General features: G+C 37.1%; 7 protein-coding genes, 3 long non-coding RNA genes and 3 pseudogenes across 16 annotated transcripts in view; 4 read left to right on the top strand and 9 right to left on the bottom strand.

Annotated features, from left to right (window-relative positions):
• Positions 1–17,927: 17,927 nt before the first annotated feature.
• Positions 17,928–18,026, top strand: LOC132305937 (small nucleolar RNA R71; annotated as a pseudogene).
• A 14,776-nt stretch (positions 18,027–32,802) lies between these two features.
• Positions 32,803–40,228, bottom strand: LOC132304602 (uncharacterized; annotated as a pseudogene).
• Positions 40,229–43,555: 3,327 nt separating this feature from the next.
• LOC132302450 (uncharacterized) lies at positions 43,556–45,684 on the bottom strand. Its single transcript, XR_009480837.1, has 3 exons — positions 45,481–45,684; positions 44,759–44,816; positions 43,556–44,615 (listed from the first exon to the last, which is right to left on the bottom strand). It is a non-coding gene; the product is annotated as an uncharacterized LOC132302450 (long non-coding RNA).
• A 5,896-nt stretch (positions 45,685–51,580) lies between these two features.
• On the bottom strand, positions 51,581–57,186 carry LOC132302449 (uncharacterized). Of its 3 annotated transcripts, XR_009480835.1 has the most exons (7): positions 56,866–57,186; positions 55,547–55,593; positions 55,218–55,328; positions 53,363–53,428; positions 52,731–52,788; positions 52,472–52,587; positions 51,581–52,371 (listed from the first exon to the last, which is right to left on the bottom strand). It is a non-coding gene; the product is annotated as an uncharacterized LOC132302449 (long non-coding RNA). The 3 variants fall into 3 exon arrangements; XR_009480834.1 differs by having other exon boundaries at positions 51,581–52,587; XR_009480836.1 differs by lacking the exon at positions 53,363–53,428 and having other exon boundaries at positions 51,581–52,587.
• A 21,079-nt stretch (positions 57,187–78,265) lies between these two features.
• Positions 78,266–80,905, bottom strand: LOC132304600 (uncharacterized). Its single transcript, XM_059802354.1, has 7 exons — positions 80,596–80,905; positions 80,174–80,466; positions 79,871–80,090; positions 79,384–79,724; positions 79,218–79,289; positions 79,097–79,153; positions 78,266–78,853 (listed from the first exon to the last, which is right to left on the bottom strand). Exons 1-7 carry the CDS (start codon positions 80,903–80,905, stop codon positions 78,266–78,268), a joined length of 1,881 nt encoding a protein of 626 aa, XP_059658337.1.
• A 5,939-nt stretch (positions 80,906–86,844) lies between these two features.
• Positions 86,845–86,943, top strand: LOC132305935 (small nucleolar RNA R71; annotated as a pseudogene).
• A 3,617-nt stretch (positions 86,944–90,560) lies between these two features.
• Positions 90,561–93,811, bottom strand: LOC132302448 (uncharacterized). Its single transcript, XR_009480833.1, has 2 exons — positions 91,675–93,811; positions 90,561–91,168 (listed from the first exon to the last, which is right to left on the bottom strand). It is a non-coding gene; the product is annotated as an uncharacterized LOC132302448 (long non-coding RNA).
• A 10,560-nt stretch (positions 93,812–104,371) lies between these two features.
• On the bottom strand, positions 104,372–115,199 carry LOC132302447 (uncharacterized). Of its 2 annotated transcripts, XM_059799319.1 has the most exons (7): positions 115,006–115,199; positions 113,826–113,918; positions 113,614–113,682; positions 112,440–112,486; positions 112,111–112,221; positions 105,571–105,628; positions 104,372–105,427 (listed from the first exon to the last, which is right to left on the bottom strand). In XM_059799319.1, the coding sequence occupies exons 2-7, from the start codon at positions 113,863–113,865 to the stop codon at positions 105,414–105,416; spliced, it is 339 nt and encodes a 112-aa protein (XP_059655302.1). In that variant the 5' UTR covers positions 113,866–113,918; positions 115,006–115,199; the 3' UTR covers positions 104,372–105,413. The 2 variants fall into 2 exon arrangements, with proteins under 2 accessions (XP_059655302.1, XP_059655303.1); XM_059799320.1 differs by lacking the exons at positions 104,372–105,427; positions 105,571–105,628 and adding an exon at positions 107,461–107,792.
• A 2,676-nt stretch (positions 115,200–117,875) lies between these two features.
• Positions 117,876–122,647, top strand: LOC132302446 (zinc finger protein 4-like). Of its 3 annotated transcripts, none has more exons than XM_059799318.1 (3): positions 117,876–118,426; positions 119,605–119,728; positions 121,539–122,647. In XM_059799318.1, the coding sequence occupies exon 3, from the start codon at positions 121,643–121,645 to the stop codon at positions 122,390–122,392; it is 750 nt and encodes a 249-aa protein (XP_059655301.1). In that variant the 5' UTR covers positions 117,876–118,426; positions 119,605–119,728; positions 121,539–121,642; the 3' UTR covers positions 122,393–122,647. The 3 variants fall into 3 exon arrangements, with proteins under 3 accessions (XP_059655301.1, XP_059655300.1, XP_059655299.1); XM_059799317.1 differs by having other exon boundaries at positions 119,596–119,728; XM_059799316.1 differs by lacking the exon at positions 119,605–119,728 and having other exon boundaries at positions 117,877–118,426.
• An 8,986-nt stretch (positions 122,648–131,633) lies between these two features.
• On the top strand, positions 131,634–136,062 carry LOC132302445 (protein OBERON 3-like). Of its 2 annotated transcripts, none has more exons than XM_059799315.1 (2): positions 131,634–133,600; positions 135,377–136,062. In XM_059799315.1, the coding sequence occupies exons 1-2, from the start codon at positions 131,731–131,733 to the stop codon at positions 135,958–135,960; spliced, it is 2,454 nt and encodes an 817-aa protein (XP_059655298.1). In that variant the 5' UTR covers positions 131,634–131,730; the 3' UTR covers positions 135,961–136,062. The 2 variants fall into 2 exon arrangements, with proteins under 2 accessions (XP_059655298.1, XP_059655297.1); XM_059799314.1 differs by having other exon boundaries at positions 135,371–136,062.
• Positions 136,063–136,811: 749 nt separating this feature from the next.
• On the bottom strand, positions 136,812–138,983 carry LOC132305545 (probable ascorbate-specific transmembrane electron transporter 1). Its single transcript, XM_059803175.1, has 4 exons — positions 138,646–138,983; positions 138,489–138,537; positions 137,777–137,976; positions 136,812–137,683 (listed from the first exon to the last, which is right to left on the bottom strand). Exons 1-4 carry the CDS (start codon positions 138,805–138,807, stop codon positions 137,426–137,428), a joined length of 669 nt encoding a protein of 222 aa, XP_059659158.1. The 5' UTR covers positions 138,808–138,983; the 3' UTR covers positions 136,812–137,425.
• A 1,105-nt stretch (positions 138,984–140,088) lies between these two features.
• Positions 140,089–142,308, bottom strand: LOC132302444 (probable transmembrane ascorbate ferrireductase 3). The gene is made up of 4 exons (XM_059799313.1): positions 141,756–142,308; positions 141,445–141,493; positions 140,634–140,833; positions 140,089–140,543 (listed from the first exon to the last, which is right to left on the bottom strand). The coding sequence occupies exons 1-4, from the start codon at positions 141,915–141,917 to the stop codon at positions 140,283–140,285; spliced, it is 672 nt and encodes a 223-aa protein (XP_059655296.1). The 5' UTR covers positions 141,918–142,308; the 3' UTR covers positions 140,089–140,282.
• Positions 142,309–143,089: 781 nt separating this feature from the next.
• LOC132302443 (mediator of RNA polymerase II transcription subunit 27) overlaps positions 143,090–144,179 on the bottom strand; it is a 9,738-nt gene continuing 8,648 nt past the window's right edge. Inside the window, exons 4-7 of the mRNA XM_059799311.1 lie at positions 143,886–143,945; positions 143,707–143,775; positions 143,560–143,603; positions 143,090–143,471 (exon numbers count right to left, since the gene is read on the bottom strand). Coding sequence (XP_059655294.1) covers positions 143,288–143,471; positions 143,560–143,603; positions 143,707–143,775; positions 143,886–143,945 — 357 coding nt within the window. The 3' untranslated portion in view covers positions 143,090–143,287. The remainder of the gene's footprint in view (positions 143,472–143,559; positions 143,604–143,706; positions 143,776–143,885; positions 143,946–144,179) is intronic.

The raw sequence follows: 144,179 nt of genomic DNA, 5'->3' as shown, positions 1-144,179 counted from the left end.
GCTTTAAGAAGGATAGAGAATTGGAAAATCGTTCTTTTTCTGACATTTTTGAGATCCCTCCAATGAGTCAGGAGGGAAAAATAACTTCATCCTATATGGGTTTTTTGGAAGAGACCCACACGCGAATTAAAGAATTTGTGCTAAGTGATCCTGTTATTTATACCGAAGTAATAAGGTTTAATAATGATGCTAGTCTGAAGTGTCCTGTAGCTCGGGTGTGTGTGGGAAACGTTGTTGTTTTGCTAAAAGCGATATCCCATGTAGTCGCAAAAGGGCTTTTCATATTGACAATGTGAAGGAGCAAGAATTTGGAAGTTCTACAAGTGATAATGAGCCTATTGCAAGAAGAGAACTAAGGATAATAATATATGTAGCTATATATAAGAAGTAGATATGGAGCTAATAATTTATGTAGCTATAATTTTGAGATTTTTTGGTGGTGGAGCTAACCCATCTGTATCGACCACAGTGATCTCTGGATCATCATTAACTACCTGGATATCATCAAAAGGCATAGGTTGAGATGGCACTGGCGCCACCGGTGTTGTTGCTACTATAGGTGCTGTGGGGGGAAGAGTTCTGGATCTTGAGATATGTCAATATCTCCTTTTGTGTTTCTTGAAGACTTAGCAAAGTTTGCAAAAGCAAAGGAAACATGTATTCATCAGAGTGTGTTGACTGAACAGTCGTCATCCTTTCAGGTAGCGATTGCCTTTGACATCGTTGTCGTTAATTCGGATGCATAGGAGGTGGAGGGATATGATTCAACTACACAGGTGATGGAAGGACATGATTCAACTGCACAAGCGATGACGGGACACGATTCAACTGCATAAGCGATGGAGGAATACAATTAGACTGCACACATGAAGGAGCCGTATTCCTTGGAACTGGTGGAAATAACTCAGCCAGAGTTGCTGTATGATTGACTCGACGTGGACCAACCATACCAAAAGGTTTTTCTCCCCAGCGGAGTCGCCAAAATGTGAATGTACGGGTTCAGAAGCTTGAGAAATCACCTATGCTTTGACTGAAACTGAATGAAATAATCAAACATAGAAAAAAAGAGAAAAAATAAGGTGAAAGGAATGAATGAGAGAAAGAGAGAGCAAAAACGAGCCGAAGTGGATTTTGGGTCCTCTTCATATATCTTCCCATACATGACCCTTGGGGGTATTTATAGGGCTCACGACTTGGGTATATGACAACTGTCATCCACCACCTACTATCATTTCGGTTAAATTACAAATATACCCCTAGAGGGTTACAGACCATTTGTATCCGTGAGGGGCGTTTATAGCACGCGGATGCTGGATCCACACGTCCATTAGTCGCACTCCTATACTGTGTAACTTAACGAACCTCTCTTTCAATCCTCCATTCCACAATCAACCAAATTTTCTGTTTGGGATTATGACGTCTCATATCCTGGTGCGACACCATAATCGCCTAAGCTATATTACTATGCACAAGTAGACATAGCTTTCAGACCTAGATCGTGTTCTGTAACCAATTCTATCTACTAACCCTTGGTGATAGCCTCACAACTGGCTTTCTCTTGTTTTAGTAGCAAAACTTAGTTCAACACTTTCTAAATCAATACTATAGTATACGACACCAGGTTATGAGTTCTAGCGTAAGTGCATTTCGTATTACACCTTGTCCTTTAATCTATGTGATTGTTTTGTCAAGGAATTCTTTGAAATGTTCTTTTGCTTCAACCGCATAATCGTTGTCTCAATGTGTCGCTACCGTCCTGAGATACACCAAGAGTTTCTGCATATGATTCTTCATTCCTTCAGAATATCATTTTTAAAGATTCATGAGATACACTCGCAAGGGAGAGTGCCCCATTCTCTCCTCCCTAAAGCCTTATAAATATATATATATATATTATATCCCAATATGCTATAATGGTTTTATAAACCCGACCTTTATCCTTGCAAATCTATAAATTGTGTGTGGATGAGGTTTACCCGCATTACTATGGGGATGAAGCCTGTGGTGTTCCTAATTTTTCTTATTTTCCAATTTTTCAGATTTTTCGAATTTTTGTTTTTATTTTCTTTGCCTCGCTTTGCATGTCAAACACCGTGGGGTGTGCCGGGTGAGTTCCGAGAGTTAATTGGAACATTTCTTCGAGTTCGGGACTCTTAGAAATGCATCGCTACCTATTTCGATATTTTTCAGTTTTTCGGGCCGGGAGGTCCTGGGCGGGACCACAACCGGATTTGTAGTGTACGAAAATTATTTTTTGAAGCTGTTGCATGTCTTACATTTGATGTATATTTATGTAACTATGTGTTTGAATGTGTGGCTGTGGTGTGATTAGTGTATGTACACATTATATATAAGGACAAAGTGATGTTTTTTTTTTTTTTTTCTGCTGGGGCCCACCAATGGCTAAAGCCATTATAATGACTTCATGGTTATTAGCCTAACCATTACATTTCTTCTCATTCTGCCATTTTCCTCTCTGACATTTCTTTTTTTTTTTTTTTTCTTCCATCTTCAGAGCAAGATCTACACACTTCCACTTAGATTTTGGCTTTGCCACTGAAGGCAACGAGAGTTTCGATTTGATCAGAGAAAAATTGAATTTGGGTGATCTTGAAGATTTCAAAAATTGGGGTTTTTGCTTCAAATTGAGGTAGAGTTGTCTAATTGTCAAATTCCTTGAATTCGGTAGTTAATTGTATGTTTTTGCCCCTTTTTAGCATGTCAATTTGATGCCATAATGCATGATTTGATTCTAGGGTTTGTGGTTGGTATTTGAGTTGTTGAATTAAGGTGTTTTATGTGAATAGAGGACTATCTTGTGTATAAATTGTTCATGACATTTTAATAACTCGTTTTATGATGGATAATGTATCACATTTCAATTACATTATGAAAGCATGATGATTATTGGATAATTGAATTTGGAGTATTTTATATGCATGGCATGATGGTGTTCACGAGTAAAAGAGGGAAGTGCGGATATGTAAGAGTGTGGATGTGACGACCCTAGTTTTTAGGCCAGCGTGTCTTGTGATGAACCGTAAGGATGATCCGATAACGGACCCGAAATACGGAAGCAAAAACAGAACACAAGAATCTAAGAAGTCAAAGTGACCTTCCATGAGGTCGTGGAACTCAATGAGAACTGATGCGGAAGCAAAAGGTCAAAAATATGACAAATAAGCTCCCAGGGCAAAATAGTCATTTTTGAAAAATGTGGATTCGGGTGCCACCGAGCACACCGCTAGAAAGACAACAAAAAAAAAATTAGGATGGACTCAAGAATCGCATGATTCGGAGTCTGGACAAAGGAGAAACGGCCTGACGAAGAAAAACGAGCACTTAAGGCTAAAAGGGTAAACTGGTAATTATCTAGGAAGATCCGGATGCAACCGAGCACACCGTTGGAAAGACAGCGAAAAATTAGTTAAGTTCAAAAAAAAGTTCACTCAATTTGGAGTCCGGACGAGGAAGAAACGAGGGTTTAAAGTTGAGACGTCGCGGCGGCACAACGAGGGGCCATGACAGCCCCATGTGCACGCCCATGCGCGCCCCCATGCACGCCGCGCGCGCGCTGGGTGCACACATGGCTAGCAGCAGCCCATAAAGCTGCTGTGAGGTTATTTTTCAGAAAAATCCAGAACAGAGGCTGAATTTGGAGGCCTAAATGAATTTTTTTGCAAAAACACAAAGAAGAAACCCCCCTCAAAATTGAGTTTTCTATATGACTCGCAAGAGAATTAAAAAAAAATGCAATGTAGAATGCCCAAAAGCTGCTAAATTGAAAAACTAAGAGCTGAACTTCGTAAGCGATTTCCGATATCAAGACGATATTTTCTGGAAAAACATAGAAAAGAAACCCCCCTTAAAATCATGTTTTCTATTCAACCATGTTGAAAGAAGAAAATAAAACCACAGTGAAAAGGTTTTACCCGGAAATAACCATGCACACAAACGTAACTTACCTATTAGGACGTGCTACAATGGTCCACGACTTAAAAATACCACTGATGCAAAATCCTACCCCCCAACGGGCAAAAAGGCAAAAACTGAACTTGGAATGAAAACTCGAAATCCAAAAATATAAAATAGAGTCAAATGACCGTTTGGCCCTTGGCCGCACTTCATACAAGATTAATAAGACCCTATGAAAGAATGAGAATAGAATTCCCACACCCGATGCAACCATGGTGAAGCATTGACTTGCGATTTTTCAAGATTTTCTTAATATTTCATGAAGTTAAAAATTACATAGAATACAATATAATGGTTATTAGCCTCTGGCCTCATCTCATACATATCAAATACATTGTAAAGAGTGTACTCATGTACACACTACGTATATGGAATCAAATAATACATATTTTGATACATAAGGTTACAAAGAGGCATTTTATGCTAACACTTGCATAAAATGGAAACTTAAAAACTATAAGCTATCCAAGGAGCAATGAGCACCATGAACCAAGTCTTCATAGCTGAAAAATGTCCCCACTACGTGGATGAGTAACATAAAGTTACTCGTAGGAAATGAGCATGCATCGACCTAGCATTTTACAATTTTATCACCTTAAGGTGAAACATATTAAAGGGACTCATGCCACCTAACGTCTATGTCCAAGTGAGACTCAGGGAGTATCCTAAGCTACCTTATAATCTAAGCAACAAGAATCATGATAAACATACGTGTATGAAACAAATCATGGTTGGGATAATCCAAAGAACACGACAAGAAGAATGTTTGAGCATAGATTAACATGAATTGCATTTTCAATACAATTGAACTAGGTCTAGAGTAATCCATACAACATGACAAAAGCATATTTGAATACAACTTAACAAGAATCACATTATCCTTGCAATTCAACAACAAAAGAGCATGCTATACAATGCAACAAGGTATAAGTTCTCAAAGCCATCGACTTAAAATCTAAAGCACAAAATAACAGTAGTGGTTCATGCCACCTAACGTCTAAGTTCTAAATGAATCAATAGGATCAATCCTAAGCTTTGTTAGAACGTCAGAACACAATTTTCAATATTAATGCAATTTAACCAACATTGGAACTTCCAATATAACACATAAAGCACAATTTTGCAAAGTTAACATCATGTAACTTAAAATGGAACGACAAATAAGGAACAACAAGTTACAACATCATCTAGTTATCAACTTGAAAATGAAATGTGAAATCAAATAAAGTGGATACTCGGACGTCACGTCGGATCAGACCAATAACATAGTTACTTTAGGGTTACTAGCCCATAGGTAACCTCCCTATGTGCGCACTAGACTACATAGAGGGACTATCCCCCGTACTGGAACCACGTCCTAGCCATAGTCAAACAACGACATCCCCAAGTTTCCGAAATCAACAAGTTGTGCAACAACGCATATATCAACAGGAATATGCAAGATAATCAACTATCTACCAAGCACAACCAAATTTAGAAACCTATACAATACATGCTCTAAATCCACAACTAATATGATATGATGAATGTCGAATCTTCAGTGTGCGATTCGTTACACGCTATACATGAAAGATGTTAAATACGAAGTGTGCAAATCATTACACAAGGCAACAATATATTCAATAAGGAAAACATATTCTCATGAGTATAAACATAGCAACTATGTTATCCAATGCTCAAACATAACCAAATGAATATACAACAAGTCCATGTCCAGGATTTTGATATAGAAACAACTTTCAAACACAATTAAATCTATGGCTCAATTAGATAGAATTTAATTAAATAAAAATAATTAAATTCCCTAAATTCTAATTCAATTCCAAATAATCTCAAATTAATACATATTAAAGAACATGGCATGGTCATCACCTATATCCATTCTAAAACTCAATTAGGTTATTGGAACAACAAAGTAGAACTCTAATTAAATTATGCTAATTTAATTACCAAGGTTCTAAAGCAACTTCAAATGGTCCACAATTAATATATATTAGTAAACAAGTCATGGCCAATACAAATATCAAGTTAAAATCTTAATTAAGCTAATGAGACCACAAAATAGATTTTAATTAATTCTTTTAATTAAAATTTCTAGATTGTCAAACTTAACCAAATGCTCTCAATTTAACATATCTTAGAGAACATGCCAAGGACTAATGTAATATCACATTACAAGTTTATTTCATTCAATTTACGACCATGTGAATTAAACTTTCACTAAAGTTAAATATAAAATAAAAGTTGCAATTCTCATGCAATTAATCCCAATTTAATATATGTGAACAACCATACCAAAGTCTAATTTTCTAGCATGCCACAATTCAATTCCAAACTGTATATCACCATGAGGATTAAATCTTAAACAAGGAAATTAATTATATGAAAGGTTTCAAAACCTAACCGAATATTCTAAATCAAATATACGTGAAGTTATAAGGCATGTAAGTCAAGAATATCAAGTCAAAATTTAAATAGAGTGAATAATGCACTCGGGGCAAATTAATTAATCAAATTAATTAATAATTACTAATTTTTAAAATACCTCCAATTACTTTCAAATTCAACTACGTTGAAAAATATGCTAAGACCTAATATAATATGCTAACACATATTAATTTCAAGCTAGTTAATGCCACATGATTTAATATTTTATTCTAGTAAAATATTGAATAAAACTTCTTTACTTGTCCAATTTCTCTCAATTTAATATATGTTAAACAACATACCAAGGGGTAATATTCTATCATGCCACATGTTTAAACAAGGCTATAGGCAACCGGAAAAATCAAATCACATGTTAGAAAATAAACAATTAAAATCTCTAGATTTAATATCCAAGCATGTAAACAAGTAGCATATGCATCACAAGCATGCCATATAACAAGAAAGCAACCTAGAACATCCCCTACCTCAATTTGAGATGAAAATCTCAAAAGCCCACCGAAAAAAAAGTGTTCCGAATCCGCCGAAACTCCTAAGTTTTGTCGGGGACAACACGATCTACATTAATCCGAAGGAAGCCCCAGGAAAATCACAACTTGACTTCAAACTTAAAATTTGGTCAGAAATGGGTTCCAATAAGGGGGAATGGTAGAACACGTCGAGGGGAACAAAAACCGTGACGGCCGAAGACTTTTCACTTAGGAAAAGTAAATCAAAGGAGGAAAGAGAAGGTGGCAGCTCCATGGGCTTCCATGGCTGCTTCAGGTCGTGCAAGGAGAGTGGGGAAGATGAAAAATGAAATATTTCACCCCCCTTTTAAAGAAACCTTAAAAAGTGCCCCAAACGGGCCCCGCCGGGTCCGGAAAAGTGAAATTTGAGCAAACGCGCTCAAATGGCAAACTTTGTGAACGAAAAAGATTCAGAATGAAAAAATATGAATAACGAAAGAAATAGCGTCGAAAACTGAGTTCCGAGTAGAAAGTTATGCCCCAAACAAGATCAGCGGCAACCGGGTTCAGAAACTCTGAAACTGGGAAAATATGACCAGAAGGAAATTTCAAGAGTCCATAACTCAACGAAATGTGAAAATGAATCCTGTACGAGGATCCAGGCTCCAGACGAGGCATTTTGCAATAACTTTCGTTAATTGTACAATGGCCCCTACAAAAAGGGTTAACTGCGAAATTGCCCCAGAAATAAAAATATCTTCCAAAAGATATTTTCTTAGATACCCCTAAAATAAAATTTCTTCAAAAGATATTTATGAAAAACACCCCAATAAATGAAAAAGATTCTAAAGAATTGTGCATCCATACCCCTATGGACACCGGGAGCAACCAGAGTACTTTCTTACAAAAGTAAAGATACGTATTTCAAGGAAACCACTCAAGATGAAGGCACGTGAAGTCAAAAACCAACTCCGAGCATGAGAAGTGAGGTTGTGCCAACAATGTGACAAACGAGAAAAAGACAGAATAGGGAAAAAGACAAAACAGGGAAAATGACGAAAAGCGCATAGTGTCCGAAAAGTGAAAATGCGAAAATGACTCGATCCTCAAAAGAAGTTGTTAATTCACATGAAAGAGACTCAGAAACCAATTCCGAGCACTCGAGATGACATTAAGCGACACGAAACAGAGCTCAGAAAAGAAAATTAAACGAAAAAAATTCATTTATAAAATTTCAAGAAAAGGGAAAGGGAGGCAAATGACCGGGTGGTTACAGTGGATGTGATGTGTGGATACACGAGGGTGTGATTATGGTGTGTGGATACGAGGGTGTGACTATGGTGTGTGGATACAAGGGTGTGGATGTGATGTGCGAACATATGAAGGCGTAAGGTGTGAAGTAGGGTTGCATTGGGCATTTTAAGCATTATCTTACATTGGATGGTATAATGATTATTTGGAAAACAGAATTGTTGTTTGTGAATCCCTTGCATGATCCCTTACTCTTTTTCTTATTCATTATTTGAAAGGCATGTGATTACTTACTTTATTTGAGGAGATGCCACTTTGGCAATCTTTACTGAGCCGTTGTGCTCACTCCTCTACATTTTTCAGGCTACGGGAAAGAGTTGATGGATGTTAATCCTACACGGGTGTAGACGGGACTATAAAGGATTTCTTTTGCAATCTTGTATTAGTAGGATGTACATTTTGTAAAGTTTCGGCAAATTTTATATAATGGCCTCATAGTTGTAACTTCGAAAATGGAACCATATATATATATATATATTTGATAAGTAAAGATGTATTAGAAAGCGTTGAAAAGGGGAACGAGTCCCAAGAGCTGTACAAGAACAAAATAAGAGAAAAGAGAATACCAATGGCCCAAAGACCCCAAAAAGTCCAGGATCTCCTCAACAGAAGAATAATCTCTCCCCATACCCCAACAAAAAAGAGAACAAATAATAAAGTACTTTAAAGCCCCAATGGGTAACTCCTCCCCAACAAATGATCTTCTATTACGTTCTTTCCAGAGGCACCACCAAATGCAAAAAGGAGTCGCCTTCCAGAAATCGCGAACACGAGCCCCCACCCTTTGTCCCCTCCAAATGTCAATAGGACCCCGTGAGGTTTGAGGCATAACCTACTGGATGCCAAAAAGACCCAACATAAGGCTCCAATAGTCATGGGCCACTGGGCTGTGCAAGAAAAGGTGGTCCACAAACTCTCCATCAGTCATACACAAACAACACTAATTAACAATGATATGTCTTCTCTTCCTCAAATTGTCCAGAGTCAAGATACCCCAAGCAGCAGTCCAAGTAAAAAAATCCACCCTAAGAGGAGCCTTCGAATGCCAAACCGTTTTCCACAGGTAAGAGGAGGCCTGAAAACCGGAAAGACAGAAGAAGAAAGACCGGACCTAAAAAGTCCCCTGCGAAGAAGGTACCCAAGTCAATAGGTCCGCCCCAGTACCATCCACCTCCTGTCGATACAAAAGATCCAGCAAGCCAAAGACATCATCCAGCTCCCAATCCTGAAAGGCTCGCTGGAACTGAACATCCCAAGACAACCTACAGCTATCAAGGCGATAACAATCTGCAACCAAAGCATGACTATCCACACTAATCCTGAACAACCTGGAAACCGTCTACATAATGTACATTCCTCGCACCAAAGATCCTCCCAAAACCGGACATTCTGCCCTTCCCAAACTCTGAATCTAATATGCTTAGAAAACTTATCCCAACCCATCCTAATGGAATGCCACACACCCACTCCGATAGCAGATCTAGCCAATCTAGCAAACCAACCCCCTCTCTCCTCCCCAAACAGACAAGCAATGATCTTCCTCCATAGTCTATATCTTTCACTACCAAACCTCCAAAGCCACTTGCCCAGAAGAACCCTGTTGAAAGGGGCCAATCTCCATATCCCAAGGCCTCCCGACTTAAAAGGCCTGCAAATATGCTTCCACCGAATAAGATGATATTTAAACTCCTCCCCCCTATCACCCCAAAGGAAATTATGTTGAATCATCTCAAGTCTCCTAACAACAGAAGAGGGAATCTATAACAGAGAAAGGAAATAAGTTGGAAGACTGGACAAAACACTATTTACCAACGTGACTTTTCCTCCCTTCGAAAGATATTGTTTTTTCTACCCAGCCAATCTTCTCTCGAAGCATTCAATAACCGGGTCCCAACTTCCCACTCATCTTGAGGAGAAGCCCACAGGCAAGCCCAAATAAGAAATAGGGAAGGAGCTCATCCTACATCCAAGAATAGCTATAAGAAAAGCCACCTCATGAACCTCCCCCACAGGGACAAGCACACTCTTACCCACGTTAATTCTCAAACTAGAAATAGCCTGAAAACAAACCAGAACACATCTCAAATATCTCAATTGGGGACATCTCTGCCTCACAAAAAACCAAAGTATCATCCACGAACAGCAAGTGAGAAATCTCCAATTGATGGACTGCCTCTGGACTAATCTTAAAACCCTGAATAAGACCCAAGGTCACAACCCTCATCATCAGTCTACTAAGAGCCTCTATAACAATAATAAACAAGAAAGGGGAAAGAGGGTCCCCTTGCCTCAAACCACGAGAGCTGCCAAAAAAACATGGATGGAGAGCCATTAACCAACACTGAAAATCTGATGGACGAAACGTAAGTAACAATCCATTTCCTCCATCTCTCTCCGAAACCCATCCTCTCAAGCAAATAGAACAAGAAATTCCAGCAAACACGATCATAGGCTTTCTCAATATCCAACTTACACAGAACTCCGAAAGCCCCACTACGAAGCCTAAAATCCACGCATTCACTGGCAATAAGAGAAAAATCCATAATCTGTCTCCCCCAAATAAATGCATTCTGAGACTCTGAAATGACTCCGTCCAGAACCCCCTTCAATCTCGATGCCAGAACTTTAGCTATAAGCTTGTACAAACATTCAATCAAGCTAATAGGTCTAAAGTCCTTAATATCAGAAGCTCCCCTCTTTTAAGGAATCAAAGCAATAAAAGAAGTGTTCAACGAATTTTCGAACTTTCCATGGAATGAAACTCACGAAAAGTACCCATAATCTCCTGTCTGACGACCTCCCAGCTTTCCAGAAGAAAACTCATAATGAAACCATCCGGGCCTGGAGCTTTATCACTATTACAACTCTTCAAGGCCTCCAGAACCTCCTCTTCCATAAATGACCTCTCAAGCCCATCCCTATCCTCCACAGAAATTGAATCAAAGTGAAGATCATCAAGCCTTGGCCTCCAACGAAGAGGCTCAATATATAACCTCTGATAGAAAGAGACAATCCCTGTTCGCACTTCCTCATCAGAAACCAACAGCGGATCCACACGAATCTGGCCAATATGATTACCCTTCCTATAAGCATTAGCCGTTCAGTAAAAAACTTAATGTTACGGTCTCCTTCTTTGAGCCACAATGCTAGAGATTTCTGCCGCCATGAGATTTCCTCCATCACCGCAATCTCAGCACATTCAGCCTGACAAGCTACTCTCTTATTACATTGAAGCTCAGCAAGACCTCCCGACGCATCCAATCTATCGAACTCTGCAATATCAACGAGGGCCTTATTCTTCCTCCACTCTAGATTACCGAAAACCTCCTTATTCCATCTTTTAAGTTTATCCTTCAGATTATGAAGCTTTCCTACAAGGATAAAACTCGAAGTACCCACCACCATGTCCTTCTCCCACCAAGTCTGCACTAAACCCTGAAAGTCCGCCACTCTAAGCTACATATTTTCAAATCTGAACGGGGTACGACGAGGTCTCAAACCTCTACAGTCCAAGACCAAAGGAATGTGATCCGACGTCACCCTAGCCAACACAGCCTGAACTGCATCCGAAAACTGCTCCTTCCACTATCCGGAAATCAAGAATCTATCAAGGCGGGAGAAAGTAGACATCTCCCTACCACTAGACCAAGTAAAAACAGCTCCCTCTAAAGGGAGATCAATGAGCTGGCGATCAATGATAAACTCTGAAAAAAACCTCATAGCCGGAGTCCACAATCCACTTGTAGACCTCTCCAACGGGGATTTAACCACATTAAAGTCACCTGCCACACATCATGGAAGAGACCACATCTCCTGAACCCCACTAAGCTCCTCCCACAGTTGTAGTTGACTCTAGTGACTGGTCGGAGCAGTAGGCTCAGGCTGCGTCTCTGTTAAAAGAAGTTTTTTCTATGATGTTTCTGTTTTTTGCCATTTTTTTAATTTTCTGGGATTTTTTTAATTTTTTAAGGGTATTTTCATCTTTTTTCGTTTTACGTGTCAGACACCGTGGGGTGTGCCAGGTGTGTCTAAAAGTTCGGTGGGACATTTCCTTGAGTTCAAGACTCTTGGAAATGCACTAGTTGCTATTTCGGCATTTTTTCCTGTTTTTGGGCTGGTAGGTCCTAGGTAGGACCCGCTACCGGAGTCGTTGTGTACGAAGGTTTTATTTTGTTAACTATATTTGTGGTAGTGAGTGATCGGTGTGTATTTATATATGTATATAATAAAGTAAAAGGTTATATTTTTTTGTGTTTTTTTGCGTAAAAGATAGTCCACTAGATTTTTTTTAATGGCCAAGAGGCCATTTGTGGACCTCATTTTCATCCCTCTCTTGGCAATTTCTCTCTCTCTCCTCACTTTCCTTTTTTCTTTTTCTTTTCTCCAACAATTCAAGGCTTGATCAAGCCTAGCTCTTTGAGAATTTGATAGTACCTCTTAAAGCAAAGTTGGAGAGCTCATCGAGGCCGTCATTTTGATTAGAGTCAATCACCATTTGGCCAACCTTAGGGATTTCAAATTTTGGGGATTTTGAGGCTTTCTTCTTGCTTAAGGTAAGGGTGTTCTAATTTACAATTTCTTAGATTTTGGTGAATCCCCTATAATTTAAGTGTAGCATGTTAAATTGTAAATTATTCTTAAGAAAGTTGCCATGTTGCTTGGTATATGATATGTATTTCTATGTGAGTTATGTGTACATGATATATGTGCCTATGGTTTGTTGATTGGATATGAAAAGCATACTTTAGTGAATATGTTTTTGTTCAATATGTTAAGTTGTTGAAATCGGGGTGCTCCCGAGGATGGATGGGATAGTGCTGGTCAATGAGAATCTGGGTGATGAGGTGGCTGAAAGGAAGAGACTTAGCCCGTCCGGGCGTCTCCTTGATGATGTACTCGTCATACAGCTTCCTCATCACGCTCTAGATGAGCGCAGGAATGGACACCCAGTGCCTGGTGTAGAAAGAGTAAAGGGCTGTCAGATAATCGCCCCTTCTCTGAATCTTGTGCCCCGCCATGTAGATATTCCAGTAAAGGACAGAATCAATAAACCATAGGTCGTCTGGAAGGTATGTCCGGGTGGCGAAAGTCGCGCCACTGGCATGGTGACCTGTGAGAGAAACTGCCATGTCGACATATGAAGGCCTGAATAGCCTCGGGTATGTGTCCTGAAGCTCTGGAGGACATCTGTGTGGACAGCGGCAAGAGCGGGCTAAAGTGTCCACTGTAATAGTGATCAGATGGCCATCGATAGAAGTGACCATCTCGGCTGTGGTACGCGGCGATGGTCGGAGGTTCTGGTAGAACAACCGAACCAGCCATGGGTAGACCGGCTCTATAACGGGGGCAAGAATAGCGGCTAGGCCCCTCTGAATAAAATCCTGGTAGGCGGATCAGGTCAGCACCGATCGAGAGAAGAAGGCCGTGTCAAACTCTGACTCATGGGCGAGTGTTATGTGTGCATATCGAGGCGTGGGCCTATCACGCCGCAGATGAGCTGGCTGAGCAGGCTGAGCTGGCTGAGGAGGTATATGTGAATGCTCAGCTCCAGTCTATGGTGGAGATAGTGATGGAGTGAAAGCGGGATGAGCCGTAGAAGTGGATGGTATGTGGTCATCCTTAGGCTCATGAGATGGTGACTGAGGCGGGGTAGCCTGTGCTGGCTCCCACTGTGCATAAGAGGGCTCTGCGGGCTCCTCTGTCCGTGGCCTAATATGGCGGGTGGGCCCGTGTTGCCTATTGGCAACGGTCTTCCTCTTTACCATGACCTGCAAAAAGAAAAAGAAAAACTTGCAATGGGAGTTAGTGCCAGAATAAGAAATTTAAAAGCACGAAATAGAATCATGTATGTCAAGTAAAATAGACAAAACAAATATGACGTGAATCTATGCAAGTGGTAGAATATGAAACATGTTAAACAATATAAGTATGAAATGCATCCAATGTGGAATATCACAGGCATTGGGCATAGATATGATAGCATGAACATAAGACATGATGAATGAAGCGTGTGTGTGTGAGATCTGTGAAGTTCGATCAATCATAAAAAGAAATGAGATCGATCACAAAAGTTGGATCGATCGAAGGTAAATGAGATCGATCTCACTACTTCGATAGATCGAAGAGATGAGTTCGATCGATCGAACTGTGCGACGATGGAAACCCAAAGGTCACAGATCTGTGACCTTGGAAGCATGGGGCCCACACGAACGTGTTCGTGGGCCCATCAACACAACAAATCAACAAATCCCCATCACTGATCAAAGCCCAAACTCCCAAAATGAGATCAAAATCTGAAAATATGCAAAGTATATATATACACGAAGCAACACATATATATATATGGAAATACAGTGCTTCGAAGCTTCAAAAATGGTGGATTCGATCATCTAAGCATCCTAAATCAAATATATAGAACATGTATGCATCAAATCAAATCAAGCTTCAAAGTAGATCTCGGTTCTTACCTCAACTGAAAAGAAAATTGGAGATGAAGAGAGAGAGATGAAACCGAGATGAGAGAGAGAGATTCGGGAAGCTTGATGACACCGGAGGGCTTGCCAGAGAAGAAGAAGATGATGATACACAGTGACGGCGACGAGAGGGTCTAGGGTTTGAGAGAGGGTGAGATCGATCTAAATGATCGATCTTGAGAACCCTCGATTCTATTTTTTTTTAAAAAGCATTCCCGACAGAGTTCGATCGATCGAACTCAACTGTGATCGATTAAACTTTGATAAACTCTCTTCAAAGTTTGTTTGTTTTTTAAAAAAAAAAATTAAATTAAATAAACACTTAATAATTAAAAATTAATTAAGATATTTTGGGATTTTTGAAAATGTAATAAAATGAAAATAAAATAAAGTAAAATGAAATAAAAATGAAGATATTTTTGGATTTTTGAAAATTTGAAAAGTCAAAATAAAGTTAAAATAATGAAATGAAGATTGAGATCGATCGAAACAAGAGTTCGATCGATCAGACAGAGAGCAAAAATATGCAGGTTTTTGGTTCAAAAATTTGTCTAAGTGTTGGAACATGAGATCGATTGAACTGGGAAGTTGGATCGATCGAAGAACTTTCAGATCGATCTTGGAATGTTTCGAACGATCAGACAGAGAGCTGAAATATGTAGGTTGATGCAGGCTCAAAATATTTCTAAGTGTTGAGTCACGAGATCAATCGAACTTGGAAGTTGGATTGATCGAAGGTCTCTTGATCGATCTTGGAGTTGGTTCGAACGATGGGACAGAGAGGTGATTTGGATGCAGGTTTCTGCAGGTCAAAATTTTTTCTAAGTGTTGGATGCAGAGAAGAGTTCGATCGATCAAACTCAAGTTTGAGATCGATCGAACTATGCAAAATGCTCAATAATGACATGAAAGCTTATGCAATCCTTACCAAAGTTCCTTGAAGTGCATATGAACCAAAAACAAGTATCTAGACTTCACAAGAAATGAAATGAAAGATAGAAATGGGGGAGGAATAGGGTTTTGACACCCTACGAATACTTTTGCTAGTCTTTAACGTCTCTAGCAAGACATTGGGCTCTTTTAGCCCGAATCAAATATCTTATAATGCATCCCTTCCTTGTTGGGGTGATAGATACTTTGAACTCTACCCAACAAATAGTTCTTTGAAGAACTTGTTGGATTAAGCTCAAAAGAAGTCTTTGGTCCCTTGTCTATGCAATTACAAACTTTGGGCTTCCATGCCCTTTCAAAGGAAGAGTTTGAAACAAAACTTTTAGAATGCAAGGTTGAAGATGATCCTTTAGAAGTTTTGGTTTTACACAAAAGCTCATTTCCTTGACATTGAAGATCATGACATTCATCTACAACGTTAACTTCTCCTTCATATTTGTCAAATGAATTGGGTGTGGGATTAAAGATATTCAACTTCACCTTCATGTAGCCAAATGAAATCTTCATTATCCCCGTCCTACAATTGATGTTGGCATTAGCGGTTGCCAAGAAAGGACGGCCAAGGATAACGGGAATTTGGCTCTTAGGATTGGGAACCGGTTCTGTGTCTATGACAATGAAATCAACCCGGAAGAAGAATTTGTCAATCTTTATTAAAACATCCTCAATTATACCCCTAGGCTTCTTAATGGATCGGTCGGCAAGTTGCAAAACTACCGACGTCGGTTTCAATTCACCTAAGCCCAATTTGACATAAACCGAGTATAGAAGAAGGTTAACACTTGCTCCTAAGTCAATAAGCACCCGATTAATGATATGATCACCAATAATGCATGATGTAGTGGGTGAACCGGGGTCCTTAAACTTTAGAAGAGTGTTATGTTGCAAAATTAAGCTTACTTGCTCGGTCAAAACCATTTTTCTTGGTGCTTGGCTCTTGTTCTTCCGCTTTTGGGTGCACAAGTCTTTCAAGAATTTGGCATAAGCCGGAATTTGCTTGATTGCATCCAATAGTGGAAGATTAACTTTCATTTGCCTAAACATTTCCATGATTTCATTGGTTTTTGCCTTTTGCTTGTCTTTTGAAATGGATCATTTTAAGGCATCCGGAAATGAAACCTTTGGTTCAAACACTTTTTCAAAATTTTCTTTTGAATTCTCTTCAACACAAGAAGTTTTCAAATCATTTTTCAATAAAACCTTTTTAACATCATTTTTCAAAACTTCTTTTCCAAACACATCTTTTAAAACTTTCTCATTTGCAAGATCATGTATATGCAATGAAGGAGGAATGGAATGTGAAACGGGACGGGTGAAAACTTGAGGTTGCACCGGTTCACTCTCTTCATTGGACATTCCAACTTAATTGTCCACAATCCTACAACTCCGCAAGGTAGTCACCGCATTAACATGTTCAATGGTGTGGCCTTCCGATGAGGAATGGGTTTCCACAACACATTGTTGCTTAAGTGGGGCATTTATAGGCATCTTTCCCTTTTCACTTGCATTAAGAGTGCTTGCTATTTGCCCTACTTGGGTTTCTAGCTTTGCAATAGATTGAGAGTGAGAATGAAGCAATTGAGTGTTAGCCTCTAAAGTGCCAAAAGCATTCAAAACTTTCTCTTCAAAGGCGGGACTTCTAGTATTACCTTGGGAATAAGATTGGTTGGGAAATTGAGAATTAGCAAATTGATTCCCTTGTGATTGATAAGGTCTATAACCTTGGGATTCTTGGTTTTGAAGTAGAGGTGGAATGTACTTCCTTTGAAAACCGCTTTGGAAAGGGTTTGAGCCATCTCCTTGGTTTTTCCAAGAGAAATTCGGATGATTCCTCCAACTTGGATTATAATGAGTACCATAAGGATTGTTCCCTTGGTTCACAAAAGCCGCATTGACTTGTTCATTAGGTTCACTTTGCACTTGTCCGTGAGGACAATGAGAAGTAGAATGAAGAACACTAGAACAAGTCATACATTTTTCATTTGATGCACGATGAGAATGGTTGGGGAAGGAAGATACTTGGTTCGCCGAGTTTTGGTTAATCAAAAATTGATCAAACCTTTGAGATAAAGACTTCATTTCGGCGGCTATTTCATTTGAATGGTCGACTTGATGTAAGCCAACACTCTTCCTACCTTGTGAATTTCTACCATTCTTGGATGATAGTGTTCTATGCAAAGAATTTTCACTCATGCTCTCATAGAGACGCCACACGTCATCCTCATGCCTATTAATGTATGAGCCACCCATGGAAGCATCAACCATACCCTTATAATTGTCCGGTAAGCTCTCAAAGAAGTATTGAACTAATTGCCATTTAGGCATGTCATGATGTGGACACTTCCTAAGCAATTCATTGAAGCGTTCCCATGCCTCATGAAACTTTTCTCCATCCCCATGCGAAAATTCTCGAATTGAGGTCCTCATGGCATTGGTCTTAGAAACCGGATAATACTTCTTCAAGAACTCTTGTTGCATTTCTGCCCAAGAAGTGATTGAAAAAGGCCTAAGATTGTTAAACCAATACTTTGCCTTGCCTTTTAAGGTGAATGGAAAAAGTTTGAGTCTTAAAACCTCTTCCGGCATATCCGTATATTTTACGGTGAAACATATTTCAAGAAACTCATCCAAATGTTTGTAAGGTTCTTCACTTGGAAGTCCATGATAGTTAGGAAGCATTTGACTGGTTTGTGGCTTAATTTCATAATGATGTGCTCTAAATGGAGGCAATTGGATGCATGTAGGTGCATTATACTCATTAGGCACATAATGGTCTCTTAAAGCAAGAGGTGGATTAGCTACTTGAGGTACAACATGAACACCTTGGTTTTGAATTCCTTGATTGTTGATAGGAGGTTGTGGAGTATACATTGGCGTTGGCATTCCATATGGAACTTGGCCTTATTGTTGTAGTGGTTGGTGAATGAATGGCCTAAGCATGCCTAATGGTACTTGTATGTTCTCATTGTGCACATTGGGATAAGGGATACCTTATTGGTCTATGTGACCAAAGTCCTCAACATGATTATCATTATGGTCATCCATTGAAAGATTGGCTCTATTTGAACTTCCTCTTCCCCTAGGATTTCTAACGATAGATTCTAGATATAAATCAAGAGGGACAAGAGTTGGTCTCAATGAACGACGTCCATGCATGCACAATGCAAAACACAACAAACACAAAGAATAACAAACACTATGCCTTCACAAGAATGCAATTAGACTTCTTCCACAAACATTTAATTCATACTCCTATACTTTAACAACAATGATGCAAGATAATTAAAAATAAGCCTCCACGCGGGCCGACGATTTAACTAAGGGATTGAGAAAAGAAAATCTCACAAAGGTCCTTTAGCACTTCAACTCCAAATTTAAAGTTTAGCTTAGCAATTTTAAAATTTTTAGCTTTTTGCTTTCTTTGCTTGCTTGAATTGAATGCTTGATGGCTCCTTTGCTTGCTTCCTCTCCAACAATGCACCTAGTTAAGTAATCAACACAGTAAGTAACCAAAAAGAAAAATAAAAATAAAGTAAAGACACGATCAAAAGAGTACTAATCTTAATCAATTCCACAAATCCAACGTTGCCAAATCTAACCGTTAATCCCCAGCAACGGCGCCAAAAATTTAACGGCTTTGGCGGAAGGCCTTTCCTTGTACGCCAAAATTGATGTAGTGAATGTGCGGTTCAAGAAAAGCTTTTTATGTCAAATTTAAATTTATAAAAACCACTACCAACACTACTACTAACGTAGCAAGAGTGAGTAGTGATCGTCCCAAGGGATTGTGGGGATCGAGCAATGTCGTGGAATCACAATTAGGGCTAGTAAGTCGAGTGATCAAACAATTGATTGGTTGGTTGATTAAAGAGCAACTAAATTAAACTAAGTGATAGCAAAAGAATACAATTAAGAGTAAGTAAGAGAGAGGGATCTTGAGGTTTAAAGATTACCACCAAGCAATGCATTTCTATATCATTGACAAGTAATAATGAGGGCAAATGGTGTATTGCAATATTGATGTGTGTGTGTGTGTGTGTGTGTGTGTGTGTGTGTGTGTGTGTTTGGTTGATTCAACAAGCAAGGATGACTAGTTAAGCATGTATTGTCTAAACATCATGTGAAAGGCACAATATATCTAAGCAATGAAACATATATTGTCTAAATAACATGTGAAAGATACAATAAATCAAAACAAGTCATTAATCCTTTCATTAAGCTCATAATCCAAATACAACACAAAGTTAGAGACATATGCTAATTGCATTCAAAAGCTTGGATCATCAAATAACAAGCATAGATTGTCCGCCCATTTAACACTACACTACAACTACACTACATCTACAATACTAGCATGAAAATAAACTAGGGGAGAGGCACAATCCATCAAGAGATAAGCATGAACCATCAAGAGAATCACAAAAGCATTCCTTTAAGCACTATGTTTTGACAATCTCCAAATCTATAGCATCAATACACATAGACATGCATCAATAACACAAAATCTAGAGACAAGCACGTGAACATCTATTCTAGCATACATAGACATATGGATAGAATGAAATGACCAATTGCAAGCATTAAACCACATAAATCATTGAATAAACAAGATCTATATATATCAAAGTGTCAAAACATCAATTACAACACTAATCCCTCAATAATACACAAGATTAAGATATAGAAAGCATACTTGGGGCTAACTCTAGCCCTGAGAGGATGTCTAGCCACTCATGGTGATGATGCTCCAACCCTCAAGGGCTAATTCCATAGTTGAAATCTGCTCCTTGTTGATGTAGAACTCTAATGGTGTCTCTAGCCTCCTCCTCCTCTCAACTTCCTCTCCAAAAGATGATATGAAAATAAATGTTTTCTCCCTATGTAAAAGCAATCCTTATCCTTATATAGGTAGGTCAAAATGACACCCAAAATGAGCTGGGGTCGTGCACACAATATTCCCTAATGATTGGATAAAGGACAACTTTCAATGAGATAGAATTTTAACTTTTTCGCACTGGAAGAAGTTCGATCGATCGAACCTTGAACTTGGATCGATCGAAAGTAAGTGAGATCGATCGAACTTAGGCTGGATCGATCCAACTGGCTGAGCTTTTTGGAAAAAGATAAATCCGAGATATTTATGGGAGATATTTATGGGAAAAGGACAAAAACGGTTAGTGAGTGGTACAGCTGTGGATATGATCAATCATTTGAATAAGGACAAAAGTGTTCGATCGATCGAAGGATGGTGTTGGATCGATCGAACTTTTGGAACTTAATGCTTTTGGGTCAACGCTTGGATCTATCTTGAAGTGCTGAGATCGATCATTGTTCGATCGATCGAACCTTGAACTTGGATCGATCGAACTTTGCTGCTTGCCACCTTTGGCTTCATTTACTGCCTTCTTTCTCCACTTTGCACCTTTCTTTGTTTAATTCCAGAATTGCTTCAATTAAGCTTTTATTTGGCTGAGTTAGCTTATTTTCGAGATAAGTGCCTGAAAAAGGAAATAATACGAAATCAATCTAAAACGGTAAAGTAAAATAGATAAAGGTACTAGAATGCCTTAACTTAAAGGGTTTAAATACGCACGTTTCAGCGCTCATCACAAGCAAAGTACAAATTTAACTTTGTTTCCATCTTTCAATAAGAGCAGATCGTTGCACTCCATTTATCTTTTTCTTTTTGTTTGCGTTCCATTTAACAAGAAGTAAAGCCAAACGTTGATCTTCTTGAATTGGTCAGAGTTTAAGTTTGGTGGACATTGAAGCTTGTGAATGGGTTTACTTCACTGAGATTAGTTTGAAATTTTGTGCTGGAGATCTTTCAAAGTGCTAATATTTTTATTATTAACTCGTGAGACCATTTCCCCTTTTCCTGAGTATTTATTTTGATAACCAACTTCTGGATATTTCATACAATCTCCAACCATAACTAGAAATGATAAATAGGAACATTATTAGAAGCAAGCAATCAAGGAAGCTAGATATCACAAGCTAGACATGAAACAAGAAGTTTATTTTGTACATCAGAAACTTAATAAATTGTTGTTGCACCATTCACATATATAGTTGCACATATAATAAATTGTTGTTGCACCATTCACATATACCTACATCTAGAACTCACTAAAATTCATTCCATAAAATATACACACACTTCTTTATACTTGCATGGGCCTCCATTTGAGATCACTAGCTTCCTAGAGTTGCAGCAACTAGAGAATGCTTCCTATAAATCCCACTGGTGCCACTGCCCGCAAGTTACTGCCATGTCCTTCAACTCCACCACGAAACAACTGCATTTTACTAAGCCTGAAAAATTGTTATATGTTTCACAGTTATATATTTCACATTTTTCCTATTGTTATATATTTAAAAAATCCATTTCAAGTTTAAAAAATCAACCACATGCCTTTTCGGAATCAAAGTTTAAATTCATTTTTTTTTTTTTTTTTTCAAAAATCCGGCATGATTTCCCCTTAAAAATGGATATTTTCAAATTTGAACCTAACACAATAAACACAAGGGACACCGCCCACAAAATTATTTCAACAAGGGACACTGCCCACAAAATTTATTCAATCAATTCAATAAGGGACACCGCCCACAAAATTAATCCACAAATCCAAGTAAAATTGCCCGTTCTCCTCCTAAAGTATTCCAACAACCACAAGATATATCTAACCTTATGCAAAACCAAACACACAAACAACATTAGAAATAAACAAAATAACACATGGTAGGAATGAAGTAATTGAACAGTACTAAGCAAGATATATCTAACCTTTTTTGAGGCTATGTTGTAAATTTGGAGTGTAAATGTCCTCGTGCAAAACCAAACACGTGAACAACATTAGAGAAAAACAAAATAACACATGGTAGGAATGAAGTAATTTGAAGTAGAAGCAAGATATATCTAACCTTTTTTGAGGCTATGTTGCAAATTTGGAGTGTAAATGTCCTCGTGCAAAACCAAACACGTGAACAACATTAGAGAAAAACAAAATAACACATGGTAGGAATGAAGTAATTTGAAGTAGAAGCAAGATATATCTAACCATTTTTCAAGCTATGTTACAAATTTGGAGTGTAAATGACCTCGTGCAAAACCAAACACGTGAACAACATTAGACAAAAACAAAGTAACACATGGAATGAAGTAATTTGAAGTAGAAGCAAGATATATCTAACCTTTTTTCAGGCTAAGTTGCAAATTTAGAGTGTAAATGACCTCGTGCAACACCAAACACATTTATACCATTTAATACGCAATTCAAAATATAGCATTTATAGTTCTCAGCAGCAAGGTCATCCAAGTACAGAAAATTAAGTATATATTACATACCAAATGAAACACAGAAAATTAACTAAATACCTATTACATGTCATATATTATAAAAGATGGAAGTTTATCTAACTTCATCTTTCAATAACAACGATAATGAGCAAGAAGAAGACAATCACAATAAACAAGAGAAATTCATCCTCCATCAAGAGCATGAATTTCTCTTGATGGGCATCACACCAAACAGCAACATCGGCCTGTTCAATAACTACAACGTCCTCACCATTCTCACCATCAAGAGAATGAATGTCTCCTGATGGGCATTGGTCAACATTGTCATAGTTTATGTCCATCTGATTATTATTAAGTAAATTTAACACATTAGTAAATTGTTTATATAATTTAAATTTAAAGGGAAAATTCAATTAAATTTATAATTTCAAGAAATTAATACAGTAATTATTCCAAACCTATATTGTTCTTAAATTTTCTACCTTCAAATTACACACAAGAGAATTATTATATTACAGCTGTCAAAGTATATGATTTCAAATCTTAAAACTCTATCAAAGTATCAAATTCAAGGTTATGTAACTTATATCAAAGGCTCACAAATTTCCCTATCAACCTTAATTTTGGAAATCCAACCATTTGTGTTGGTCTTTGGTGGCTTTTAGTGTACACAGAAATGGCCTTCCTCGAAAAAGGTTTACATGCTAAGGGACAAAAGTATGAAAACAAAGACTGGAAAAGCATCAAATTAATGACACACTGTTTGTTTCCATCTGTACGTGTGGTCGGTCAACTTGAGACGTAGCGCCTTTTCACTCTTGTACTGATATTGTGCAACACACAAAATTATTACAATGTTGTGCCCACTGTTTTTAAATTAATGTTGCACCACTGTTTAATCTACAATTCAACAAATGTATTACAATGCTGTGCCTATATATAAATTGATAATGCAATACTCAATAACATTAAATAAAAAAAACAATAACAATATATAATATTTCTTCGGTTTCAAATTAAGTGTCAAATATGAATTATAACTTTTAATGACAACATTTAATTTGAAACGAAAGTAATATGTTACGTTTTTAAACTAAATTGACATAGTCCTATACAAGCGGTATGTGATAGGGGCGATCATGTGACAAAAATTTCTGATATAGTTGCATCAATTTCCAGTTTCCAGTTTCTAATTTCTGATTTTCATATCTCTGAAAATTAATTAAATTAAATTTTTTATTTCTAAATATTTACCACATACATCTGACAATCCAGAATACCTATAACATAATTAAAAAAAATCCCATATACATCTGAGAATCGATAATACATACAAAGACCTGCTTGCACATAAATAAATAGAGTCGTAATTAGGGTTAGGGTTTGGTAGTAATTAGGGTTAGGGTTAGGGTTTGGTAGTGGTGTTACCTGCAGTGACTTCAAACACTTGGTTGCACAAAAGCGTCGAACTACCTCGCACAACGACTGAACTGAAGGGTTGAAGTTGAAACCCCAAAATCGCGTCACACAGATGCTTGAAAACAGAGAGAAATGAGACAACAAAGAGGTACGATAGCCACAACTGAGGAATAAATCGCACGACGACTCAACAACATTAGGGTTCAAGTTGAAACCCAAAAATCGCGTCAAAGAGATGCGCGAAAACAGAGACAAATCAGACAACACAGAGGTACAACAACGACTACTTTTATGTTGGATCTACAAACTCTCGAATTTCTGCAAGCACAACCTTTGTATATCAAAGGTAGACATGAATCACCCCAAATCGCCTCGCCTCTCATACATGCGGGAGAAAAGAGAGAAACGATAGGCACAAATGACCTAATTTAGAGAAAATTTTGATTTTATACCTCATATCACCGCTACAGTGTTTGGTATCACTTGATATGGGTTTTGGCCCAAATCTGGTATTGTTTTGACATTATTCAATACCACATCAGGCCACACCAAACGAGATATAGGCCCAAAACCAAAACACCAAAACCAATATCGTTTTGGCCTTCTAAACAGGCCCTTAGTGAATATGTTTTTGTTCAATATGTTAAGTTGTTGAAATCTTGTTGACTTAAAGCATGCTATAAACTTGTGACAAAATTCTCCTATAATATGCAATGCTGTTAAGGTTTGATGATGTAAAAATTATGGCATTTAGAAGCATGAAGTATTAATGCATTCCATGGGGAAAGAAAAGGGAAGATGTTTTGAAAAACAAATGAAATTGTTTTGGGGAAATGGTTTTCGAAAAATGTTTGCGAAAATAGGAGTCGCCTAGTGGTCCATGGCGTTAGTGTGGTCTAGAGGGGACTAGGGAGAGACCCTAGCGTGGTTGAGTTGCCTAGGCCCTTTAACAACACCTTGAAGTCGCCTTGTGGTCGGGGATAGTCAACCAATTCTCCTCTCGTGATACGATGGAGTTGCCATGGGTCGGTATTGTTTCGGGAATGGGGAGCGACATTGCATGTCATGGCATTTCATTTTACTTGTTTCTCCATTTATGATCCCGTTCTCTTGCATTCTATTCCATATGTGGATTCACGGAGTCGTAAGAAATGTGCCTTAGACGCTTCATACTGAGCTTATACTCACCCCATTATTTTAACATTTTTCAGGTTTGGGGAAAGAAGTAGCGGACGACAACTCACCGCAAATGTAGACTAGATTGGAACTCTTATTTTGTTGTATTTTGTCTAGAAACATGAATCATGTTCTTTTTGGAAAGACTAAGTGTAACTTGTATAGTATTGTAATGGTAGAATTTGTAGAAACAAATATATTTCATGGGTTGTAAATTATATGAACTTTTGTTCTTTTGTAAAAGATTATAACGAATCATGCATGATCGCGTTGCTATCAAGCTTAAATAGATATTTTGATCTGTATTCCTTTTGTTTATTCTCATGTTCAAAGCAGATCAGTAGGGAGTTTCAGCTCGCAGGCCCATTTCGGTCGACAGAAATACCGACCGGCTGCATTTTTCTTCAATTCCAGTAGCCATGACATTTGGGAGCTCACAACTGGCCGACCGATATGGCCATTTCGGTCGACCGGTACAGGGTCATTTCAGATGACCGAAGCTCCACTTCGGTCGACCGGTATGCTGCTTCTTTGCGCATCATATTCCTTCTTTTGGCATGACTAATCCTAAGCTTTCGGATGTTGCCTAAATTATTCATGGAGCATGTTTATGACATAAGAATGATACATCGACACTGGATATGATTGTATTGACTTAGGTAACCACAATTTAATTGTATAGTATCTCAAAACACAATGCCTAAAATTAATTGAACGATTCTTGGATGTAAATCTAAAATTATGTTTTCGAAAATCCAAATTGATACATAACTAATTAGTATTGATTTTTTTCAATAAAAAAAAAAATCCTTCTCAATTTCAATTATAACAACAATTAGACAACACCGATAGAAATTGTTACACCGATATTTAGGTAACCTCGGGTTTGGGTAAAGACCCGACTAGCGGTTCGAACCCACAGGTTCGGGTCGTTACATTCTCTCTCATGGTTCCTTTCAAAACCTTAACCATATTCTTTTGAGACTTGTTTAAATCTGTTTTTGGGACATGCATATATGTTGGACTGGACTTCTGAAATTAATTATATTTCCATATTGGAAATAACCGTAATGCCCAAGATGACCTCGGGTTCGGGTAAGGACCCGATTAACGATCCGGACCCTTGGTTCGGGTCGTTACAAATTCTACAAAGCTTACCCGCACCATTGTGCGGATGAAGTCTGACAGCACACTAAATTTCCTTCCATAACCTTTTTACTAAAGTAATGAAACACAGACAGGCTAACTTTACTTTCAGTACTTTTTTTTTCCTAAAGTAATAAAACAACAGGCTAATGCTTTTGTCAAAGTCAAAGCTTCCATCACATCAAACTGTCCTATCATATATACATATATCTGTTATATATATACAATCTCCTTTATACATCTGTCTTTGCTTGGACTTCCAAGTTTATACTAAATCCCCTCCTGCTATCAATTAACTTCAAGTACCAATGACATCATCCAATCCCATCAATTACAATAACCCACGAACCTCTTTAATGAATATATATATAAGTACCGTTTTACATCTTTTTGTCCTCAAAGTACCTTTAGTGTATCTCAACCATTGATTCCTTTAACCTTTGCTGATAACCTAAGGATCATCTTCAGATTCTCCTCTTTATACAATCCTCTGTCCCAATCTTATGGATGAGTCTCATTCGCACCCAATCTACAGTTGCCCCCATGCATTCTTTGACATTTTAATGGCAGCAGAATGCAATAAATACTGGCCTGAATTTGCTCATTTCGCTATAGATTGGTTTCCAAAGTGTGCTTCAATTCAGCTACCAGGATAGTGCATCACTCTTTATAAACAGGTGAGCCCTTCTAATGTCATTTTCTGTTCCCTTTTTTGCTTCGAAAGTCTTATTTTACTTCCTTATATTATTTATTTATATTATATATATATTTTTTTATTCATCATTAGTGTTTAGCAATCGTTGATGCTCAAGTCAATGTTAAGAACACCTCTTGCCTTTAAAGATGGAACCATCCCTCAAGTCAACGTTAGGGCACCCTATTTTGAGGATCATGATATGTTTTGGAACTCTATTGAACACTATTGTTTTGATCTTGATGTGATAGAGAACCCCTCTTTTAATAGACTCGGAAGAAAAGTCGGACATTGTTAAAGTTGTTCCGGGCTCCATTCCTCGTCTACTGATCGAGCGGGGTGATTGTCCATACTCTTTTTTTTTTTTTACCTCGGTTTGGATTGAAAACTCTCGTGTAAACACATTTTAAGCAAAGATCATCATTTCGTAACTTTCAAAAAGGCAAAAATTTTGCAAGCTATACAACTATTCTCAATTTTATCTATTAAATGAGATCCAGAAATTTTAGATGTGCTATATTCTCGTTGGTCTTCTGTACATCATACTTTCTTGACACCTTAGGGAGAATTTTCACCGACAATAGAAGACGTGGCAATACTATATCGACTTCCAATTTTTGGCTCTCAAACCCTTGCGACCTTAGGTAGCTCTAAAGGGGATCAATATATATTACTACTTATTTAGAAATATGTGCGAACGAAACAATGAAGCAGGGCACTTGGTGTAAGGCTCATATCGTCTAAAAAAAACAATCAAAAGTTGCAAAACCAAAGTTGACTGACGCCTGTTGGTTTCGCAATTTTTTTAAGGATTTAGAGAATGTGAAGAAAGGAAATCACTCCAGTGGTTGATCCCGACAGAGTGTTCGTGGACCAGAGTATAACAAACGGTATGAACTGGCAGGATTTCTTACTTACAGGTTGGATAGGTACATTTTTTAAGTACATCTGGAGGATGGGTTAACACGCGAGGTATTTCCTTTAGCCGCAGTACTATCTCGTGGTATTTCGCTGCCATTGGTTCCAATGTTTCTTGGTACTCTGTATGGTCGTCTTGATACTATTATATCAGATTGTATTCGCTCAGTTGGTCGATATGATATTAGTACATTTGCGTCATGGGCTTCGTCCTTTAGAATTTGACGATACAGATGAAGATGGTAATCCTATTGACAATAGAAAAGCGTTGCGATGGTTCAAAGGAATCTAACTTTGGTGATTTCATTAACCAAGAGAATGAATTCATTTTTCGACCTTATACTAGTGTGCGAGACCTCCTTTTTACTTTGAAGAATACCAACTACTAACAAGGGATGAACAACCAACTACTACCCAACTTATGTTTGCTGCTATCGTATCTGGGTTGCCATTACGTATTTGATGATCTGCCAATGCGAGTGACTCTTATAGCCCTATGCGAGTTGCACGTCAATTGGGATTTGATCAAGGTATTCCTCGTAGTCCCATAAGTACTGAGGATGAGACTATTGGTAATGCAGTGAACCGCTTTAAGAAGTATAGAGAACTGGAATTCTTTAAAGCGGTTCACTGCATTACCAATAGTCTCATCCTCAGTACTTATGGGACTACGAGGAATACCTTGATCAAATCCCAATTGACGTGCAACTCGCATAGGGCTATAAGAGTCACTCGCATTGGCAGATCATCAAATACGCAATGGCAACCCAGATACGATAGCAGCAAACATAAGTTGGGTAGTAGTTGGTTGTTCATCCCTTGTTAGTAGTTGATATTCTTCAAAGTAAAAAGGAGGTCTCGCACACTAGTATAAGGTCGAAAAATGAATTCATTCTCTTGGTTAATGAAATCACCAAAGTTAGATTTCTTCGTCTTATTGACAAGTCACTTCAGTTTGCTGATAAATTCCCCGATGAAATTCTCGATAAAACTCAGCTCTAGATATTCTTAGGATCTCTTAATTACATTGTTGATTTCTACAAATATCTCAGAAAACAATGTAAACCACTATTTGATCGTTACATGACAATTTCAGATTGGATGGTGGGAATTGTGTTTTATCATTTTTCATATGCTATTTGATATTATGCTTAAAACTGAGAAAAATTGGAAAATACGAAGCTTTAACATGACAATTTCAGCTTGGATGGTGGGAATTAATGACCGATTTGGAAAAAGAGGAATCAATGACCGATTTTAATTCTTTTCGGGAGGGGTGACTTAAGAACTTAAATTGCACTTCTTGTCCAAAGGGTCGAGTGACAAGTCCTGCATTATCATTTGTGAATGGATATAGGAGGTAAATAAATCGTACGTCTAAAATTAATTTGTCAGTCATATTTTTTACTAAAACGAACGATGTTTTAAAGCACACATTGTTTTGACAAGTATGAGCCTTGGACAGCTTGTATTTTATATCCATCTTACTTAAGTTCAGAAGTTTTTTCATAATACTTGATTGGTAGAAGACTTCTTGAATGCAATTAAGATCAGTTCCTGTATCAAGCAAAGTAATGACTTCAAGTTTGAAATCTTTGTTCATGATAAGGGTAACCTTAGTATACCATTTTTGAAATGATATTTTATTTAAGGTCTGGAGGTGTTGGGAAGGAGTAGAGCGTACTAAGTGGGTAGATCCTTCTTCATCAGATGACGAATTTTTCTCTTTAAAGCAGAGAGCATGATTTGTGTTGAGTTCATTTATATTATTTTTGATAACTTGGTTTTCTAACTTGAGATTTTTAATTTCAGTTTTTATTATATTAATTTTGGTTTGGAGGTCTTGGATGGTCACTTCTCTTGGTTGATTATTGAATCTTTCAAGAGTTTTATATAGATTAAAATTTGGTTTAGTAACTTTCTTTGTTTCCTAACAATATCTTAAGTTTTGTAAGATAAGAGGATTTTAACTCAGGGTCCTCTACTTTACTTATGAGATCAATACGAAGATGTTTATGTTCTTCAATTTTGGTGAGAACATTAATTGATTACAACAGCTATCCTTACATCCTATTGTAATATCAGGAGAACTAGGAGGGTCTTCAGAGGATTGGGAAGAAGAACTGGCTTCTGGATCACTTTCATTACTTTCATCAGTATCTCGTAATTGGAGGATTTGGTAAAAAGATTCTTTACTTTCTTCAGAAATTTGTAACTGATTGATTTTCTTTTTAACGTAACAATCCTTTGCAAAATGGCCTATTTTGCCACATTTAAAACATTTAACTTTGTTTATATCTTTGGTCTCTTTTTTACTGTGTGTCTTTTGCGGTTTTTGTTTTTCTTTAAAATAGTAGTCTATTTTTGGGAATACGGATTTTCAATTTCTGTAGTTCCTACGATAGCCTTTGTGACTTTTGTATGACTTTCTATGGATGTTGGCTTGTTTGCGTGAGGAAGCAATGGGTGGGAGACCATATTGTTCACAGAAAGTGCTCATTTCATATTTAGCTCTCTTTTTATCATTATTTAGCTGGTTACTGATTTTCATGTCAATACACATTCTTAATCCTTCCTTCTGGATTAGGCTAATGATGATGTTACCATATGTAAGGTTATCATAATCTATGACACTGGTTTTACTAAGGGTTTCTCTAATCTTATGGGCGAAGAGATTGGGCAATCCATTAATGAATTTTTCTTTCCAAAATGGTTTGTTACTATCATCTCGAAGCATTACTCGAGATAGGAATACATCCTTGTACCTCCTAAAATCACTCATGGTTGGACAGGTGAGATTGGTGAGGTGGTTATGTATTCTGGCAGTAATGTTAGGGTTCCTATGAAATGTTCAACTATGGGAAAAATAAGTGTGTTGACTCCATCGGGAACGCCTTGCCCTATGATTCATTGAAGATGGGAAGTCCCATCATTGTCTCTTTGGACAACATTTTTGATCTTTTCACGGGAGTCTTCAGTGAGGTGTTTTTCCCACCAAGATTTTAACATACCTGTGAATCCTGAAGTAAGTAAATCAACTATATCTGGTTGACTAAGGAGTAGTGAAATAATTGTTAGCCACCATAGATATATGATTTAACTTGTTAAGGATTTCTTGTTCTGATAAACCCTCTATATTCCACTCATAGAGTTTATCTGAAGAGACAGAAAATTGATTTTGAATGTTTCGTTCTTCATATTGTAGATCTGGGGAAGTTAGTCTAGGGTACCAATTTTTGGTCAGGCTGGTAGGGTTGATTCTTTTGTTAGAAATACGATTGAGTTCTAAATTGGAGAAAGCATTTTCAATGGCTTGAATTTCAAAGGTATAAGTAGAGTCTGAGGAGGACTGGTCAAAATCAGTGGTGGGGTATGTATCACAGTTACGGATTTTTCATCTTTGACTTTGGCCTTGCCTTTCTCAAGAGTCTTGAGAATCGTTTCTATTTGGAGAATAATAGAAGGGTCTAGCATGGCTATCGAAAGACCTTTCCGTTGAGTAGGCATGGATATTAATGGTTTTTCTGTTGTGGGAGGAGGAGATTCTTTGGAAACAGCTGTCTGAGTAAGTGTGACTTCAAGTTTATCCAGTTGTGTACCAATAGCGAGAAGGGTCTAGCATGGCTATCGAAAGACCTTTCCGTTGAGTAGGCATGGATATTAGTGGTTTTTCTGTTGTGGGAGGAGGGAGATTCTTTGGAAACAGCTGTCTGAGTAAGTGTGACTTCAAGTTTATCCAGTTGTGTACCAATAGAGTGAAGGTATTGATTAGTGAAATTGTTTTGTTCAATTATTTTTCAATTATCTGGGTCAGAGGTATTATTTACCTTAAGAGGAGAGGCAATAATTTCAGTTCCCATGCGGTCAAGAACAACAGATTATTGTTTTATCTGATTTAGTCCAATTAACCTTGGTTAATAAATTAATCTTTTTATGGGAATTTTCAAGATAGTCAAAGAAATTGACTTTCTAACTTGTGTTGGGTATGAACTTTTTCCATTTATGAAGGATTTGTCTTTTTCTTTGTTAGTATATTTATTATGAAAGGTGTTTCTTTTTTCTTTGTTACTTTTTGAATTATATTCTGCATGTAATTTGGAAAGATTGTATGAAAAAGGCTTACTAATGGTCATTAACTGGGTTAATGGGATTGAGATTGGCTTCAAAGTCTGTAGGGGTAGGAGAACTTGGAGAAGAATTGGATTCCTTATTATTTTGTGTATAACAAGGATGATTAACTTGTTCTTCTATTTTGAGACCTTTTAGCTTGATATCGTTTAACTTTGGAGCTGGATTAGAATTTTTTCTATTTAAAAGAGAGAGGGATTTCATCTTCGTTTCCTAATAGACTACTGTCTGATCTATTGAAAGTAGTAGAAGGTCGAGATCTAGTCAGAAGACGCTATTCATCAAAGCTTATTCTAACTGTGCCATCAAGAAATTCCTGAACTCGATCAAGGTTACTTATATCATTTTCAATTTTTGCTGGATGTTTCTCATTTTGGAGAATCCATTCGTTGGGTAACGAAATGTCTTTCCAGGCAATTGTTTTTTTTTTATTTGTATATTAGCGTCAGAAGTGCTACTTTGGATTAATAAAGTGTGACCTTTCATATCTTTGTGAATTGCTTTAATATTAAGATTTGTCTTGATTGTTTTGTAATAAATTCTGTAAATCAAACCTAAGGGTTGAGACCCAGGGAGCATAAGGTAACCTGATGTTTTAATATTGGTAAGGGTTTTCAGTAGGTGGGGGTCACTTAGACTAAGGGTGAAATCTGGGTAACAATTGAAATAGGCTTGTTTCCATTACTCCTAAGAGACCAAGGTTATAATTGATGAATCTAGCATCTCTAAGGGCCAATAAGACAGAGGCATTAATCTCTCTGGTTGTGAATGGGGTTGACTACTACTTGAACTAGGCCTATGTGGATGAAATTGTATCCTCTATCCCTATGTCTTTTGATTACTTCAGCTGTGAGTAACCGACATTTTTCATGTTCTTTGGATATATATTTTTTCTACTGTTTTGCCTGTGTAATCACTGATGAAAGTTGACTTGAGGAAACTAGTTTCATAAATTTCTTTAGTTGGGACTCGTGGGATATTCCAATCTCTAAAGTCCAAGTTACTATGTTCTATACGATATTCTTCTTTGTTAACTATGTTGGGAATTGGAGGAAGAGGGGGTAAACTGGATCGAGAGCTCACTGAGGAGGCGGATCTGAATAACCTATTCATGATTACTTAATACAGACTAATCTTGTTTAGTCGGCTGGTTAAAACAGGCTATTTTCATGACTCTGTTGTCAAGCTAGTATCTATATCCTATCCAAGCGCTCATCCGCTCATGCCACACCCCGCTTAGGCCCTTCACCGGGACTTACTGTTTGGTTCCTAGGACTTATTGTTTGGATCTAGACTCACAGGAAGGAAATAGAACTGACATTTTAGATTCAATAAATAGAATGTTTCAGAGAAGATGATACAAGCCTTAGTAACATTACTGAAAGTTACCATCTCAGCCTTATATATAATATAAGGAGGTGTATAACCTAGTCACCTCCTTATATCCTAGTCAACATCTCAGCCCTAGTCACCATCTCAGCCCACATTAATTTCTAATGGCAAGAATCTATTGTCAAGATTTTGTCAAAAAAAAAAAAAAAATTGTTGTTCTAGATCTAGCACAACCAGGATAAAGATAGAGGCATTGACTGGGAGGTGTGACTGTATTTCCTATATATATATATATATATAATATACGTAAGTGGTGTAGCTTGCCTCACCTATGACCTACCTAAGAAAGTTCTACGGAACATGTTTTAGTGTTGTAACCATGTTTCACCAAACCTATATACACACACATGTATGTATATCTCCTTTTGGAGATCAATTTGGAGGTTATCATAGGTTTTCTTTATTACAACAAAAAGAAAAATTTGATTCTATTAGGAAGCATAATTCTTTCAAAATTCAGTGAACCCATCTTGATAAGCTTATACATGTATGGTGGAAAGTCAAATCTGAGGGGATGATACCTTATCTTCTTATCTACAAGTGGAGTGCAAGGTAGCTGTCAAAGTCTTACATTGCCAGCTTATGCAATTAATTTTGATAGTGATTTTCTTTTTTCTTTTTCATCCAACCCTTGTACAACAATAACAAGAAGCCTTTTTCTCAATTGCAGCTCTGTTTAAAGCCATAGGCTCAGTCAAACCACATGTTATCATATCCTTTTTCCTACGTTAACTTTGGTTTTCCTCTTCCCCTATCATTACCCTCAATGTGGACCATGTCACTCTTTCTAAATGGCACATTTAGAGGTCTTCTTTGCACATGTCCAAATTATCTTAATCGATTTTCTCTCAGTTTATCTTCAATTTGTGCTACCATATCTCTATTTTTCTTATGAGGTATGTGATTTAAACTAGATTTTTTGTGGAAGAAAATTCTATCCAAAAGCTGCCATAAAGAGAGGGGGTGTGATCTCATAGGATGATATTTAAAATTAATAAAGTACTTATTACTTCATGTGCTTTTGTTCATGTCTTTTTTTTTTTTTTTACTCCCCCTTTTTAGATAGCGATTCCTGAATTCAGTTTTGGTGTTGAACATTTAGAAATGGATCCCATTGTGGGATTGATACCTAATGGCCACTCTAAGGCATACTTGGTTCTTCCTCACTTCTGTTTTGATTGACTTTTTTATTCAGAATTATAAAATTGTTTCATAGTTATGGGAATGAAAACTTCCATGGTTTGGGATTGAAAACTATCACCCATATTAGGCTTTGCATTAGTAGTTTCAATTCATATGTTGTCGAACTTCCAATAATGCTAATTCCAAGGTACCAATTCTATGCAACCGAACATAACATCACTATTCTAAGTTTTCTACTACTAAAAGGCACTTTTTTTGCCACCGCAGAGTTAAAGAGCAAGTTTCTAAACTAAAAGCACTTATAATCATTTCAACCACAACATCAGACATACAAATTTGTTCTGATCCCACTGCAAGGAAGATCCCAATCTCATACCATCATTTTATTCTGTTCTTAAAATGCCCACACCATCTCCGAAAAAAGAAAAAATAGGACAACCTACAATAGAATTTTGTATACTTTCTTATACTATCTTACTAAACTTCCTCTGGGAGCATGACAAATTCCCACCACTAACATAACATGGAAGCAACCCAAACACCCCCCTGTATCGGAATTATGTACAGCTCTAAGTAAAACGAAATGTTGAATTATGAACTATGATGTTTTTAACTTGAAAATAAGTTTCAGCTTTCGAGAATCGTCAAGCACAAAAAATGTTTCAAGAGTGGATCACAATTGTCCTGGAAGCACCACTTAAGAATCACAACAAACAAGCCTCAATGAAGAAAAATAAATTTTTAAGGTAGTGAAATACCTGTCCCGAGGTTCAATGAGTAAACAGGTCCCATGTCCTGATTTTCTTTACCAAGAAGCCACCGCAGGAAACAAAGTTGGTTTCTCTATACTTGAGCCTAAGAGTTCCTTTGAACAGAAAAAATAAAAAACTAGTCTTTTTAAATACTACATTAAGAATAATAACAACAATTTCATTATATAGATATGAAAATTCAAGGACAATCAAAACCTCAAATATATTGATTGCAGAAAAATGATCGAGATGATAAATACACGTAACTTAAGTAAACATCAAAGCAATAGAAGATAACAACAACCCTAGTACAGAAAAACCAGTTATACCCTGATTTTCTTTACCAAGAAGCCACCGCAGGAAACAAAGTTGGTTTCTCTATACTTGAGCCTAAGAGTTCCTTTGAACAGAAAAAATAAAAAAAGAAAAATAAAAAACTAGTCTTTTTAAATACTACATTAAGAATAATAACAACAATTTCATTATATAGATATGAAAATTCAAGGACAATCAAAACCTCAAATATATTGATTGCAGAAAAATGATCGAGATGATAAATACACGTAACTTAAGAAAACATCAAAGCAATAGAAGATAACAACAACCCTAGTACAGAAAAACCAGTTATATCCTGAAACAACTCCACTGATAGTTTAGTCATAGAAGGAAGAAGATGCAAGCCCATAACCCAATATTAATATCAAGGAAACTGCAAATTCGAGAAAATATGAACATGCCCTGATCAATTAGGTACTCTCCCATCCTCTCAACTATCATGTTACACTGTCCTGGGGTTACTGGTTCATCATAGATACCAAGATGAGAGCTTGACCAGTTTTCTTTATACCAGAGCCCTGAGAAACAAATATTGAAACAACAGTTTATAAGGTTTAGAAGAGTTCCGATTTTTTCATGCCTGAAACTAATCCAAATCCAAATCCAAATTGAGAATTGAGTATTATGATGTCTGTTGCTTTTTACTGACCAGACAACTGGGAAAACCATTATTCAGGCAACCATATTTAATACTGTAATAAGTTCATTTCGGGAAAAAAAATTTTGCTGTTCCGAGAGCAGTCACTTTGTGCAAATAATGTCTAAAGATAGGCCTCTCTACCAATGATCAAAAGGGTGTTTTCCATGTAGTTTTAACGAACTCTAGTAAATTGAGTTAGACGAGAAACATACTTAAGAAATGGCTGCGTGTTTAATTTGCAATGCTTAGACCAGCCACACTGCACAGGCTGTCTAGTATCATCATGAAAGAAAAAACTAAAAAGCAGCCAAGGCATGCAATGGTGTATGAGTGGATCTTAGAAAGGTCATGGTGGAGGAATGGTAAATTAGAGACATCTAATCAGCAAAAACACTTGAATGATAATAATTAAGAAAAAGCAAAAACAAAAAGCATCCAAGCTTCCATGCAATTGTGTACAAGCAAAATTTATGAGATCCTATTAATAGTGAGTATCTCATGTGAATTCATGGAGGATTATTATGCTTCCAATAGGCATACCAGGTGTAAGGGTCCATAATATGTGCTGAACAAGAAAAAAAAATTAATCTAAGTAGATACAAAATAATGTCCAGAAGAGAGGGTCCACACATGAGATTTGAAAATGCCAAAAGGTGAAGTGAGAATGAAAGTATACAACTGAAACTTGGCTTATATATATATATATATTTGGGTAAATAAAACTTGGCTTATATTGCATACCATTAAAATACTATTGAACTGTCCAATTCATGAATTTCAAAAACAGAGATGTAGAACAAATTGAACAATGCTTGTTATTCGGAGATTACATCGAGACTACTGTAGTGCGTAGCATAGTACAAACAAAAAGGTGAAAATTAAAGATATAGAAAACAGAACATGCTTAATCCAGATTAGCTGACAAAACTCAGAGACGGAACAACATAAGAACCATCAATCATTTATTTTCTCTAGCAAGGAAAAATTAAAAAAGCTTAAACAATATAAAGATGAAATACCTTCTTTCCACGAATAACAGCTCCAGGCTTCCCTTGGATTACCGTGTACTTTGTGCCACCAAGATGTAGTCCCGTAGGAGCAAGAAAGCCAGCTTCCTCAAAATCTTTCATGATCCCAGTCATCTCTTTGGGCTTGAACTGCAAATAAACAGGAGACTTCATAGTTAATAATCAAGACAGTACACAATCAACATGTGAGAAAAGCAAATATTGAAACTTACAGAAGTGTATAAAACACAAAAAATGAGTTGGCACAGTAATAAACACAGTAAGCATGGAAAACACGAAAACATAAAAAATTACAGATGATATGGAATCAAAATCTAATGAAATTTTAATAAATAACAGGGCTAAAACAAACCAAAGAGAAACATATATCCCATTATTTACATTATTAAAAAAGACCATAAAAATGAAAGCTTTGCAACACAAGTCATGCAAGGAACCATAAAAAATACAAAAACCATAGATTCAGAAAAGAAGGATCTCTTGTGACATATCATATTGAGAACATTTATCTTTTCTCATAATTGATTGAATAATAATGCAATGGAATTGACATTTTTTTAAGAACCAAACATGTCAATCACATATCAGATTATCTGACAGAGAAATTCCAAAACCATAAGAAGAAAAGAAAAAGAATTACATGCAAAAACACACACACACATTAACACAAAGGCATTTGTGGATGTATGTGAAAACAAAATTAAGAATGTACACACACACACATATAATTTGAACATCCATGTTTGTGTATATAGAAATGCATGTATATATGTGAGTTTGATCATAACTGAACAAACCGAAGGAGAATCACTAGTCAGAATTACAGACCTAATCAAACTCAGGAACCAAAAAATTGATGGAGTACACAGTCTAAGTATGAGTTGTACAGATCCATAGAAAACCAATTACAACCAAATAGCGTAAATTTGAAGAGAGACAGGATAAATCAAATTAACTAATCAACGCAATATAATCATTAATAACCAATATTATAACTTAACAGATTAATAAAAATAAATCTCGAGTAGAAACATAATATATATAGAGAGAGAGAAACCTCGGGAAAAGAAGAGGTCTGAGCCCATTTGTTGCCGTCGTGGCCGGTGATGGATTTCCCTATCTATGCCTCAAATCGGCTGTTTTTCAAGCCTTTGACTCTGGCCATAGAACTCGTTTTCTTGCTTTCTGCCTCTGCACTCGTTATGCCCACGCTCGAAGGGTTGCTTTGGTCATATAGCCGGAGAAGGGTATGAAACCGAAGGTTAGCAAAGAGGTCTCACCAGGAATGATGGAAAAGCTAAAGCACTATTTCCTGAGTTCCTTAAGGATGGAAAGAAGACCACAACAATGCTGAAAGCGAAGCGACACGCTAGCTCTTTACTTAGTTCGATCGGAGATTCGTTCTTTAGCGAAGGTGCGGTGAGCTACGGGTGATCTTGAATGAGTTCGGCTAGCCGGGAGACTCCAATAAATGACTCTTGTTGATTACGAGAGAGAGAGAGAGCGAGAGCGAGACGGAGAGAGCGATACATTTAGATGCTTAAAAGCTAGCGGCTATCAAGTGTGGTACCAGCTCTTGAAAGCGAATATTAAAATGGAATCATAGAGTGGAGAGATGCACGGATGCTTGTGACAGAGCGAAATTACTATTTTATAAAATGGTATAATCATTTGAGATACCGCGTATAAGAACCACAAGAACCACTTAACGGCAAGTATGGTAATCACGAGTTCTTGAAAGCTAATAATAAAATGAAATCATAAAGTAGATTTACCACTTGAAGTGTTTGGGAGCAGGACACACGGATGCCAATGACAAAACGGAATTACTATTTGATAGGGTGGTATAATGTGCTTAGGAGCATGTGAGAGTGCTTAGAAGCACATGACAGAGTGTTTGGAAACGCATGATAGAAATGTTGATGACTGAGCGTTTGGAAGTGCACGAAAGAGCTAGATTAATGCCGAGAAACTAGGCAAGCTGTACTCTGGAAACTGAAACTGATCGGAATACATTCTAAGGAATATCAGGAGAACCTAGAACTTGACTGGCCGATTCTACAAACCGGGTTTGGAACAGTCCAAACAAGGAAACAGTTATATATATCTTTTTTCACAATAATAGGCCCAATCCGACGGAGCCCAAAATCTTCTCAATTCAAAAAATAGGCCCAATGTCCTAATTTGTATAATAGTTAATCCCACCCTATTCTCACAATAAGAGTGCGAAAGAAAATTGATGAGAACAGAGGGAGGCGACAGATGAGATGCGATCGATGGCGGCTGTAAGAGAGACGGCGAGGCAGATCCGGCGGGACAGATCCGGCTATTGAAGATGGCGGGCTGTGAGGATGTTGATGGCGCCGGCGAGACAGATCCGGCCGTGAGGATGGAGATGGCCGGCGAGACAGATCTGGGTCTTGGACTTGCAGCGCGGCAAGCTTGAGGATGTTGATGGCGGCTCGCTGCACCGGCGAGTTGATGGAGCAGTTCATGAGGGCGAAGACTGTGGCCGGAGACGAAGGAATGATGGCGGACTGAATGTCAGACATGACGAAGTCGTGGTGAGGTTGTAGAATGGAGCAGGTGGACATGGCCGAGTACAAGGTGAACTATCCCACGCTCTATGCTGTGGAATCTGAAAACAAGGATGCCAAGCTCTTCAACTGTATTCAGAGAGGACGTCAAAAATCGCTGGAAATGTTGCCCGTATTCTTCATGCTCATGATTTTGGGAGGAATGAAGTAACTGATCTGGGCTTCTCTTGGGGTCTTCTACATAGCCGCCTTGAAAAGCCATCCAGAAATTGAAGAAGCAGTGAGGTAAGTGTAATTACTCCTACCAAAATATAAGTTGTTATACAGAACACTATGAGAGACCAAAGGCACTAAGACAACTGAAGGCTCCTGTGTTCTCAACACAACGGTCAAGCAAGTGATTCAGATAAGTAAGGTCGGGCTAGCCGTTATAATGTAGCCTATATATATCTTCTCTTTGTGTCATCATTTACATTTCAATTCAATACAACTTCAATATATCTCTGTATATCTCTGTCTTTCTCTATCTCTCATAATCAACATGGTCTCAGAGCCACCGCCGATGAGGCTTATGCCGACATCTCCGGCGGTGGTCCAAGGTCCTCAATTAACCCAACCTCTGAGTCATCTCCGGCGAAATTACTATTTTATAAAATGGTATAACCATTTGAGATACGGCGCATAAGAACCATTTTAAGGCAAGTATGTTAATCACAAGCTCTTAAAAGCTAATAATAAAATGAAATCATAAAGTGAATTTACCACTTGAGGTGTTTGGGAGCACGACGCACAGATGCCTGTGACAAAACGGAATTACTATTTGATAGGGTAGTATAATGTGCTTAGGAGCATGTGAGAGTGCTTAGAAGCACATGACAGAGTGTTTGGAAACGCTTGATAGAAATGTCGATGAATGAGCGCTTGGAAGCGCATGAGAGAGCCAGATTAATGCCAAGAAACTAGGCGAGCTGTACTCTGGAAACTGAAACTGATCGGAATACATTCTAGAGGAATATCAGGAGAACCTAGAACTTGACTGGCCGATTCTACAAACCGGGTTTGGAACAGTCCAAACAAGGAAACAGTTATATATATATTTTTTCACAATAATAGGCCCTATCCGACGGAGCCCAAAATCTTCACAATTCAAAAAATAGACCCAATGTCCTAATTTGTATAATAGTTAATCCCACCCAATTCTCACAATAAGAGTGCGAAAGAAAATTGATGAGAACGGAGGGAGGCGACAGATGAGATGCGATCGATGGCGGCTGTAGGAGAGCCGGCGGGACAGATCCGGCGGGACAGATCCGGCTATTGAAGATGGCGGGCTGTGAGGATGTTGATGGCGCCGGCGAGACAGATCCGACCGTGAGGATGGAGATGGCCGGCGAGACAGATCTTGGTCTTGGACTTGCAGCGCGGCAAGCTTGAGGATTTTGATGGCGGCTCGCTGCACCGGCGAGTTGATGGAGTAGGTCATGAGGGCAAAGACTGTGGCCGGAGACGAAGGAATGATGGCGGACTGAATGTCAGACATTACGAAGTCGTGGTGAGGTTGTAGAATGGAGCAGGTGGACATGGCCGAGTACAAGGTGAACTATCCCACGCTCTATGCTGTGGAATCTGAAAACAAGGATGCCAAGCTCTTCAACTGTATTCAGAGAGGACATCAAAAATCGCTGGAAATGTTGCCCGTGTTCTTCATGCTCATGATTTTGGGAGGAATGAAGTAACTGATCTGCGCTCCTCTTGGGGTCTTCTACATAGCCGGCCGCCTTGAAAAGCCATCCAAAAATTGAAGAAGCAGTAGAGAACGAGCACAAGGGCAACGAATCCGTATTCTTTGGGCAGCAACTCGATTCCGGCCATTTTTCCGATTCCGATCGACTCTTGAAGCTAAGAAGAAGATAGTGAATAAGATTGATTTTGTGAGAGACTCTGATGTGGTGTGCGATCGGCGGCGACAGAGATGAGCAGTGGAGATGGGCAGCGACGGCAGATGAGATGACAGTGCTGGCGGCAGAGATGAGCAGCGGAAATTGTGGTGAAGAATCCGGCTGAGGTCCGCTCGGCGACGGTTGAAGAATCCGGCTGAGATCGCGAATCCGTTCTGATGAGAGACAGCGGGCCGGCGGCTGAAGCTTGAGAGTTCAGAGACAGCGGGCCGAACTGGAACAGCGGGCTATGGAAACTGAAAGATATGGGTTTTGAATTTTTGATTCTTGCAGACTTTGTAGTTTGCAGTTGCAGAAAGAGAGGACAAGGTCAGAGTTGAGAACGAGAACAGAGGCGGAGACGATGACTTAGAGGTTGGTTTAATTGAGGACCTTGGACCACCGCCGGAGATGTCGGCATAAGCCTCATCGGCGGTGGCTCTGAGACCATGTTGATTATGAGAGATAGAGAGAGACAGAGATATACAGAGATATATTGAAGTTGTATTGAATTGAAATGTAAATGATGATACAAAGAGAAGATATATATAGGCTACATTATAACCCGACCTTACTTATCTGAAGCACTTGCTTGACCGTTGTGTTGAGAGCACAGGACCCTTCAGTACATTCTTTGATTTGCCCGTTGTCTTAGTGCCGTTGGTCTCTCAGAGTGTTCTGTACAACAACTTATATTTTGGTATATATGTGGTGGGGTTTAAAAATTACTTTTCTTAAAAAAGTTAAAATTATATTACAATTCTAAGACTTAATAATTTCAAAAATTGCACTAAACTCCCTTATTAGCCCTTAGGAGAGAAATCTAGTATAATTTTAAAGACTTAATAATTTCAAAAATTGCACTAAACTCCCTAATTAGCTCTTAGGAGAGAAATCAAGTATAATTTTAAAAATTATAGAGGTCCGCACAATTTTGCCAAACTTTAGAAAAGGTTACTCTAAATTACCCTTAAATAATGTAGCAATGTCAAACAACTTTGTGCTTTAATTTAAGGTTTTTTTTACTTTATGGCTGTTTAATATTGCAAGAGAAATAAAGATCCAATTTTTGTTTTCTCCAAATAAGTAAATATGCAACTTAGACAACTAATTATTGCATTTTGAACAAATCAAGGAATCAATCCAAACTCCACCAATATATAAAACATTCAACCTGAGCACAACCTAAGCTCCAAGGCTCCAAACCGAAATTATACTTGGATTAATCAGATTAGTCCAGACTTGTGTTCCTAATAATATTCTGATAATAGTTCCTACTAATTTCATTTTCCATTTTTTCTTCTTTTGGCAATCATAAGCACGTCCATAACATCTGCGCATGCTCGTGTAGGTGAGAATAAAGAAACATGAAATGGATTGATGTTATAGAAATTCTCGTGTCATATCAGATCCAGTTGGAGAGTTTATTAGGATGGATAGGCAGCTTTACTTAACAAGTTAAGCTTGTGAATCGAATGACAAATGTCCAACACGTTATCAGTAGTTTAGAGCAATTCCAATCCTAGTCTGTAATCGGATGTCCTTAACCTGTTAAGGTAGACAAGGAATAAGTCTTGCTGTAGCGCGAGTTCGGATGAAACAAAATGTTGGAGGTTCTTGTCCCACGTGAGAGTGTCTTGGCTTATAAGGGCCAAACACTCAGCCTGTTAGAATGGACTTGATACACAAAAACCCCTCCCAATAAGGACAGAGTAGGACTCGCATCCATGTTAGAAATTACATGACTAGAGAGAAGCTCCCCTTTTTATAGAGACTGCAAACGAAAAAGTAAAAACCAGAGTTACAGACTCACAAAATATGACCAGCCAACATTAAAATGAGAAAAGTACCAAGTCAAATCCAAATGAAATGCAATGACATAAGTATCACCAGACTAAATAAAGACAACCATTTTGTCAACCTACCTCAATCAAAAACTTACAAATGGCTAAATTCAAGACGAAAATTTAAAAAAGAAATACAGTGAACAGAAAGCAAAAACAGAATATGCAATGGCAAACATTATAGTAACTGCTGAGTGGCAAAGAAGCAATACACTTGATGGCTGATCTTTGGATGCTTGACACAATCTGGAAGAGATGAACATATATTTAAGTGAGATAATCTAATTCACTCAAACCGATATAAGCAACCAAGTGAGTTCCATCATCCCCTCACTGTAATGTAGCCTCCTTTGCACTTTAGAAAAGCCATAAGATTCTTTCGGTCAAATCAACATGGCATGGTATCTAAAAAGAAGCAGTAGGGTTAGCAGTTTGATTCTTTACCTAATCAATCAGAAAAAAATGGCAAAAAACAAAAAAGAAGGCCCTCTGACTGTATAGCAACCTTATGCTAATTACTCAAACTCATCTGATTTGGTATGGGGAAAAGGAATGCTTCCATTTGCCAAGTTGAAGAAAGCCAGAAAAGCATTCCCAAGAGCAACATCTAATACGCCGCTTCTGCAACATTACAAATTATTGGTGAGAATTATTGTTAGACCAATCATCAATATCAAAAGTTGATAATTCTCCATTCAAATACAAGAAATGTCCCAATTTGAAATTATAAAAAAAATGAAGTGCAAATAAGACAAAGCACATACCATCATCATTGTCGTCAGCCATGTTGAAGTCATCTTCATCGTCATCAAAATCAATGTTCTGTGAGATTATTCAAAGCGTCAATTACAAACGAATTTCAACAGAGAAATATGTTCAAGCTTTTATAGACAAAAGATATTAAGAAACGTAAGGTTTTAGATTTAAGGTAATTAGCAAACAATATGAGCAACAGAAAACTGCAATCATTGGAGAATCACAAGATTATAAATCTAAGATAATTTTGATAGGTAACATGAACCCCATAAGCTGCAATCAGTAGTTCATTGCTGTTTCGTACCCCAGCATTCCAACAAACTTTCTTCTCATTCTCCAAACAAAGCTGATAAAAAGCCAGCTTATATAATAAAGGAACTCTCCTATGATTAAAGCAATACTTGTATCCAAATAAAGGGATAGTAATATAAAGTCCCCAAGAGTTGCTTAAAATCATATATCTCAAGCTACATTTGACAAGCAAAATAATTTCTTTCTCAACCAACACAATCAAATCAGCCTGACCACAGGATCCAGCTTAAAAACATCCATTAGCTAATGATGGGACCCAATGCTCCTTCAATGTTAAATTGGATCACTATGCCATCTCTTCAGCAATCAGCATTCACTGCCTTGATTTAGGAACTGCCAACCATCATAGTTTACGTTCCACGTAATCCAAGGAATGGTCCAATTCCATGTAACCAATTCGTGACCAAAAATAAATTACCTTCCATTTGGAGGCTAATTAGTTAAGGTTGCCAACAAGAACGACCCTACACCAAAATAGCAGTGCCTGTAGCCATTAGAAAATAAGAATATAAATATGGTGCCCGTTGATAACTCAGGCTACAGTATAAATGCTTTTCTGCTTTTATTTGTAAATTTTTTTCCTACAGCTTGTTGATGGTAGTTCGTGAATAGGATGAGAGATCGTTCCACGTAAGCCAAGAGATCTGAGATCAGTATCCAAGTGGGGATCCAAACAACACCTGGGATTCTCTAGGTATGGAGATTAAGAAAGGGAAGGCCGACCTCGGTACCATGCAACCTCGAGCTTGTCAGAGGATAAGTGTTAATGTGGTGGTTGTGTGTGTTTAAGGCTGATTAACACCCCTATTTATAGTGTTTTCCTCTTCGGTCAATGTCTTTTGGTCCTTTAGCTAAGCCCGCTCTTATCCACAGGTTTAATAGTCTCTTCCTCTGACGGATGAGACATTGATGGATGGGCCGCGGCGCTTTGCCCCCCAGTCAAAGGAGGTAACAGCGCTCCCTAATTAATGCGGGTCTTATTAAATGTCTTTCGCAATTAATGCATTGCTTATCCTTTATCGCTCGAGCTTAGGTACCGGGTATCCTTTCCCCCTTGTGCTGGCCTCGGACTGAGGTGACCCCTTAGATCTCAGCCACCTATCCACATGTCCTCAAATTCCCGTGCTTCAGTGGGGATAGGCCCCTTTCGAGGTCCTGCCTTCATGACCTCGCAGGTTCCCATCCCAGTTCTATCCCGAGGTCTTCTTTGCCAAGAAGGGAAACATGTACACAGGTTAGTCGATGTTGCTCTTTCAGAGAGCACCCTCGAGCGAGCCAGGGGGGGGAGGAGCCCATCCGACTGGAGCGAGGCGCGTCCACAGTAGAGGAAGGGTAGCGACCCCTCCCTCGACCAGTGAGTTCCGTTATTGGATAGGTAGCTTGAGAAAACCTAATCCAATGTGGGCACGCCAGGTCAGCACTGGCCAGTTGTGCCTATGTTGCAGAGGTGGCGCCACTTAGTCAGCTATCGTGGCGCGGTCATCAACAGAGCTCAAAAGAGAAGTTTATAAATAAAATGAGCTATCTCGGAGAGAAGAGTGAATTGAAAATAAAAAATGTTTGAATGGAAAAAGACTGCAGTGGCTCAGAATGTTTGGGATACTTCATAATTTATGTGATCATCGAACTCAGACACTGGGGAAAATGGGTAAGAATTAATCTTTAAGAAGAAGTTGTACGTTTGAATCTCAATTACAATACTTAAAACTTGGGTGATTCTTAAGTGTTTTAGGCATCATTCATAAGAACCACTTAACGGCAAGTATGGTAATCACGAGTTCTTGAAAGCTAATAATAAAATGAAATCATAAAGTGGATTTACCACTTGAGGTGTTTGGGAGCACGACACACGGATGTCTATGACAAAACGGAATTACTATTTGATAGGGTGGTATAATGTGCTTAGGAGCATGTGAGAGTGCTTAGAAGCACATGACAGAGGGTTTGGAAACGCATGATAGAAATGTCGATGACTGAGCGTTTGGAAGTGCACGAAAGAGCCAGATTAATGCCGAGAAACTAGGCAAGCTGTACTCTGGAAACTGAAACTGATCGGAATACATTCTAGAGGAATATCAGGAGAACCTAGAACTTGACTGGCCGATTCTACAAACCGGGTTTGGAACAGTCCAAACAAGGAAACAGTTATATATATATTTTTTCACAATAATAGGCCCAATCCGACGGAGCCCAAAATCTTCTCAATTCAAAAAATAGGCCAAATGTCCTAATTTGTATAATAGTTAATTCCACCCTATTCTCACAATAAGAGTGCGAAAGAAAATTGATGAGAACAGAGGGAGGCGACAGATGAGATGCGATCGATGGCGACTGTAAGAGAGACGGCGAGGCAGATCCGGCTATTGAAGATGGCGGGCTGTGAGGATGTTGATGGCGCCGGCGAGACAGATCCGGCTGTGAGGATGGAGATGGCCGGCGAGACAGATCTGGGTCTTGGACTTGCAGCGCGGCAAGCTTGAGGATGTTGATGGCGGCTCGCTGCACCGGCGAGTTGATGGAGCAGTTCATGAGGGCGAAGACTGTGGCCGGAGACGAAGGAATGATGGCGGACTGAATGTCAGACATGACGAAGTCGTGGTGAGGTTGTAGAATGGAGCAGGTGGACATGGCCGAGTACAAGGTGAACTATCCCACGTTCTATGCTGTGGAATCTGAAAACAAGGATGCCAAGCTCTTCAACTGTATTCAGAGAGGACGTCAAAAATCGCTGGAAATGTTGCCCGTATTCTTCATGCTCATGATTTTGGGAGGAATGAAGTAACTGATCTGGGCTTCTCTTGGGGTCTTCTACATAGCCGCCTTGAAAAGCCATCCAGAAATTGAAGAAGCAGTGAGGTTAGTGTAATTACTCCTACCAAAATATAAGTTGTTATACAGAACACTGTGAGAGACCAACGGCACTAAGACAACGGGCAAGTCAAAGAATGTACTGAAGGGTCCTGTGCTCTCAACACAACGGTCAAGCAAGTGATTCAGATAAGTAAGGTCGGGCTAGCCGTTATAATGTAGCCTATATATATCTTCTCTTTGTATCATCATTTATATTTCAATTCAATACAACTTCAATATATCTCTGTCTTTCTCTATCTCTCATAATCAACATGGTCTCAGAGCCACCGCCGATGAGGCTTATGCCGACATCTCCGGCGGTGGTCCAAGGTCCTCAATTAACCCAACCTCTGAGTCATCGTCTCCGCCTCTGTTCTCGTTCTCAACTCTGACCTTGTCCTCTCTCTCTGCGACTGCAAACTACAAAGTCTGCAAGAATCAAAAATTCAAAACCCATATCTTTCAGTTTCCATAGCCCGCTGTTCCAGTTCGGCCCACTGTCTCTGAACTCTCAAGCTTAAGATTGATTTTGTGAGAGACTCTGATGTGGTCTGCGATCGGCGGCGGCAGAGATGAGCAGTGGAGATGGGCAGCGACGACAGATAAGATGACAGTGCTGGCGGCAGAGATGAGCAGCGGAAATTGTGGTGAAGAATCCGGCTGAGGTCCGCTCGGCGACGGTTGAAGAATCCGGCTGAGATCGCGAATCCGTTCTGATGAGAGACAGCGGGCTGGCGGCTGAAGCTTGAGAGTTCAGAGACAGTGGGCCGAACTGGAACAGCGGGCTATGGAAACTGAAAGATATGGGTTTTGAATTTTTTATTCTTGCAGACTTTGTAGTTTGCAGTCGCAGAGAGAGAGGACAAGGTCAGAGTTGAGAACGAGAACAGACGCGGAGACGATGACTCAGAGGTTGGGTTAATTAAGGACCTTGGACCACCGCCGGAAATGTCGGCATAAGCCTCATTGGCGGTGGCTCTGAGACCATGTTGATTATGAGAGATAGAGAAAGACAGAGATATATTGAAGTTGTATTGAATTGAAATGTAAATGATGATACAAAGAGAAGATATATATAGGCTACATTATAACGGCTAGCCCGACCTTACTTATCTGAATCACTTGCTTGACCGTTGTGTTGAGAGCACAGGACCCTTCAGTACATTCTTTGACTTGCCCGTTGTCTTAGTGCCGTTGGTCTCTCACAGTGTTCTGTATAACAACTTATATTTTGGTAGGAGTAATTACACTTACCTCCCCTGGGGTTAGGCCTAATTACAGGTGGTACCCCTAACGTTTAAAAAATTACACCGCCCTCCCTCAAGGTTAGCTCCGTCCTAACACTTAGCCCCCTCCGGTGAAAGTCAACGCCGGTCAATGATGATTTTTGATGACATCAGCACTTTTTAACCCTGTAATACCACATTTGCCCTTATTATATTTGCAAAGACATTTTAACCCTTACTTTTGTATTAAAATAACTTATATACCTAAAAAAAAAAAAAAAAAAAGGGACAAATACTATGTAATATCAGTGTGTGTGTGTGTGTGTATCCTCATCACTACCGAGATCGCCACTGCCCCAATAACGGCGGCTTCATCCTCTGCGCCCACCGCGCCTTCTACCCTTCGTCGGCTCCCTCATGGCTACTTAGTATTCCTCTCCGCCGTCCGGCATGCCTCGCCGCCTTCCCCATAATATATATCTACTGGTATATATATATATATATACACATACACACACACATTGGCTCATTCTAGATCTACATATATATACATAGCTGCAAATCGTCGCCGCCACAACAATCGCTGCTGAAATCAATGGAGCCCCTTGCCGCCGGCATCTATGGAAACCCCTCCGCCGACAGAGTAGCTCTCCTCCTCGGCTTTGCCGTCCGTGGGTACACCTTAATCCAAAAACCCCCATAGATCAAGACCTATTCGAGTTCTTCATCAATCTGAACTTCAATCAACCCAATTGACAACATCGTCTTTTGCGAAAGCATCATCCCTACAACGATGACCGAGACGAACTCAATGAGTACCAAAAGACTGACAACTTTAGCGTTGTCAAATCGTCATCATTTCACAAGTCTCGCAGCTCTCAATTGATCGGCGACTCGAACCGCTTCACCAGCGAGAATCGGCCGAGCTCACTACGATTTCTGAATTCGGATTTGCATCTAATCTGGAGTTTTACCGGGTGCGACTTCGCCGGTGAATATTATGGCAATCACGTCCATGTCGGCAAAGTCGAGGCGGCAGATGTTCATGTTCAGATCGGTGAATTTATGCCAGAGATGGTAGCTCTGTTCTGCCCTGCCCATACATCTATATATCTATACATAAGTTTGACCAGTTGAAACACTTTCTTGGATCCATCAAGTTTTCTTCTTCCTCAGTCTCCTTATTTTAGGTCGTTACCGTTGGCTTCACCTGTGGATGATAGTGCCGTGTTGGTTGTCGTTGTAGAAGAGTCCGCTAGTGGTGATGATTATGATGGTGGTGGTTGTGTGGTAGTTGTCTGTGTATGTATTCATGGTGTGTGTGATATAGAAGGAAAGTTGAGTGGTAATGATTAATGTAATGGATCATCAGAGGAAATGGCTACATTGAATAAAATTGGTCGCCGGAGAAAATGGTTTCCTTGGTGGGTGGGGGACAACGGGCGGCGGGGGTTTGTACATGTAGGTGTGTATTTGCTACACAAGTATAACTTTATTTGTGGACAATATAGTAATTTCACAGTGTCATGTCATATTAATAAAATATTAGAGGGTGTTTTAGTCATTTAACATGGTCAATGGCCGGAATAAAATGCCGATCAGTTTGGAGAGAGGTCAGTGTAATTTTTTAAACGTTAGGGGTACCGCCTGTAATTAGGCCTAACCTCAGGGGAGATAAGTGTAATTACCCCTATTTTGGTATATATGTGGTGGGGTTTAAAAATTATTTTTCTTTTTGTAAGGGTCAAAAAAGTTAAAATTATATTACAATTCTAAGACTTAATAATTTCAAAAATTGCACTAAACTCCCCTATTAGCTCTTAGGAGAGAAATCAAGTATAATTTTAAAGACTTAATAATTTCAAAAATTGCTCTAAACTCCCCGATTAGCTCTTAGGAGAGAAATCAAGTATAATTTTAAAAATGATAGAGGTCCGCACAATTTTGCCAAACTTTATAAAAGGTTACTCTAAATTACCCTTTAATAATGTAGCAATGTCAAACAACTTTGTGCTTTAATTTAAGGATTTTTTTATTTTATGGTTGTTTAATATTGCAAAATAAATAAAGAACCAATTTTTGTTTTCTCCAAATAAGTAAATATGCAACTTAGACAACTAATTATTGCATTTTGAACAAATCAAGAAATCAATCCAAACTCCACCAATATATAAAACATTCAACCTGAGCACAACCTAAGCTCCAAGGCTCCAAACCGAAATTATACTTGGATTAATCAGATTAGTCCAGACTTGTGTTCCTAATAATATTCTGATAATAGTTCCTACTAATTTCATTTTCCATTTTTTCTTCTTTTGGCAAGCATAAGCACGTCCGTAACATCTGTGCATGCTTGTGTAGGTGAGAATAAAGAAACATGAAATGGATTGATGTTATAGAAATTCTTGTGTCATATCAAATCCGGTTGGAGAGCATCACGAGTTTATTCTTGTGGATCGAATGACAAATGTCCAACACGTTACAAGTAGTTTAGAGCAATTCCAATCCTACTCTGTAATCGGATGTCCTTAACCTGTTAAGGTAGACAAGGAATAAGTCTTGCTGTAACGCGAGTTCGGATGAAACAAAATATTGGAGGTTCTTGTCCCACGTGAGAGTGTCTTGGCTTATAAGGGCCAAACACTTAGCCTGTTACAATGGACTTGATACACAAAAACCCCTCCCAATAAGGACAGAGTAGGACTCGCATCCATGTTAGAAATTACATGACTAGAGAGAAGCTCCCCTTTTTTTAGAGACTGCAAACGAAAAAGTAAAAACCAGAGTTACAGACTCACAAAATATGACCAGCCAACATTAAAATGAGAAAAGTACCAAATCAAATCCAAATGAAATGCAATGACATAAGTATCACCAGACTAAATAAAGACAACCATTTTGTCAACCTACCTCAATCAAAAACTTACAAATGGCTAAATTCAAGACGGAAATTTAAAAAAGAAATACAGTGAACAGAAAGCAAAAACAGAATATGCAATGGCGAACATTATAGTAACTGCTGAGTGGCAAAGAAGCAATACACTTGATGGCTGATCTTTGGATGCTTGACACAATCTGGAAGAGATGAACATATATTTAAGTGAGATAATCTAATTCACTCGAACCGATATAAGCAACCAAGTGAGTTCCATCATCCCTCACTGTAATGTAGCCTACTTTGCACTTTAGAAAAGCCATAAGATTCTTTCGGTCAAATCAACATGGCATGGTATCTAAAAAGAAACAGTAGGGTTAGCAGTTTGATTCTTTACCTAATCAATCAGAAAAAAATGGCAAAAAACAAAAAAGAAGGCCCTCTGACTGTATAGCAACCTTATGCTAATTACTCAAACTCATCTGATTTGGTATGGGGAAAAGGAATGCTTCCATTTGCCAAGTTGAAGAAAGCCAGAAAAGCATTCCCAAGAACAACATCTAATACGCCGCTTCTGCAACATTACAAATTCTTGGTGAGAATTATTGTTAGACCAATCATCAATATCAAAAGTTGATAATTCTCCATTCAAATACAAGAAATGTCCCAATTTGAAATTATAAAAAAAATGAAGTGCGAATAAGACAAAGCACATACCATCATCATTGTCGTCAGCCATGTTGAAGTCATCTTCATCGTCATCAAAATCAATGTTCTGTGAGATTATTCAAAGCGTCAATTACAAACGAATTTCAACAGAGAGATATGTTCAAGCTTTTATAGACAAAAAATATTAAGAAACGTAAGGTTTTAGATTTAAGGTAATTAGCAAACAATATGAGCAACAGAAAACTGCAATCATTGGAGAATCACAAGATTATAAATCTAAGATAATTTTGATAGGTAACATGAACCCCATAAGCTGCAATTAGTAGTTCATTGCTGTTTCGTACCCCAGCATTCCAACAAACTTTCTTCTCATTCTCCAAACAAAGCTGATAAAAAGCCAGCTTATATAATAAAGGAACTCTCCTATGATTAAAGCAATACTTGTATCCAAATAAAGGGATAGTAATATAAAGTCCCCAAGAGTTGCTTAAAATCATATATCTCAAGCTACATTTGACAAGCAAAATAATTTCTTTCTCAATCAACACAGGATCCAGCTTAAAAACATCCATTAGGAACTGCCTTGATTTAGGAACTGCCAACCATCAGAGTTTACGTTCCACATAATCCAAGGAATGGTCCAATTCCATGTAACCAATTCGTGACCAAAAATAAATTACCTTCCATTTGGAGGCTAATTAGTTAAGGTTGCCAACAAGAACGACCCTACACCAAAACAGCAGTGCCTGTAGCCATTAGAAAATAAGAATATAAATATGGTGCCCGTTGATAACTCAGGCTACAGTATAAATGCTTTTCTGCTTTTATTTGTAAATTTTTTTCCTAGAGCTCAAAAGAGAAGTTTATAAATAAAATGAGCTATCTCGGAGAGAAGAGTGAATTAAAAATAAAAAATGTTTGAATGGAAAAAGACTGCAGTGGCTCAGCATGTTTGGGATACTTCATAATTTATGTGATCATCGAACTCAGACACTGGGGAAAATGGGTAAGAATTAATCTTTAAGAAGAAGTTGTACGTTTAAATCTCAATTACAATACTTAAAACTTGGGTGATTCTTAAGTGTTTTAGGCATAATTTAAATTCACTAAAAAGGATCAAAATTTCAAGTGAAAGAAACACTCTTGTTACTGAACACAGAACACTATCAGTGATAAAAGTTCAACAACTTTCCTCTGAATTGACAAATACACATTTAAATAAATATATACATATTATGTACTTACATAATGCTCAAAGCTATACAGATTCCTGGTTCATCTTCTAGGTTTATTTCACGCCGACTGAAACCTCATTGGAATTGTGGGCTATTTTCCATTTCTATCTCTACCAAACCGTCACTTTCTTCCTTAAGAAGGACAACAATCTCTTTGTTAGCCTGTTTTTCAGTTGCAAAGGTTATTTTTTTGGAAGCATTTCATGACTACCTCATTCCAGGTCAAAACCAATGGGATGACATCATCTTCTGTTACGTTTCATTCAACTGCTAGTCTTCTTGACTGCTCCTCATGTATCTTGGATGGGCTTGGTTGAATTTTCAAGCGTTTATTGCATGTTGTTTTAATGCATTAAACATGATGATATAGGTTTTATTCTTTCATTGAATTTCATAATTATATTTTTCATTTTTGAATTTATGTGTATCTCATAGTCTTAGTGTTCATTATTGATGATGTAATTCGGCTCTCATATCTCAACCTTTACATTGGAAATATGTGTCCATGGACTTGACGGAATTCTTACAGCAAGTATCAGGTATTGTAGTAATTTCTTCAGCGAGCTAAGGTTTTCCCTATAATCCGATTGGATGTAAGGAGTGTTTCTCCCCTCATTCAGCTCACTCTGCTCCAGATTTGGATGCTCAGGCAAGATCACCGTGGGATCTCTTGGAACTTAAGATTAAAAACCCACATGAATTGCCAGGAAATTACAATGACCAGAAATGGAACTGATATGGAGTCAACAACAATTAGGAAGATAATTAGGTTGATGATATATAAGCTCGATGATTACCAGATTCTGAGCTTAATCATAATTTTCCTCCCACGTTTGACAATTGCAATTTTTTAGTTAACAATGGTTCTAGTTTAGGCTGCTGAAGAGACCATAGCCGAATTTTCTTTTATGTACTTTTAAGGACAACAAGAGGATAAAAAATTGAGGATATCATTCACCCCCATTATAACACAAAATAAACCGTGGCAACATTGCCAGTCTTGCCTTCAAGCAACTATGAGTACTGTAAATGGTTCAATAATTTTTTTCAAGGACAATTTTAAACTTGGGAAAACTCAAACCCCCTTGAACTGAATTTCCTCCTATTCTACCATACAACAGTACTACAACCAAAGCCTTAACCAGCAATATCCCCTTACTCAAGCATATGTATATAAATGAAAAAGAAGGCGCTCTTCATGAAAACAACAAATGCAGGTGTATGAGCAGGCAACAAAAATAGATCGGAAGTAGACTGACATTCAAAGTATGGACATAGAGTATAAGTTTTGCTTAGAGACCTGATTATAATCCCCATCATCACTGAATTCTTCGTCCCCCTCTTCGATTCTTTCATCATCTTCTTCCTCTTCATCTTCTTTCTTTTCTTTTTCACCTTTCTCATCTTGTCCCTAGGCATTTCACGTAAACACCAACATAACAATTTATTGAAATGAAGAAATTCCAGCCAAAATCAAGAAAACCAACCCAGCGCAAGGAGAGAACCAAAAAACTAAAAAATAAATAAATTAATAAACTCTGACAGTCAACGTTCTTCTTGATTGTTTCACTGAAGTGATCTTTGACAAGAGATTGTCAGTAGAAGGGCAACTACGCTATACATCATTACCTGATCTTTCTTTTCAAGCTTCTCAAAGATATCTAATTTCTGCAGATCTGTCACATAAACATCTTAATCAGTTTGATAAAATAACCAGTGGCATTGTATTGTACCATAAAATGACAGAATTGCGAACAAATTAACAAGGACCTCAACTTTGGCAAAATACTAATATTACCAACCTTCATCTGTGGTGAGGTGGGACTTTAGATAATCTATCTTTATAAAATTTTGGACTTAAATTCATTCAGAAGTTCAAATAAAAAATGAGGACAACAAAAATGAAGATTTAGATGCCCTGAGATTTAAAATTTACATATAATGTTATTCAGCCTAATCAAATTCAGACAGTCAAGTTATGAAAAGCTTCAAAAAACCCTTGAAAATAGTATAAGAAATGAATGCATAGCTACTCTTTTACTAATTGTTAAGATGGATAGATGTGTCAATATTGACAAAATCTGAGTCTATTTGCTTCTTCATTTGCAAGAGGAGATTGCACGTGAAGGAAGGGTGGTGGAACTTGTGATATATATTGTTATGTCATTTTCTAACAACTTAAACTTTTGGGACAATCGGTGTTCTAACAGTGGCATCCATGTAAGCTCCACACGTTAATAACAATGCGTGTCCGCATGACCAATATTTCTCGGTCTTACCTACCGTGGAGCTCATCCTTACAGATAAAACTCGAAACAAGCAACACATCTTGAGGAGATTTTCCCACATATAACTTCAACAATAATACATGTTTCGAGGAGTTCTTCCCCACAAATAAACCTAGAAACAAATAACGAATTAACTAGGAGAAAATGAGGTCTGATTTGTCTGGCATAATTGGATAGCCAACCGTATTCCACAACCACAACCCATCACAAAAGGATGATTGCAAATTCAGAAGTTCAAAATTATCCTTTATATTGTCTAGTATACATTATTTATCACTCGGATTTTTTTTAATTTTTTTTCCCTGATGTGGCAAAACCTGTGACTAATTCAGCAGGAATATATTCATTGCTAATCATCACGAAGTCTGAAAGTTTGGGCTTCTTCCGTGTGGTTTCATTTTCCTTGACAACTGACAACACAATTAGGATGCAATTAAGATCAAAATACCAAAACTAGAAACAATTAAGTGACTAGATGTCTTAAAAGTTTAAAACTATAACTGAAGCATGATGGAGCTGAAAGAACACTGCTGCAAACATGAAACTCAATAACAAATATGAAAAATTAGACAAAGAACTAAATAAAAAAATATGGACACTTAAGTTGTATCCTCCCCCATCCTCCTTTTTCTTGCTAAAAGAAAGTCTCAAACTACTGACTGCTTACTCATTCGGGTTTTGTCTCTGTCTTCGTCTTTAATATAATAAGGGGATGAATTCCAAAATTCCTGCAAATCGGAATTCCTATCAACCAATAAGGTTTCGTCTTTAGTCACCCTTTTGTCATCAGGAGAGATTTCAATTTCCTGCAATTGTATGAATAGCAATTCGCATAACAATAATTTGAGGGGAAAAGATTGAGCATATAAAGTTAGTAAAGGATTTTAAGTAACATTGGTTTTTCATGGGTAACAGAAAAAATGAAAGAGAGGAGCAAAAAAAGGATCACTCACAAAAAACAGGGAAAAAAAATATATCTAAAAGAAACTTTAAAGATTTATTCTATCTTGTAGTTGCGGATACATACGTTGACATTTGACACCAAACTAATCAGCAGAGCTTAAAGGAGAAATGAAACTTCCTTTTTAAAAAAATTTGGGAACTTTTTTCAATTTTAGAGAATTTACTAAGGCTGTGTTTGGCAGGTATGGAATTTCAGCTTTAGAATTGAAATTGATGGAAGTTTTTTTTTTTTTTTTTTTTTTTTTTTTTTTTTTTGTGCGATTGCTCATATTTTTATTTAGTTTCCATTTGGTTTGATGAAAATAGTAAGAAAGGAAAAAAAATAAAATAAAATAAAGTGGATAAAAAAAAAATCCGATTCCTTTTTTCTTTTCTTTTCTTTTTTTTTTTTTTTTTTTTTTTTTTTTTGCGATTGCTCATATTTTTATTTAGGTTCCGTTTGGTTTGATAAAAATAGTAAGAAAGGAAAAAAAATAATAATAATAAAGTGAATAAAAAAAAAATAATTTTCTAGTATGTAATTTGTTACGAAGAAATTTTCTTTAAGAAAATTATACGAAAATATCATATTATAGTTTGGATACTTAAATTACCCTTATTTTATAAAATAATAAGCAATTAGTAATAAAATATATTTAAAAAATGCTAAAATTTTCAATTAATTTAGACATTTTGAATTACTATTATTCATATATAATGAAAACAAATAGGAATGGAAGTCTTAATTAAAAATTTATCAATGATAAAATTTTTAGTGGACTCCAATTATTTGAAACCTAGTAAAAAATTATTGTTGTTTCCAAATATAAAATGAAATTGTGTTGGGTAAAATAGGAACACTATATAAAATGACATGCTTTCACCCAAAAATAAAATTTCTCCGTGTTTTGTAAAGGAAACATTTTAAAGAAAATAAAGGGTTATAAGAATCCTAATTTTCAAAAACTTTTCATTTTATATCTAACCAAACTATAAAAAAGTTTTAAAATTTTCTATTTCTTTTTTTTTTTCAAATTGATTCCATCTAACCAAACGAAGCCTTAGAGAATTCATGAAAAAGCTTTGTTGGTATGGTGGGTTGTCTTTCCCGAGGCTTCGAAAGGACAAGTTGGTAAGATCGTAAGAGCTTATATTTGGTATGTATGGGGTTTAAACATTATTTTTCCTTTTGTAAGGGTCAAAAAAGGTTAATATAACATTACAATTCCAAGACTTAATAATTTCAAAAATTGCACTAAACTCCCCTATTAGATCTGAGGAGAAATCAAGTATAATTTTAAAAATTATAGAGGTCCGCACAATTTTGCCAAACTTTAGAAAAGGTTACTCTAAATTACTCTTTAATAATGTAGCAATGTGATTATTTAATAACCAAAATCAAGAAAACCAACCCAGCGCAAGGAGAGAACCAAAAATCTAAAAAATTAATAAATTAATAAACTCTGACAGTCAACGTTCTTCTTGATTGTTTCGCTGAAGCGATCTTTGACAAAAGACGGTCAGTAGAAGGGTAACTAAGCTATAAATCATTACCTGATCTTTCTTTTCAAGCTTCTCAAACATATTTAATTTCTGCAGATCTGTCACATAAACATCTTAATCAGTTTGATAAAATAACCAGTGGCATTGTATTGTACCATAAAATGACAGAATTACGAACAAATAACAAGGACCTCAGCTTTGGCAAAAATACTAATATTAGCAACCTTCATCGTGTGGTGAGGTGGGACTTCAGATAATCTATCTCTATAAAATTTTGGACTTGAATTCATTCAGAAGTTCAAATAAAAAATGAGGACAACAAAAATGAAGATTTAGATGCCCTACAATTTAAAATTCACATAAAATGTTATTCAGCCTAGTCAAATTCAGATAGTCAAGTTATGAAAAGCTTCAAAAAATCCTTGAAAATAGAATAAGAAATGAGGTCAAACGCGGATGGAATGCATAACTACTCTTTTACTAATTGTTAAGATGGATAGATGTGTCAATATTGACAAAATCTGGATCTAGTCTATTTGCTTCTACATTTGCAAGGGGAGATTGCATGTGAAGGAAGGAACTTTTGATATACATTACTGTGTCATTTTCTAACAACTTAAACTTTTGAGATCATTGGTGTTCTAACAGTGGCATTCATGTAAGCTCCACAAGTTAATAACAATGTGTGTCCGCATAACCTATATTTCTCGGTCTTACCTATCGAGGAGCTCATCCCTACAGATAAAACTCGAAACAAGTAACACATCTTGAGGAGATTTACCCATACATAACTTCAACAGTAATACACATTTTGAGGAGTTCTTCCCCACAAATAAACCTCGAAACAAATAACGAATTAACAAGGGGAAAATGAGGTCTGATTTGCCTGGCATAATTGGACAGCCAACCGTATTCTACAACCACAACCCATCACAATAGGATGATTGCATATTCAGAAGTTCAAAATTAGCCAGAGGAGTTCATTTCTAAGTTCTAACATAGAAATCTGCAGACACATCCTCTTAATCCTAATACTTTTTTTGCAATCCAGTGCCATCTAAACAATTTACCAAATTTCTGCGCTAAAATCAATTGATACAAATGGACCTAATATTAAAGAACAATGCTGAGTCTCCACTACTGGTGAACTAACAAAGATATTTTGGTATAAAGGGATTAGTTTAGCAAAAAGATGTCGTAAATAAGAAAAAGATGATCACCCTAAAAGATAAGTAGCAGAGAAACAAAACGAATAGATTTTGTCTAATCGGACCTGAATCTGGATTCAATTTTCGTCTCACTTCCTTTTTTCGATTTTTCTCCTTTTTCTGCTGTTTTGATTCTGCATTCATTATATCATTAGGCCACTGTCTACTGGTGTTAAACTGATGTGAAAGCAACAAAACTTAAATAAAATATAATGTCTAGTATACATTATTTATCACTCCCTTTTTGTTTTTTTTGCCCATGATGTGGCAAACCTGTGACTAATTCAGCAGGAACATATTCATTGCTAATCATCACGAAGTCTGAAAGTTTGGGCTCCTCCCGTGAGGTTTCATTTTCCTTGACAACTGACAACATAATTAGGATGCAATTAAGATCAAAATGCCTAAACTAAAAACAATTAAGTGACTAAATGTCTTTTTTTATTTATTTATAAGTAAGTGACTAAATGTCTTAAAAGTTTAAAAACTATAACAGAAGCATAATGGAGCTGAAAGAACACTACTGCAAACATGAAACTCAATAACAAATACAAAAAATTAGACAAAGAGCTAAATAAAGAAATATGGACACTTAAAGTTGTATCTCCCCCACCCCTTTTTTTCCTGGCTAAAAGAAAGTCTCAAACTACTGACTGCTTACTCTTTCGGGTTCTGTCTCTATCTTCATCTTTAATATAATAAAGGGATGAATTCCAAAATTCCTGCAAATCGGAATTCCTATCAACCAATAAGGTTTCGTCTTTAGTCACCCTTTTGTCATCAGGAGAGATTTCAATGTCCTGCAATTGTTTGAATAGCAATTCGCATAACAATAATTTTAGGGGTGTGAATGTACATGTTCAGAAGCTTGAGAAATCACCTATGCTTTGACTAGAACTGAATGAAACAATCGAACATAGAAAGAGAGAGAGAGAATAATGTCACAGGCCTAGAGATTTGGCGCAGCGGCACGGCCCGTGCGGCACCAAGGCGTTGCTTCAGCTCGCGCAAGCGCCCTGGTCAGCCACCATGACCTGCCCTCCCAAGGATACATGCTGACTGGTTTCGACCTGCCTTGGTCTCATCAGGGGAACGGCTCCAGCTCCTGACCAGTTTGTGCAGGGATGGCTAACTCTCTTCTTCATAATCAAGTCCACGACCAGCGACAAGCTCCTTGCACTCAACCGAGTCGACTTGCCTGGACTCTGAAGAGGTACCATCTTGTGCTCCTGCACTCCCCTTCCCTGGAACCATTCCCAGTCAAACTCTGTTTTTTGCCAACCAGCATACATGTCTTCCATCCTCCAAGCGTCTTAGGAATCACTTCGTGACACTCTCCCCCACCCAAATCCTACGACGCCCTCGTCGCAGTGTGGCGTTTCACCACTGCGTCCACTCCCTTCCAAAGTCTGCCTCCAAGCGGTATGCCCATCTTCCCACCATCACTTCCTTGTGCAGCTCCCTACACTGCACTCACCCAATGATAGGCCTCGGACCAAGGGGACATCCACTCCTCAAGGACGTGACTCTTCTCCGTCATGCCGCCTCCGCGACATCCCGAGCAAGCAAGGGCCTCCTGCCGACTTGATGCTCGCCCTTCACCATGGTTTGCATCACCCAAGGACTAAGCACGAACTTTGGTGCGCGCGGCCCTCCGGCCCTCCAGTGCGCAACTTCAACGGACACCTCTTCCTGGGGAGATGGAGGCTCTCCCCCCAACTGCATTGATTCCTCCTCATCGACGCAACATCAGTGCACCGTCTTCATTCTCTGACCCCTCCTAGACCAACAAGGGGGCACCCCACCGTGCTTTACCCCAAGTCTTGCTCTGATACCATTTGTCACGGGCCTAGAGATTTGGCGCAGCGTCACGGCCCGTGCGGCACCAAGGCGTTGCTTCAGCTCGCGCAAGCACCCTGGTCAGCCACCACGACCTGCCCTCCCAAGGATACATGCTGACTAGTTTCGACCTGCCTTGGTCTCATCAGGGGAACGGCTTCAGCTCCCAACCAGTTTATGCAGGGATGGCCAACTCCCTTCTTCATAGTCAAGTCCACGACCAGCGACAAGCTCCTCGCACTCAACCGAGTCTACCTGCCTGAACTCTAAAGAGGTACCATCCTGTGCTCCTGCACTCCCCTTCCCTGGAACCATTCCTAGTCAAACTCTGCTCTTTGCCAACCAGCATGCATGTCTTCCATCCTCCAAGCGTCTTAGGAATCACGTCATGACAATAAGCTGAAAGGAATGAATGGGAGAGAGAGAGAGAGAGAGAGAGAGCAAAAATGAGGCGAAGTGGAAGTGGGGTCCTCTTCATATATGCTCCAATGTATGACCCTTGGGGGTATTTATAGGGCTTATGACTTGGGTATATGACAAATGTCATCCACCACCTGCCATCATTTCGGTTAAATTACAAATATACCAGGGTCACAGACCATTTGTATCCGCGAGGGGCGTTTATGGCACACAGTTGCTGGATCCGCACATCCATTAGTCGCACTCCTATACTGTGTAATTTAATGAACCTCTCTCTCAATCCTCCATTCCACAATCAATCAAATTTTCCATTTGGGATTATGAAACCTCATGTCTAGGTGCGACACCATAATCGCCTAAGCTATATTACTGTGCACAAATAGACATAGCTTCCGAACCTGGATCGTGTTCTTTAACCAGTTCTATCTACTAACCCTTGGTGATAGCCTCGCGACTGGCTTTCTCCTGTTTTAGCAGCAGAACTTAGTTCAACACTTTCTAGATCAATATTTTAGTATACGACACCAAGTTTTGAGTTTTGGTGTAAGTGTATTTCGTATTACACCTTGTCCTTCAATCTATGTGATTGTTTTGTCAAGGTATTATTCAAAATACTCTTTTGCTTCAGCGCATAATCACTGTCTCAATGTGTTGTTACTGTCTTGAGATGCACCGAGAGTTTCTGTATATGATTCTTCCTTCCTTCAGAATATCATATTTAAAGATTCTTAAGATACACCCGCAAGGGAGAGTGCTCCATTTTCTCCTCCCTAAAGCCTTATAAATTCCTTAAATTTATATATATATTGTTAGTCACTAATTGACTCTAGAGGGGGGTGAATAGAGTCAAGAAGCAATTTTTTCAATTTAAAAATTGTATTTCTACCAAACTGTTGAATATCAGTTTATTGAAATATTCAAGCAAAATAAAGCACAAAAATAAGAGAGATAGAGATAAGAGATTGCAAACAATGACTCGGTGATTTAGCGAGGTTCGGAAACTCCTACTCCTCGGCTCAAGATCCCCCTTGAGACTTCCCAAATTCACTAGAGCTTCTCCTTAATGGTGGAGAGCAAACCTTCACTTTTGAAACAAGATCTTGCTTCTCTTCTTTGCTAGGAGAACACCCTTCTCCTAGGCTTTCTTTTAGGTTACACCAACCCTTTACAATAGCTTTGAAATTTGAAGAAACAAGTGTACAAGAATCTCTCAAAGATAGATTACAGAGTTTAGCTCACAACTATAGAAAAGATGAATATACGTGAAGCTCAGAATTACTACAGTGATATGAAATAACAGAGAGGGAATGAAAGCTCAGAAAACTTCTTTAATGCTTTTCAAGGAATGATAGAATGTTCTCTGTTAAAAAAAAAAGGTATTTTAGTTTGAAGACCAACCTCAGTATTTATAGAATCAACAGAGTTCAATATAGCTGTTAGAGGTTGTTGAGAACATTTAATGAAAATGTTTACGTTACAGTTCAAAACCCTAAAGAGAGCCGTCTCTTGAAAACCAAAGAGCCTGCTCTTTGTTCATTTTCCTTGGAAAGAGCCTGCTCAATAAAAACGTGAGCCTGCTCTTTATTTTGAAGATCCATTTTCGTAGCTTTCTTGGAACAAAAAGAGCCCTCTCTTTCTTTTGATTGAGCCCTCTCTTTTTCTTAAATACTTCTCAAAGACTTACTGGAGTTAAAGAAAAGAACCTTCTCAGAGCTCACTGAATAAGAGAAAAGAGCCTTCTCTTTATTTTATGGAGCCTTCTCCATCTCACATTATGATACTTAATATGAAATTCTTTAAGTCCTGTGAATGTGATCATGAGCTGATTTTATTTTCTTTGAGAAATAAAATGGGAATGCAATGCATGGATTGAATTTTGAGCTTCAAATATATTCAAATTAACTTTGACATTAAATCTTAAGCTCTCACCATCTAATCTACCCTTTTCTTCAATCTTTGACCATGATCGGTTAGCCTTTGATGGAGTACTTGAATAATCTTTGAATTCTTGCAACTTCAATGCTTCCTTGAATCCATTGCTTGAGTACTTGGAATGCTTCTGGCTCAATATTGAGGATTGAATTAATTGATCAACTATATAGCACTCAAGGAAAATATTAGTACATAAACATCATTAATGGTTTGTAATCATCAAAATATAAGATTGACCTTTAGATTAAATCCTTAGGCCAACATATATATATATATATATTATATCCCAATATGTTGTAATGGTCTTATAGACCCTACCTTTATCCTTGCAAATCTATAAATTGTGTGTAGATGAGGTCTACCCGCACTGCTGTGCAGATGAAGCCTACCCACATTATTGTACGGATGAAGTTTACTGTAGTATTTCGGTTTTTCACCATTTTCCATTTTTCTGGAATTTTTTCGATTCTTCAAGGGTATTTTTGTCTTTTCTCGTTTTGTTTGTTGAACACTGTGGGGTGTGTCGGGTGTGTCCGAGAGTTGGTTGGGGCATTTCATTGAATTTAGGACTCTCTGAAATGCAAGGGTTGTCATTTCGGCATTTTTTCGTTTTTCAGGCCGAACAGTCCCGGGTGGGACCCGCTACCGAAATTGTTGCATACGGGGATTTTGTTTGAGTCCATTTGCATCTCATTCATTTTTATTTAATGTATTTTATGTGGTGACATGTTTGTTTGTGTTGTAAATTGGTTAAGGTGTATATATATAACTTTTGTAGTGGAAAAATAAGTTTAAAAGATATTTTTAAGTGGTGGGACCCATCACTTCATTTTTAGTGGCCAAGAAGCCATATTTGGCCTCACTTTCCTCTCTCTCTCTCTCTCTCTCTCTCTCTCTCTCTCTCTTTTTCCCTTCTCTTTTTCTTTTTCTTTTCTTCACAATTTCAAGCTGCAATTACTCTCTCATCTTTTGGAATTTGTTGGTGCCGTTTGCGGCAAATTGGAGAGCTCGTTGAGGGCGTCGCTTTGATAGAAACAATTCACCATTTGGCCAACCCTTGATTTTTGAAATTTTGGACTCACTTTTGGGGTTTTTGCATCTAAGTGAGGTATGGGTCTCTAATATACATTTTCTTGTGCTTTTGTGAATTAATTCCTCCTAATTTGTTGTCTAGTATGCTTAACTTGTTCAAATTCTTGCAAAGTTACTTGGATGTTGTATATGAAATGTGTAACTATGTATTAGTTGATAATATTGTGATTAAGCATGCTTTTTATGAAATAATTTTATGTTTTATATGCTTACCATGCTAGATTATTGTTGAATGAAAGTATGTTATTTTTTTTTTTGGAATTTCTTGTAAAACATGCTAAGCGATTTAAGCTTGAATTAGATGTATGATGATAAATATTGGCATGGCATGTAAAACATGGTACATTCATGCATGGCATTGGGCAAGAAAATGGGAAAATTATTTTGGAAAGAAAAAGGGTGTTTTTGGGAAAAAAGTTTTGATAAAAGGTTTACGAAAAACCCGGTCGCCTAGGAGTTGCCTAGGGACCGTGGCGTTAGTGCGACCTAGAGGGTACTGGGGAGATTGCCTTATCGTGATTAAGTTGCTTGGGCCCCAAATGACGCCATGGAGTTGTCATGCGTCAGTTAGCCAATCTTTCTCTCGTGCTGCCATGGAGTTGTCATGGGACGGGTTTCACTAACGGTTTGGAAATGATGACTGAAATGTTTTGAAAATGGAGAGTGACAAAGCATGGCATTGCATCCCATGGCACGACATTTTTATTCATGGCCTTGAAATTGTTGTTGTATTTTTATTTTTTTCGACATGGCATGATCCCGATACCTTTATTCTTATTCATTGTTTGGATTCACGGGGTCATAAGAGGTATGTCTTAGGCACCACTTACTGAGCAATTTGCTCACCCCTTTATATTAACATTTTTCAGGGTGCGGAAAGGAAATGGCGGACGACAATCCACCACCAGTTTAGTTGGGTTGACGGACTTAGGCTCTTTTGTGCTCGATGTGTATATTATTCGTTTTTGTTGTAAATAGCATTAGGGGTCATTTTGTATCTATTACATGATTGGAAATGGTCTTGAGACCATTCTCTTGTAATTTGTGGTCTCATTATGATTTCAATATCCATATAAGGCCTTAAGGCCATATTTTTTTATGTATGACGGACTTGTTTAATTTTAATGGTGTAACGGATTCATGTATGGCTTTATTTGAATGTAATATTACATAGTTATATTAATTTCACCATCAAATGAATGATTTGGGACAGGTTTGGACTTGGAATAAGGTCACTATGGGACCAATGGGGTACCTAAGTGCACAAATGCTTAACTTTAGGCTTTTCTAGGCAATTTTTTTGGGTTCTGGACTTCTGGAATCGGTTTAGCATTCATAGAACCGGTTCAAGGTGTGTTTTGGTTCATGTTTGGGCATTCTGCCCATATGGAACCGGTATCAAGATTTGGGAACCGGTTCAAGTCCTCCAGTGGACTTTTTACCCTTCACAGTTTTGTCAGCTTGGATCACTTAACTTCATTTGGTTATAACTTCTTCGTTCTAAACCCAATTAGGGTCGTTCTTAAGTCCATTTTCAAGGATTTTGAGTTATCTTTCCAATGAGACCAACCTTATCTTCAAATTCCACTCATGTTGAGAGTTAGGGTTGTTTTAGTGGAATAATATCGGAATTTCCCTTGAACCGAGCAAGGATACTTTTGGGAATTCATAACCGATGACCTTAGAACCTCACCGAGTATCATGGAATGAGTAAAATGATTGTTTTAAACCTTATTTGATTAGTTTAAGGATGGATTAACCTCTCATACTGTAAAAGGACCATTTTACCCCTAATGCGTCCTCGGGTTTGGTTAAGGACCCGATTAGCGATTCGGACCCCCGGTTCGAGTCGTTACATCTACCCACACACTAACTTTCCTTACATAACAATTTTACTAAAGTAATGAAACAACAGGCTAACTTTCCTTTCATTACGTTTTTTTACTAAAGTAATAAAACAATAGGCTTTTATTTAGTAGTCCTAAAGCTTTTGTCAAAGTCAAAGCTTCCATCACATCAAACTGTCCTAGCATATACATATATCTGTTATATATATACAATCTCCTTTATACATCTGTCTTTGCTCCCAAGTTTATACTAAATTCCCTCCTGCTATCAATTAACTTCAAGTACCAATGACATCATTCAATTCCATCAATTATAATGAGCCACAAACCTCTTTAATGAATATACAAGTACAAATTTGCATCTTTTTATCCTCAAAGTACCTTTAGTGTATCTCAACCATTAATTCCTTTAACCTTTGCTGATAACCTAAGGATCATCTTTAGATTCTCCTCTTTATACAATCTTCTGTCACAATCTTGTGGATGAGTCTCATTCGCACCCAATCTACAGTTGCCCCCATGCATTCTTTGACATTTTAATGGTAACAGAATGCAATAAATACTGGCCTGAATTTGCTCATTTCGCTATTGATTGGTTTCCAAAGTGTGCTTCAGTTCAGCTACCAGGATAGTGCGTCGCTCTTTATAAATAGTTGAGCCCTTCTAATGTCATTTTCTGTCCCCCTTTTTGCTTTGAAAGTCCTATTTTACTTCTTTATTTTATTTATTTATATTATTTTATTTATTTATTTTATTGTTTGCCTATCATTAGTGTTTGGCAATCTTTGATGGTCAAGTTAATGTTAAGAACACCTCTTATTTTAAAGATAGAACCATCCCTTGTGTTCCTCCCAAACCAGAATGGCATAGGGCACCCTATTTGGAGGATCATGATATGTTTTGGAACTCTATTGAATACTATTGTTTTGATTCTGATGTGGCTGAAAACCCTCTTCTAATGGGTCTTGAAGAAAAGTCGGACATTGTTAAAGTTGTTCCAGGCTCCATTCCTCGTCTACTAATCGAGCTGGGTGATTGTGCATACTCTTTTTTTTACCATGAAAGCCATGTGGTTGCCGATGTGGATTGGAAACTTTGGTGTAAACTCATTTTAAGCAAAGATCATCATTTCGCAACTTTGAGAAAGGCAAAAATTTTGCAAGCTATACAACTATTCTCTATTATATCTATTAAATGAGATCCAGTAAGTTTGAATATGTTATTTTCTCGTTGGTCTTCTGTACATCATACTTTCTTGAAACCTGGGGAGAATTTTCACCGACAATAGAAGACGTGGCAGTATTATATCGACTTCCAATTTTTGGCTCTCAACCCCTTGCGACCTTGAGTAGCTCTAAAGAAGATCAAGATATTACTGCTTATTTAGAAATATGTGCGAACGAAGCAGTGAAGTAGGGCATTTGGTTTAAGGGCTCAAATCGTCTAAAAAAATAATCAAAAGTTGCAAAACCAAAGTTGACTTACGCCTGTTGGTTTCGCTATTTTTTTAAGGATTTAGAGAATGTGAAGAAAGGAACTCACACTAGTGATCGATCCAGACAGAGTGTTCGTGGACCAGAGTATAACAAATGGTATGAACTGGCAGGATTTCTTGCTTACTGGTTGGATTGGTACATTTTTTATGGACATCTGGAGGATGGGTTAACACGCGAGGTATTACCCTTAGCCCTAGTACTATCTCATGGTATTTCGCTGCCATTGGCTCTAATGTTTCTTGGTAGATGGGTTAACACCCAAGGTATTACCCTTAGTCGCAGTACTTTCTCGTGGTATTTCACTACCATTGGCTCTAATGTTTCTTGGTACTCTGTATGGTCATCTTAAGTACTGAGGATGAGACTTTTGGTAATGCAGTGAACCGCTTTAAGAAGGATAGAGAATTGGAAAATAGTTCTTTTTCTGACATTTTTGAGATCCCTCCAATGAGTCAGAAGGGAAAAATAACTTCATCCTATATGGGTTTTTTGGAAGAGACCCACACGCGAATTAAAGAATTTGTGCTAAGTGATCCTGTTATTTATACCGAAGTAATAATGTTTAATAATGATGCTAGTCTGAAGTGTCCTGTAGCTCGGGTGTGTGTGGGAAACGTTGTTGTTTTGCTAAAAGCGATATCCCATGTAGTCGCAAAAGGGCTTTTCATATTGACAATGTGAAGGAGCAAGAATTTGGAAGTTCTACAAGTGATAATGAGCCTATTGCAAGAAGAGAACTAAGGATAATAATATATGTAGCTATATATAAGAAGTAGATATGGAGCTAATAATTTATGTAGCTATAATTTTGAGATTTTTTGGTGGTGGAGCTAACCCATCTGTATCGACCACAGTGATCTCTGGATCATCATTAACTACCTGGATATCATCAAAAGGCATAGGTTGAGATGGCACTGGCGCCACCGGTGTTGTTGCTACTATAGGTGCTGTGGGGGGAAGAGTTCTGGATCTTGAGATATGTCAATATCTCCTTTTGTGTTTCTTGAAGACTTAGCAAAGTTTGCAAAAGCAAAGGAAACATGTATTCATCAGAGTGTGTTGACTGAACAGTCGTCATCCTTTCAGGTAGCGATTGCCTTTGACATCGTTGTCGTTAATTCGGATGCACAGGAGGTGGAGGGATATGATTCAACTACACAGGTGATGGAAGGACATGATTCAACTGCACAAGCGATGACGGGACACGATTCAACTGCATAAGCGATGGAGGAATACAATTAGACTGCACACGTGAAGGAGCCGTATTCCTTGGAACTGGTGGAAATAACTCAGCCAGAGTTGCTGTATGATTGACTCGACGTGGACCAACCATACCAAAAGGTTTTTCTCCCCAGCGGAGTCGCCAAAATGTGAATGTACGGGTTCAGAAGCTTGAGAAATCACCTATGCTTTGACTGAAACTGAATGAAATAATCAAACATAGAAAAAAAGAGAAAAAATAAGGTGAAAGGAATGAATGAGAGAAAGAGAGAGCAAAAACGAGCCGAAGTGGATTTTGGGTCCTCTTCATATATCCTCCCATACATGACCCTTGGGGGTATTTATAGGGCTCACGACTTGGGTATATGACAACTGTCATCCACCACCTACTATCATTTCGGTTAAATTACAAATATACCCCTAGAGGGTTACAGACCATTTGTATCCGTGAGGGGCGTTTATAGCACGCGGATGCTGGATCCACACGTCCATTAGTCGCACTCCTATACTGTGTAACTTAACGAACCTCTCTCTCAATCCTCCATTCCACAATCAACCAAATTTTCTGTTTGGCATTATGACGTCTCATATCCTGGTGCGACACCATAATCGCCTAAGCTATATTACTATGCACAAGTAGACATAGCTTTCAGACCTAAATCGTGTTCTGTAACCAGTTCTATCTACTAACCCTTGGTGATAGCCTCACAACTGGCTTTCTCTTGTTTTAGTAGCAAAACTTAGTTCAACACTTTCTAAATCAATACTATAGTATACGACACCAGGTTATGAGTTCTAGCGTAAGTGCATTTCGTATTACACCTTGTCCTTTAATCTATGTGATTGTTTTGTCAAGGAATTCTTTGAAATGTTCTTTTGCTTCAACCGCATAATCGTTGTCTCAATGTGTCGCTACCGTCCTGAGATACACCAAGAGTTTCTGCATATGATTCTTCATTCCTTCAGAATATCATTTTTAAAGATTCATGAGATACACCCGCAAGGGAGAGTGCCCCATTCTCTCCTCCCTAAAGCCTTATAAATATATATATATATATTATATCCCAATATGCTATAATGGTTTTATAAACCCGACCTTTATCCTTGCAAATCTATAAATTGTGTGTGGATGAGGTTTACCCGCACTACTATGCTGATGAAGCCTGTGATGTTCCTAATTTTTCTTATTTTCCAATTTTTCAGATTTTTCGAATTTTTGTTTTTATTTTCTTCGCCTCGTTTTGCATGTCAAACACCGTGGGGTGTGCCGGGTGAGTTCCGAGAGTTAATTGGAACATTTCTTCGAGTTCGGGACTCTTAGAAATGCATCGCTAGCTATTTCGATATTTTTCAGTTTTTCGGGCTGGGAGGTCCTGGGCGGGACCACAATTGGATTTGTAGTGTACGAAAATTATTTTTCGAAGCTGTTGCATGTCTTACATTTGATGTATATTTATGTAACTATGTGTTTGAATGTGTGGCTGTGGTGTGATTAGTGTATGTACACATTATATATAAGGACAAAGTGATGTTTATTTTTTTTTCTGCTGGGGCCCACCAATGGCTAAAGCCATTATAATGACTTCATGGTTATTAGCCTAACCATTACATTTCTTCTCATTGTGCCATTTTCCTCTCTGACATTTCTTTTTTTTTTTTTCTTCTTCCATCTTCAAAGCAAGATCTACACACTTCCACTTAGATTTTGGCTTTGCCACTGAAGGCAACGAGAGTTTCGATTTGATCAGAGAAAAATTGAATTTGGGTGATCTTGAAGATTTCAAAAATTGGGGTTTTTGCTTCAAATTGAGGTAGAGTTGTCTAATTGTCAAATTCCTTGAATTCGGTAGTTAATTGTATGTTTTTGCCCCTTTTTAGCATGTCAATTTGATGCCATAATGCATGATTTGATTCTAGGGTTTTTGGTTGGTATTTGAGTTGTTGAATTAAGGTGTTTTATGTGAATAGAGGACTATCTTGTGTATAAATTGTTCATGACATTTTAATAACTCGTTTTATGATGGATAATGTATCACATTTCAATTACATTATGAAAGCATGATGATTATTGGATAATTGAATTTGGAGTATTTTATATGCATGGCATGATGGTGTTCACGAGTAAAAGAGGGAAGTGCGGATATGTAAGAGTGTGGATGTGACGACCCTAGTTTTTAGGCCAGCGTGTCCTGTGATGAACCGTAAGGATGATCTGATAACGGACCCGAAATACGGAAGCAAAAACAGAACACAAGAATCTAAGAAGTCAAAGTGACCTTCCATGAGGTCGTGGAACTCAATGAGAACTGATGCGGAAGCAAAAGGTCAAAAATATGACAAATAAGCTCCAAGGGCAAAATAGTCATTTTTGAAAAATGTGGATTCGGGTGCCACCGAGCACACCGCTAGAAAGACAACAAAAAAAAAATCAGGATGGACTCAAGAATCGCATGATTCGGAGTCTGGACAAAGGAGAAACGGCCTGACGAAGAAAAACGAGCACTTAAGGCTAAAAGGGTAAACTGGTAATTATCTAGGAAGATCCGGATGCAACCGAGCACACCGTTGGAAAGACAGCGAAAAATTAGTTAAGTTCAAAAAAAAGTTCACTCAATTTGGAGTCCGGACGAGGAAGAAACGAGGGTTTAAAGTTGAGACGTCGCGGCGGCACAACGAGGGGCCATGACAGCCCCATGTGCACGCCCATGCGCGCGCCCATGCACGCCGCGCGCGCGCTGGGTGCACACATGGCTAGCAGCAGCCCATAAAGCTGCTATGAGGTTATTTTTCAGAAAAATCCAGAACAGAGGCTGAATTTGGAGGCCTAAATGAATTTTTTTGCAAAAACACAAAGAAGAAACCCCCCTCAAAATTGAGTTTTCTATATGACTCGCAAGAGAATTCAAAAAAAATGCAATGTAGAATGCCCAAAAGCTGCTAAATTGAAAAACTAAGAGCTGAACTTCGTAAGCGATTTCCGATATCAAGACGATATTTTCTGGAAAAACATAGAAAAGAAACCCCCCTTAAAATCATGTTTTCTATTCAACCATGTTGAAAGAAGAAAATAAAACCACAGTGAAAAGTCGATAATGCCCCTAGATCTGAATATGCAAAAAAAGTGTGAAATGAATTCATAGGAGGCTCAAATCACCAAGGATGAGGTTTTACCCGGAAATAACCATGCACACAAACGTAACTTACCTATTAGGACGTGCTACAATGGTCCACGACTTAAAAATACCACTGATGCAAAATCCTACCCCCCAACGGGCAAAAAGGCAAAAACTGAACTTGGAATGAAAACTCGAAATCCAAAAATATAAAATAGAGTCAAATGACCGTTTGGCCCTTGGCCACACTTCATACAAGATTAATAAGACCCTATGAAAGAATGAGAATAGAATTCCCACACCCGATGCAACCATGGTGAAGCATTGACTTGCGATTTTTCAAGATTTTCTTAATATTTCATGAAGTTAAAAAGTACATAGAATACAATATAATGGTTATTAGCCTCTGGCCTCATCTCATACATATCAAATACATTGTAAAGAGTGTACTCATGTACACACTACGTATATGGAATCAAATAATACATATTTTGATACATAAGGTTACAAAGAGGCATTTTATGCTAACACTTGCATAAAATGGAAACTTAAAAACTATAAGCCATCCAAGGAGCAATGAGCACCATGAACCAAGTCTTCATAGCTGAAAAATGTCCCCACTACGTGGATGAGTAACATAAAGTTACTCGTAGGAAATGAGCATGCATCGACCTAGCATTTTACAATTTTATCACCTTAAGGTGAAACATATTAAAGGGACTCATGCCACCTAACGTCTATGTCCAAGTGAGACTCAGGGAGCATCCTAAGCTACCTTAGAATCTAAGCAACAAGAATTATGATAAACATACGTGTATGAAACAAATCATGGTTGGGATAATCCAAAGAACACGACAAGAAGAATGTTTGAGCATAGATTAACATGAATTGCATTTTCAATACAATTGAACTAGGTCTAGAGTAATCCATACAACATGACAAAAGCATATTTGAATACAAGTTAACAAGAATCACATTATCCTTGCAATTCAACAACAAAAGAGCATGTTATACAATGCAACAAGGTATAAGTTCTCAAAGCCATCGACTTAAAATCTAAAGCACAAAATAACAGTAGTGGTTCATGCCACCTAACGTCTAAGTTCTAAATGAATCAATAGGATCAATCCTAAGCTTTGTTAGAACGTCAGAACACAATTTTCAATATTGATGCAATTTAACCAACATTGGAACTTCCAATATAACACATAAAGCACAATTTTGCAAAGTTAACATCATGTAACTTAAAATGGAACGACAAATAAGGAACAACAAGTTACAACATCATCTAGTTATCAACTTGAAAATGAAATGTGAAATCAAATAAAGTGGATACTCGGACGTCACGTCGGATCAGACCAATAACATAGTTACTTTAGGGTTATTAGCCCATAGGTAACCTCCCTATGTGCGCACTAGACTACATAGAGGGACTATCCCCCGTACTGGAACCACGTCCTAGCCATAGTCAAACAACGACATCCCCAAGTTTCCAAAATCAACAAGTTGTGCAACAACGCATATATCAACAGGAATATGCAAGATAATCAACTATCTACCAAGCACAACCAAATTTAGAAACCTATACAATACATGCTCTAAATCCACAACTAATATGATATGATGAATGTCGAATCTTCAGTGTGCGATTCGTTACACGCTATACATGAAAGATGTTAAATACGAAGTGTGCAAATCATTACACAAGGCAACAATATATTCAATAAGGAAAACATATTCTCAGGAGTATAAACATAGCAACTATGTTATCCAATGCTCAAACATAACCAAATGAATATACAACAAGTCCATGTCCAGGATTTTGATATAGAAACAACTTTCAAACACAATTAAATCTATGGCTCAATTAGATAGAATTTAATTAAATAAAAATAATTAAATTCCCTAAATTCTAATTCAATTCCAAATAATCTCAAATTAATACATATTAAAGAACATGGCATGGTCATCACCTATATCCATTCTAAAACTCAATTAGGTTATTGAAACAACAAAGTAGAACTCTAATTAAATTATGCTAATTTAATTACCAAGGTTCTAAAGCAACTTCAAATGGTCCACAATTAATATATATTAGTAAACATGTCATGGCCAATACAAATATCAAGTTAAAATCTTAATTAAGCTAATGAGACCACAAAATAGATTTTAATTAATTCTTTTAATTAAAATTTCTAGATTGTCAAACTTAACCAAATGCTCTAAATTTAACATATCTTAGAGAACATGCCAAGGACTAATGTAATATCACATTCCAAGTTTATTTCATTCAATTTACGACCATGTGAATTAAACTTTCACTAAAGTTAAATATAAAATAAAAGTTGCAATTCTCATGCAATTAATCCCAATTTAATATACGTGAACAACCATACCAAAGTCTAATTTTCTAGCATACCACAATTCAATTCCAAACTGTATATCACCATGAGGATTAAATCTTAAACAAGGAAATTAATTAAATGAAAGGTTTCAAAACCTAACCGAATATTCTAAATCAAATATACGTGAAGTTATATGGCATGTAAGTCAAGAATATCAAGTCAAAATTTAAATAGAGTGAATAGTGCACTCGGGGCAAATTAATTAATCAAATTAATTAATAATTACTAATTTTTAAAATACCTCCAATTACTTTCAAATTCAACTATGTTGAAAAATATGCTAAGACCTAATATAATATGCTAACACATATTAATTTCAAGCTAGTTAAGGCCACATGATTTAATATTTTATTCTAGTAAAATATTGAATAAAACTTCTTTACTTGTCCAATTTCTCTCAATTTAATATATGTTAAACAACATACCAAGGGGTAATATTCTATCATGCCACATGTTTAAACAAGGCTATAGGCAACCGGAAAAATCAAATCACATGTTAGAAAATAAACAATTAAAATCTCTAGATTTAATATCCAAGCATGTAAACAAGTAGCATATGCATCACAAGCATGCCATATAACAAGAAAGCAACCTAGAACATCCCCTACCTCAATTTGAGATGAAAATCTCAAAAGCCCACCGAAAAAAAAGTGTTCCGAATCCGCCGAAACTCCTAAGTTTTGTCGGTGACAACACGATCTACATCAATCCGAAGGAAGCCCCAGGAAAATCACAACTTGACTTCAAACTTAAAATTTGGTTAGAAATGGGTTCCAATAAGGGGGAATGGTAGAACACGTCGAGGGGAACAAAAACCGTGACGGCCGAAGACTTTTCACTTAGGAAAAGTAAATCAAAGGAGGAAAGAGAAGGTGGAAGCTCCATGGGCATCCATGGCTGCTTCAGGTCGTGCAAGGAGAGTGGGGAAGATGAAAAATGAAATATTTCACCCCCCTTTTAAAGAAACCTTAAAAAGTGCCCCAAACGGGCCCCGCCGGGTCCGGAAAAGTGAAATTTGAGCAAACGCGCTCAAATGGCAAACTTTGTGAACGAAAAAGATTCAGAATGAAAAAATATGAATAACGAAAGAAATAGCGTCGAAAACCGAGTTCCGAGTAGAAAGTTATGCCCCAAACAAGTTCAGCGGCAACCGGGTTCAGAAACTCTGAAACTGGGGAAATATGACCAGAAGGAAATTTCAAAAGTCCATAACTCAACGAAATGTGAAAATGAATCCTGTACGAGGATCCAGGCTCCAGACGAGGCATTTTGCAATAACTTTCGTTAATTGCACAATGGCCCCTACAAAAAGGGTTAACTGCGAAATTGCCCCAGAAATAAAAATATCTTCCAAAAGATATTTTCTTAGATACCCCTAAAATAAAATTTCTTCAAAAGATATTTATGAAAAACACCCCAATAAATGAAAAAGATTCTAAAGAATTGTGCATCCATGCCCCTATGGACACCGGGAGCAACCAGAGTACTTTCTTGCAAAAGTAAAGATACGTATTTCAAGGAAACCACTCAAGATGAAGGCACGTGAAGTCAAAAACCAACTCCGAGCATGAGAAGTGAGGTTGTGCCAACAATGTGACAAACGGGAAAAAGACAGAATAGGGAAAAAGACAAAACAGGGAAAAGGACGAAAAGCGCATAGTGTCCGAAAAGTGAAAATGCGAAAATGACTCGATCCTCAAAAGAAGTTGTTAATTCACATGAAAGAGACTCAGAAACCAATTCCGAGCACTTGAGATGACATTAAGCGACACGAAACAGAGCTCAGAAAAGAAAATTAAACGAAAAAAATTCATTTATAAAATTTCAAGAAAAGGGAAAGGGAGGCAAATGACCGGGTGGTTACAGTGGATGTGATGTGTGGATACACGAGGGTGTGATTATGGTGTGTGGATACGAGGGTGTGACTATGGTGTGTGGATACAAGGGTGTGGATGTGATGTGCGAACATATGAAGGCGTAAGGTGTGAAGTAGGGTTGCATTGGGCATTTTAAGCATTATCTTACATTGGATGGTATAATGATTATTTGGAAAACAGAATTGTTGTTTGTGAATCCCTTGCATGATCCCTTACTCTTTTTCCTATTCATTATTTGAAAGGCATGTGATTACTTACTTTATTTGAGGAGATGCCACTTTGGCAATCTTTACTGAGCCGTTATGCTCACTCCTCTACATTTTTCAGGCTACGGGAAAGAGTTGATGGATGTTAATCCTACACGGGTGTAGACGGGACTATAAAGGATTTCTTTTGCAATCTTGTATTAGTAGGATGTACATTTTGTAAAGTTTCGGCAAATTTTATATAATGGCCTCATAGTTGTAACTTCGAAAATGGAACCATATATATATATATATATATATATATATATATATATATATATATATATTTGATAAGTAAAGATGTATTAGAAAGCGTTGAAAAGGGGAACGCGTCCCAAGAGCTGTACAAGAACAAAATAAGAGAAAAGAGAATACCAATGGCCCAAAGACCCCAAAAAGTCCAGGATCTCCTCAACAGAAGAACAATCTCTCCCCATACCCCAACAAAAAAGAGAACAAATAATAAAGTACTTTAAAGCCCCAATGGGTAACTCCTCCCCAACAAATGATCTTCTATTACGTTCTTTCCAGAGGCACCACCAAATGCAAAAAGGAGTCGCCTTCCAGAAATCGCGAACACGAGCCCCCACCCTTTGTCCCCTCCAAATGTCAATAGGACCCCGTGAGGTTTGAGGCATAACCTACTGGATGCCAAAAAGACCCAACATAAGGCTCCAATAGTCATGGGCCACTGGGCTGTGCAAGAAAAGGTGGTCCACAAACTCTCCATCAGTCATACACAAACAACATTAATTAACAATGATATGTCTTCTCTTCCTCAAATTGTCCAGAGTCAAGATACCCCAAGCAGCAGTCCAAGTAAAAAAATCCACCCTAAGAGGAGCCTTCGAATGCCAAACCGTTTTCCACAGGTAAGAGGAGGCCTGAAAACTGGAAAGACAGAAGAAGAAAGACCGGACCTAAAAAGTCCCCTGCGAAGAAGGTACCCAAGTCAATAGGTCCGCCCCAGTACCATCCACCTCCTGTCGATACAAAAGATCCAGCAAGCCAAAGACATCATCCAGCTCCCAATCCTGAAAGGCTCGCTGGAACTGAACATCCCAAGACAACCTACAGCTATCAAGGCGATAACAATCTGCAACCAAAGCATGACTATCCACACTAATCCTGAACAACCTTGGAAACCGTCTACACAATGTACATTCCTCGCACCAAAGATCCTCCCAACCCATCCTAATGGAATGCCACACACCCACTCCGATAGCAGATCTAGCCAATCTAGCAAACCAACCCCCTCTCTCCTCCCCAAACAGACAAGCAATGATCTTCCTCCATAGTCTATATCTTTCACTACCAAACCTCCAAAGCCACTTGCCCAGAAGAACCCTGTTGAAAGGGGCCAATCTCCATATCCCAAGGCCTCCCGACTTAAAAGGCCTGCAAATATGCTTCCACCGAATAAGATGATATTTAAACTCCTCCCCCCTATCGCCCCAAAGGAAATTATGTTGAATCATCTCAAGTCTCCTAACAACAGAAGAGGGAATCTATAACAGAGAAAGGAAATAAGTTGGAAGACTGGACAAAACACTATTTACCAACGTGACTTTTCCTCCCTTCGAAAGATATTGTTTTTTCTACCCAGCCAATCTTCTCTCGAAGCATTCAATAACCGAGTCCCAACTTCCCACTCATCTTGAGGAGAAGCCCGCAGGCAAGCCCAAATAAGAAATAGGGAAGGAGCTCATCCTACATCCAAGAATAGCTATAAGAAAAGCCACCTCATGAACCTCCCCCACAGGGACAAGCACACTCTTACCCACGTTAATTCTCAAACTAGAAATAGCCTGAAAACAAACCAGAACACATCTCAAATATCTCAATTGGGGACATCTCTGCCTCACAAAAAACCAAAGTATCATCCACGAACAGCAAGTGAGAAATCTCCAATTGATGGACTGCCTCTGGACTAATCTTAAAACCCTGAATAAGACCCAAGGTCACAACCCTCATCATCAGCCTACTAAGAGCCTCTATAACAATAATAAACAAGAAAGGGGAAAGAGGGTCCCCTTGCCTCAAACCACGAGAGCTGCCAAAAAAACATGGATGGAGAGCCATTAACCAACACTGAAAATCTGATGGACGAAACGTAAGTAACAATCCATTTCCTCCATCTTTCTCCGAAACCCATCCTCTCAAGCAAATAGAACAAGAAATTCCAGCAAACACGATCATAGGCTTTCTCAATATCCAACTTACACAGAACTCTGAAAGCCCCACTACGAAGCCTAAAATCCACGCATTCACTGGCAATAAGAGAAAAATCCATAATCTGTCTCCCCCAAATAAATGCATTCTGAGACTCTGAAATGACTCCGTCCAGAACCCCCTTCAATCTCGATGCCAGAACTTTAGCTATAAGCTTGTACAAACATTCAATCAAGCTAATAGGTCTAAAGTCCTTAATATCAGAAGCTCCCCCCTTTTAAGGATCCAAAGCAATAAAAGAAGTGTTCAACGAATTTTCGAACTTTCCATGGAATGAAACTCACGAAAAGTACCCATAATCTCCTGTCTGACGACCTCCCAGCTTTCCAGAAGAAAACTCATAATGAAACCATCCGGGCCTGGAGCTTTATCACTATTACAACTCTTCAAGGCCTCCAGAACCTCCTCTTCCATAAATGACCTCTCAAGCCCATCCCTATCCTCCACAGAAATTGAATCAAAGTGAAGATCATCAAGCCTTGGCCTCCAACGAAGAGGCTCAATATATAACCTCTGATAGAAAGAGACAATCCCTGTTCGCACTTCCTCATCAGAAACCAACAGCGGATCCACACGAATCTGGCCAATATGATTACCCTTCCTATAAGCATTAGCCGTTCAGTAAAAAACTTAATGTTACGGTCTCCTTCTTTGAGCCACAATGCTAGAGATTTCTGCCGCCATGAGATTTCCTCCATCACCGCAATCTCAGCACATTCAGCCTGACAAGCTACTCTCTTATTACATTGAAGCTCAGCAAGACCTCCCGACGCATCCAATCTATCGAACTCTGCAATATCAACGAGGGCCTTATTCTTCCTCCACTCTAGATTACCGAAAACCTCCTTATTCCATCTTTTAAGTTTATCCTTCAGATTATGAAGCTTTCCTACAAGGATAAAACTCGAAGTACCCACCACCATGTCCTTCTCCCACCAAGTCTGCACTAAACCCTGAAAGTCCGCCACTCTAAGCTACATATTTTCAAATCTGAACGAGGTACGACGAGGTCTCAAACCTCTACAGTCCAAGACCAAAGGAATGTGATCCGACGTCACCCTAGCCAACACAGCCTGAACTGCATCCGAAAACTGCTCCTTCCACTCTCCGGAAATCAAGAATCTATCAAGGCGGGAGAAAGTAGACATCTCCCTACCACTAGACCAAGTAAAAACAGCTCCCTCTAAAGGGAGATCAATGAGCTGGCGATCAATGATAAACTCTGAAAAAAACCTCATAGCCGGAGTCCATAATCCACTTGTAGACCTCTCCAACGGGGATCTAACCACATTAAAGTCACCTGCCACACACCATGGAAGAGACCACATCTCCTGAACCCCACTAAGCTCCTCTCACAGTTGTAGTTGACTCTAGTGACTGGTCGGAGCAGTAGGCTCAGGCTGCGTCTCTGTTAAAAGAAGTTTTTTCTATGATGTTTTTGTTTTTTGCCATTTTTTTAATTTTCTGGGATTTTTTTAATTTTTTAAGGGTATTTTCATCTTTTTTCGTTTTACGTGTCAGACACCGTGGGGTGTGCCAGGTGTGTCTAAAAGTTCGGTGGGACATTTCCTTGAGTTCAAGACTCTTGGAAATGCACTAGTTGCTATTTCGGCATTTTTTCCTGTTTTTGGGCTGGTAGGTCCTAGGTAGGACCCGCTACCGGAGTCGTTGTGTACGAAGGTTTTATTTTGTTAACTATATTTGTGGTAGTGAGTGATCGGTGTGTATTTATATATGTATATAATAAAGTAAAAGGTTATATTTTTTTGTGTTTTTTTGCGTAAAAGATAGTCCACTAGATTTTTTTTAATGGCCAAGAGGCCATTTGTGGCCCTCATTTTCATCCCTCTCTTGGCAATTTCTCTCTCTATCCTCACTTTCCTTTTTTCTTTTTCTTTTCTTCAACAATTCAAGGCTTGATCAAGCCTAGCTCTTTGAGAATTTGATAGTACCTCTTAAAGCAAAGTTGGAGAGCTCATCGAGGCCGTCATTTTGATTAGAGTAAATCACCATTTGGCCAACCTTAGGGATTTCAAATTTTGGGGATTTTGAGGCTTTCTTCTTGCTTAAGGTAGGGGTGTTCTAATTTACAATTTCTTAGATTTTGGTGAATCCCCTATAATTTAAGTGTAGCATGTTAAATTGTAAATTATTCTTAAGAAAGTTGCGATGTTGCTTGGTATATGATATGTATTTCTATGTGAGTTATGTGTACATGATATATGTGCCTATGGTTTGTTGATTGGATATGAAAAGCATACTTTAGTGAATATGTTTTTGTTCAATATGTTAAGTTGTTGAAATCGGGGTGCTCCCGAGGATGGATGGGATAGTGCTGGTCAATGAGAATCTGGGTGATGAGGTGGCTGAAAGGAAGAGACTTAGCCCGTCCGAGCGTCTCCTTGCTGATGTACTCGTCATACAGCTTCCTCATCACGCTCTAGATAAGCGCAAGAATGGACACCCAGTGCCTGGTGTAGAAAGAGTAAAGGGCTGTCAGATAATCGCCCCTCCTCTGAATCTTGTGCCTCGCCATGTAGATATTCCAGTAAAGGACAGAATCAATAAACCATAGGTCGTTTGGAAGGTATGTCCGGGTGGCGAAAGTCGCGCCACTGGCATGGTGACCTGTGAGAGAAACTGCCATGTCGGCATATGAAGGCCTGAATAGCCTCGGGTATGTGTCCTGAAGCTCTGGAGGACATCTGTGTGGACAGCGGCAAGAGCGGGCTAAAGTGTCCACTATAATAGTGATCAGATGGCCATCGATAGAAGTGACCATCTCGGCTGTGGTACGCGGCGATGGTCGGAGGTTCTGGTAGAACAACCGAACCAGCCATGGGTAGACCGGCTCTATAACGGGGGCAAGAATAGCGGCTAGGCCCCTCTGAATAAAATCCTGGTAGGCGGATCAGGTCAGCACCGATCGAGAGAAGAAGGCCATGTCAAACTCTGACTCATGGGCGAGTGTTATGTGTGCATATCGAGGCGTGGGCCTATCACGCTGCAGATGAGCTGGCTGAGCAGGCTGAGCTGGCTGAGGAGGTATATGTGAATGCTCAGCTCCAGTCTATGGTGGAGATAGTGATGGAGTGAAAGCGGGATGAGCCGTAGAAGTGGATGGTATGTGGTCATCCTTAGGCTCATGAGATGGTGACTGAGGCGGGGTAGCCTGTGCAGGCTCCCGCTGTGCATAAGAGGGCTCTGCGGGCTCCTCTGTCCGTGGCCTAATATGGCGGGTGGGCCCGTGTTGCCTATTGGCAACGGTCTTCCTCTTTACCATGACCTGCAAAAAGAAAAAGAAAAACTTGCAATGGGAGTTAGTGCCAGAATAAGAAATTTGAAAGCACGAAATAGAATCATGTATGTCAAGTAAAATAGACAAAACAAATATGACGTGAATCTATGCAAGTGGTAGAATATGAAACATGTTAAACAATGTAAGTATGAAATGCATCCAATGTGGAATATCACAGGCATTGGGCATAGATATGATAGCATGAACATAAGACATGATGAATGAAACGTGTGTGTGTGTGAGATCTGTGAAGTTCGATCAATCATAAAAAGAAATGAGATCGATCACAAAAGTTGGATCGATCGAAGGTAAATGAGATCGATCTCACTACTTCGATAGATCGAAGAGATGAGTTCGATCGATCGAACTGTGCGACGATGGAAACCCAAAGGTCACAGATCTGTGACCTTGGAAGCATGGGGCCCACACGAACGTGTTCGTGGGCCCATCAACACAACAAATCAACAAATCCCCATCACTGATCAAAGCCCAAACTCCCAAAATGAGATCAAAATCTGAAAATATGCAAAGTATATATATACACGAAGCAACACATATATATATATGGAAATACAGTGCTTCGAAGCTTCAAAAATGGTGGATTCGATCATCTAAGCATCCTAAATCAAATATATAGAACATGTATGCATCAAATCAAATCAAGCTTCAAAGTAGATCTCGGTTCTTACCTCAACTGAAAAGAAAATTGGAGATGAAGAGAGAGAGATGAAACCGAGATGAGAGAGAGAGATTCGGGAAGCTTGATGACACCGGAGGGCTTGCCAGAGAAGAAGAAGATGATGATACACAGTGACGGCGACGAGAGGGTCTAGGGTTTGAGAGAGGGTGAGATCGATCTAAATGATCGATCTTGAGAACCCTCGATTCTATTTTTTTTTAAAAAGCATTCCCGACAGAGTTCGATCGATCGAACTCAACTGTGATCGATTAAACTTTGATAAACTCTCTTCAAAGTTTGTTTGTTTTTAAAAAAAAAAAATTAAATTAAATAAACACTTAATAATTAAAAATTAATTAAGATATTTTGGGATTTTTGAAAATGTAATAAAATGAAAATAAAATAAAGTAAAATGAAATAAAAATGAAGATATTTTTGGATTTTTGAAAATTTGAAAAGTCAAAATAAAGTTAAAATAATGAAATGAAGATTGAGATCGATCGAAACAAGAGTTCGATCGATCAGACAGAGAGCAAAAATATGCAGGTTTTTGGTTCAAAAATTTGTCTAAGTGTTGGAACATGAGATCGATTGAACTGGGAAGTTGGATCGATTGAAGAACTTTCAGATCGATCTTGGAATGTTTCGAACGATCAGACAGAGAGCTGAAATATGTAGGTTGATGCAGGCTCAAAATATTTCTAAGTGTTGAGTCACGAGATCAATCGAACTTGGAAGTTGGATCGATCGAAGGTCTCTTGATCGATCTTGGAGTTGGTTCGAACGATGGGACAGAGAGGTGATTTGGATGCAGGTTTCTGCAGGTCAAAAATTTTTCTAAGTGTTGGATGCAGAGAAGAGTTCGATCGATCAAACTCAAGTTTGAGATCGATCGAACTATGCAAAATGCTCAATAATGACATGAAAGCTTATGCAATCCTTACCAAAGTTCCTTGAAGTGCATATGAACCAAAAACAAGTATCTAGACTTCACAAGAAATGAAATGAAAGATAGAAATGGGGGAGGAATAGGGTTTTGACACCCTACGAATACTTTTGCTAGTCTTTAACGTCTCTAGCAAGACATTGGGCTCTTTTAGCCCGAATCAAATATCTTATAATGCATCCCTTCCTTGTTGGGGTGATAGATACTTTGAACTCTACCCAACAAATAGTTCTTTGAAGAACTTGTTGGATTAAGCTCAAAATAAGTCTTTGGTCCCTTGTCTATGCAATTACAAACTTTGGGCTTCCATGCCCTTTCAAAGGAAGAGTTTGAAACAAAACTTTTAGAATGCAAGGTTGAAGATGATCCTTTAGAAGTTTTGGTTTTACACAAAAGCTCATTTCCTTGACATTGAAGATCATGACATTCATCTACAACGTTAACTTCTCCTTCATATTTGTCAAATGAATTGGGTGTGGGATTAAAGATATTCAACTTCACCTTCATGTAGCCAAATGAAATCTTCATTATCCCCGTCCTACAATTGATGTTGGCATTAGCGGTTGCCAAGAAAGGACGGCCAAGGATAACGGGAATTTGGCTCTTAGGATTGGGAACCGGTTCTGTGTCTATGACAATGAAATCAACCCGGAAGAAGAATTTGTCAATCTTTATTAAAACATCCTCAATTATACCCCTAGGCTTCTTAATGGATCGGTCGGCAAGTTGCAAAACTACCGACGTCGGTTTCAATTCACCTAAGCCCAATTTGACATAAACCGAGTATAGAAGAAGGTTAACACTTGCTCCTAAGTCAATAAGCACCCGATTAATGATATGATCACCAATAATGCATGATGTAGTGGGTGAACCGGGGTCCTTAAACTTTAGAAGAGTGTTATGTTGCAAAATTAAGCTTACTTGCTCGGTCAAAACCATTTTTCTTGGTGCTTGGCTCTTGTTCTTCCGCTTTTGGGTGCACAAGTCTTTCAAGAATTTGGCATAAGCCGGAATTTGCTTGATTGCATCCAATAGTGGAAGATTAACTTTCATTTGCCTAAACATTTCCATGATTTCATTGGTTTTTGCCTTTTGCTTGTCTTTTGAAATGGATCATTTTAAGGCATCCGGAAATGAAACCTTTGGTTCAAACACTTTTTCAAAATTTTCTTTTGAATTCTCTTCAACACAAGAAGTTTTCAAATCATTTTTCAATAAAACCTTTTTAACATCATTTTTCAAAACTTCTTTTCCAAACACATCTTTTAAAACTTTCTCATTTGCAAGATCATGTATATGCAATGAAGGAGGAATGGAATGCGAAACGGGACGGGTGAAAACTTGAGGTTGCACCGGTTCACTCTCTTCATTGGACATTCCAACTTAATTGTCCACAATCCTACAACTCCGCAAGGTAGTCACCGCATTAACATGTTCAATGGTGTGGCCTTCCGATGAGGAATGGGTTTCCACAACACATTGTTGCTTAAGTGGGGCATTTATAGGCATCTTTCCCTTTTCACTTGCATTAAGAGTGCTTGCTATTTGCCCTACTTGGGTTTCTAGCTTTGCAATAGATTGAGAGTGAGAATGAAGCAATTGAGTGTTAGCCTCTAAAGTGCCAAAAGCATTCAAAACTTTCTCTTCAAAGGCGGGACTTCTAGTATTACCTTGGGAATAAGATTGGTTGGGAAATTGAGAATTAGCAAATTGATTCCCTTGTGATTGATAAGGTCTATAACCTTGGGATTCTTGGTTTTGAAGTAGAGGTGGAATGTACTTCCTTTGAAAACCGCTTTGGAAAGGGTTTGAGCCATCTCCTTGGTTTTTCCAAGAGAAATTCGGATGATTCCTCCAACTTGGATTATAATGAGTACCATAAGGATTGTTCCCTTGGTTCACAAAAGCCGCATTGACTTGTTCATTAGGTTCACTTTGCACTTGTCCGTGAGGACAATGAGAAGTAGAATGAAGAACACTAGAACAAGTCATACATTTTTCATTTGATGCACGATGAGAATGGTTGGGGAAGGAAGATACTTGGTTCGCCGAGTTTTGGTTAATCAAAAATTGATCAAACCTTTGAGATAAAGACTTCATTTCGGCGGCTATTTCATTTGAATGGTCGACTTGATGTAAGCCAACACTCTTCCTACCTTGTGAATTTCTACCATTCTTGGATGATAGTGTTCTATGCAAAGAATTTTCACTCATGCTCTCATAGAGACGCCACACGTCATCCTCATGCCTATTAATGTATGAGCCACCCATGGAAGCATCAACCATACCCTTATAATTGTCCGGTAAGCTCTCAAAGAAGTATTGAACTAATTGCCATTTAGGCATGTCATGATGTGGACACTTCCTAAGCAATTCATTGAAGCGTTCCCATGCCTCATGAAACTTTTCTCCATCCCCATGCGAAAATTCTCGAATTGAGGTCCTCATGGCATTGGTCTTAGAAACCGGATAATACTTCTTCAAGAACTCTTGTTGCATTTCTGCCCAAGAAGTGATTGAAAAAGGCCTAAGATTGTTAAACCAATACTTTGCCTTGCCTTTTAAGGTGAATGGAAAAAGTTTGAGTCTTAAAACCTCTTCCGGCATATCCGTATATTTTACGGTGAAACATATTTCAAGAAACTCATCCAAATGCTTGTAAGGTTCTTCACTTGGAAGTCCATGATAGTTAGGAAGCATTTGACTGGTTTGTGGCTTAATTTCATAATGATGTGCTCTAAATGGAGGCAATTGGATGCATGTAGGTGCATTATACTCATTAGGCACATAATGGTCTCTTAAAGCAAGAGGTGGATTAGCTACTTGAGGTACAACATGAACACCTTGGTTTTGAATTCCTTGATTGTTGATGGGAGGTTGTGGAGTATACATTGGCGTTGGCATTCCATATGGAACTTGGCCTTATTGTTGTAGTGGTTGGTGAATGAATGGCCTAAGCATGCCTAATGGTACTTGTATGTTCTCATTGTGCACATTGGGATAAGGGATACCTTATTGGTCTATGTGACCAAAGTCCTCAACATGATTATCATTATGGTCATCCATTGAAAGATTGGCTCTATTTGAACTTCCACTTCCCCTAAGATTTCTAACGATATATTCTAGATATAAATCAAGAGGGACAAGAGTTGGTCTCAATGAACGACGTCCATGCATGCACAATGCAAAACACAACAAACACAAAGAATAACAAACACTATGCCTTCACAAGAATGCAATTAGACTTCTTCCACAAACATTTAATTCATACTCCTATACTTTAACAACAATGATGCAAGACAATTAAAAATAAGCCTCCACGCGGGCCGACGATTTAACTAAGGGATTGAGAAAAGAAAATCTCACAAAGGTCCTTTAGCACTTCAATTCCAAATTTAAAGTTTAGCTTAGCAATTTTAAAATTTTTAGCTTTTTGCTTTCTTTGCTTGCTTGAATTGAATGCTTGATGGCTCCTTTGCTTGCTTCCTCTCCAACAATGCACCTAGTTAAGTAATCAACACAGTAAGTAACCAAAAAGAAAAATAAAAATAAAGTAAAGACACGATCAAAAGAGTACTAATCTTAATCAATTCCACAAATCCAACGTTGCCAAATCTAACCGTTAATCCCCAGCAACGGCGCCAAAAATTTAACGGCTTTGGCGGAAGGCCTTTCCTTGTACGCCAAAATTGATGTAGTGAATGTGCAGTTCAAGAAAAACTTTTTATGTCAAATTTAAATTTATAAAAACCACTACCAACACTACTACTAACGTAGCAAGAGTGAGTAGTGATCGTCCCAAGGGATTGTGGGGATCAAGCAATGTCGTGGAATCACAATTAGGGCTAGTAAGTCGAGTGATCAAACAATTGATTGGTTGGTTGATTAAAAAGCAACTAAATTAAACTAAGTGATAGCAAAAGAATACAATTAAGAGTAAGTAAGAGAGAGGGATCTTGGGGTTTAAAGATTACCACCAAGCAATGCATTTCTATATCATTGACAAGTAATAATGAGGGCAAATGGTGTATTGCAATATTGATGTGTGTGTGTGTGTTTGGTTGATTCAACAAGCAAGGATGACTAGTTAAGCATGTATTGTCTAAACATCATGTGAAAGGCACAATATATCTAAGCAAGGAAACATATATTGTCTAAATAACATGTGAAAGATACAATAAATCAAAACAAGTCATTAATCCTTTCATTAAGCTCATAATCCAAATACAACACAAAGTTAGAGACATATGCTAATTGCATTCAAAAGCTTGGATCATCAAATAACAAGCATAGATTGTCCGCCCATTTAACACTACACTACATCTACAATACTAGCATGAAAATAAACTAGGGGAGAGGCACAATCCATCAAGAGATAAGCATGAACCATCAAGAGAATCACAAAAGCATTCCTTTAAGCACTATGTTTTGACAATCTCCAAATCTATAGCATCAATACACATAGACATGCATCAATAACACAAAATTTAGAGACAAGCACGTGAACATCTATTCTAGCATACATAGACATATGGATAGAATGAAATGACCAATTGCAAGCATTAAACCACATAAATCATTGAATAAACAAGATCTATATATATCAAAGTGTCAAAACATCAATTACAACACTAATCCCTCAATAATACACAAGATTAAGATATAGAAAGCATACTTGGGGCTAACTCTAGCCCCAAGAGGATGTCTAGCCACTCATGGTGATGATGCTCCAACCCTCAAGGGCTAATTCCATAGTTGAAATCTGCTCCTTGTTGATGTAGAACTCCAATGGTGTCTCTAGCCTCCTCTTCCTCTCAACTTCCTCTCCAAAAGATGATATGAAAATAAATGTTTTCTCCCTATGTAAAAGCAATCCTTATCCTTATATAGGTAGGTCAAAATGACACCCAAAATGAGCTGGGGTCGTGCACACAATATTCCCTAATGATTGGATAAAGGACAACTTTCAATGAGATAGAATTTAACTTTTTCGCACTGGAAGAAGTTCGATCGATCGAACCTTGAACTTGGATCGATCGAAAGTAAGTGAGATCGATCGAACTTAGGCTGGATCGATCCAACTGGCTGAGCTTTTTGGAAAAAGATAAATCCGAGATATTTATGGGAGATATTTATGGGAAAAGGACAAAAGCGGTTAGTGAGTGGTACAGCTGTGGATAGGATCAATCATTTGAATAAGGACAAAAGTGTTCGATCGATCGAAGGATGGTGTTGGATCGATCGAACTTTTGGAACTTAATGCTTTTGGGTCAACGCTTGGATCTATCTTGAAGTGCTGAGATCGATCATTGTTCGATCGATCGAACCTTGAACTTGGATCGATCGAATTTTGTTGCTTGCCACCTTTGGCTTCATTTACTGCCTTCTTTCTCCACTTTGCACCTTTCTTTGTTTAATCCCAGAATTGCTTCAATTAAGCTTTTATTTGGCTGAGCTAGCTTATTTTCGAGATAAGTGCCTGAAAAAGGAAATAATACGAAATCAATCTAAAACAGTAAAGTAAAATAGATAAAGGTACTAGAATGCCTCAACTTAAAGGGTTTAAATACGCACGTTTCAGCGCTCATCACAAGCAAAGTACAAATTTAACTTTGTTTCCATCTTTCAATAAGAGCAGATCGTTGCACTTCATTTATCTTTTTCTTTTTGTTTGCGTTCCATTTAACAAGAAGTAAAGCCAAACGTTGATCTTCTTGAATTGGTCAGAGTTTAAGTTTGGTGGACATTGAAGCTTGTGAATGGGTTTACTTCACTGAGATTAGTTTGAAATTTTGTGCTGGAGATCTTTCAAAGTGCTAATATTTTTATTATTAACTCGTGAGACCATTTCCCCTTTTCCTGAGTATTTATTTTGATAACCAACTTCTGGATATTTCATACAATCTCCAACCATAACTAGAAATGATAAATAGGAATATTATTAGAAGCAAGCAATCAAGGAAGCTAGATATCACAAGCTAGACATGAAACAAGAAGTTTATTTTGTACATCAGAAACTTAATAAATTGTTGTTGCACCATTCACATATATAGTTGCACATATAATAAATTGTTGTTGCACCATTCACATATACCTACATCTAGAACTCACTAAAATTCATTCCATAAAATATACACACACTTCTTTATACTTGCATGGGCCTCCATTTGAGATCACTAGCTTCCTGGAGTTGCAGCAACTAGAGAATGCTTCCTATAAATCCCACTGGTGCCACTGCCCGCAAGTTACTGCCATGTCCTTCAACTCCACCACGAAACAACTGCATTTTACTAAGCCTGAAAAATTGTTATATGTTTCACAGTTATATATTTCACATTTTTCCTATTGTTATATATTTAAAAAATCCATTTCAAGTTTAAAAAATCAACCACATGCCTTTTCGGAATCAAAGTTTAAATTCATTTTTTTTTTTTTTTTTCAAAAATCCGGCATGATTTCCCCTTAAAAATGGATATTTTCAAATTTGAACCTAACACAATAAACACAAGGGACACCGCCCACAAAATTATTTCAACAAGGGACACTGCCCACAAAATTTATTCAATCAATTCAATAAGGGACACCGCCCACAAAATTAATCCACAAATCCAAGTAAAATTGCCCGTTCTCCTCCTAAAGTATTCCAACAACCACAAGATATATCTAACCTTATGCAAAACCAAACACACAAACAACATTAGAAATAAACAAAATAACACATGGTAGGAATGAAGTAATTCAACAGTACTAAGCAAGATATATCTAACCTTTTTTGAGGCTATGTTGTAAATTTGGAGTGTAAATGTCCTCGTGCAAAACCAAACACGTGAACAACATTAGAGAAAAACAAAATAACACATGGTAGGAATGAAGTAATTTGAAGTAGAAGCAAGATATATCTAACCTTTTTTGAGGCTATGTTGCAAATTTGGAGTGTAAATGTCCTCGTGCAAAACCAAACACGTGAACAACATTAGAGAAAAACAAAATAACACATGGTAGGAATGAAATAATTTGAAGTAGAAGCAAGATATATCTAACCATTTTTCAAGCTATGTTACAAATTTGGAGTGTAAATGACCTCGTGCAAAACCAAACACGTGAACAACATTAGACAAAAACAAAGTAACACATGGAATGAAGTAATTTGAAGTAGAAGCAAGATATATCTAACCTTTTTTCAGGCTAAGTTGCAAATTTAGAGTGTAAATGACCTCGTGCAACACCAAACACATTTATACCATTTAATACGCAATTCAAAATATAGCATTTATAGTTCTCAGCAGCAAGGTCATCCAAGTACAGAAAATTAAGTATATATTACATACCAAATGAAACACAGAAAATTAACTAAATACCTATTACATGTCATATATTATAAAAGATGGAAGTTTATCTAACTTCATCTTTCAATAACAACGATAATGAGCAAGAAGAAGACAATCACAATAAACAAGAGAAATTCATCCTCCATCAAGAGCATGAATTTCTCTTGATGGGCATCACACCAAACAGCAACATCGGCCTGTTCAATAACTACAACGTCCTCACCATTCTCACCATCAAGAGAATGAATGTCTCCTGATGGGCATTGGTCAACATTGTCATAGTTTATGTCCATCTGATTATTATTAAGTAAATTTAACACATTAGTAAATTGTTTATATAATTTAAATTTAAAGTGAAAATTCAATTAAATTTATAATTTCAAGAAATTAATACAGTAATTATTTCAAACCTATATTGTTCTTAAATTTTCTACCTTCAAATTACACACAAGAGAATTATTATATTACAGCTGTCAAATTATATGATTTCAAATCTTAAAACTCTATCAAAGTATCAAATTCAAGGTTATGTAACTTATATCAAAGGCTCACAAATTTCCCTATCAACCTTAATTTTGGAAATCCAACCATTTGTGTTGGTCTTTGGTGGCTTTTAGTGTACACAGAAATGGCCTTCCCCGAAAAAGGTTTACATGCTAAGGGACAAAAGTATGAAAACAAAGACTGGAAAAGCATCAAATTAATGACACACTGTTTGTTTCCATCTGTACGTGTGGTCGGTCAACTTGAGACGTAGCGCCTTTTCACTCTTGTACTGATATTGTGCAACACACAAAATTATTACAATGTTGTGCCCACTGTTTTTAAATTAATGTTGCACCACTGTTTAATCTACAATTCAACAAATGTATTACAATGCTGTGCCTATATATAAATTGATAATGCAATACTCAATAACATTAAATAAAAAAAACAATAACAATATATAATATTTCTTCGGTTTCAAATTAAGTGTCAAATATGAATTATAACTTTTAATGACAACATTTAATTTGAAACGAAAGTAATATGTTACGTTTTTAAACTAAATTGACATAGTCCTATACAAGCGGTATGTGATAGGGGCGATCATGTGACAAAAATTTCTGATATAGTTGCATCAATTTCCAGTTTCCAGTTTCTAATTTCTGATTTTCATATCTCTAAAAATTAATTAAATTAAATTTTTTATTTCTAAATATTTACCACATACATCTGACAATCCAGAATACCTATAACATAATTAAAAAAAATCCCATATACATCTGAGAATCGATAATACATACAAAGACCTGCTTGCACATAAATAAATAGAGTCGTAATTAGGGTTAGGGTTTGGTAGTAATTAGGGTTAGGGTTAGGGTTTGGTAGTGGTGTTACCTGCAGTGACTTCAAACACTTGGTTGCACAAAAGCGTCGAACTACCTCGCACAACGACTGAACTGAAGGGTTGAAGTTGAAACCCCAAAATCGCGTCACACAGATGCTTGAAAACAGAGAGAAATGAGACAACAAAGAGGTACGATAGCCACAACTGAGGAATAAATCGCACGACGACTCAACAACATTAGGGTTCAAGTTGAAACCCAAAAATCGCGTCAAAGAGATGCGCGAAAACAGAGACAAATCAGACAACACAGAGGTACAACAACGACTACTTTTATGTTGGATCTACAAACTCTCGAATTTCTGCAAGCACAACCTTTGTATATCAAAGGTAGACATGAATCACCCCAAATCGCCTCGCCTCTCATACATGCGGGAGAAAAGAGAGAAACGATAGGCACAAATGACCTAATTTAGAGAAAATTTTGATTTTATACCTCATATCACCGCTACAGTGTTTGGTATCACTTGATATGGGTTTTGGCCCAAATCTGGTATTGTTTTGACATTATTCAATACCACATCAGGCCACACCAAACGAGATATAGGCCCAAAACCAAAACACCAAAACCAATATCGTTTTGGTCTTCTAAACAGGCCCTTAGTGAATATGTTTTTGTTCAATATGTTAAGTTGTTGAAATCTTGTTGACTTAAAGCATGCTATAAACTTGTGACAAAATTCTCCTATAATATGCAATGCTGTTAAGGTTTGATGATGTAAAAATTATGGCATTTAGAAGCATGAAGTATTAATGCATTCCATGGGGAAAGAAAAGGGAAGATGTTTTGAAAAACAAATGAAATTGTTTTGGGGAAATGGTTTTCGAAAAATGTTTGCGAAAATAGGAGTCGCCTAGTGGTCCATGGCGTTAGTGTGGTCTAGAGGGGACTAGGGAGAGACCCTAGCGTGGTTGAGTTGCCTAGGCCCTTTAACAACACCTTGAAGTCGCCTTGTGGTCGGGGATAGTCAACCAATTCTCCTCTCGTGATACGATGGAGTTGTCATGGGTCGGTATTGTTTCGGGAATGGGGAGCGACATTGCATGTCATGGCATTTCATTTTACTTGTTTCTCCATTTATGATCCCGTTCTCTTGCATTCTATTCCATATGTGGATTCACGGAGTCGTAAGAAATGTGCCTTAGACGCTTCATACTGAGCTTATACTCACCCCATTATTTTAACATTTTTCAGGTTTGGGGAAAGAAGTAGCGGACGACAACTCACCGCAAATGTAGACTAGATTGGAACTCTTATTTTGTTGTATTTTGTCTAGAAACATGAATCATGTTCTTTTTGGAAAGACTAAGTGTAACTTGTATAGTATTGTAATGGTAGAATTTGTAGAAACAAATATATTTCATGGGTTGTAAATTATATGAACTTTTGTTCTTTTGTAAAAGATTATAACGAATCATGCATGATCGCGTTGCTATCAAGCTTAAATAGATATTTTGATCTGTATTCAATGATTTTGCATGTGTTTGGGCAGGATTTTTTCAATTTAAAGTCATGCAGTATTCAATGATTTTGCATGTGTTTGGGCAGGATTTTTTCAATTTAAAGTCCCATAGTAGTCCTTTTGTTTATTCTCATGTTCAAAGCAGATCAGTAGGGAGTTTCAGCTCGCAGGCCCATTTCGGTCGACCGAAATACCGACCGGCTGCATTTTTCTTCAATTCCAGTAGCCATGACATTTGGGAGCTCACAACTGGCCGACCGATATGGCCATTTCGGTCGACCGGTACAGGGTAATTTCAGATGACCGAAGCTCCACTTCGGTCGACCGGTATGCTGCTTCTTTGCGCATCATATTCCTTCTTTTGGCATGACTAATCCTAAGCTTTCGGATGTTGCCTAAATTATTCATGGAGCATGTTTATGACATAAGAATGATACATCGACACTGGATATGATGGTATTGACTTAGGTAACCACAATTTAATTGTATAGTATCTCAAAACACAATGCCTAAAATTAATTGAACGATTCTTGGATGTAAATCTAAAATTATGTTTTCGAAAATCCAAATTGATACATAACTAATTAGTATTGATTTTTTTCAATAAAAAAAAAAATCCTTCTCAATTTCAATTATAACAACAATTAGACAACACCGATAGAAATTGTTACACCGATATTTAGGTAACCTCGGGTTTGGGTAAGGACCCGACTAGCGGTTCGAACGCACAGGTTCGGGTCGTTACATTCTCTCTCATGGTTCCTTTCAAAACCTTAACCATATTCTTTTGAGACATGTTTAAATCTGTTTTTGGGACATGCATATATATTGGACTGGACTTCTGAAATTAATTATATTTCCATATTGGAAATAACCGTAATGCCCAAGATGACCTCGGGTTCGGGTAAGGACCCGATTAACGATCCGGACCCTTGGTTCGGGTCGTTACAAATTCTACAAAGCTTACCCGCACCATTGTGCGGATGAAGTCTGACAGCACACTAAATTTCCTTCCATAACCTTTTTACTAAAGTAATGAAACACAGACAGGCTAACTTTACTTTCAGTACTTTTTTTTTTCCTAAAGTAATAAAACAACAGGCTAATGCTTTTGTCAAAGTCAAAGCTTCCATCACATCAAACTGTCCTATCATATATACATATATCTGTTATATATATACAATCTCCTTTATACATCTGTCTTTGCTTGGACTTCCAAGTTTATACTAAATCCCCTCCTGCTATCAATTAACTTCAAGTACCAATGACATCATCCAATCCCATCAATTACAATAACCCACGAACCTCTTTAATGAATATATATATATATAAGTACCGTTTTACATCTTTTTGTCCTCAAAGTACCTTTAGTGTATCTCAACCATTGATTCCTTTAACCTTTGCTGATAACCTAAGGATCATCTTCAGATTCTCCTCTTTATACAATCCTCTGTCCCAATCTTGTGGATGAGTCTCATTCGCACCCAATCTACAGTTGCCCCCATGCATTCTTTGACATTTTAATGGCAGCAGAATGCAATAAATACTGGCCTGAATTTGCTCATTTCGCTATAGATTGGTTTCCAAAGTGTGCTTCAATTCAGCTACCAGGATAGTGCATCACTCTTTATAAACAGGTGAGCCCTTCTAATGTCATTTTCTGTTCCCTTTTTTGCTTCGAAAGTCTTATTTTACTTCCTTATATTATTTATTTATATTATATATATTTTTTTTATTCATCATTAGTGTTTAGCAATCGTTGATGCTCAAGTCAATGTTAAGAACACCTCTTGCCTTTAAAGATGGAACCATCCCTCAAGTCAACGTTAGGGCACCCTATTTTGAGGATCATGATATGTTTTGGAACTCTATTGAACACTATTGTTTTGATCTTGATGTGATAGAGAACCCCTCTTTTAATAGGCTCGGAATAAAAGTCGGACATTGTTAAAGTTGTTCCGGGCTCCATTCCTCGTCTACTGATCGAGCGGGGTGATTGTCCATACTCTTCTTTTTTTTTTACCTCGGTTTGGATTGAAAACTCTCGTGTAAACACATTTTAAGCAAAGATCATCATTTCGTAACTTTCAAAAAGGCAAAAATTTTGCAAGCTATACAACTATTCTCAATTTTATCTATTAAATGAGATCCAGAAATTTTAGATGTGCTATATTCTCGTTGGTCTTCTGTACATCATACTTTCTTGACACCTTAGGGAGAATTTTCACCGACAATAGAAGACGTGGCAATACTATATCGGCTTCCAATTTTTGGCTCTCAAACCCTTGCGACCTTAGGTAGCTCTAAAGGGGATCAATATATATTACTACTTATTTAGAAATATGTGCGAACGAAACAATGAAGCAGGGCACTTGGTGTAAGGCTCATATCGTCTAAAAAAAACAATCAAAAGTTGCAAAACCAAAGTTGACTGACGCGTGTTGGTTTCGCAATTTTTTTAAGGATTTAGAGAATGTGAAGAAAGGAAATCACTCCAGTGGTTGATCCCGACAGAGTGTTCGTGGACCAGAGTATAACAAACGGTATGAACTGGCAGGATTTCTTACTTACTGGTTGGATAGGTACATTTTTTAAGTACGTCCGGAGGATGGGTTAACACGCGAGGTATTTCCTTTAGCCGCAGTACTATCTCGTGGTATTTCGCTGCCATTGGTTCCAATGTTTCTTGGTACTCTGTATGGTCGTCTTGATACTATTATATCAGATTGTATTCGCTCAGTTGGTCGATATGATATTAGTACATTTGCGTCATGGGCTTCGTCCTTTAGAATTTGACGATACAGATGAAGATGGTAATCCTATTGACAATAGAAAAGCGTTGCGATGGTTCAAAGGATAAAAACATTGGTGATTTCATTAACCAAGAAAATGAATTCATTTTTCGACCTTATACTAGTGTGCGAGACCTCATTTTTACTTTGAAGAATATCAACTACTAACAAGGGATGAACAACCAACTACTACACAACTTATGTTTGCTGCTATCGTATCTGGGTTGCCATTGCATATTTGATGATCTGCCAATGCGAGTGACTCTTATAGCCCTATGCGAGTTGCACGTCAATTGGGATTTGATCAAGGTATTCCTCGTAGTCCCATAAGTACTGAGGATGAGACTATTGGTAATGCAGTGAACCGCTTTAAGAAGTATAGAGAACTAGAATATCGTTCTTTTTCTGACATTTTTGAGATCTCTCCAATGAGTCGGGAGGGAAAAATAACTTCATCCTATATGGATTTTTTTTGGAAGAGACCCACACGCGGATTAAAGAATTTGTGGCAAGTGATCCTGTTATTTGTACCGAATGATGCTAGCCTGAAGTGTCCTGTACCCGGGGTGTGCGTGGGAAGCGTTGTCGTTTTGCAAAAGCGATGTCCCATGTAGTCACAAACGGGTTGTTCATATTGACAAATGTGGAGGTGCAAGAATTTGAAAGTTTTGCAAGTGATAATGAGCTTATTGCAAAAGAATTTGGAATTATTACGCTTAGTCCCCTTCTTTTGCAATAAGCTCATTATCACTTGCAAAACTTCCAAATTCTTGCACCTCCACATTTGTCAATATGAACAACCCGTTTGTGACTACATGGGACATCGCTTTTGCAAAACGACAACGCTTCCACGCACACCCCGGGTACAGGACACTTAAGATAATGTCTAAAGATAGGCCTCTCTACCAATGATCAAAAGGGTGTTTTCCATGTAGTTTTAACGAACTCTAGTAAATTGAGTTAGACGAGAAACATACTTAAGAAATGGCTGCGTGTTTAATTTGCAATGCTTAGACCAGCCACACTGCACAGGCTGTCTAGTATCATCATGAAAGAAAAAACTAAAAAGCAGCCAAGGCATGCAATGGTGTATGAGTGGATCTTAGAAAGGTCATGGTGGAAATAATGTCACTTTGTGCAAATAATGTCTAAAGATAGGCCTCTCTACCAATGATCAAAAGGGTGTTTTCCATGTAGTTTTAACGAACTCTAGTAAATTGAGTTAGACGAGAAACATACTTAAGAAATGGCTGCGTGTTTAATTTGCAATGCTTAGACCAGCCACACTGCACAGGCTGTCTAGTATCATCATGAAAGAAAAAACTAAAAAGCAGCCAAGGCATGCAATGGTGTATGAGTGGATCTTAGAAAGGTCATGGTGGAAATAATGTCACTTTGTGCAAATAATGTCTAAAGATAGGCCTCTCTACCAATGATCAAAAGGGTGTTTTCCATGTAGTTTTAACGAACTCTAGTAAATTGAGTTAGACGAGAAACATACTTAAGAAATGGCTGCGTGTTTAATTTGCAATGCTTAGACCAGCCACACTGCACAGGCTGTCTAGTATCATCATGAAAGAAAAAACTAAAAAGCAGCCAAGGCATGCAATGGTGTATGAGTGGATCTTAGAAAGGTCATGGTGGAGGAATGGTAAATTAGAGACATCTAATCAGCAAAAACACTTGAATGATAATAATTAAGAAAAAGCAAAAACAAAAAGCATCCAAGCTTCCATGCAATTGTGTACAAGCAAAATTTATGAGATCCTATTAATAGTGAGTATCTCATGTGAATTCATGGAGGATTATTATGCTTCCAATAGGCATACCAGGTGTAAGGGTCCATAATATGTGCTGAACAAGAAAAAAAAATTAATCTAAGTAGATACAAAATAATGTCCAGAAGAGAGGGTCCACACATGAGATTTGAAAATGCCAAAAGGTGAAGTGAGAATGAAAGTATACAACTGAAACTTGGCTTATATATATATATATATTTGGGTAAATAAAACTTGGCTTATATTGCATACCATTAAAATACTATTGAACTGTCCAATTCATGAATTTCAAAAACAGAGATGTAGAACAAATTGAACAATGCTTGTTATTCGGAGATTACATCGAGACTACTGTAGTGCGTAGCATAGTACAAACAAAAAGGTGAAAATTAAAGATATAGAAAACAGAACATGCTTAATCCAGATTAGCTGACAAAACTCAGAGACGGAACAACATAAGAACCATCAATCATTTATTTTCTCTAGCAAGGAAAAATTAAAAAAGCTTAAACAATATAAAGATGAAATACCTTCTTTCCACGAATAACAGCTCCAGGCTTCCCTTGGATTACCGTGTACTTTGTGCCACCAAGATGTAGTCCCGTAGGAGCAAGAAAGCCAGCTTCCTCAAAATCTTTCATGATCCCAGTCATCTCTTTGGGCTTGAACTGCAAATAAACAGGAGACTTCATAGTTAATAATCAAGACAGTACACAATCAACATGTGAGAAAAGCAAATATTGAAACTTACAGAAGTGTATAAAACACAAAAAATGAGTTGGCACAGTAATAAACACAGTAAGCATGGAAAACACGAAAACATAAAAAATTACAGATGATATGGAATCAAAATCTAATGAAATTTTAATAAATAACAGGGCTAAAACAAACCAAAGAGAAACATATATCCCATTATTTACATTATTAAAAAAGACCATAAAAATGAAAGCTTTGCAACACAAGTCATGCAAGGAACCATAAAAAATACAAAAACCATAGATTCAGAAAAGAAGGATCTCTTGTGACATATCATATTGAGAACATTTATCTTTTCTCATAATTGATTGAATAATAATGCAATGGAATTGACATTTTTTTAAGAACCAAACATGTCAATCACATATCAGATTATCTGACAGAGAAATTCCAAAACCATAAGAAGAAAAGAAAAAGAATTACATGCAAAAACACACACACACATTAACACAAAGGCATTTGTGGATGTATGTGAAAACAAAATTAAGAATGTACACACACACACATATAATTTGAACATCCATGTTTGTGTATATAGAAATGCATGTATATATGTGAGTTTGATCATAACTGAACAAACCGAAGGAGAATCACTAGTCAGAATTACAGACCTAATCAAACTCAGGAACCAAAAAATTGATGGAGTACACAGTCTAAGTATGAGTTGTACAGATCCATAGAAAACCAATTACAACCAAATAGCGTAAATTTGAAGAGAGACAGGATAAATCACATTAACTAATCAACGCAATATAATCATTAATAACCAATATTATAACTTAACAGATTAATAAAAATAAATCTCGAGTAGAAACATAATATATATAGAGAGAGAGAAACCTTGGGAAAAGAAGAGGTCTGAGCCCATTTGTTGCCGTCGTGGCCGGTGATGGATTTCCCTATCTATGCCTCAAATCGGCTGTTTTTCAAGCCTTTGACTCTGGCCATAGAACTCGTTTTCTTGCTTTCTGCCTCTGCACTCGTTATGCCCACGCTCGAAGGGTTGCTTTGGTCATATAGCCGGAGAAGGGTATGAAACCGAAGGTTAGCAAAGAGGTCTCACCAGGAATGATGGAAAAGCTAAAGCACTATTTCCTGAGTTCCTTAACGATGGAAAGAAGACCACAACAATGCTGAAAGCGAAGCGACACGCTAGCTCTTTACTTAGTTCGATCGGAGATTCGTTCTTTAGCGAAGGTGCGGTGAGCTACGGGTGATCTTGAATGAGTTCGGCTAGCCGGGAGACTCCAATAAATGACTCTTGTTGATTACGAGAGAGAGAGAGCGAGAGCGAGACGGAGAGAGCGATACATTTAGATGCTTAAATGCTAGCGGCTATCAAGTGTGGTCCCAGCTCTTAACCCAGAAAACAGACGGAATTCTAGGATCCCTCCTTGGGGCAAATACTTTTATGCATACCTCTTCCGGTTGATCCACACCATACTCTATTATGGTAAGATGATACACACTAGCTAACAGCCCGCCTGGTGCTACATCATATGCACATTGGGAGCGTAAATAATTGTAACCATATACATATAAAATGACAGCAATGGAATGCCAATCCTCGGGCTTTATTTGTAAAGTCTCTATTCCTCGGTAATCAAAGCCTAAAAGCGAATATTAAAATGGAATCATAGTAGAGAGATGCACGGATGCTTGTGACAGAGCGAAATTACTATTTTATAACCATTTGAGATACGGCGCATAAGAACCATTTTAAGGCAAGTATGTTAATCACAAGCTCTTAAAAGCTAATACTAAAATGAAATCATAAAGTGAATTTACCACTTGAGGTGTTTGGGAGCACGACGCACAGATACCTGTGACAAAACGGAATTACTATTTGATAGGGTAGTATAATGTGCTTAGGAGCATGTGAGAGTGCTTAGAAGCACATGACAGAGTGTTTGGAAACGCTTGATAGAAATGTCGATGACTGAGCGCTTGGAAGCGCATGAGAGAGCCAGATTAATGCCAAGAAACTAGGCGAGCTGTACTCTGGAAACTGAAACTGATCGGAATACATTCTAGAGGAATATCAGGAGAACCTAGAACTTGACTGGCCGATTCTACAAACCGGGTTTGGAACAGTCCAAACAAGGAAACAGTTATATATATATTTTTTCACAATAATAGGCCCTATCCGACGGAGCCCAAAATCTTCACAATTCAAAAAATAGACCCAATGTCCTAATTTGTATAATAGTTAATCCCACCCAATTCTCACAATAAGAGTGCGAAAGAAAATTGATGAGAACGGAGGGAGGCGACAGATGAGATGCGATCGATGGCGGCTGTAGGAGAGCCGGCGAGCAGATCCGGCGGGACAGATCCGGCTATTGAAGATGGCGGGCTGTGAGGATGTTGATGGCGCCGGCGAGACAGATCCGACCGTGAGGATGGAGATGGCCGGCGAGACAGATCTTGGTCTTGGACTTGCAGCGCGGCAAGCTTGAGGATTTTGATGGCGGCTCGCTGCACCGGCGAGTTGATGGAGCAGGTCATGAGGGCAAAGACTGTGGCCGGAGACGAAGGAATGATGGCGGACTGAATGTCAGACATTACGAAGTCGTGGTGAGGTTGTAGAATGGAGCAGGTGGACATGGCCGAGTACAAGGTGAACTATCCCACGCTCTATGCTGTGGAATCTGAAAACAAGGATGCCAAGCTCTTCAACTGTATTCAGAGAGGACATCAAAAATCGCTGGAAATGTTGCCCGTGTTCTTCATGCTCATGATTTTGGGAGGAATGAAGTAACTGATCTGCGCTCCTCTTGGGGTCTTCTACATAGCCGGCCGCCTTGAAAAGCCATCCAAAAATTGAAGAAGCAGTAGAGAACGAGCACAAGGGCAACGAATCCGTATTCTTTGGGCAGCAACTCGATTCCGGCCATTTTTCCGATTCCGATCGACTCTTGAAGCTAAGAAGAAGATAGTGAATAAGATTGATTTTGTGAGAGACTCTGATGTGGTGTGCGATCGGCGGCGACAGAGATGAGCAGTGGAGATGGGCAGCGACGGCAGATGAGATGACAGTGCTGGCGGCAGAGATGAGCAGCGGAAATTGTGGTGAAGAATCCGGCTGAGGTCCGCTCGGCGACGGTTGAAGAATCCGGCTGAGATCGCGAATCCGTTCTGATGAGAGACAGCGGGCCGGCGGCTGAAGCTTGAGAGTTCAGAGACAGCGGGCCGAACTGGAACAGCGGGCTATGGAAACTGAGATATGGGTTTTGAATTTTTGATTCTTGCAGACTTTGTAGTTTGCAGTTGCAGAAAGAGAGGACAAGGTCAGAGTTGAGAACGAGAACAGAGGCGTTTACGATGACTCAGAGGTTGGTTTAATTGAGGACCTTGGACCACCGCCGGAGACGTCGGCATAAGCCTCATCGGCGGTGGCTCTGAGACCCTGTTGATTATGAGAGATAGAGAGAGACAGAGATATACAGGGATATATTGAAGTTGTATTGAATTGAAATGTAAATGATGATACAAAGAGAAGATATATATAGGCTACATTATAACCCGACCTTACTTATCTGAAGCACTTGCTTGACCGTTGTGTTGAGAGCACAGGACCCTTCAGTACATTCTTTGATTTGCCCGTTGTCTTAGTGCCGTTGGTCTCTCAGAGTGTTCTGTACAACAACTTATATTTTGGTATATATGTGGTGGGGTTTAAAAATTACTTTTCTTAAAAAAGTTAAAATTATATTACAATTCTAAGACTTAATAATTTCAAAAATTGCACTAAACTCCCTTATTAGCTCTTAGGAGAGAAATCAAGTATAATTTTAAAGACTTAATAATTTCAAAAATTGCACTAAACTCCCCAATTAGCTCTTAGGAGAGAAATCAAGTATAATTTTAAAAATTATAGAGGTCCGCACAATTTTGCCAAACTTTAGAAAAGGTTACTCTAAATTACCCTTAAATAATGTAGCAATGTCAAACAACTTTGTGCTTTAATTTAAGGTTTTTTTACTTTATGGCTGTTTAATATTGCAAGAGAAATAAAGAACCAATTTTTGTTTTCTCCAAATAAGTAAATATGCAACTTAGACAACTAATTATTGCATTTTGAACAAATCAAGAAATCAATCCAAACTCCACCAATATATAAAACATTCAACCTGAGCACAACCGAAGCTCCAAGGCTCCAAACCGAAATTATACTTGGATTAATCAGATTAGTCCAGACTTGTGTTCCTAATAATATTCTGATAATAGTTCCTACTAATTTCATTTTCCATTTTTTCTTCTTTTGGCAATCATAAGCACGTCCGTAACATCTGCGCATGCTCGTGTAGGTGAGAATAAAGAAACATGAAATGGATTGATGTTATAGAAATTCTCGTGTCATATCAGATCCAGTTGGAGAGTTTATTAGGATGGATAGGCAGCTTTACTTAACAAGTTAAGCTTGTGAATCGAATGACAAATGTCCAACACGTTATCAGTAGTTTAGAGCAATTCCAATCCTAGTCTGTAATCGGATGTCCTTAACCTGTTAAGGTAGACAAGGAATAAGTCTTGCTGTAACGCGAGTTCGGATGAAACAAAATGTTGGAGGTTCTTGTCCCACGTGAGAGTGTCTTGGCTTATAAGGGCCAAACACTCAGCCTATTAGAATGGACTTGATACACAAAAACCCCTCCTAATAAGGACAGAGTAGGACTCGCATCCATGTTAGAAATTACATGACTAGAGAGAAGCTCCCCTTTTTATAGAGACTGCAAACGAAAAAGTAAAAACCAGAGTTACAGAATCACAAAATATGACCAGCCAACATTAAAATGAGAAAAGTACCAAATCAAATCCAAATGAAATGCAATGACATAAGTATCACCAGACTAAATAAAGACAACCATTTTGTCAACCTACCTCAATCAAAAACTTACAAATGGCTAAATTCAAGACGAAAATTTAAAAAAGAAATACAGTGAACAGAAAGCAAAAACAGAATATGCAATGGCAAACATTATAGTAACTGCTGAGTGGCAAAGAAGCAATACACTTGATGGCTGATCTTTGGATGCTTGACACAATCTGGAAGAGATGAACATATATTTAAGTGAGATAATCTAATTCACTCAAACCGATATAAGCAACCAAGTGAGTTCCATCATCCCTCACTGTAATGTAGCCTACTTTGCACTTTAGAAAAGCCATAAGATTCTTTCGGTCAAATCAACATGGCATGGTATCTAAAAAGAAGCAGTAGGGTTAGCAGTTTGATTCTTTACCTAATCAATCAGAAAAAAATGGCAAAAAACAAAAAAGAAGGCCCTCTGACTGTATAGCAACCTTATGCTAATTACTCAAACTTATCTGATTTGGTATGGGGAAAAAGAATGCTTCCATTTGCCAAGTTGAAGAAAGCCAGAAAAGCATTCCCAAGAGCAACATCTAATACGCCGCTTCTGCAACATTACAAATTATTGGTGAGAATTATTGTTAGACCAATCATCAATATCAAAAGTTGATAATTCTCCATTCAAATACAAGAAATGTCCCAATTTGAAATTATAAAAAAAATGAAGTGCAAATAAGACAAAGCACATACCATCATCATTGTCGTCAGCCATGTTGAAGTCATCTTCATCGTCATCAAAATCAATGTTCTGTGAGATTATTCAAAGCGTCAATTACAAACGAATTTCAACAGAGAAATATGTTCAAGCTTTTATAGACAAAAGATATTAAGAAACGTAAGGTTTTAGATTTAAGGTAATTAGCAAACAATATGAGCAACAGAAAACTGCAATCATTGGAGAATCACAAGATTATAAATCTAAGATAATTTTGATAGGTAACATGAACCCCATAAGCAGCAATCAGTAGTTCATTGCTGTTTCGTACCCCAGCATTCCAACAAACTTTCTTCTCATTCTCCAAACAAAGCTGATAAAAAGCCAGCTTATATAATAAAGGAACTCTCCTATGATTAAAGCAATACTTGTATCCAAATAAAGGGATAGTAATATAAAGTCCCCAAGAGTTGCTTAAAATCATATATCTCAAGCTACATTTGACAAGCAAAATAATTTCTTTCTCAACCAACACAATCAAATCAGCCTGACCATAGGATCCAGCTTAAAAACATCCATTAGCTAATGATGGGACCCAATGCTCCTTCAATGTTAAATTGGATCACTATGCCATCTCCTCAGCAATCAGCATTCACTGCCTTGATTTAGGAACTGCCAACCATCAGAGTTTACGTTCCACGTAATCCAAGGAATGGTCCAATTCCATGTAACCAATTCGTGACCAAAAATAAATTACCTTCCATTTGGAGGCTAATTAGTTAAGGTTGGCAACAAGAACGACCCTACACCAAAATAGCAGTGCCTGTAGCCATTAGAAAATAAGAATATAAATATGGTGCCCGTTGATAACTCAGGCTACAGTATAAATGCTTTTCTGCTTTTATTTGTAAATTTTTTTCCTAGAGCTTGTTGATGGTAGTTCGTGAATAGGATGAGAGATCGTTCCACGTAAGCCAAGAGATCTGAGATCAGTATCCAAGTGGAGATCCAAGCAACACAAGGGATTCTCTAGGTATGGAGATTAAGAAAGGGAAGGCCGACCTCGGTACCATGCAACCTCGAGCTTGTCAGAGGATAAGTGTTAATGTGGTGGTTGTGTGTGTTTAAGGCTGATTAACACCCCTATTTATAGTGTTTTCCTCTTCGGTCAATGTCTTTTGGTCCTTTAGCTAAGCCCGCTCTTATCCACAGGTTTAATAGTCTCTTCCTCTGACGGATGAGACATTGATGGATGGGCCGCGGCGCTTTGCCCCCCAGTCAAAAGAGGTAACAGCGCTCCCTAATTAATGCGGGTCTTATTAAATGTCTTTCGCAATTAATGCATTGCTTATCCTTTATCGCTCGAGCTTAGGTACCGGGTATCCTTTCCCCCTTGTGCTGGCCTCGGACTGAGGTGACCCCTTAGATCTCAGCCACCTATCCACATGTCCTCAAATTCCCGTGCTTCAGTGGGGATAGGCCCCTTTCGAGGTCCTGCCTTCATGACCTCGCAGGTTCCCATCCCAGTTCTATCCCGAGGTCTTCTTTGCCAAGAAGGGAAACATGTACACAGGTTAGTCGATGTTGCTCTTTCAGAGAGCACCCTCGAGCGAGCCAGGGGGGGGGGAGGAGCCCATCCGACTGGAGCGAGGCGCGTCCACAGTAGAGGAAGGGTAGCGACCCCTCCCTCGACCAGTGAGTTCCGTTATTGGATAGGTAGCTTGAGAAAACCTAATCCAATGTGGGCACGCCAGGTCAGCACTGGCCAGTTGTGCCTATGTTGCAGAGGTGGCGCCACTTAGTCAGCTATCGTGGCGCGGTCATCAACAGAGCTCAAAAGAGAAGTTTATAAATAAAATGAGCTATCTCGGAGAGAAGAGTGAATTGAAAATAAAAAATGTTTGTAATACCCCCTAATTTCGGAACACGGGTTGATCAAGTCCGCGCACAAAATCAGGGGATATCAAACCAATTAAAGTATTTAAACAAGCACGGATTACAAAATGAAATAAAGAATAAAATAAAACGCTGAAGAAATCCAATTAATAGTAAATCCATTAATAACTTCCAAATGGTTACAACTCGGGAATCCCGTAACTCAAGGACCCCTTAACCAAAAGTTACTATTTAGAATTTCAACCAATTAAGTACTAATATCAACTGAAACAAAACTAATATCCTACTTTTAAGTAAATAGAAGGAATGGATAAGTCTTCCAGCTGCGGATCCTCAACCTTGAGACTTGACCTTCTACAACCTGAAAAATAAATCGCGGGTTAAACCCTACGAGCAAGTTCTCTCTACCAAGCCTCTGAAAACCAATAAACAGATCATCTTTACCAAAACCATCCCTAATTAAGCTTTAACTTTAATATACGATGCTACAAATATATATAAATACTTATATATATAGTGCAAGAATCCTACCAGTTAATAGGGCATTAAATTGTCAAAACCACTCACCAATAATTAATTATTAGTCATACCTAGACCAAGCCCCCCTTTTATAATTTTCTCATAAAGTAAACCCCACTCACCTTAACTCCATCCTAAACAGTAATTTAGTCATCTACACATATAGCAATTTAAATATGCACCGGCAAATCAACCATACCATTTATAAATATATTTATTTATATACTAGCAATTCAACCATGCTTCCTTCAATATATTTACTTTTACAATTAATTAGCAATTCAACCATACTTCCCATATATGAAATTTATTCATAACCAATAAGGCAGTATATCAAAGCCTTTGGCAACTCATCCATGCCTACAATTCAACCATGTATTAATTTTAAACTTAACTCTAGGTATAATTATACATAGACTTCACATGCATATAATAAGCATGTCCTTAATTTAATAACCGTGTATCTATTATGATTTTAAATCAACCATACCATACACGAATCAAGTCATACCAAACAAGATTTATAATATTTAATAATCTTAAATAATATATATATACACATATATTTTGTAATATATATATATGTGTGTATCATACATTCCATACCAATCGTTGACTATTTAAAATCATATCTACATATATATACACATATATACACCTCCTTTCATTGCAAAAATATTTAATTAATTATATTTATACCACTAAATGCTACTAGGTATCTTAGTAACACTCTGAGGCTCTCAAAATATCAAGAACACACCCTCTAATGATTAATTTTAACCCTAGCAAGCTTAAGATAAATACTGGAACTTCACCGGAGTCTCAAGCAACTTTCCAGGACCTCACACGCATCCCCACGCGCCTTCACGCGCCGCCACATAGCCCTAGACTACTCCCACGCGCCTCCACGCGCTTCCCCTTACCGGCAGGCGCGTCCACGCGCCTGCACGCGCCCTCACGCGCCTGAGCCACTCTCGGCGCGTGTTGGCAGCTCCTAATTGGTTGTTGTTTGGTGCACTTGGTAAGCCGCGATGCACTGGATCCTCTCCCTTAATCAACTACATCTAACCATTGATGCCGCATGTGTATCAACTTACAATGGACCGCATCACACCAGATCAATCCAACTAAATAAAATTAATCCTATGGCCTAGATCAACGAGTGCACCCTTTTCCTACGTACGCGACCACACTGGATAAAAATCCTATTGATGCGCAAATACTAGCCGCCTCCAGTGTGTTTGTTAAACAATTTAACATATATATATATATATATATATATATATATATATATATATATATAACAATTTCTAAATTAACATTAAAAATATAAATTAATTTCAGAAATTGTTCAGAAAATCTCAGAAAAATCCCAAAAGCTCTATTTATTATTTTGGGCATAAATGAACATATACAATTAAATTAAAATCCATTTAATTTAATTAATCGTGCTACACAAGGTTAACGCAAAATATAAAAATTCTAGAAAAATAAAATTTAATTAACCTAACCTCACCTACAAGATCTAAATTATCAGAACAATGCATACATATATTCACATGTTTAATTCTATAATTTTGTAAAGAATAAATATGCTCCTCCAATCTGAATAATAATTTAATTTAATAAAATAAAATTACAATTTCGATAATCAAGGTGATAAGTTTATGAGTTCTAAGAGGAGAAGTAGAGAGGAACTAGCCTTTTCTTTTCCAAATCCGGTCTCCTCTTACGTTCTTTGATCCGGCCTCCTCTTCGTTAGCCCTTCTTCTTCTCTCTCTAATTCTCTTATTTTTCTAACGTGGAAAAACTCCTAACCCTAGAGTCTTATGTGTCTATTTATATACATACAAAAACTAAATCCTTTTCCCATTAGGATTATCATAATAAATAATATTTATCTTTTAAATAATATATATACATACATATATTTTACTATAAACATATATATATTACCTTCCATATATAACCATTAGTTAAATAAATTATATATACCTATATATATCAATATATAATTATATTGACATATATACCCCTCCACATGATTTAATAATGAATTAATATACACATGTAATTATATAGGTATAATTATGCAAAGATAATTATTAAATATCCTCACAACCACGGGCCTTTACCAATTAACCCAACAAGGCTTCCTTCAAGCCCAATACCACATCCGTTGGTCCAACTTCCTTTAATCCCAATACAAATAACTTAAATACCTAAAATAATGAAATTAAATTTAATAGCTACCAATAATTAACAATAAAGGTACACCAACACAAAATCACACAAATCAAATAAACACTTCACTAACTAGCATTCCACAAATCAAACACCGTATAAATTTAACAAATAAAATTACAAAATATATAATTTAATTAAAACAATACAATTTACCTACGCACTTAATTAAATAAAACAAATCACAACTATCAAGCACCTAATTAAATAAAACAAATCACTTAAAAATAATAATAATAATATAATATAAATTAATTTAATTAAGAAATCCTTTTTACAATATCGGGGTATTACAATGTTTGAATGGAAAAAGACTGCAGTGGCTCAGAATGTTTGGGATACTTCATAATTTATGTGATCATCGAACTCAGACACTGGGGAAAATGGGTAAGAATTAATCTTTAAGAAGAAGTTGTACGTTTGAATCTCAATTACAATACTTAAAACTTGGGTGATTCTTAAGTGTTTTAGGCATCATTTAAATTCACTAAAAAGGATCAAAATTTCAAGTGAAAGAAACACTCTTGTTACTGAACATAGAACACTATCAGTAACAAAAGTTCAACAACTTTCCTCTGAATTGACAAATGCACCTTTAAATAAATATATACATATTATGTACTTACATAATGCTCAAAGCTATACAGATTCCTAGTTCATCTTCTAGGTTTATTTCACGCCGACTGAAACCTCATTGGAATTGTGGGCTATTTTCCATTTCTATCTTTACCAAACCGTCACCTTCTTCCTTAAGAAGGACAACAATCTCTTTGTTAGCCTGTTTTTCAGTTGCAAAGGTTATTTTTTTGGAAGCATTTCGTGACTACCTCATTCCGGGTCAAAACCAATGGGATGACATCATCTTCTGTTACATTTCATTCAACTGCTAGTCTTCTTGACTGCTCCTCATGTATCTTTGATGGGCTTGGTTGAATTTTCAAGCGTTTATTGCATGTTGTTTTAATGCATCAAACATGATGATATAGGTTTTATTCTTTCATTGAATTTCATAATTATATTTTTCATTTTTGAATTTATGTGTATCTCATAGTCTTAGTGTTCATTACTGATGATGTAATTCGGCTCTCATATCTCAACCTTTACATTGGAAATATGTGTCCATGGACTTGGCGGAATTCTTACAGCAAGTATCAGGTATTGTAGTAATTTCTTCAGCGAGCTAAGGTTTTCCCTATAATCCGATTGGATGTAAGGAGTGTTTCTCTCCTCATTCAGCTCACTCTGCTCCAGATTTGGATGCTCAGGCAAGATCACCGTGGGATCTCTTGGAACTTAAGATTAAAAACCCACATGAATTGCCATGAAATTACAATGACCAGAAATGGAACTGATATGGAGTCAACAACAATCAGGGAGATAATTAGGTTGATGATATATAAGCTCGATGATTACCAGATTCTGAGCTTAATCATAATTTTCCTCCCACGTTTGACAATTGCAATTTTTTAGTTAACAATGGTTCTAGTTTAGGCTGCTGAAGAGACCATAGCCGAATTTTCTTTTATGTACTTTTAAGGACAACAAGAGGATAAAAAATTGAGGATATTATTCACCCCCATTATAACACAAAATAAACCGTGGCAACATTGCCAGTCTTGCCTTCAAGCAACTATGAATACTGTAAATGGTTCAATAATTTTTTTCAAGGACAATTTTAAACTTGGGAAAACTCAAACCCCCTTGAACTGAATTTCCTCCTATTCTACCATACAACAGCACTACAACCAAAGCCTTAACCAGCAATATCCCCTTACTCAAGCATATGTATTTAAATGAAAAAGAAGGCGCTCTTCATGAAAACAACAAATGCAGGTGTATGAGCAGGCAACAAAAATAGATCGGAAGTAGACTGACATTCAAAGTATGGACATAGAGTATAAGTTTTGCTTATAGACCTGATTATAATCCCCATCATCGCTGAATTCTTCGTCCCCCTCTTCGATTCTTTCATCATCTTCTTCCTCTTCATCTTCTTTCTTTTCTTTTTCACCTTTCTCATCTTGTCCCTAGGCATTTCACGTAAACACCAACATAACAATTTATTGAAATGAAGAAATTCCAGCCAAAATCAAGAAAACCAACCCAGCGCAAGGAGAGAACCAAAAAACTAAAAAATAAATAAATTAATAAACTCTGACAGTCAATGTTCTTCTTGATTGTTTCACTGAAGCGATCTTTGACAAGAGATGGTCAGTAGAAGGGCAACTACGCTATAAATCATTACCTGATCTTTCTTTTCAAGCTTCTCAAAGATATCTAATTTCTGCAGATCTGTCACATAAACATCTTAATCAGTTTGATAAAATAACCAGTGGCATTGTATTGTACCATAAAATGACAGAATTGCGAACAAATTAACAAGGACCTCAACTTTGGCAAAAATACTAATATTAGCAACTTTCATCTGTGGTGAGGTGGGACTTTAGATAATCTATCTTTATAAAATTTTGGACTTGAATTCATTCAGAAGTTCAAATAAAAAATGAGGACAACAAAAATGAAGATTTAGATGCCCTGCGATTTAAAATTTACATATAATGTTATTCAGCCTAATCAAATTCAGACAGTCAAGTTATGAAAAGCTTCAAAAAATCCTTGAAAATAGTATAAGAAATGATTGCATAGCTACTCTTTTACTAATTGTTAAGATGGATAGATGTGTCAATATTGACAAAATCTGAGTCTATTTGCTTCTACATTTGCAAGAGGAGATTGCACGTGAAGGAAGGGTGGTGGAACTTTTGATATATATTGCTGTGTCATTTTCTAACAACTTAAACTTTTGAGACAATCGGTGTTCTAACAGTGGCATCCATGTAAGCTCCACATGTTAATAACAATAGGTCTCCACATGATCAATATTTCTCGGTCTTACCTATCGAGGAGCTCATCCCCACAGATAAAACTCGAAACAAGCAACACATCTTGAGAAGATTTTCCCACACATAACTTCAACAATAATACACGTTTCGAGGAGTTCTTCCCCACAAATAAACCTCGAAACAAATAACGAAATAACCCAACCGTATTCCACAACCACAACCCATCACAAAAGGATGATTGCAAATTCAGAAGTTCAAAATTAGCCAGAGGAGTTCATTTCTAATTAAGTTCTAACACAGGAATCTGCATACACATCCTCTTAATCCTAATACCTTTTTTGCAATCCGGTGCCATCTAAACAATTTACCAAATTTCTGCGCTAAAATCATTTGAAACAAATGGACCTAATATTAAAGAACAATGCTGAGTCTCCATTACTGGTGAACTAACAAAGATATTTTGGGGCCATATAAAGGGTTTAGTTCAGCAAAAAGATTTCGTAAATAAGAAAAAGATGATCACCCCAAAAGATAAGTAGCAGAGAAACAAAACAAATAGATTCTGTCTAATCAGACCTGAATCTGGATTCAATTTCCATTGCACTTCCTTTTTGCCACTATAATCCCTTTTCTGCTGTTTTGATTCTGCATTCATTACATCATTAGAACAGTGTCTACTGGTGTTAAACTGATGTGAAAGCAACAAAACTAAGATAAAATATATTGTCTAGTATACATTATATATCACTCCCATTTTTTTAAATTTTTTTTCCCTGATGTGGCAAAACCTGTGACTAATTCAGCAGGAACATATTCATTGCTAATCATCACGAAGTCTGCAAGTTTGGGCTTCTCCCATGTGGTTTCATTTTCCTTGACAACTGACAACACAATTAGGATGCAATTAAGATCAAAATACCAAAACAAAAAACAATTAAGTGAGTAGATGTCTTAAAAGTTTAAAACTACAACACAAGCATGATGGAGCTGAAAGAACACTGCTGCAAACATGAAACTCAATAACAAATACGAAAAATTAGACAAAGAGCTAAAAATTATTCTATCTTATTCAAGTAATCAGCAGACCATTGGCAAACGCAGTAGCCTATAGCACTACATTAACTAACAGAAAAATAAATAAAGTAGTTGTGGATACATGCATTGACATTTGACACCAAACTAATCAGCAGAGCTTGAAGGAGAAATGAAAGTAGGACTCCCTTTTTTTAAAAATTTGGGAACTTTTTTCAATTTTAGAGAATTTACTAAGGCTATGTTTGACAGGCATGGAATTGGAGCTTTAGAATTGAAATTGGTGGAATTGGAAAAAAACAACTCAAAAAATTAAACCAAATTTTTCTCTAATTCCAAGGCTCCATGCCAAACACAGCCGAAGGCAATTTTGGTTGAGTTGCATTGTGCTTTTGACATGGAATTGAAGAGAAAATAGTTCAAAATTTTAACTAATTTTTTTCAATTCTAATTCCATGATTACGAGCATAGCTTATGTCTATCAATTTGGGATTGAAAGATATATACTTGAAACTTTTAATTAAACTTCAATTCCAATTCTAAGGTTAGGAGTGTATTTTCAAACGCAACATTAAAAATTATTTAGGACTGGTTTACAGAAAATGAAATTAAGTGGGATACTGGGATATCGATATTTTAATTTTTTTGTGCCTTGTATATTTAACTTTATCATCAGAGTGAGACTTGAGCTATATTTTGACCACACGTGAGGAAGAAGAGTTAGGCCAAAATTAGCATGCGTTGAGGTTTATTTTGACTACACGTGAGGAAGAAGAGTTAGGCCAAAATTAGCATGCGTTGAGGTTATTCTTATCTTATTACTCAAAAACAAAGAGTTGGTTCATTACAAACTACTTATAAGTGGGTGAAGTGTGTGTCTATATATATATATATATATATATATATATGAGATGATACAGACAGGTAGTTAGTTACCGGAAAAAGTAGAAAAGGTTCTTGCTTAGCATGATGACCGTAGAGGGGCCCTCCGCCACGTCCACGCCCTCGTCCTCTAAACGCCATCTGCCCACCACAATACTAACCACTGTCACAAATTACTCCAAAATTTCATAATTCTCATGTCATAAATTTTATGTATATATAGAGAGAGAGAGAGAGAGAGAGAGAGATGAAGAAACTATTAATGGCTTAGGAGTGGTGAAATTAGGGAGATAGGGTTGGGGAATTGGATTATGTGATACCCATGGACTTCCAACCCTGTACAGGAGGAGGTCCGATTTTCAATCAGTTATTTAAAATGGTTCACCCAGGCCCATTAAATGGTTGGGGAATTGGATTATGTGATACCCATGGACTTCCAACCCAATTCTTGAGTAAATGGGCCTTAGCCAATAAGTCCAGTGTGGAATCCCACTTGGCTTACTGACTGATCATGCTGTGTTGATTGATTGATTAGCAAAAGACCATAAACATTTTATTTTATTTTTTATTTTTGGCAAACAAAAGACCATAAACAAACATGCAAGAAATAGTAATAAAAAACAGAGGGTTATGGGCTCGATACATGCACTTGATAAAGCTAATCAACATTCCTTCCACTAACACCTTCCTAGTTTCTAGATGCAACCAAACAACATATATATAATCAAAAAAGCTATATATATATACTATTATATATATATATATATAAAGAAGCAATGAAAAGATAATTAGAAAGAAGACAAAACAAAAACAGTGAGATGATCTTATGAGGATCTAACTGGGGTAGGGAAAAGGCATGATTAAGCTCACTAGGAGCATTATTATTATCACTTTAAACTTAGTGCTCCAGCCTCGACAAATAAAGCTCCAACTGACTGTAAGTTTGCAATATATACACACACACACACACACACACACACACGTACACATGGCTCGGGGACCAGTTCATCAATTACTTCTTTTTCATTTGTGGGAAGACGGGCACTTGCTGCCAATGTGCATCTATATATTTATATATATATATATATATATATATATATAGAGAGAGAGAGAGAGAGAGAGAGTCCTGTGTATTGGGGGCCTCTTACCTTGTATCTTTGGAGAAGCATGTTGAAGTGTCAACATGAGGCTGTCGGCTCTAACTGGGACGACCACTTCAAGTCTTGTACTTTTTTTTTGTTTTGGTTAGTGTTGGTTAGTGTTGTCATAATAATTGTTTTTCAGAAATTCAAGCAATTGATGTTTTAATAATTAATTCTCATGTCGTAAAATTTGTTTACAATAATGCTACAATGCCCTGATTAGTTTTTTAAATACCAACATTGTCTCTCCTTTTAAAATATTTCATAATTCAGTAAATTATAAAATAAATAAATAAATGATGAACAAATTAATTTATCTATTTGCATAACCAAATGGAAGCAAAGTGAAGATTATACTAAATTAACCAGACTCTTATTCTACCCATGGCTGTAAAAGAATATATAAAATCTATAATTCTCTCCATTAATTGAAATGGTTAGGAGAGATGCACTAAATACAAACTTAATGTCATTACACTACATCTCTTGTTTTTTTAAAATCTATTTAGTTTTTGCTCAAACAATTAATATATCATATAAAAAAGTGAATATATTGATTTATAATTCTGAAAGCAGTAAAAATATTATTTGGTTCAGTTTTTGTTTTCAAAATTATAAAGGCTTAACAAATGAAAGGTGAATAGATTACTTGCCACAACCAAAAATTAATAATAATAAATAAAAATAAAAAAAATAGAATTTTTATTTTGACTTTCAACTTAAAAAGTGAGTAACAATACTGACTTAATAGCTTTTGTCAACACTTAACAAAAAAAATAATAATAATAAAAAATAAAAAATAAAAAACCTACGCAAGAATAGCGTATTGCGGACATCTAATTCTGATCTAAAGTTGAATGTGGGATCCACCACTACACTTGATTCCCACTCACCGTGGAGACTATCTTCTTCCTAATAAAAATAAAAAAATAAAATAAAAAATTCTTGTTCTTACATATATATATATTTTTGGCCAGTGGGAGGTAAGAAATATATATATTTCAAAGTTGCGCAGTGTATAAAAACTCATTATAACAACCGTTATAATGCAAGTCTGATTATGACGAGTACAGTCACATAATTCAAAAGCATGTCCGTGTCAGAAATTTGTTTGTGTCTTCAGTCTTCTTTTTTGAACTCACAAACTTGAGAATTGCACGATGGAACATGAGATCGACTAGATACTTTGTACAAAATTATGCCATACCTTTATTTATCTAGACCCTTTTTCACACTCGGTATTCTTTATGACATGTTGGACGATAATAAGCACATTTCTAGTGGGGGCTGCTTCGAAAGATGTGTGTGGTCCCTGCCCTTGTCTGCCTAGCGAGTGGCCTCAATTGGACTATACATCATGGCATGGGTGGTTAAAAATGTACTTTAGTTATATATATATATATAAATGCAACTGCAATATATATCTCGCTGTTGAACGAATTTGAATAAATATTAATGTAAATTTATCAAATCAACTTGTTCATAAAAATATGTAATAGTATCAAATTTTTAAAAAAAATTATGAATCGACCTATATGAGAAATCATAATATATATACACATATTTGTTATAATAATCTCTTGCTAACTTGTAGATATAAAATTTACTCGTTAGACCGTTGAATATGATTTAAGTACAAATATATTAGTTATATCAAACGGTTTTTACACCAAACATGATAATCCTTAAATATATTTAAGAAGTTATTCTTGGGTGTGCGCGCCTGCGCGTGTGTATATATATCTATACGTATATGGGGGGCTATTCCTATTCAGGGATCATGTGAATATGTCAATTGTCGTTGCACAGAGCAATTGATTGGTGATGGAGGAGTTATGGGTGACCATCTGAGAGGGGAAAAAAAAAGGTGTGGTAAAATTTATAAAGAGAATCTGTAAAAGCTTTCACTAGTAGAAGAATAGATGAACTGATTATGGTAGACAACGCACGTATGTATGTGTCTTTTTGGTGGGACTTGCACTAAGTACTCTTTGATTTCTCTCTGAGTGTCTCTAGTATTGCTTTTCATCTGTAGTAGTTGTAGTACTCAAATTTCAACACAAATAGTGGTTTACTGTGTTATCTGCTTTTTTTCTCTGACTTCTCTGACGTCCTACCACTCTCTCTCTCTCTCTCTCTCTCTCTCTCTCTCTCTCCTCTGCTTTCCATTATTATACCTCTTTCTCTTTCTCTTTCTCTTTCTTTCTCTTCATGATCTTATCTCCATCTACTTCCTCCTCCTCCTCCTCCTAGCTAGCTAGCTCACCTCAACCTCAATCTCACCATATTTGGCAACAAACGAAATACCCACAAGAAGCATCACTCAAACAAGGGTATGCAATTTCAACTAACTATTTCTTCAATTCTTCATTCTTATTACCTGATTTCTTCGTTGGCTTATAGGTTTTACTTGATAGATTAGTTTGGATGCTTTGGATTTTCTTTATATATATGTTCCCTTTTCCCTCTGTTTCTGATTATGATAGATGATGTATTAATTGTGTGTTACTGTAGTTAATCTGGGGATGTTTGGTTTTTTCTTTCTCAATTTTGTTTCTTGGTTGAATATATTGGAAGTTATTGATGAGTTCTGCATGTGTGTGTGTGTGATTAGGTTTTCCGATTAGCTTCTGTTTTGAACTTCATGTGACATCTTGAAATAGATTCTTTAGGGTCTCTATTAGGGCTAATTTCAAATGCATCGTTTTCTTGGCAACTGAGGTGCTCTAGGATCCTTTTTTTGAAGCCCTTTTTATATATAAGATATGCTCTCTCTTATATGTATTGTACTCAACACATGTTTGATTATTGTGCCTTTTAGTTTAATGGGAAGATAGTAGTTAACTATCTAATATGGATCATCGCTGTGAAAGATGGATCAATTTTAGCCTATTTGGAAGCTAATTATAGTCACACAGTGGTAAAATAATCTTTGGGACTACTCATCTGTTATGTTATGGCCTTTTCTATCTCAAATTATGTTAGGAATGTTTCTGATTACTGATAATCTCATCATGGAATCAAGTCGAGTCATCAATTGATGTTGCATGTGTAAAAGGGGTGGAGTGCCTCCGAGTCATCTATTGATTCAGAGACAAGGGTTCTCTTTCCTTTGATCTCTCTAATTGAAGCCCCATGTGGTCTGACTAGCATTTGGTGGTAGAGGAATGTTTAGTGTTTTGATGAGGTGGGAAAGCACCAATGCCTATTTAAAGCACTTGATATTCGGCTCCTTATTTTACTTTTATTTTTATTTTTACATTTTGTTCCATATCACGGGGCAATCTTCTGTTATAACTTATATTTTTGTTGAATTTTTAGGAGACACGAAGTTAGAGTTTTCTTTGTGTGGATTGTGTGCATCCTATATACACGGTTTCTTGACCCTTTATTGCTTTCTGTAATACACTTCACTCATTCAAAGAAAACAAGTTAACACTTCACATGAAATAAACTAGTTTACTCTTCCTCTTCTTATGTCCCCCTGATCTTTTACACTCAGAAAATGCAGCTTTTAGGAAAGTACTTGGATGATATTGGTGGGGCCATTGCTTGGTGCAGTGATGAAAGCTCAGGCTGGTAGTGTAAGAATGGGGGCCCCTCCGAGCACCCTTGATTAACGGGGATCAATAATGGTGATGTCCTTACTTGGATAATATTGGTATCAAAATCAGTATGATGGATACATCAGATAGAAAAGTGCTAATATATACCTCACATCAATGTTTTTTTTCCTTGCTTACATTCAAGTTAAAGCAAACAAAATTTCATCTTTCTTTTACTGGATATTGGGGGAAAAAATAGATGCCTGCCTTAAGATGCTGATGTATATCAAACACTGTTTTAGTTTAGAAGCTTCTGTCTGTTTCAATTGTTTGGAAAGAAGATATCTAATTTCATCAACTCTGTCCTCATTTCTTTGGTCTCTTAGTTCATACTTCGAGATATCATACAGCCTTCGTAATTAATTTAGTTCAGGGATATTGGACATCTTTAATTTTGTTTAAAGTTAAAAAATTATATGGTTTCAACACAGTAGACTGCATATTTTCTGGCCATCAGCATCAATTGCAAGAATGAGTAATATTAAACTTATATTTTTCCGCATTATTGGTAGAATATAGATGATTTGTTATATGACTGATTTCACACATTCTTCCGCTTGATTGGTATTCCAACATTCTGAGGCCAAGTTCAAAATCATTCTTGAGAATTTTTTCCCCTTGGGATTGTTGATTGTTTTTCGAATTCATTTCCTTGCTGAATTTTTACTCGAATACTGCTTTACTGATTAAAAGTTTACCATAACAGCATCTGACAGTTTACCATCCTAGTGGAGATTCTTTTCTAAGGTAGAAAGGAAATGGATACAAGGTGTTCTCTATCCTTTTCAAGCATGCTGAGAAGCCTGTATTCCATCTTAGTAGTGTAGTGCTCTTATCTACTATTCTTGTCATTTAAAAATAGGACTATGTGTTAGTAATCGTGTGGGAGGAATTGAAGTTTTAGTTTGTGTGATGCTATGTATTTGAATACGTTTCTTATTACGTCTCTTCTTAAGTAGTTCTTGTGAACCTCTTTGATGAAACATTTTTGAGATGGGCAATAGAACATTCGAAATATCTATCAATAGAATGGAGATTCAGCATTATACAGTAATTCATAACTGTATGGATAGAATAGTACGGAGATTTCATATTACTAGTTACAGTTAATCGTATTTGTGGAATTGAAGCGCCTAGGTTGAAGAAGTTCCATGTTGCGAAATCTTCACTTGTGTTTTTTAGACACCAGTGTAGATCTCGTTTATTGAGTGACATATTTGTAGAGTTCTAGTTTCATACTTGGATGAGTCTTCTTCATGTAAGATTTAATAAACGAAACTAATCTTGAAGGGCTTGTTAGGTGGAGGCTATAAATGCATGAATTAGCTGCTTTGATACAAAGGAGATGGGGACGTGTCAGATATAGTTTCTGTCAGAAACACACTTTACATGCATGTCCAATAAACGGTGATGCGTTAACCATTAATAAACTATATGAGTTGCAGATAATGACATCTTTGTCAATCTCATGACTAAAATACTTTTTCTGGATATTTTTTCTGCTTATGGAAAGCAAATTAATAGCGGTGGGCATATAACTATCAGCTATTAAGTATCCAATGTGGTTCTGGCATTCATGTTTAGATACATGTTTTGTTAACAAGTATTTACTAAACTAAGTGTTCAACATACCATAAGTATTGAACCATCTAACCGACATCAACAACTATAACTATTAATTTGTAATAACAATAATATTTGTTCACAACTGTTTTCTGTAGTTCTTTCATCTTGATGATATATATTAGAAAAATTCCTGTCCCTAATCCAAGGGAAGATCTGTGTGTGCTTGTTTGAAAATTTCACATCGATGTGGCAAGTAATCTATTCATACATGCAGGCAAAGATATAGTTAACCACTGCCACTAGTTGGATCAAGAACACCCTTGTGGTTGCACTAACGTGGAAACGAACCAAGCTACTACCTTCACCGCTCTTCCCACCATGAAGCCTCCTAATTTGAATTTCGAATCGAAAGATGAGTCTGAAGTGAGCAGCCATGTGTCTTCCAACATATCCATCCAAGAAATCTCCCCTGATTCCCCGAGGGACAGAGTCATTACTTCTTCCTGCCTCACAAATCCAATGCTACTTCAACCAGATCCTGGGCCTGTCTTACTTGACTTGACACTAAAGTTCAATGCCAGTGATGCCGAGTTGAAGGGCACTGGTGAGGTTCGAAGTGAAGCAGCAGCCCCTACTCCAGGGACAACAATACCCAGAATTTTCTCCTGCAATTATTGTCGACGCAAGTTTTACAGCTCACAGGCTCTGGGAGGCCACCAGAATGCACACAAGAGGGAAAGGACACTGGCGAAGAGAGCAATGCGGATGGGGATGTTATCTGATAGATATGCTAGCTTGGCTTCTCTTCCCCTTCACGGTTCTGCATATCGGTCCCTAGGGATCAAAGCTCACTCTTCAATGCATCAAAGAATGGTACCAGTAGATAGGCCTTTGCAGGAGACGAGAGGTGGAGCAAGGTTTGAACCACAAGGTTACTTTGGATTGCCAATGTTTATAGAAGATGACGAACCTGAGCTGTTTTGGCCTGGGAGTTTTCGGCAAATTGGCGAGGGAGTTAGGGGTAATCTGGGCTTTGATTTGGGACAGAGTTCAAGCTCTAATTTTGTAGCTATGGCTCCAGCACCAAGGACAGATTCCTCTCCACCTGATCTCACTTTGAAACTTTGATTCTTTTTTTTGCCCTTTTTTTTTTTTAGTTTTACTTTTTTATATATTTATAAACTTTGGCCTCATAGTTCTCTTAAATTTGCTACTCAATTCTGTGTTTACTTTGTACAGTTAGAAAAGAATTGGCTGTGGCTGCAAGCTTTCGTTTTTTTGTTTGGCCACCTTTTTTTCTTATTTACCAGTTTTTCTGGTGTCGGATGATTAATCATGCTTTTGCTGCTGCTATTCAAGATCATGAGGATGATTTTGATTTTATTTTCTTTCGGAAATTGGATGATTTTTTATTTTCAAAGATTGCAAATTTGGGGCAATTGTATGTTGATGGATGGATTTGTTACGATGTTCCTGTTGGGAAAAGTGCAAGTTTTAAAAACTTTTCGAGGGATTTTGGTTCATAAATCTTGATTTATCACATAGAGACAAGTTTTATGCAAAAATAAAAATATGATGTATCATTCAATTAATGGATTGAATACTTACATCAAAGGTCTGAGTAAACCTTTAAATTTTTCCTCTAAAGTGAATGTTCTCACTTATTGTAAATCCCTTAGTAATGCCTTCTCCTTGGATCTCCATCTTCTTGGTAATTATTTTGCCTTTAGGAATCACTCATAAGCCTTCATGAATGACCTTGGAAAATTAGGCTTGTGGGAACCTCCATTAGATGAGAACATAAACTCTAATTTTCTAGAGCGAGAATAAATATATAATAAATTATTTTGTCTAAAACCATACGAAGGCCTTCGAATTTACTTTGTGATCAACCATAATTAATACAAAATAAATACAAGTAACAATGATGCAAATATTGAAAATATAACCCTCTAACTATTAATCACATAACTACCCAAAGTGTCGGTCTAAGGATCCCGAAGAATCCGCCAAACAAATCAAAGTAATTATTAATTAATAAAAGAGTCTATAATTTTCTCATGCTTAAGAGTCAAATGCTATGACGGTGATAGGGAGCAATTGCATACGACGGCTCTCGCAATATATCTCAACCTAACGCGGATCCAGTTCAAGTCTTAATTAATTATGAGTCCATCCATAATTACTGACTATGAACAATTTATGATTACTATTTATATATCATGTATTGATTGCCATCACATACATATATATAAATATCTCTTGTAATCAAATGGACACTATCAATTCTATAATGAATCGAAATATAATACATTGAATTCACCAATTGTATAAAACATACATATTTCAGAAACGTCATGAACATATGTCACTTAATCCAAACAAGAATTTGCTATGCCAGGGTATATAAATCCCAACAGCTCCCACTTGCCCACATAGCCAATTCAAATTGCACCTAACTCCAATGTTATCCAGATGATAATCAAAATTATTGATCAATGACACCTTTGATAATGGATCAACAAAGTTGTGTTCCAATACAATGTTCTAGCTACAAGTACATTTTCTTACCGGACAATATCATGTAGAACATGATACTTCCTATCAGTGTATTTTGTTCATCTATGGAACCTTGGGTCATTGGTTTGGACTACTTCTGCACTATTGTCGCAATATAGCTCGATAGGCAGGCTAGTATGCTCCACAACCTCTAAATCAGTGAGATCAAACCAATAGGCTTATTTTGCCGCCTTTAAGGTTGCAATATATTCCACCTGCAGGTTTGAGTTAATAGTTGAAATCTGCTTGACAATCTAACAACTGATTTCCCTTCCATTAAGTGAACATACACTAAGTCATGAACCTCATAGTATCTACTTCTGATTGAAAATCAGAACTAGCATACCTGACTAGGACCATATCATCACATCCATAAATGAGTATGATATCATTGATTCTCCTTAGGTACTTAATGATATTTTTCATAACAGACCAGTTGTCAAGTCCAGTATTGGACTGATCTTTACTGACTATACCTACTATGTAGCGGATGTCCTGTTTGGTATAGACCATGGCATAAATGAGACTCTCATATGCCGAAGCATATTATTCCAGTCTCATTTGCTCAATCTCCTTTGATAGTCTTGAAAAACTACTTACTAGAGAGAGCAATCCATATCAATAAAGCAAGAACTCATTCTTTGAGTTATGCATACCAAACCTGGTCAAAACTTTATCAATGTAGGATTATTAAGATAAGCCTATTTTCCTTTTAACCTGATCTTACAAAAGCTTGATCTTAGGAATATAGCTTACATCTTGAAAATCCTTCATTTAAAAATAATTGAACAACTACCTTTTTATTGATGACAAAACTTCCACTTCATTATAAATGAGTAGGATGTCATCAATATATATAGAATTAAGAAAAATAATGACATTCCCTTGTACACCCATGATTTATTCACTAAGAAATCTTCTGGTGTCTTTTTGTAGATTAACTTGCCTTCCATAGGTATCACCCTACTAGAAAGTTCTACAAGATCCCAGAATTTATTAGAATACATAGATTCCAACTCTGATTTTATAGTAACTCGCCAAAACGATCTGTATCCATATCGGTTCACGCTTTCGTGTAGCTTACTGGGTCCAACTCATGTTTAACAGGGATGTCCATAATGGTCTCACCTAAAAACATGATTCTATCGGATTGGATGATAATCCTCCCATTACATCAATGTACCGATGCAGGAATCTGTGTACTAGATGATGCTAACGCATCAATAGGGAATTCATATATTATTCTCAATCTCTATTATAATAAGTGTGTTCATATGTGGTACATCTGGTACTCATACCATATTCTCTAACACTATGCTACTAGGTATATGATTCATAATATGATTCTCCTATAGATAAACAGTGAGTGTAAACAATCAACTTTTATCATTGAGATCATAAAATAATCCGTCCTAGTGACCTTTAGAGTAGCTATCAAATCTATCATGCGTATGATCTGTTTCCAACTTACTTGTCCATATCAAGCGCACATGTGCAAGACTACCCCATATGTGCATGTAATTCAAACTAAAATTTAGTCAAAAACATAGCTCAACGATATCCTTGAGACAGACTAAGATGGAATGCAGTTCATTATGCGCATCGATGTCATTAATGCTAAACTCTTAAATGAAAGAGATAATGTGACATAACTGATCATAGATCTAACCATGTTAAGTAGAATTCTGTTATTCCTATTTGACACCTAAATGCATTTAGCGTCAATTGCGGAAAACTAGTACACAACACCCTCATTGACCATATAGTCTTTGCACTATCCCAAGAAATACTCATTTCCTCGATCAGATCGAAGTATCTCAATAAGTTTACCTAATCTGTGCTCCACATCAGTCTTGACCTTCTCAGAATATACCAAGAGTTTAAGACTTGTGTTGCATCAGATAAACTTCTCCAAAACGTGAGTAATCTTGCTTCGATGTTCATAAGACCACACGTGTCAGTGTGTACTGACTCCAATTGTCCTTTATGTCTATTTCATCTGGCTGATTAAGCCCTAAGAGTTATCTATCCTTCAAAACAGAGTTCACAAGTTTGGTTTAGGCTCCTCTGCCTCACTAGGTAATTAACCTTCTTTGACCAATCTTTGAATCTCATTTTGACTGATTACAACCCAAAAATAGACGCTAAAAATACAATGAGTCAGGAATAACAATTTTTCTCTTAACATTCAATCTAGAAGATGCAACATTAGTTTCTACATCCTGCAAATCTTAAGAGTTTGTGATTATAGTATATTAACTATCTTTCAATGCACCAGAAGCAATCGCATATCTATTCAATTTTATAAAACCAGTTTTACTAAATAACAACACATTTTTTATAAACCACAAGTGAAACAAGAATTAGATAGCATCTAACTTCTGTGCATAAAGATAGTTCTCTAATACTAATATCCCCATACTCTCTAATTTCATATGTAATACTCCCACTGACTTAGCTACAACCTTGACATCAGGTTAAGTACAAATATATTCCATATCATCGAGACTTCTGGATTCCTGAAATCCTTGCAATGAATTGCAAACATGTTTAGTGGCTCCAGAATCTATTCATCGGGAATTAATAGATACAACCACATAATATGACTCAATGATTAAATATATATTTTCCTATGCCACGTCATTGCTTAGACAGTTTGTCCTTTAGTGTCTTAGTTAGGGACAAAAGAAACAGTTTTCTTTGCCCTCAACATACACTGCCTTATTCCCTTTAACCTTTTGGATACTCATGTTTTGTGCTAGCCTAGTCCTATTATCATCCTTCTTCTTTACTTTGCCCGTCCACTTGGGCCTAGAAGAAGATGGTATAGACTAGGTTAGATTGATAGGAACGCCCATACTCTTGATTATCCCTTCATCTGTTACCAATTCTATAAGAATATCAGCAAGTGTGAACTCAAACTGATTCCTTATTTAGTTCACTCTAACAGAGTCGAACGAGTTTGGTAACAAGGCAATAATCACGTCAACTTGAAACTTACCACCCAAGTCAGCCCTATTGATCTCCAGCTAATTTTTAAATAATAAACAATCATTTTCCAGAATTCGATTTCATACTGGAGTTCCTTAGGCTATCTTGATAGTATTCAAGTCTGACATAGTACGTAGGCTTACACCCTATCTAATCTCACCAAAACATCATATTGACATTTAACATGATGCTTGAAGAAAATAAAATAATGCAAATGTTAACTTTGGGGCGTATTCGAGGTAAACTCTAGAATATTGCACCAAGTCATCACATTTGCCTTATTTCACTTATTCAAAGCATTAATGTTCTCTTGGGTATCTTAAAGTAAAAGGATTAGGTTTAGGAGTAGTAAATACGTTTGTACCCTTACGTCGTGAATAAAATATCTAAGTTCCTTTTCCAGTCATTATAAATGAGGTCCAATATCATAGAATATGTAAGCAAGCAGAAAAATGGATTAGACATAATTCATCTGAATATAAATGCATTCATACGATATGTAAGGTGAATTATTAATACTATCATACATATTTAAAATTAAAATGAGTTTGTTAACCACATAATATAATAAATCTCAATCGAACAAGAGATCATTATCATTATTGGTGAACAATCCCTTTTAATTAATGCGGGTCCCTCAACTCTGTAGCATAATAAATCAACCAATCAATATGTCAATAACTTATCCTGTTGGAGAAGTTCATTATTACTATTGTTGAGATTCATTTACTATTAGGCGAGCACTTCCATTAAAATAGTATGTGGGTCCCTTAACCAATGCATGAAAAATCGGATAACCAATACGCCAATAACTTATTCGGTTGGCGAAGTTCATTATTGCTATTGGCGGGCAAATCCCATCATCTCCATATCTCTTAAGACAATGCCTTGTCTATCTATATGAAATGATTCCCGATTATGTTTAGCCTTTCTAAAATCACCTAGTGTAGACCACTCCACTGGGGAGCTAACACTATTGATTTTAGATTGAGTGTATAACGTTATTAATGCTCTATTGAAAAATAAAACATTAAATATCTTATCATTATAATCTAGACTCTTTAAATCATGCGTAGAGCCTTATTTTTAAAGATCTAATTACAATGAACATTTAATATTATTATTTTCATGAGACAACCATTTCTTGTAATATTAAGACTCTTCAAATCATGCGTGGGGCCTTATTTTTGAAGATTTAATTACAATAGTTTTAATAACGAAGGCCATGGGATAATGTATAAAAATCCCCGCTCCCACTCAATTTTTAATCATTCATAATTAAGTTTTTGAATTTATTCATTTACATGATATAATGTATGCAAAACGTCTTGATTTTAATCCAATTAAATTTAGAAAATATTTGGACTTAAATGATTCACTAATATTTAATTTGAGGCACACTTCAAAAATAATTTACAAAAATAATTTTTCGTTTCCCCAATAAGTGCACTCAAATTAATTAGTAATCAAATCCAATTAATTTTCATAATTTAATTAATATAAATCAAGTCATTTAATTAAATATCATGGATCCAATGCATAAATAATAATAATAAACAATTAATTATTCCATGCATCAGTTAAATAAATAAATAACAGACAGAAGCAATTTAAATGGCCAATGGATTTAGCTTTTAACATTTAATTACTCTAATCACTGCACAAGGGTCTTCCAAATGCTTGTATATACCTGCAGGAGGCTGTAACTCGATCCCACGTGCCACCAGACACAATTGGACGCCTCAAAACCCATCTGATCAGCCTCCCACCTCCGGTGCTGCCCTCGCTGCCGACAACTTTCCGGTCGCCGAAAAAACGCCGAAAATTCCAGAAAATATTAATTAAGCTCAAAAAATTCCAGAAAAATTCTGAAAAATTCCGGAAAAATTCCAGAAAATTCCTAAAGCCTAATTTAACCCTTTTGGACCTTCTTGAAGCTTCATAGCACCCTTTAATAAATATTACATGGCTTTAAATAAATTTATAATTTGAAATACAATGGAAAAAATTAAATTACATCATTGAACTTTCAAACGGCTAAATCAAAGCCTTAATTACATTTATCCAAATATAAAATTACATTAATTTAACCTATAAGTTTCATCCATGGCCCAACCATACATCATTATTCATTCACAATTATTTATACATCATCATGTATCAATATATATCAACATATTAAATCATACATCAACATACATCAATAAAAATATATATGAATATAATTTTGGATCCATGAATGATGATTTTCATAAAATCATGATCTCTAGTAATGAATCAAACCATGCTCTGATACCACTGTTGGGAAACGTGCAAGTTTTAAAAACTTTTCGAGGGATTTTGATTCATAGATCTTGATTCATCACATAGAGACAAGTTTTATGCAAAAATAAAAATATGATGTATCATTCAATTAATGGATTGAATACTTACATCAAAGGTCTGAGTAAACCTTTAAATCTTTCCTCTAAAGTGAATGTTCTTACTTATTGTAAATCCCTTAGTAAGATGTCTTCTCCTTGGATCTCCATCTTCTTGGTAATTATTTTGCCTTTAGGAATCACTTATAAGCCTTCATGAATGACTTTGGAAAATTAGGCTTGTGGGAGCCTCCATTAGATGAGAACATAAACCCTAATTTTCTAGAGAGAGAATAAATTCCTTTTTCCTTCTTCTAAAAATCACCCCTAAAATATACATAGGCCATGTATATTTATAGGCAACATAAAAATAAAGAAAAGGAAACAATAAATCATTCTCAATCTCTAATTCATATGTCTCAAATCTAATATGATTCCAATATCAAGTTGGGCTATGAGTGAGAATCCATTGGGCCTATTATTTTATTGGCTACAATGAATTAATAATTGGCCCGATCCATGGACCCAATTCAATTAATTCATAAATTAATTTCTACTCCACTAAAAGAAATTAATTGAACTCCAATTAAATAATAAATAACTTCTAAGTCAATATTGCACTTTGACCCCTCTATGCATAATTAGTTATCGGATAAATAATGCCATCAATCCGACTACTTAATTAATATATTTATTTTGGTACCATTGATTATTTCTGGCTCGATCACAATAAAACATTTGTTTGACAAAAATAATAATTTAATAAATAAATATATAATAAATCATTTTGTCTAAAACCATACGAAGGCCTTCGAATTTACTTTGTGATCAACCATAATCAATACAAAATAAATACAAGTAACAATGATGCAAATATTGAAAATATAACCCTCTAACTATTAATCACATAACTACCGAAAGTGTCGGTCTAAGGATCCCGAAGAATCCGCCGAACAAATCAAAGTAATTATTAATTAATAAAAGAGTTTATAATTTTCTCATGTTTAAGAGTCAAATGCTATGACGGTGATAGGGAGCAATTGCATACGACGGCTCTCGCAATATATCTCATCCTAACGCGGATCCAGTTCAAGTCTTAATTAATTATGAGTCCATCCATAATTACTGACTATGAACAATTTATGATTACTATTTATATATCATGCATTGATTGCCATCACATACATATATATAAATATCTCTTGTAATCAAATGGACACTATCAATTCTATAATGAATCGAAATATAATACATTGAATTCACCAATTGTATAAAACATACATATTTCAGAAACGTCAGGAACATATGTCACTTAATCCAAACAAGAATTTGCTAGGCCAGGGCATATAAATCCCAACAGTTCCTTTCTTTCATAGCCAAACTAGCAAATTGTAATTCAAAACGCATCACCTGTTTAACCAGGAGCGGCTAATTAAGGTTGTTGAGTTTCAAAACAACGGTCAAAAAGTAAAAATCAAGAATAGGGCAATAAATTAAAGATGAATATGTACCTGTTTGACAATTAAACCTTTAATTACCTTTCAAAATTCAGCAGAGAGAGTAGTCGCATGGCTAAGTACGAAGGAAGAAAATTGGATGGAAGAGAGAAAAAAATAGGTAGATGAGACATTTAGGGAAGAAATGGTATCATTCCCTCATTTTGTTTAGTTGAATGGAAGAGAAGAGAATGAGATGATACATTATTTCCTTTGTTACGAGAGAAGAGAAATTTTTTTAGCCTTGTCATTTTTTCTTTGTCTTTTGTCTATATTCGAAGAAATAAAAATTTATAAAGAATAAAGAATGACTCGTCTATCATCTTTTCTTTTCTGTCCTTCACACCTATCTTCCAAATGAAAAAAAAAAATTATTTATTCCTTCTTTATCTTCCCTTCACCTCTGTTTTTTCGGTCCTTACGAGACAGAGCACAAGAATTTTGAATTCCTCAGTTATTTGACAACTATTTGACAAATATTTTTTTAATAATAATTATACCTAGGTGTCCTTCACATCTCAAGTATTATATTTGAAAACAACATTGACTTGTACCGAGCTTTAACTAGTTTTTGTACATTATTATTGTCCACAAAAGTCAGAAGTGTGGTAACTTATTGATGAAATTGTAGATGTAACATGTTATGTATTCATTGGACCAATAAATGATATCCAAATTCCCGCAAATCAAAACTATATGCTTTTATGTCACCCAAATAAAATTCTAGGTCTAACATTTAATAGTAAGTACGAGTCCGATAGAGTCGCTCTGTTCCCATTATCACTATTTTGGCTATTGAATGTGAACGTTCTTAGATTGATTTGGTCAAAGAAAGTGTGTGGGGTGTGTGTGTGTGTGTGTGTGTGTGTGAAGTTTTCAACACAAGCACAACGTGGGACCACCCGAAGTAAATCAACTTCAAACAATGGCTTATTTCTGTATTCTAACTTAAAGCAACGAGCATCAAAGCAACACCATAGGACAAAGATTCTCTCAAAATTTCGGAACTTTGCTGTCTCTGGTACGTTCTCATCTTTCTCTATCTCCAATTTTTGTAACCATGTTGAAAGAGAGAGATATTTCAAGTGATGGTCTCTGTGTAGGGGATAACTCTCCGTGCAAGATCAAAGAGCACAGTTCCGACCAAAATCTGGAATACCCAGATGAAAAAATCGAATTTTCCGAAAAGGGTATCGATTTTCTGGGAGATTTAGGGACTGGTCGGGATGGGTTTCAACCAAAACCCGCAAAATCTGGGAATTTTAGCTCCCAAGAACTGACCTTGAGTTATCTCTGTGATAATTCCAAATTGGGTTTTTCAGAAAAACAGTTTCCTGGAAAAAATTTACTGAATTACAAAGGAAAAGAAGTGGAAGTGGTTTCAGTTGATCAAAATCGAGAAGATAATAGATGGGTAGAGAGAGATTTTTTACAATTGAATGAGATAAGAGGACATTCATCTAAGAGGGAGATTGAGGATGAAGAAATAAAGAGAGAGCATAAAGAGAAGAAGAAGCCAAAGGTAGAGACTCTTAATCTTTCTCTAGCTTTGCCTGATGTATCACTCTCTCTAGCACAAAATTTTGATCTCCCTGCTCAGTTGAAACCTAGTGGGAGTGTACAATCTTTGGCGCCATCAAATTATAATACCCTAACCGCATACTCTAATGATTTTACTGCGGCTTCGCTGTCATGTTCATATTCTCACCCATTTTCACACAATCCCAGTTGCTCTCTGACCCGAAACTCAACCGAGAATTATGAGTATTCACCGGGGAGTCATAGGAGAGAGTGTGATCAAATTTGGAATTGTGGGGAGGGGACTAATGGTTCAGTTCATAGTCGATTTAGACCAATTGGAGATGGGGTTGCATTGTCCAATCATGGTGGTGGTGGTTTCTCATCGATGCAACCTGTCAATAAGGATTCATCTAACACTCTTTATCCAACAATGAGCTCCGATAATCATTCATTTTTCCCATCTGAATTGCCTGCAACGCCTGGGATGGACACTTGGTCCGGTGATTCAAGAGGAAACCGTTCTGAGCATGTAAGAGGCTTGGAGACTCCTCTAGATGGAGCGAGAGCGCGTAAGATCTCTAGACCAGAGAGGATTCTTTGGGAAATTGTGTCGGAGTCCATTCCTGTCATGGCTCAAATAATTCAAGAGCTTCCTGATGAAACAGTGGAATCCACAAAGGAATACTTAAAGAATCTCATCAGGACACCTGAGAAAAGAGATGAATTGTTGGTCTTCCAGAACCGGCTTGAGAGAAGATCAGATCTTACCAAAGAGTCCCTCTCAAAGTCTCATAAAAATCAGCTGGAGATTTTGGTTGCAATAAAAATGGCTCTTGGAAGCTTCTTGTCTGGCAAAGTTTGCCTTCCCACAACCGAACTAGTGGAGATTTTCTTACTTGAAAGATGTCGAAATGTGAATTGCAAGAGGTTATTACCTGTTGATGACTGTGACTGCAAGATATGCTCAACAAAGAAGGGATTTTGCAGTGAGTGCATGTGTACAGTCTGTTTGAACTTTGACTGTGCCAACAATACTTGCACTTGGGTTGGCTGTGATGTCTGTTCCCATTGGTGCCACACTGCCTGTGGCATTCAGAGGAATCTCATAAAAACAGGTCCCAGCTTAAAGGAGCCATCAGGGTTTACAGAGATGCATTTTCACTGCCTCGGGTGTGGTCATGCATCAGAGATGTTTGGCTTCATTAAGGATGTGTTTATATCTTGTGCAAAGGACTGGGGTCTAGAAACCCTGATAAAGGAGCTTGACTGTGTTAGGAAAATTTTTCAAGGAAGTGAAGATTATAGAGGCAAGGAACTGCATAAAAAGGCGGATGTGATGCTCTGCAAGCTCGAAAACAGAATGATGTCTCCTTCAAAAGTTTGCAATTTCATCTTTCAGTTTTTCAACCGTAAGTCTCCAGATCATGCTTATGGAACTTTACTTCTCATTTATATTAGTTACTCCTTATTAATTCAAATAGGTAAAATGGATGATTTTATTCAAGTGTATTGGAAATTGAATAGTTTTTACAGCAAAACCATTCTATGGTAGTAGAACCAAATTTATGGGATAATAAGGATATGACATGATAATTCTCTTTTTGAGTATTTACATTTGGCAGACCTAAATATGCATGATATTTTTCAGATGAGGATGGTTTCTTAGTATGCTTGTTAATCTTATCTTTCAAAATATACTTGATAGTGCTGAAATTTAATACTATGCGAATTGTAACTGCATCCATAATTCCATATGAAAGCTGATATGATAATTTTCATTCAAACTGAGGAAATGCTAATTGTTCTTAGTATGAAAAGAATGTTTGCTAGTAAAGCCCTGGAAAACAACGAAAAATGCAGTGTGTCAACCTATAGCATTCAGGTTGCAACCCAAGCTGGATTGACCATATCACAGATTCTCTGTTAACAGATGAAGAACCAAATCAGAGTTTAAATTAAACATTAAAATGATGGTAAAAATTAAAAAGTATGGTGTGAGTGCTTAGATCTTATCATTTTAACGATGTCAACCAATGAGGAATCAGAATGAAGATGGAATCTGAAAGAAGTGACTGAGGTTGTGTGGCCTATGTCTGCTTTAGATTTTTCTTGTAGGGTGCTAGGTGGGTTTGAGACTGTGTATTTAGTAATCTTGCTCTATTCAGATAGGCAAAATAAGATAGGCTCAAGTTCTGAATAATATCGATAGTTAGGTAGTCTGTGGCAAACTACCTAAGTTTTAAACATTTGGGAAACGACTATAATTGGGAATAAAATCGGCCGGATGATATCTGGAGAACAGTATAAAAATATCCACATGAATGAGAAACGGATATTATTCTCTATATCCAACCACTAGAAACTAAATAGACGTGTAATATTGGAGATGGAATTTTTTTATGACCGAATAAAGCATAACAAATGAAACAAATCAAAGCATGCCCTGATTAGAAATACTTAGACCCATACAAGAAGAAACTCTTTTATGAAGTAGAGATTAAACAACTAAAACCATAGAATTTTAGAGGATATGGAACTTAACAATTGGGAATTTTTAAAAATTTGGACTTGCAATCATGTCTTTGAGCTTGGTGGCCCAGTCCACTTGAGCAATTCCATTTGTCACGTAAAGCATGTTTTGGAAATCTTTGGAAAAAATAAAAACTAGTATTTGTTTTCTTGTGTTTCAAAATGAAAATATGCAACCTTCTGTTTTGTCCTCATACAGAGCTCAATAGGAGTAGCTTCTTAGGTGTTACTTTTTTAAGTTCATTAGAAGATTGTGACAAAAAAAAAATATTGTTCATTAGAAGATTGTGTTCAATAGTATTATTAAATGTAGCAACTCCAGAGACACTCACATTTTAGTAATTCAGTACTACTGGATACATTTTTATATGACCTTGCTCAGTTTGCGGTTGCTCAGGCAACAAACATTCTTAGCTTTCAAAATGATCTGTGACCATAATTGGATGTTGATTACACTTTTAGAAGATTTCCTCCCTTTAACTTGTAACAGGTTTCTCTCTCATGCTTTAATCTTTATATTAGATTTGTTTATCTTGCTTGATCTCTATGAATGATTATTTCATATATGTATACTTTCTTTGCTGTATAGTATACTTTCTTTGCTGTATAGTATCATGACATATGAATCTGATGGATTTTGTGATCATTAGATACAGATGGTGTGTCAGACTTTCCTGCTACTAGTGTCCCTTCGGAAGACTTGACAGGAACTCAAGCTAGCCTTAGGAAGGATGGAGCCCCTCTTCCAGCACCCAATTCTCTCCCTCCAAACTCTTCCCTTTACAACATGAGCCCTTCAAGTGGAAGCCAGGATTTTTTGTCTCGTGATTTCAATAAGAGTGGTCTGAAAGTTTCCCTAGTGAGCGATAAAGTGGATGAAGATGAGTGGCTGGTTAAGTTATCAAAGAAAGATGGTTTTGACAGCTTGGAAGGCATTGTACGGATTAAGGAAGTGGAAGTGAGAATGTTCCAAAGTCGAGCAGATGAAGCACGGAGAGAAGCGGAGGGGTACAGGCGGATGGTGTGGATGAAGAGTGAGAAATTGGAAGAAGAGGCTGAGAAGCTTGCCAAATTCAAACTGTGTTTGCAGGAAACTGAGGAGCGACGAAGGAAAAATTTGGAGGAGCTTAAGATTTTAGAACATTCACAGTTTGATTACTCCAAGACGAAGATGAGAATGCAAGCTGATATTGCAGGTCTGTTGGAGAGAATGGAGGCCACAAAACAGCACTGGGTATAGCAATTTTCTTTTCCCCCTTTTTTTTTTCAAGTGAAATCGATTTCAGATATTTTGGATTTGGTGTTTCTTTGAATGCAAATCAAGTATTTATTTAAGTTGTAAGATCTCAGACTTTCTTTCCTTTCTTCTGCCTTCTGAATGATCGAATTGCAAATTGACAGTTCGAATAAAAAGGTCTGAAACATCATTTCTGACAAGACTATATGAACCTGTTAAAACTTTATAGAATTATCTATTGCAAAAGGTAAGTTACTGTGCTTAAATCTCAAGCTGTTGTCTGTTTTCTTGCTACATAATGTATGGTGAAATAAAGGAACATTCAGTTATCCTACTTCAGTGTATTCCACCTGGTTGGATCTGAAGTGATGCAGCAGGTGGTGCATTGGATTTTCCAAGTCAGTGTTACAGGAAAGGATTTATTGTATATTCTATCCTCCTTTTTTATTTTCTCTATTGACATTTTCATATGAGGACAAATTAAATGTTGTGTGGAACCCAGACTTAATACCTAAATCTTGCAAGCAGTCCTTAGTGTAGGATCGAACAAGTATATAAGAATTTTTTCAACTACAAGTTCAGTGTTCACACATGCCTGGGCACGCATGCGCGCACACACAGGTGCTCTTGCCCAGATGGTATCTTGGAAACTGGAGATTACATGGTCCCCAGGTCCTATGCTCCATGATACTTATTGTCTCAAAACACAGTTGTATTGAGTATCGATTTATTTACCTGTCTCAGCACTCAATCTGGTTATGGGATTTCTTAAATCATTTGATGTTCATGAAAACTAGTCTGGTTATAGATTTGGAATATGAAACAAGTCATAAAGTGACACATTGCTCTGTGGCTTCAGCATCATACTTTTCTAACCATAAGTTTATTTTTTCTCCTAAGATTGATTTCATTGAACCAAAAAAGAAAGAATATAAGGCAGCCAAAGAGGGCATACCCTCGCAATACAATTGAAACGACCATTTCCAGAACCCAGAAATGGTGAAAAAAATAATGAAAGATAACACCAATACATCTAGCCACGCCTCTTAGCAAACAGAGGCCTAGTAATACGAAATAGACCAAAACAACCACAATCACTACCACCCTTCTGCTGACAAAGCTCAGGGAAAAAAAATGAAGACTATCATCATCAACAAATGGCACTCGGGCACTGAAAGTATGGTCCGTATGGATATCAGAGAGCTGAGTTCCACCCCCGTTCACAAACTTCCCAGAATACCATCCTAGCCAACTGAACTGGTAACCATAAGTTTTATTTACCAAGTGTACAGGGAACATCATCCCACAACAAATAGAGACACTCTTTTACTTTCTATTATTGTTTGTTGAACATTCACTAGAATGGAATTATTATTCTAGTAATCAATAACAAATTTTTAGCAAATTGTCTACAAACATAATCAACTTACAAGAGCCATGAAGATAGACATAATTTCGAGCTTTGCTATTAACTCTGCGGAAGGAGAACAGTGAGACCAACAGATATTCCAAAGATGAGTAATAGTAGTCCAGTGAAGTTCACTATCATTGCTTCTCGGCTGCGGTAGAGGCCTAGGAAGAGAAATTTCTCCAGCAAACCTGTCTCAGCACTCAGTATTGCCATGAGGAAGATGACCATGCCTAAGAAAACATGCCACGGAGCAAGCCTTGCCCTTGACTGCTTCTCTGCACGAGGCCACCAGAAGGAGAAGGCAGCTATGAGCCACTGTCAAAGGTCACATTGTAGCGGTCAGCCTAGTGGTAAATATATATGTACCGACTTTAATATCATTTTTATCTGATATAAAGGTATTATTACCTGCAGGCCAAATAAACAGATGGTGGACATGCCAAGCCAAGAATGCAAGGTATACATATCTGGAATGTCAAGCTCGTTATGAAACTTGAAAACTGCATATATTCCAACAATTCCAGAAAGAAAAGCGATGAAATGCAATGTCAGGTGAAACCCTTTTTGCACATTTCTTGTTCCTGGGATTGACTTGTATGCCATGATAGCTGATTCAAATCAAATTCTTGTTAGTCCAAACTTGCTTTTTGTCTTTATTGTGTTAACAACAAAAATGCCTAAGAAGAAGCAACACTACAAAATAAGGGTGAAAACAGAACTATAAAGTAAAAAGAAGTTTATGCTAACAACAAACAAAGGCCACCATTAAATCCCAACCATGGCCTTTGAAGAGAAACAAAATAAAATCAGTTGTCTTATAGAATGATCTGAATAAACTGATAAATACTACCGTTTGTTGTATGCAATGAATACTATCAATACAGATGATGTCTGCTTTCTTTTCCATGTGATGCCCAAAAGATACCTTTTATAATCATGATATTCATTTTTAAAACTCCATGGTTAAACTTAATTTACAACCTTTTGAGTTTATGATTTCCAGAACCAAGATCTTGATATGGGAAAGACCGAGCCTCTAAAAGAAAGAACATGAACGTGGATGGTAGAAAATTGTTTTCATGGACTGCTGTTGGAATAATTTTTTTAGGCTTTTTCTTACCTTCTCCTCCCATTAAAATGAATCCAACTGTCATTAGAAGTGGGTGCACCTGTAAAATAGAGAAACATAAAATTACATAGACGGTTAGAAATATGAACCATACATATAAAAATGATTGAATATGAGTGTTGAAAAGTAGTCCAATGAATGAAGTTACATTGAAAATCTTTGCTTTGATGACTGATTTGAAAGCGAGGCCTTCCCGAAAGTGAAGGAGCCAAACGAGCACAAGGGTAGTCACTGCTATGACTATCAAATGTGCGAAGATGGTAACTGGTAACGCAGACAGTTGAAAGCTAGAACGACTTTTGTAAGGCATTGTTCCACCTCTCTCTCTGTTTGTGTGTGTGTGTGTGAGTGAGAGAGATGAGTTCTGCAGGGTCCTGAAATCCTCAATATGTAGAAGGCGGGGATGCAGAGGAATCTTAATTGTTTCAATACGTCAGTAACTACGAAAAACTAGGTGATGAAAATGTTGTTATACACAATGTGAGATGTCTTGTCTCCAAATATAAGATGAAAATCGACAAAATATATATATATATATATAAAAACCGTGTCCAGCCGGCTAATTCAAAGATGGCAAATCCGAGAAGTGTATGTGATTCATACAGTTGTAATTTGTAGTTTTGGAAGGAACAGCATTGTCCGCACGGCTAAACAATGTTTCTGATAGATTCCTACCAAACTTTCTATACACGCTCCTAACCAAGTACATACAGAAATTATTAAAACGTGGACACTATATAGAGTTCCTCAATATATAGATATGAATATTTATGTATGTATTGATACCTATAGACGCATGGGCACGCGAGACCAGCAAGGTTAAAAAATGAAGGTCATGCATTGGAGACATATTTTACAAGTAACATCATCTTATGTTTAATGCTTCGTCTTGTACAGTTGACAGTTGGAAATTCTTTTAATTTAATATGAAATAAACTATTCTGACTGTGGGGTGGGTATGAAATTACAAACGCACCCTTTTGTCCCTTTGGCACAAAACCTTCTATCTTGGAGGAAGAGACACCACTTAGAAAAAAAAAATTAATAATAAAATAAAAATAAAAATAGAAATCCCATGGTAAGCTACTCTTTGAAGTGTTTAAAATTATGAGTCCCATTGTCCCAAGGCTTTGTGGTGAAAGGTAAAAGGGCATAGTCTACCTGGTTCTCACAGGTTGTGCTATATGACTTTAAAAGCTTCAAGCTTTTTGGAATGGCAGAGTATAGGAAAGTAGTTTCATGATCCAACATGGTGGCTGGCTGGCTACTTTGTCCGGCAACCGGACTCAGAAATTGCTAAACCGGCCGCACAGTCGGATCAGTTCATGAACTTCCTTTTTTAGGTTGGGGTGGTGGTGTGAAATGGAAGTAGGGATTCAAATCCATCAAGTCAAGTTGGTATTGGTTTGATCTATTCTATAGATTGCTGATGAATGTTACTACTCAAATTGATTCTTTCTGTTGCTTGTTAAATGTGTCTTTTTGCTAGGTAGGTACTTGAATTTGCTAATTCAGATGCAATTTTTTTCTTTTTCCCCAGAAGGTATTCAGATGCAAATGTTCTAAAGCAAGAAAAGAATCAAGACTCTGCTTTTCTGTTTCTAAGAATATATTAATAAAATCATGAATTAATGAAAGCACACACAAGTACACAACAATCCAATTTATCCAACTGATTCCAAGTGCGTGATCCAAATTGGCACTGGAACCTGCTTGATGAACCTTACTTACAACATAAAAACAAGTAAATCAAATGTATGTTTTATGACATTAATAGGATAGAAACTAAACGTAACGAGCCAGAGCAATAGAAAGATCGGTTGTGAGGCCGAAGAGGAGGATTGCCAGTCCCAGAAAGTTGATTAAACGAGCTTCCCTCGGATGCTGCATCTCCAAGAATGTAACTTTCTCCATCAACCCAGTCTCGGCAGCGATTATCGCCATGTACAGGAGTGCTCTACCGCCATTTATGTGCCACGGAAGCGCCCTTGCCCTTGTTGTTTGTGTTGCTTTTGGAAACATATATAGGAAAAAACCAAACAACCACTGCAAACAAATTGTCAAAATCACTTTTGAGCCTTGTAAGAAAGTGTATAATATGAACTGGAAAGGCTTGTTTTTGGTGTTGTTAGTTACCTGCAAGCCAAACAAGCAAAAGGTGCCCATGCCTATCCATGAATGCAAGCTATACATATTCTTTATATTCTCCTTTTTATGAAACTTGAATGCAGCATGTATCCCAACAATCCCCAGACAAATAGCTACCAAGTTGAGAAACATGTGAACAAACTTCCGAACGTTCCTGTCTGCTGCTACTGTCTTCCACGCCATCATTGCTGTTCGGATCAACAATATACATAATTACATATATTTAATCGGACGACTCCAACTGTTTGACGTGAGTGGGGGCTAACATGACGTCGACCCTACCTCACGTCAACTCTCATTCACATCAAATAGTCATATTAGTCTAACAGTTGAATTACACGTCATTTTTTCCAAGACATTTACTACTAATTTATTGGCCAAAAAGACAAAATAAGAATAGGGTTGGAATTTGTAACTACTACTCTTAGGCTGTGTTTTGGCGGCATGAAATTGAAGCTTGGAATTGGAATTGGTGGCATTAGAGAAAATTTTTGTTTAATTTTCTGAATTGTTTTTCTCTAATTTCATCTATTTTAATTCCAAATTTCCAATTCCATGCCTGCCAAACATAGTGTTTGGCGACCTGGAATTGGAAAGAAAATTTTGGTTCAATTTTCTGAGTTGCTTTTTTCTAATTCTACTATTTTCAATTTCAAAACTCAAATTTCATGTCTGTCGAATATAACCTCATTACAAAGATTATTTTCTTTAACATCCTTAATTTCAACTGTCAAACTGAAGATTGTGGTTCATACAGAGAAGGAATGAGATCATATAGAAAATTAATACCGATTTGTACCTTCACCAGCACAAAATATAAATCCAAAGAACATAAGAAATGGGTGGACCTGTCCAAAGCATATATAACATATTGCAGTTAAATGTTAGTTGACGTGCATGAATATGATATAACATATAGAGCAACGCATCAGCTCTCTTACGAGAATAATCACGAGCTCTTCATATCTAATCCCTGGATTGAAGTAATTTTTTGAGATTTATAAAAAATCAAATGAATCGTATAATACATTTTACAATCCGGCGGTCAAATATGAAAAGTTCTTGGCACTTATAACAAGAGGGTTGAATAAAGAGGGAGTCATCACTTACATTGAAGACACGAAATGAGTTGTCAGAATCCAGTTCGATACCCTCACGATAATGCAGCAACCAAACGAGCATGAGGATGAGTGCTATTATACCAAACAGGTGTGCCACCACTGTTAAACGAGAGGCTGAGGGACGATAACTTTGGCCGCCATATGAATCCATGGCAGGTTGGGGACCGAAGTTGAGTTTGATGAACTGAAGAAAAAAGTATGGGGATAATAAATTTTGATCGCTTTTGATTCTGACAATGGTGTGTTTAATGGGTTTTTATAGATCACTCTCAAAAGCTTAGAGAAAACAGCATCTGTTCTTGGGATTGCTTGACATGCTGGTTTTGGTATTTGAGTGGAGACACTTTGAACATTAGCAAGGAATCAAGCAAAAGCTAATATTAGTTAACCATGATTCCATGCAGAAAGCCTAAGTTATTATGAAATTTTTTTTTTTTTAGAAGGCGAGAAGGGTTATAAATTAGATTAGTAAATGCAGATAACAGAAGTCTGACACTCCCAAATTCATCGGAAACAATAACTCACTGGGCTATCGAAGTTATTAGATTAGTAAGTTATTATGATTTGATAACTAATTTTTAAGAAGATAATCCTATTAAATAAAAAGAGGAAAGAAGGCTGAAATGAATTAACAATTACTTTAAAAAATGAATAGCAGAGGAATAATTAAAGTAAAGAAAAGATGCATCACAAAATATTTTTTTAAACTAACTAAAAAAATAAAATTATATACATATAATTATATATATATATATATATATATATATATATATATATATATATGACTATTAGTACTATATTGAAGAATGTTTGAAGCATTTGTATTGACATTTTGATTAACAGTGAGATTCCGGAAAGTGTGTACATGTTATAGAAAAATATAGAGAAAGATAGTTAACCATGACAGTCAGATACCAGACGATTCGTACGTATAGAAAGTATACAACGAAATCACTAAAAAAAGAACAAATGAACCAACAAAAAGTTAACATAGAGGAGAATAAAGAAAAGAAAAGATGCATCGATCACATAATTAATTATATGTAACACTAGTACAAATGAACCAACAAAAAGTTAACATAGAGGAGGATAAAGAAAAGAAAAGATGCATCGATCACATAATTAATTATATGTAACACTAGTACGTGACTGTGTACACCACTCTAATTAATATAAAGAATACTCTGTTGCACAAAATATAAAATGACCCCACAATCATACAATAAAACAAACCAATCAAAAATAAGTTCAAAAATTATTACCTAATCAAGCTTCAAGTAGAATAGGGGAAGAAAAAAAAAAAAAAAAAAAAACCCCAAAGCATGAACAAGAAGAAATTCATCTGAAAAGATTCGGTAAAAAGCAAAGGTAACAAAACTAGTTTTACATTACAGATATAGTAAAAAAAAAAAACCCTAATGGTAACTTGAAATTTACATTTGAGGCCTACTGGAAATGAATTTCAATTTCAAAAGGATGTCAAATACTACAATTCTAATACACCTGCATCAATGGATGGGACTATGCTTCCTCCGAAAAACATCCAACGTGATAAGCTTGAGTGATCTCCGTACTTTGGTCCTTTGTCAAAGAATTTATTTGAGTTGATGAGATTTTACACGCAGGGAAGTTCCGGTAAGGGCGATAAACAGGAGGTAACAATAAAGCTGATTGCCTGTCCATTGACAATCGCCGCCCACACTTACTGCACCACAAACACAAAGAAACATATTGAAGTCCAATACAGAAACCAAATGGATAAATCATTAAAAACAGAAAGGAGACAACTGCACCTGCAAGCTTTTGTAAATAGAGTCCGATAGCTGCAGATCCAGTGCTACAAGAACAAAGACATACATCAAAAAAAAAAAAAAATTTACTTTCATCTAATTAAATAGAATATTAACGTAAAGATGGACGCTATAAATCTTCATGAGTACCATCAGAAAATGCAAAGCTGTTTCGGTTTTGATACCAAGAAAATACTGCAAAGCCATAGCAGCATGTTCCTGCAATAAGGCAATTAATAAAGTTTAAACTGCGAAATTGAACTGTGCTGGATATTCTGGAATGCCAGCAATATGTAAAAAAAGTAAAGCAGAGCAATGACATTTGTTACCGTGATGTGTCTAAACACATGATAAACAGAAAATCCCCTCGCATGCACATAGCTCCCCCCCTTCAAAGAAAGTCAAAAGGGTTATTGCATTAGATGCATTAGTCTAGTAAGAAATTCATTATGTAGCTTCCAAGTAAGCATGTAAAACAAAAATAAAATAGGATATAAAAACTTACATGCATCAGAACAATTCACATGAGATAAAAAGTCATGGAAGAAATGGAGGCTTTAAAGTGACCAGCTTACTTGTAAGACCAGGAATATTAAAAAGCTGACCACCACATAGAAGTTATT

The sequence above is a fragment of the Cornus florida genome, unplaced genomic scaffold (assembly GCF_030987335.1).
Source record: "Cornus florida cultivar Cherokee Brave unplaced genomic scaffold, ASM3098733v1 CherokeeBrave_3.0.0_Hap2_Chr04, whole genome shotgun sequence".
Classification (NCBI taxonomy): Eukaryota; Viridiplantae; Streptophyta; class Magnoliopsida; order Cornales; family Cornaceae; genus Cornus; species Cornus florida.
The sequence above is the reverse complement of the archived record's forward strand: the minus strand, read 5'-3'. Positions and strand labels throughout refer to the sequence as shown.

Bases quoted from the DNA above. Each gene is read 5' to 3' on its own strand.
- LOC132302446 (XM_059799318.1), top strand. From the start codon at position 121,643: ATGAAGCCTCCTAATTTGAATTTCGAATCGAAAGATGAGTCTGAAGTG.
- LOC132304600 (XM_059802354.1), bottom strand. From the start codon at position 80,905: ATGTGGTCTCTTCCATGGTGTGTGGCAGGTGACTTTAATGTGGTTAGA. The intron at 80,467-80,595 runs GTTTGAGACCTC...TTATCCTTGTAG, and splicing joins TTTGGTCTTGGACTGTAGAG to GAAAGCTTCATAATCTGAAG. The intron at 78,854-79,096 runs GTTCATGAGGTG...TCTCTGTTATAG, and splicing joins TGCTTGTCCCTGTGGGGGAG to ATTCCCTCTTCTGTTGTTAG.
- LOC132302444 (XM_059799313.1), bottom strand. From the start codon at position 141,917: ATGGATTCATATGGCGGCCAAAGTTATCGTCCCTCAGCCTCTCGTTTA. The intron at 141,494-141,755 runs GTAAGTGATGAC...TGCTTTGGACAG, and splicing joins ACTCATTTCGTGTCTTCAAT to GTCCACCCATTTCTTATGTT. The intron at 140,544-140,633 runs GTAACTAACAAC...ATTTGTTTGCAG, and splicing joins TTTGCTTGTTTGGCTTGCAG to TGGTTGTTTGGTTTTTTCCT.
- LOC132305545 (XM_059803175.1), bottom strand. From the start codon at position 138,807: ATGCCTTACAAAAGTCGTTCTAGCTTTCAACTGTCTGCGTTACCAGTT. The intron at 137,977-138,488 runs GTAAGAAAAAGC...GATTTGAATCAG, and splicing joins CATTTTAATGGGAGGAGAAG to CTATCATGGCATACAAGTCA. The intron at 137,684-137,776 runs GTAATAATACCT...GACCTTTGACAG, and splicing joins TCTGTTTATTTGGCCTGCAG to TGGCTCATAGCTGCCTTCTC.
- LOC132302445 (XM_059799314.1), top strand. From the start codon at position 131,731: ATGTTGAAAGAGAGAGATATTTCAAGTGATGGTCTCTGTGTAGGGGAT. The intron at 133,601-135,370 runs GTAAGTCTCCAG...TGTGATCATTAG, and splicing joins CATCTTTCAGTTTTTCAACC to ATACAGATGGTGTGTCAGAC.
- LOC132302447 (XM_059799319.1), bottom strand. From the start codon at position 113,865: ATGATTAGCAATGAATATGTTCCTGCTGAATTAGTCACAG. The intron at 112,487-113,613 runs GTCTGATTAGAC...TTTATGTGACAG, and splicing joins GAAATTGAATCCAGATTCAG to ATCTGCAGAAATTAGATATC. The intron at 112,222-112,439 runs GTAATGATTTAT...TGAAATGCCTAG, and splicing joins AGCTTGAAAAGAAAGATCAG to GGACAAGATGAGAAAGGTGA.